At 45.8% G+C, this 128,012-nt stretch overlaps 1 protein-coding gene across 1 annotated transcript; it reads left to right on the plus strand.

The window, feature by feature from the left end:
- Nucleotides 1–10,605: 10,605 nt before the first annotated feature.
- Nucleotides 10,606–107,063, plus strand: PPP1R1B (protein phosphatase 1 regulatory inhibitor subunit 1B). The gene is made up of 7 exons (XM_088474623.1): nt 10,606–11,097; nt 71,459–71,519; nt 78,688–78,710; nt 88,736–88,811; nt 94,495–94,674; nt 94,766–94,864; nt 106,830–107,063. The coding sequence occupies exons 1-7, from the start codon at nt 10,960–10,962 to the stop codon at nt 106,871–106,873; spliced, it is 621 nt and encodes a 206-aa protein (XP_088330749.1). The 5' UTR covers nt 10,606–10,959; the 3' UTR covers nt 106,874–107,063.
- Nucleotides 107,064–128,012: the final 20,949 nt, after the last annotated feature.

Here is a 128,012-nt window from a genome sequence, read left to right on the forward strand (position 1 = left end):
TTCCTCCTATCATCGGTCCCCTCCAATATCTCTAATCATCAGTCCCATCCGATACCTTCAAACATCGGTCTCATTCAATACCTCCAATCATCAGTCCCATTCAATACTTACAATCATTGGTCGTATCCGATACCTTCAAACATAAGTCACATTCAATACCTCCAATCATCGGCCCCATCCGATACCTTCAATCATCAGTCCCATCTGATACCTCCAATCATTGGTCTCATCCAATATCTCCAACCATCGATTCCATCTGTCATCTCCAAACATCGGTCCCAAACCGATTCAGAAATCCAATTCATCATCATCGGTCTCAAACCACTCCAGGATCTCAACTCATCATCATCGGTCTCAAACCGTTTCTGAACTTCAAAATGTCTTCATCGGTCTCCAACCGATTCAGAACTCCAGTCCACACTATCGGTCTCAAATCAATCCAGCTCTTCCGTTCAGCATTACCAGTTATTCCGGTCCAGGCAACAATCCAACATCATCGGCCCCAACCCGATTCTGCTCATCTATACAGTATCATTATGTCTAGTTCTCATTCCTACTTTCTGTTACATAAATACATTGCATTCCTGTCCTCGCATTCAGGCCCATCATCCTCTACAATTTCCCGAACTCCTCATATCATACATGAGAAAATCTTGGCTCAAGCCTCCCAGCTACATCCACGCCTCCCAAGTCTCCACTTCAGCCTCCCATGCCTGGTCCCACTAACTGTCACCCTCAGGTGTGACATTCTCAACGTGAAACTCTACAACAGGAGATTACGCTGGCTGAGTTAACCTCTCAAATTTCTAATTTGCAGACAAGCCCCCTTGTTCTTATGGACTCTCTAATTAATATTACAAGTTGCTACAGGATCTAATGCATATTCCAAGTTGCTACACGGTCATATACAGCCCCTGCTTTACTAGAACAATTTAACAATATATACTTCACAATAATACTCCCTTTTCACTCTTTAATGATGAACAAATTATCATATTTCCTAAACTTCACTGTGATTCCCAACTTATTGATTCTTCCATACCAATTACTTGACTCAATACCGAAATAAAATTACTCGCTGAAATTATGGCAGATAGACTTAAACCATTACTATCTTATCTTCTCCCAAAACACCAGCCCGATTTTAACACTATGTAAAAGGGTTTTTGAGTGGCTGTGGCAGCAGTGATGGCATATCATAGGGAGGAGAGTACACAGAACATAGGGCCTGATTCAGAGCCGCTTGTAAGCGGCCGCTCATTCGTTCCGAGCGATGTTCGCACATCTGCGCATGCGTATGGGTCGTAATGCGCATGCGCCAACCAGTCAGTGCGGTCGGAAATCGTGTGTTCGCAAAATAGCGAGTGCCTGCTAATTTGAGTGACAGGATGAGGCGTTTGTGGGTGGTAACAGGGGAAGGTGCTTGAAAACGGGGAGTGGAGATCCGAACGCAGGCGTGCCAAATGGTCAAAACGGGCGTTTTAAGGGTGTGCATAATTAACAAAGCAGCGTCATCGGCCACGTCACTTGGTTGTCTCTTAGCCTGAACTGTTGGCATGATTGCGGTAGGAAAATCCAACCACAAGCACTGCGAGCAGTTCATACGCCTTTCGATGTACTCAATTAATCTAATAAATAGCGGAGATGACGTTTGATGCGAACGGCCAGGGGGCGTCTTTACAAAATAGTGAGCGCATGTTTCGTTCGCTCGCTCAGACATAGAGGCGTCAACAGACCGCAAAGAGCGAGCGCTCAATTTAAATAGCCGGCCCCTTTTTCTGAATGAGCGAGCGCAAATAGCGTCCGGCTCATACTTCTTAGTCTGCACACAATAAAGGCTTTTGACACGGCCCTTTGGCCCCATTTATTTACAGTCCTTCAGTAACAACAATAAATATCATTACTATCATCCCATTCTCTCCTTATTGATTAATAGTTGCTGCAGCAGTGCTCCTTTACCCATGTTTTGAGGTACTCGACAGGGGTGCCCCCTCTCTTCTCTTTAGTTTAACCTTGTTCTCAATCTCTTGCTTTGAATTTTGCAGAACAGTCAGGGCAGGATGCATGACGCATCGCACTAGCGATGCATTCCGCCAGTCATCGCATGCATACCAGTGTTGGTATGCATGATGACCCCCGGAAAGGCCTGCTCTGTCGGTAAGAGCGGCCCTTTGCGGTGGGGGGACTTCCGGATCTATGACCCAAAAGACCCTCCAGCGTCCTTTCTGCAGAGTGGATCCCTCTAACAGCACTCTGCAGAAAGAAGCCCATAGACTTCTATGGGTAATGCCATCAGGAAGATAACGTTACCCACCGCAACTAAGTCCTGGAGTGCATCGCACTCCCGCGCTTAGTGCATATGAGAAATGCAGTCAATCCCGCACTTTTGGGGTTTGACCGCATTTTTCCCATTGATGCATCCCGCCCTTAGGACTTCATTCAGAGTCTCTCGCTAGAGCTGTGCGATCGCAAGCGGCCAGATGGTTTGCGTGAGCGCATGCGCACGCTTCATTCTGCGCGTGCGCAGGCCGCTCGCTCACCCAGCAAAGACAGCCCAGTGAAATGAGTGACAGGAGAGGCCATTTGTGGGTGGTAACAGGAGCAGGACACTAATCATGGGGGAGTGGAGATGCGAACGCAGGCGTGCCTGAGTGTTTCAACGCCGTTTTAGAGGCGTGCATAATTAACACGCAGCGTCATAGTATACGGCACATGCCTGTTTTTTACACTGAAGTCCTCGCAGTGCTTGTGGTAGGGTAAGGCAACCACAAGCGCTGCGATCGCTTCCGATTGTCCTCGATGTACCACTGTTTTAATACACTTCCTGGAGATGACGTGTGCTGGTGGGCGGCTCTGTCTGTGCGATTGGGCGTACGCTGGCCGCTCGCTAAGACATCGTGGGCGTGCTTATGCCTTGGCGAGCGATCGCTTCCTGTGGCATCACTTTGACAAATTTGCATACGCTGGGGGCGAGTGATCGCATCTAGCGAGAGACTCTGAATGAGGTCCATAGTCTTTTCATGGTATTAAAATTAGAAGCAAGAAAATTAAACTGACTGCTTTTGCAGATGGCATACTGCTGTACATATTAGATCCCTTGGTGTCTCTTGATCGCATTTTTGCCACCCTGGCTGAATTTGGGTCAATATCTGAGTTTTTGGTTAATACCGCTAAGTCGGTGGTACTTTGCCTGGGTCAACCTCCCTCCCATATCCCTTTCTCCTCTGGTTTTCCACTAAACCTGTGCCTCACGTCATTTCATGTATTATGTGTGCCCATATTGTGAAAACCCACTTTTTATTTTATGACCTTCATTTTTCTTCCATTATTCTTTCTTTATCAGTTGAGCTGGAGGGATTAAGAAACTTGTCTTTGGACGATTAAGCAGGGCGAGTCTCATAAAGATAGTCTCATTCCCAAAATTAATGTATCCCATTCCTTTCTAATAAAGATGCACAATTAGTTCATTATACTCTTAGGTTATGTTTATTTGGAATAGAAAATGACCATGCATTGGTCTGAACAAACTCCAACAACCTAAATGTCATGGGGAATCAATTTGTCTAATGCTCAATTGTACTCTTCACAGTCCACCTACGTTATCTTAAAGACTGGTTATACGATCAGGACTTATATGCTAATACATCTATTGAACAGGAGTTTTTAGTAGAAGGCGACCTTATTAGCTTTCTGCACACTCATGATCAGGAGGTTCTTCAAGCCTTGCAGGACAACTCGATACTTTGGCATATTAGGAAAACATGGCACATCCTCAGACATAAAATCTCTATACCTTCCCTTTCTTTGTAACCCAGAGTTCCAGGATGAGCAGGCCTCCTATCCATTTAGTGTTTAGCATACTCATAGTACATGTAACATAAGTTTTCTGGACTCTACTAGAAGGCCTCTCACATTCCTGGAAGCTAGAGATTGCTATGCCAGATTAGTAGCGTACCCCTTGTATTTGTACAGGCCCAACATTATAGCAGCTCTACCCTATTTATTGGAGCATTGCAGGTTCCTATTAGGTCATGCACCTGATTCTAACTGTTACAAAAGTGGGGAACTGTTGGCAGAATTCTACCACTGTCTTTGGGCATGTCCTCTGATTCGCGGTTTCTGGCTACAGGTCCTTACCTATTCCATATATAGCTTATATATACATTCCATTCACACCCAAATGGGCTATATTTGGAATACATTCCAACCACACCCGTATTACGCCAGGTGCCAGACGTCTTTATTATTGGCTATCAGTGTGGCAGTACATAAAACTATCTTGCAGATCTGGATACAACCCCCCCCCCCCCTCCATTATAGCTTTTCAAAGCTATATTGCATTATTTGTTTAGAATGAACAGGGCGCAGGTTACCTTGGAAGATGCAAGTCTATCACAGTTTCAGAAATTTGTCCTGGTACCTCTCACATCTCCTAGACCTAGCCAATAAACCTCCAATGCAGTTTTCATTGTATTATATTTTTTGTAACCATTGTTGACTTCCACTGTTCCCTCGTCTCTCATTAATACTGATCTCTGTATGACAGAGCTGTCTGGCTCCTCTTTTTTTCTTTTTTGCTATGATGACTTTTAGTATCATTACATATTGGGCATGATTCAGTCCGATGGTGGGTGGACTGTGCATGTGTAGAATGTGTCCAGTAATATCGCACGCAATGCCCCCTAAGCTATGGCCAGATTGACATACTGCCGCTGGCCAGCATTGCTGAAAATGTGGGCGTGTTGTACCCATTTTCTGGGACTGCTGAGGCCAGTGCCTGTGTCTTCTCCTGTCACAGATTTCCTTGTCTCGGCAGCGCAGATGAGGCGGCCAACCTGAGTAGTCTTAGGATTACTCAGGTGGCCAATGCTGCAACCAATGATGGTTGCAATGGTGATCTGATGCTGTGTCATCGCATGCAGCACTGGATTCTGGGATCCAAGACGGCCAATCTGAGTATCCTAAGGCTTACGCGGATGGCCAATGTCTTCAGACAGAGCACTGGGATCTGAGATGCCGGCAGAAGGCGTCTTTTGTCCTCAGACGCCTCCTGCAGCATTAGCATATTTGCACACAGCAGCTGCGTCCAAAGCCCCGGTGTGTTTAGCGTACAACTCTAAATCAGACCCATTGTCTCTGTACTCTTGTTATCTTACCAATTTGGAATAATGTTCACTGTGTTGTGACATCATAACAATCTAAAACATCAAATAGTCACAGATACAATGGCGCTTTGAGATAGAATAAAAAATACTCCCCTGTTAATGGGAACTGATCTTTTCAATGAAGATTCTCATATGGAACATGTAAAAGAAAAGAAAAAAGCAACATACAATAGTGTAATCACGTTTGAGAAATATATAGCAGCTATAATATAATGTCCTCCTTAAAATATTCAAATAATGTTTAATTGGGGATGAACATATATAGGTAACTTTATCTTGAAATGCCACACCAATACGAACAATGATTCGGAGTTACCCCCTATGCATTACATAGGCCTTGAAAACGCGTTGGTGGGGATTACTGGCAGAACTTTGGAACTGTACCCGTTGGGTGAAGAGGACGTGCTATACCTGGGTTTTATTTCTGGGTTCCCTAACATCAAATTATCCGGTATTAAGACGACCTTTATCCCTGGGAATACACCTTGATTTCATTTTGGGACGTGGTATCTGTTGAAAATAAACGTTTTTTTAAACTTTATAACCTTTTGGGCTGGAATTAATAAAGTAAGATCTACATCCATAAAAACAAGGTGTTGGAAAACTTTTATTCAAGAACCTGTGATATGCCTATTATCCAAGGAGAAATCTGTAAGTGTAATACATGATTCGGGGTGATCTTGAATCATTGTTCGTATGGGTGTGGCATTTCAAGATAAGTTGCCTATATATGTTCAAATACAAGTTTACAGCTGTGAGTTGGATGAGTGGGGGCATCCTCAATAAAAATGATTTGAATATTTTAAGAAGGACATTATATTATAGCTGCTATATATTCCTCAAACGGGATTATCATTACACTATTGTGTATGTTGCTTTTTTCTTTTTCTTTTACATGTTCCTATGAGAACCTTCATTGAAAAGATCAGTTCATATTAACAGGGGAGTATTTTTTATTCTATCTCAAAGCGCCATTGTATCTGTGACTATTTGATGTTTTAGATTCGTAAATAAGCTCACTAGTAACACATCAAAAATCAGTCAAACGGCAAAGAAAGCAGATGTGTGACCTGCAATGCCAGCACGTTCAGCACAAATGATACACTTTACACAGATCTACATTTTGGGATGTTGTATGGTGGTATGATCCCTTTTAGTCTGAGACCACCATCTCTTTATTGTGAGCTCATTAATTAACACTGCACACCCCCTGCCTGCAGGGATTTAATAATGCATGCCCAATTTCTATCTAGACAGCAGGAGAAAGCAGGAAGCTTTTCCTCACAGACACCCCCCTTCACTGCCTGTATAACAAGCAGATCTCCTGAGAGCTGCCCTCTTCCAGTGTATTAATTACCCCTTATTATTACATCTGCCACTGTCCATATTCAGATTAACCCATTTTACAGTAATATTATAGATCTCCTCACCCCATAAGAGAAATCGCCAAGATGCTGGCCTAAGATAACCTAATTTGGAAGGCTGACCAGTAACTTCAATCCACAAGTAGTGGAAGTGCCTGGTGCCCGTGAGGTCCTTATGTATCTTCACATGTTTATTTACTAAAGATATTTTGCTGGAAATCCCCTGAAAACAGACTTGGATCTCCTAGGTGTAACAACTAGAGCCTGCAGCCGACATTTCCGATATCTGTCGCTGTCCCTCCATTTCATACAGCAAAATCAACCCCCATATGCTTCTATGGGGGTGCTATGCAAGTCAGATTTACCAAGCACCAGAATGGCATTAGCTCATAGTAGCCGATGGGCTACTTTTTTACAACATTTACTGCGCATGTGCGTGCATGCCAATGCCAGATCCATAAGCAAAGTAATAATGGTAGCTGATTTGGAAGCTGTTGGTAAATATACCCCTAAGGCTTGTTCAGTGCCATTTGCATCTCTGTGATCAATGTTTTCCAATGGAGCCTTAACCAGGCACAAAGTTAAAGAATTCCACCTAAATTTGTAACTCAGGGGCCTATTTATCAAACGATAAATGGCCTGGTAACCATGCGGAAGCCCTATACTTAGGTTACCAGGCCATTCATCATCAGGGATCCCAAATGGACCACCTGATATTCGGCAAACTCAGAAAACTGAGTTTGCTTGCAAGAACTAGCGCCATCTTCAGATGGTGCTTGTTCAGGGATCCCCGCTCCTTCCTATGGGAAGGAGTTCCGGGGATGCTATGAGGAATTTGAGCGGATCCCTCCGCTGCCTTCTCCCTACCTCCCCGGCGGATTTGCACATACGTTACCTCGGGTCACGCATGCGTAGCCGGGCCGATGGGGAAGAGGTAAGTAACCAGCTACTTCTGTTGCTACACTACTAACCCGGGGGGACAACTGCTTTTCAGAGCAGCTGTCACCGTACGGCCCCCGATGATGAATAGGCCCCTCAGTCTTGGGTGAAAGTGAGTAAGTTATATTACACAGCAATTTACCTGGTCTTCTGATGCCTCTCTCTAAGGGACATATTTATTAAACCAATTTTGCAGGAAAAATGTAAGTATCCCCTGGTTGTATTACAGGGGTTCCACAGCAGATATCTGAAATATTTGCTACGTTCCCCTGCTTCCGATCACAGTTGCAGCCCCCATAATGTTGGCTAAATTACTACTAATCCAGCACATCTTTATTCTCTTTCTAAGGATCCAGTGACCTGATTGTGTTTGTTACTAACTGACTAACTGCTTCAAATATAACAAACTGGCTCAGTAACCACTAATATCTGCTTCATTTTTTTTCCACACAGCTGACTATGGGCCTGATTCAGAGAGTTACACTAATGCAATCGCAACTGCATTCTCTAATGGATTGCAGTTGGTAAAATATGCTAATGCCTTCCAAAGCACAGCCGAGCATAGAGACACCCACTGCTGCCTTCTCATTCCCGTCTAAGTCGATGACGTACAACAGCGTAAAAATTGGTAACAGCGATGCAGATCAGGCAGCCATGCAGCACATGCAGCAAGTCTGACCAGCCGCAAACACTGCAGCTCTAATAACACGCAGAGAGCTCTAATGCTGCAAAGGAGATACAATGCCTAAATTTATGCACGCCCATGAAACGGCATATAAACGGTCAGACACGCCTGCATTTGCCTAGCCGCCCCCAGTTACCTCCCCCAAACGCTGAGTACCTGTTACTCACTTTGGGATTGGATCCTCTTGCGGGTGTGATGGCAATAAAAAGCTGACAAGCATGCGCATTGGCAAACAATCACTCGATCTGCTTAAAAGTCGGCATTGCTGATTCAGAGATGGACGTAATTGCAGAACCGCACACAAGCGGCTGTGCAATACCATCCATCTCAATTGCATATACGATAGGAAACACACTTACTTGCTGCTTCTGCGATCACAGCACTGCGACCACCATCACAACCATTGCGATTGATGGTCGCGATGGTTACTCCTTTGGTCAGGCTGCGGTATCTGAAGCTTACCACAGCTTAGCCACGTCCTGGCAGCTGCAACACCAGGAGATCTGTGTCCACTGACGTAAACCCTGACCTTGTCCCTCCCGGCTCCCTGGTTTGGGGGTGTCTATGAGCAAGAACATGTCCTGTGCATGCGCAGCCCCTAAACCTTCAGAGATGTACGCTAATCATCGGGTTTAGCGTACATCTCTGAATCAGGCCCTAACTGACTAAGGGCCTGATTCAGCAAGGAACGCAGTTGCGCTTACGCACGCAGCCAGGCAATTAATTTGCACTGTGAATGCGTATACATCACAGTGCGCGTGTGAGAGCTAGATGCTGCGGTCATAACTGCGTACACAGAGGCTACGCAGACTTATGGCAGAGTGATTGACAGGAAGTGCCATTTGTGGGTGGTGACAGGGGGTGGTCAGGCGAACGCAGGCGTGCCAGTGCGTTTCAACACCGTTGCATGGGTGTGCATAATTTAGCCACTGCGTTACCTGACTCTCATAGCGTGCTCAGAAGTTATCAATTTCTGGGCTTCCTTAAATGTGTGTATGGGTCCGATGTTACCCGATGTTACCGATTGTTTCACTATGTTGCCCTAGTATATGGATGTGAGTAAAGGGAAGTGGGCGTCCTTATGTCAGGCTGCGTACGTAATGTGAATGCAAACATTTAAATAGCACCGCTGATATTAGCAACAGCGGTGCGTGCGTATAAGCAGAATTGCGTTCCATAGTGTATCAGGAACTGAGTCACTCTTATGGATGGTTTTATGCCAAATCACTCCTACTGATGGTGTATTGTTAAGATTGGTAATCCGCAAAACTGTCCACAGGGTTCTACCACTGTTGGAACTGTGGGTTTAATTCTATTTTCTGTGCTTTTATTGTGTTACAATATTACTTTAGCATTAAATTGTTTAATATATTGCTACAAACGAACAGCGCTCCATAGTGTGTGTTTTTTCTATGGGGGCTGCTAGGGATGTAATTAGGATATTGGCGGGCGCTATCCTGCCCACCGATATCCCGACAGCCACATCCCGACATGGGACTAAAGATAGGCATCAAAATCCCAACGTCTATCATTAGCCCCACTACTAAATCCCGACACCCGGCTTTGCAAATTAAGGAGCTGCAGGGATATCGTTAGGGACCCCTGGGGGGACTTAGGGTTAGGCACCCCCCAGGGAGGGTTAGGATAGGGGAAGGGGGGGTTAGTGTTAGGCACCAGTAGGGGGGGTTAAGTTTATGGTGCGGGGAGGGGGAGTTAGGTTTAGGCTCTAACGGGGGGAGGTTAGGTTTAGGCACTAGGGGGGGGCGGAGGTTAGGGTTAGGCACTAAGGGGGGAGGTTAGGGTTAGGCACTCCTAGGGTTAGGGTATTCAGATGTTTCTATAAGGTATACTTTTTTCTGAGTAATACTGAACACTTTAGATTGACCACACATATATACAATGTCTGCCCTTGTCATCCAGGCTAACATAAACTCTTGTATTATGGTAGTGCACACTTGGAGAAATAACTACAGTCACCGTGATCTGCTGCCAAGGTACAATCCATTAGTACACAGAAAGTAGTAACATGCTTAGTACACAAACAGTACAAGTGACGTGTGCAAACTAATCTGAGTAATCGAAATATAGAAATGGGTCACTTGGAATGAAAAATTTGGTTAGAAGAGCGGGAAATAAGTGAACCCGTTACCTTTAGATGTAGTTGGTGCCTCATGCCTCAGTGATGGCAGTTTCTGGTGCTGCCCTGCCTCTACTTTGTGTAGTCAATGTATGTAACAGAGATTGCGAGGGCATGTTGGGCCTTTTAGTGCCACGATAACTGGGGAACCACAGTTTTTTTTTAGCCTGCATTGTGTAATTATCCAGCTGGAGCTTAATGTTTGCATAAGTCACAGGTCTTTAATACCAGTCATGCTAGAGAGAGAGAGAAAAGTCAGGGAAATAGGACGGGACAGAAAGGCTAAACAGGGAAATAGATAGAAACCAAGGGGAAATGCAGACAAAGGTGCTGTGTACAGAGAAGGTATGCCAGAGGAGAGGTGGGATCCAACCTGGGAACTCCAGTAACTTAACAGAGGATAGATCAGGAGGCACTCATTCTGTACAGGCTGGTTATATGTGAGGGTGAGAGAAGACAAACTTGTGTAGGGCAGAGGGAGGTACCAAGGTCATAAAGTGAGAGGAAAGGGGGGGTCAAAAAGAGTGAGAGAGGAGAGTGAAGGAATAACATACAGAGCATCAGAGAGGGGGATAGCAAGGAGGAGAGAGCAGAACCACAGGAGGTAAACAGCTCATGGTGAATAACAGAAGGACACAGAGAGCAGACTTCTGAGAATTTAAAGACAGGATGAGCTCTGGGAATCCACAAGGAGTGCACTCTAGCCTCTCTCAGACAAACCCACAAATGGAGCCCAAGGGAAGAAAGAAGATCCAGTTTTCAGTGTCTGTGCCTCCCAGCCAACTAGACCCCAGAGCAGTGGAGATGGTGAGTACCTAGGGCTGCGCCGGAAAGTTCATCAGTATGACTGTTTTACAACCCTTCAGCTGTCAGGGATGCTTATCATTCTACACTTCCTGATCTGCAATTCTTACCACAGCCATATCGCTTGTACAGTGCACTCTACAGCTTAGAAGTATCTTCTTCAAATGTGCATACCTGCCAACTATTCTAATTACCAGATATGCCTCTGGAAATATCCATATTCTGAAATGTTGACCAAAAGCGGCATATAATTTATGTATTTTTTAATATATATATATATATATATATATATATATATATATATTGCAATTCTTATGTTCTATGCTTATTATCATGAGTGTTACGGAGCACCTAGCTACGCTTAGCGCTTAGACAGATGATCCGGCTTAGCTGCAAAGTGGTCACGGAAGTTATGTTAATATGTACTGTATTGTAAGCCTCTAAGGTCTCTTCTTGACGCACTTCATAAATCTTATTTTCATGTGCACATTGTATTTATGAACCTCAGAAGTTTACTTTTCTGAATAAGCTACGGCAGCTATGCATTCTTAAAGAATATAAATATATAGTTTTATCACACTAGCTGAACCATGAATCCTGTACCAGCAACCTGTGCAGTGTGTGAGATTTCACCTCTGACAGCTCTGCAATTGACAAGCAGGCGGAGGTGAAACTGCACAGTTTACAATAGAGGAGATATGACTGTGCAGAGTCACGGCTCCGTCCACACAGGGCCTATGGGCCTGATTCAGAGTTGTACGCATACAACGACGCAGAGGCTGTGCGCTAATATGCTAATGCCGCCAGAGGCGTAAATAGACGCATCCTGCTGGCTTCTCTAATCTGCTGCTGCGTCCGAGGAGGTAGCATCGGATCATCTGCGTGAGTATTGGTCATCTGAGTAACCCCCAGGTCATACTTGCCTACCCTCCCGATTTGGACGGGAGCCTCCCGAAAATCGGGTGCTGCTCCCGACCTCCCGGGAAGGCAGGCAATCCTCCCGGCCCCCGGCGATGTGCCCGCACCGCCCCCGCACTTTTAAGTACAAACCCCGGCAGCAGGGGGTACGGTGACGCGATTCGTGCTGAATTGCGTCATCGTGGCTCCGCCCCCGGCTGCACAATGCCATTAATCATGGCATTGTGAAGAGGGGGCAGAGCCACGATGACGCAATCGTGCTATCACGCCCCCATGCTCCGCCCCCAATGCCACGTCATGTGCCGGGACCCGCCCCCAGCCCTGTAAGCCCGACAGCTCCCTCCCGGAAGGAGGGAGCGAAATGTCGGCAAGCATGCCCCAGGTCACTCAGGATGGCTGGGAAATATATTCTGCTGAAGCCAGTGAAGCTTCGTCCAACTGGCTTAGGCACAGGGGCAGAAGTATGGGAGACAATGGAGGCGCCTGCCACCGGGCACCAGCACTGAAGGGGCACCTCCTCCATCACCCACAATATATTCACCCCACTTAGGGCTGTAAATATGGGGGATAGGGGGGCACTAAATGATAACTTGCCTCCGGGCACCTTGGATGAACTTACGCCACTGCTTAGGCATACCCAGAAAGTGGGGCCAACACACACCCGTTTTCTGGGATGCTGCCTTCACCACCCTGTTAATCATGCTGCAGTGTTTTGGGCACTTGCAATCAACATCGTATCCCTGGATCTACACATGCAGTGCAGTTTCTACACATGCACAGATCTAAAAACATCGGAGATGTCCGAAAACTATTGAGCTTGCATACATCTCTGAATCATGCCCTATGTTAGAAAGTGACACGGCATGTTTGAACGGTTTCCAATTGTGAAGTCAGGGAGAAAAAGCCATTACAGCACTGGCTGAGACGAGCTCTCCTGAATTAAATGGGTCCTTATCCTGAAAGGAAGGTGTTGTTAGTAAAAATTTGTTTTTTTACCTTGGATTAGTATTTAACCTCTTAAATCATGTTTCCATACTTCAGCATGTTATTTACACATGGGCAGTGCTCTCTGCTTTTTTAAGTTTGCTTATCAAATACAGTACATTATGTACTTCCTATATATAGTCTGGGTCACCTATGCAGCGTATTCAGCACCTCATGTCTCGTTGATATAAGTAGTACAGGTATTAGCATTCATCAGGTGACATCGTGCAGAGATTCTGTTCTTTTCACAAGCTGTACATTTTAAATCCCTTCCTTGCCAATGAACAGAACACCAGTGCAGGTTACGAAATACATGACGTATTTTATAGACTGCACTTGTGTTCTTTTTATTCTAGGAGTCTATGTACAAACTGGAGAAGACCAGATTTATGCTCTCCAGACTTGGGCAATAAGTGATCTTGCATCATATAATTTGGGAAAAGTCCGGCTGGGCCATGACAAACACTGAAGATTAATCAGTGGCACACGCAGAATAACAGTGTTTTGAAGTGTGCTGTCTTCTATTAAATCCTGAATGCAGGACATGTTAAGTTAAGGTTGCCAAATTATCCTTTTAATAATAGACACACATTCTGTGGCTGGCTGACGTCAAGTCTGTAATATCAATTGGTTTTAATCGGCCACAGAACCTGTGTAATGATAGGGATACTCTGGCATATTCTGCTCACTCTGGGGTCAATTGAGAGCAGGGGCATGCAGTCAGGGTAGGCAGGAGAGATAGAGCTTCCCCTGTCATACTCCCTGTCAGACTGCAGAGATTTGACTATAAAAATTATTACAATAATACAAAGAAGATATTTATAACTTAGAAATATCTTCTTTGTATTATCCTGATTGTTTTTATAGGCAAAACTCACCAAAATTGCAGCACTCCCTGGAAATACAGGGAGAGATGAGAGATGAGGCAGCCTCACCTCTGATAGCTCAGACACTGCCTGGAGCTGGTGGCTGGGCCATGAAGCAGCCAATAAAACACAAAGAAAAAGAGCTAATGGAGGCATGCCTCACTCTGTTTGGGCCTTTCTTGAGTCCTGATCAGGGGCATATCTATAATGGGTGCAGGGTGTGTGGCCCCTGGGTCCAGGTGGGCCCCCCACCGCACACCCTGCACCCATAGTATTACTTACCTCTCCAGAGTCCCACGTCGGCGTGGGGGTCCGGCGATGTAATAAAACGACTGGAAAATGGCCGCCGCAGCCATTTTCCCATTGTTTGCGCATGTGCAGTACAGGGAAAATGGCCACCGCTGCCATTTTTCCGGTGACCTGCACATACTCTATAGACCTTGGGCGCACTCTAGTGCCCAGAGTCTATAACTCTGGCGCTGGCCACGCACAGCTCAGTGCAGTGCCGGCCGCCGGACAGAGAGGAGGGGGTCCGTTTCGGAGACTGCACATGGGCCCCCTCCTCTCTAGAAACGCCCCTGCTCCTGATTGACACCTCTGACGATCGGATGACCAGTCCACGAAGTACTCAGGCATCGGAGCTCAGCAGCAGCACTAAGGAGGGAAGGAAATTGGCATACGCAGGCAGAGGACACACAAAGGAGAACAAGGTGAGGAGGGTCCGCTGCTAGGGGGAGATCTGTGTGTGTGTGTGTGGGAAATCTTTTGTGCTAGAGGGGATCTACTGTGCTATTGGGAGATATGTGTGAGGGGGATCTGTGCTACGGGGAATCTGTGTGTGTGTGTGGTGGGGGATCTGTGAAAGTGGGGCAGGTTCATATACAGTATGTGTGTGTAAATCTGGTTCTGATACTAGCCAGTGCCTCCCCATCCATTGTCCTTACCGCATGTCCCTGATTCAGAGTTGCACGAAAAACTGTTTTGCAGATGCATATGGTCGGTCAAATGTATCTATAGGCAACCACAGGAAATTTATAGTCATACGCATCCCAGTCGCATCTGCACTTACGACTGAATGGGTGAAACTTGGCAGCAACAATCGTTCATAAGTAGGTTAAGTGTTCTGAGTGCATATCATTGGCTTGTAGGCGGAATTGCGGCCTATGTTGAGTTGAGTGCATGTCATACTTACCTACTCTCCCAGAATGTGCAGGAGACTCATGATTTTTCGGGTAGTCCCCACACCCAACTAAAGAGTGGGTGGATCTCCCACATCCCATCCACCTCCTAGTGAAGTGGGCAGAGTGGGGAGATAATGCCAGGGAATTGCGGGCCCGTATGAAAGAGGCAGGGCTTGAATTACCTTCCGGACGGATCCTAGATTTGCAGCATTTTACCACCCCCGAAGAGGCTAGTTGCATCTCCTTTCTGGGCTTCCACCGAAGAGGAGCAACAAAAAGTAGGCAAGTGTGGTTTACATAGAGATCTGTCTTATTTCAGACAGATCTCTTGCACCAGGTATAGGACTGGTGCAAATACACGCAAACAGTGATGATTGCTACTATCACAGGAAAATGGGTAGGGCTAGTATCGCTGCATAGATGCATGCAACTCTGCATAAGGGCGAAGATCCAAATTTATTTCTGTGCGAACAGTGCAGCCACACTTGTGGCTGACTTGCGCACAATTCTGAAGCCGCCTTTTTGAACTTTTACTCAGTGTGTATTCATCATTACTAAAATATTCTCTGGAGCTAATTAGGTTTAGAACTCGCATGGAGTTCTACCTAATTACCGGAGGAATTCATCATTCCTCCTCTCCATAACTATCTATTCCGAAAAGATGTCATTTTTGCGATGACAGCTTTTCAGAAAATAGATACTTTTCCCTGCCTGTTGTAACTTACCGCAGCTGTAATCATTGCTGCGCATGTGCCGTTACGTTCAGAAAAGCGGCGCATGCGCAGCATTGATTACAGCTGCGGTAATTCTGTGTGACCCCGCCTTGGTTGTGGCACTGATTTTATGAGCTTTTGCTGTTTAAGATTAAAATAAGAATGTACATAGAATTATGTGCTGAATCTTTATTACATTGCTCAGAGAGCACATAGAAATGTGAACCTCCCCTGAAGTATAACATGGAAGTGCAACAGTATTTTTTTTAAAAATACAGGCAAGCTGGTGGACTTGAGAGGTATGAAGTATTTTTCTGACCTTCAAATTGCTTTTAATTTATTGAATCAAACTGAGTTTACCCCCAACTTCTGCATTTTATATTCAGCACTAGCAACCACCACATTTGAGAATCTCTGCCTTACTGAAGTTCCACCTAAACATTTAATTTGACAAATGTACCAGAACTGCTAGGAAATTATCTCCTGCTCTGGCCTGGAAATGATTTATCCATGCAAGCTGCACTTCTATGTTGGTTCTGGAGACATGGGTCAAAAGACATACAAAATAGTATAGGTGCCTGAACATGCTTGATAAGATTATCTTTAACCTCCCAGACTTCTGTTGGTGGTGCAATCACCACTGATACATGCCTACACATCTGATGACCCAATTTGTGAATGACAGCTTTTTGGTGTATGACACTGGCATATCTATAATAGCTCCTGAATCAAGAGGGCCCACACCGCGCACCTTGTATGCATTGAATATACCGATTTTGCTGCCAACACTGTAGAGATCATTTGGAAAACTGTGGCGGCAGCATTTTTCCAGATATATGTGCATGCACAGTGTCTTCACTGCAGATGCGTTGGCACAAGGGGGGCCTGCATGGAGATTGCACATGGACCCCTTTCTCTAATAAAATGCCCTTGGTAGCATAGTTAAGGAGACTTCAAGACTAACAAACTCCTTCACCCCTGAGTTTTGAACTTAATGCCGATCTTTAATAAAATTAAAATAATAACAAGTGAAGCAACGCAGCTAGAGCTATCATAGCCAATAAATACATGGAGATCTCCATCCCCCAGTCGTCATCTCTTAGTTCTTAGTGAGAATTGAGTACTACAGTACTTGGTTATGGGATACCTAACTACCTTGGCCTCAGAGAGGAACTCATGGCAACATGGTATGATTGGTTATTATATAGAGTCTGAAATCTACTAGATCCTCCTACTATTGGCCTCTAGTGAGGGTTCTTCCTGAGTGTCTGCAACCTATTAGGAATTCAAAGGGAATTCACTGGTCTCCCAAGCTACCCTACACTCCTCTCCTTGCATCTACAGTACTTCACACAATAATCTTTTTTTTAGATGGAACCATAGTGAAATAAATTTTCCCTTTAATTTCTGCTCATCTCCGGGCAGATCCTAAACCTTCCGGATCACCTTGTCCCTGTTTTTTCCCTTTACTTTTCCAATCTGTTTTTACTATTGTTAAGTTTGCAGATCATTTTGGGTGTTTTCAGTTTACCTGCCTCACTTAATGTAAGAATTTCACCAAACCTTATTTGTAATAATTGTGACTTACTATGATGTGGTTTGTCAATGGATCTGACCGATATTGTCACAACCAGGCACTAGGGACACCTCTGTTGAGGCCAAAAACCAGGGGGTTAGGGTGGTAGAGCAGCAACTGACGGGGGTGACAGTGAAAATGTCTTCCTATTGCGGCCAAACCCAGATTTGGCTAGACCTGCCCAGAGGCGCAGTCTAACCTAATTGGTAGTCTTCACCAGTGACCCCTCCTATTGGGATTTGGGTTTCGCCGCACCAAGTGGGCAGGTCACGGCCCTCTGGACAGTTACCAGGGAGTGGCAGAAGACAGGGATGTAATACTAGAAAATAACACTGAGAATTATTGGAAAATGTAATAACACTGGGAGTTTCTAAAAGCTGTTGTAACGCTGGAGATTACTAGCAATGAAACAAAACTGGGATTTAGTATAAATGGGATGGCACTGGGAAACACTGGAAATGGACTGGTACTGGAAATGTTGGAAATTAACCAGATGTAGGCTTGCTCTGGGAGACACAGGAGATCCTGAGACTGACTTGCTATAATGAAACACAGAGATGTGGACACATGAGTGTACTGAGAATTGCTAGAGATCCAGACGCTGACTTGCACTGAGAAACTCAGGGAAATGTGGACACAGGCATGTACTGAGAATTGCTAGAGACCCAGACGTTGATTTGCTCTGAGAAACACAGGGAAAGAGCTGGACATGTAACACAAGAAAATCAGCATGAGAAGGGAAACTCAGAATACTGGTAAAAACAGCTGAAACATGTAACACAGGGAGAGACCTGGACAGGACACCTGAATTCAGCATGAGAGCAAATAAATTTAACACAGGGATTCAGCAACAATAAAAGCTGAACTGAACACTTTAGAGAGAATCACTGTAATTCACTGGAAGTTGAAAACAGTCACTGGAACACTGAAGACTTGAAGTAAATGATTAAATTAAGTTGATCAGGCAACTTCCTTTTCCTGGAGTCAAGCCTAAATACCCCAAGACAGTTGGTCATTGGACCAGAGGATCAGCTGGATCAGAGGATCAGTCAGGTGATATGGACCAACATTGCTGGCCCATGCCTGCTACCACGGGAACCAGGACGCATGCACGAAAGGCCTAGCAGACCCCGGGGTGAATACTCAGTCACCTCTCACCTCCACTGCCAGCGACTGAACACCTAAGCCCAAGGACGCCAACGCAAAGGTGAGTAGCGGCCGATAACAGGCCGCATTTTGACAGATATTTTTAAAATGGCAATAGGAATGAATGCTAAAGATGTTTGCTTTAGTATTAATTTCTATTGCGTTTAGAAAACTGATGATCAGCGGCTTTTACAAACTGTGTGCCATGTCCTGACCCCGCTCACTGAGCATGATTTCACACAAAAGGCGCAGGGATGGCAGCACCGGTAAGTGCTGTGCAGACTGGGCTTCCTGAGGACACCTGGCCAGCTGCACAGATTGCAGTGTGCTTTGGAGCATCCACAGAATGCTCCGGTCAGCACTACAATCCACAAGAGATGCTGGCTGCAGGGTGCCATTCCAGGCACCCTGCTAGCCAGAGGCAAGGGCCGTGGGTTGGCAATGGTGCCGTTCACAGAGCCCTTTCGCTTTGTGTGGTAGCATCGGGCGATGTAGTTATTATACTGACAAGCGCCATACCAGCTGAAGACATCCCGGCGTTGGAATACCGACAGCAGGTGACATCCTGATGCCGGAATCCCGAAAGCCAGGATGCCGAACTTAAGTATAGCAGGGATGGTTAGGACTTAGCCGCAGGGGGGGGGGGTTAGGTTAGGCTAGGGGAGGGGGAGGTTAGGGTAAGGTACCCCCAGGGGTGGGTTAGGCACCACTGGGAGGGGTTAGGTTTCGGCAGTAACGGGGGAGGGTTAGGTTTAGGCACTAACGGGAAGGGTCAGGATGATGTGTGGGGAGGGTTAGTGTTAGGGTTAGGAGGACAAGGGGGTAGGGATCCTAAGCATGAGGAATATTGACAGCAGGCATCCCGACTGCTGGGATTTCATACCGATTTCGGCACCAGTTACACATCCCTAGTTACAGCCGTTTGTACATTTTGAGCAGCATGTTGCCTCCACATGTTTTATACTTTCAGAAATAATTTAATTTTTTGCCTGTCCAAAAAAAGTGTGCCTTATCAGTTCCCCACCACCATGAGCTAGCTATCACATGCATGCAAGAGTTGCAATAATTTAAGTGGCAAACCCATGCTGTTATTTTATTTGTCACCCTCCAAATCGATGACTATTACATCCAGCTATTTGATGGACAAATAAATAAACAAAATGTTGAAAAATAGATAAATGTTACACCCTCCTCCCTTGTGACTTATTATAGAAGGAGCACACGGTGAGTGGGAGGAGGTTCATCTTCTTAATGTTATGCGCCCTTGTAGTATGAATAATAAACTAGTGCTCCTTTTAATAAGAAAATATAATTAATACATACTGGGGCAGATGTGTGAAGCTCTCAACCAATCAGCTCCCAACTGTCATTTTTCCAACACAGCCTGTAACATGACAGTTAGGAGCTGAATAGCTGGTCATTTATCACTCTGCACTTTATCACTTTTCAGAGCTTCATACATCTGCCCCACTGTTTATTACACTCCCTTATAATAAACAAAATATACCAGCTTACTATTAAATAAAAATAAAACAATTAAAAACGGCATCATAAGGAAAAAATAATTCCCTAATTTACTTCTTATCTGTTCTTCTGGTTCCTGGCTGGATCTGATTTAGTCCAATGGGACAATGGGAATTGGAAAAAAAAAACACATCACGAATGCAAGCTGTTCCAGAGAGAGAGCCCTGAATGCGCAACCAATTAAAATCAGACTTTCCAATTTTTTAATATCCGGCCTGCCAATCAGGTGCTTTGTTTCATCTTCAAGATAAGACATAGCTACTTTGTGTCCACTCACACCCTGTTCCTGAATGCACTGGAAAAACCCATAATAAAAGTTGCGTCAAATAAGGTAATTTCACCCTTAAACCTTCATACTGAAGGTGCCTCCTGCATTAACTCTTTTTTTGAATACCATAAGCTCTTGGGGGTCTGGCGTTTTTAGTTCTCACCTAGCCCAAATACTCATTATGGTATGCACTACGAGGTTGTGACCAGCACTTGGATGAGTTAAACTTCCCCCACCACACTGGCGGACATGATTTATTCCAGTGGACAGTCCACCCTTATTGCTGTGTGTCTTGCTTTGTTTGTGGATTATATTAAAGTCATAAATTCAAAATGAAAGGCTCCACCACAACCGTCTTTCATTTCCCGCTGAGGTGTGTTGTAGCTACTTTAAAGGGTTGTAATCAGTTACAAAGGTGAAGTGCCAGCTGTACAAATAGGTATGATGTTTTTTCTCAGCTCAAATTATTGCCAACCCCTCCTTCTCAAATGTGGGTGCTTCCTACTCAAATAGGCCACAAGGTGCTCCTGCCCATCTGGCCCCTCCTGCCTCATCATGTGACTTGTGCCAGATCTTATTTCAGTTACTTGTGCCAACTCACAAGTTTTTGAGTAACGGAAAGACTTTCTGGTACAAGAAAAAATACAAACCAGTAAGGGACAGATGGACAGGAGCACCATGTGCTCAACTACCTTGGAAAGTTTCTTCTTAGTCAAAACTGTCAGAGACCTTTGCTGGTACTGGACCCTACATTCACCACACAAATCTGATAGGCATCAGATTTGGTCACATCATTCAATCTGTGGTAGTCTACACAAAAACATGCTGACCAGTTCTCTTTGGAAACCAATATAATAGAGGATGCCCAGGGACTGTTCAATCACTTATTTATGCATCTCATACACCTCTCTGTATATATTTGTTTGCACCTCTGGTGATACCCTATACATGGGTTGCCTAATTGGCCTATGGTCATCAGTGTCTATGTAGTGTGCTAGTAAGGAAATCAGGCCAAGCTACCTACTGAACTTGGCCTAAAAAACTATAACATTCTACCACTACTCCCTTTTGAGACTGCCTAGTTCCTCCATTCCAGCTCACTTTCTCCTTAATCACCTTAACTGTTGGGATCCACAATGAGGTTATGTAGTAGATAACTTACTGTTCCCTCCATCAGTAAGCAGCAAAGCAGATACTCTTGCCATGTGCAAAATGTGTACTGAGTAGTTGTGCAGAACTTACAGCTGTGGTCTTTTCCTCTGGGCTGGTTGATGTGGTGGTTGTCTGTGATGGCATATCTCTAGCAGCTGTGGATTTTCCTCTGGGCTGGGTGATTCTGGTGAGCATCCTGAAGATTTGCAGTCTGGCAGCTTGACTCTGGGTGTGCCATTAGCAAAGGTGGTCACGATATCATCACCAAGATGTACTCCCAGAACCACATCAGATGGGATGCCATACATGAAGGCAGTGCCTCACAGCTCCTGCTATCTCCCAGCCTATATATAACTTTGCCATGGACACCACACACTCCAGTCCATCTGCCACTGTAACTCTATTAGTGCAACCCTGCAATATGAAGCAGAATCAACAAGGTGGGAGTTCACTCCAGTGATTAAGGCACCAGAGTCTTCCTGTCCTCCTCTCTGCAGGGGTTCCACTTGGGCTGGCTGCTGGCACCTCCACATATTTTAGGTGGTCTTTTGGCCAGACAGGTGACTTTCTACAGAGTCTTCCACCACACTCCATTGTACTGAACGGAGCATAATCAGTCTGTTTGAGCTTACCTCCACGTGTTAAACAAGCAAGCCAAGGTGCTGCACTCAGATTTTTGGTACAAGTCTGTTTTTTTTGGGCTGAGGGACAGTTCATCCTATAGTGTTCTATTTTCCTGCAGCCAAAACACTTTCTCTCCAGTTGGGGCCCTTATGGTCTCTGATAACTGCCAGTATAGGACATTGTGGTTAGTGGCTAGAAGCAGCTGATTTTTGGATACTTGCTTAGGGGTGGGGTGAGTGGAAGAGGGGTGTTTTCCTGTTTATACAGTCCTTTGGGAGCGGGTATTTGTTAGGTGCTTCTGTGCATGTGGCCAAACCACAATATACTTATCTGCTGACCAGGCATCTGCCTTCAGGGTGGCTGTTTCCCAGTCTTACATGCATTCCTTCATCTTTTCTGCACACCAATGGTAAAACGGCATACCACATCTATTAATGCGTCTCAAGTTGTGGCATTGGATTCCTCTGCCCACTGCACCATGTACTACCTCAGCAGGTTGGTGAATAACTCATGAGTAGTGTGAGGGCTGTTGGATAAGACACACAACTTTTGCTGGTAGGTCTCAGGGTTAATGACATACCAGTTAAGGAGAGCCTTTGTGACTCTCCACTGTCCTCGTGGGCCATTCCACGATAAGCATCCTGTGTCTCTCCAAGTTTGGAAACTATTAGAACCAATCCTTCCTGGGTCTCTCATGAAGTTTACAGATAATTTAAAATACTTGTAAATGTCCATCAGTATCTCCAACACATTCCTTAAGCTTGGCAATGTGTATGGATCCTAATCTGCATGCAGCAGCTGGTAATAATTCTTTGGCTACTACAGCCTGTGGCACCTGCTTATAGAGCCACAGATCAATACTGCACTTCTGTTTCTCATTAGACACCTTGGGGTACATTTACTAAGATTCAAGTTTGGTCGAGTTTTGTTTTTTTTTATCTCGATTTGCATCGCCGAATCTCGGGTGATTTTCCCGTTTTTCATCTACCAAATTTAGCGTTACACGTGGGTCCCAGCCAACGTGCGGCCGCTACATGTAGAGTGGCCACTGATTGGCTATCTGCCTGTGGGAAATAACAGATGATCACGGTCATCTGTCATTTCGCGAGCTGCAAGTATATGTGACAACATATACTTACACATATGCGTCATGGATCGCGTAAGTCGTTTTCTTTTTTTGCCAAGAACGTGGAGGCTACGGAGAGCGGCGCCAAAATGGAAGTGAGTATGGGATCTTTTTTCCAGGTACATCCGTGGAATCTACATTGGAGAAGAGGACCGACCTGCTGGCACAGGTACGTATGTGTGAGTGGGTTAGTTGTATGTAATAGTTTTACTAGACACAGTGTGTGTGTACTGTGATTTGTTAACTATTTATTTTACAGTGGGAGTACGGGTGCTGACCGTCTGCTGGCACTTGTAGTTCCACAAGTGCCAAATGGCAGGCATGCTGGCACCTGTAGTTCCACTGTAAAATACAATAGTTTTCTACTATTTAACACTTTATTATCCTCGTACCCACCACTCCAGTGGTGTGGTGGAAGAGCCCCGGGCTTCAGACCAAGTCTTGGGTTTCGGGAGAGGGGGGACCCCTTTTTTGGGGGGTCCCCACCTCCCCTCAGATCCCCGGCTTGGCCTGACCGGCTTGGGGTGAGAATGCTTTGGCCATGAAGACCTGGTAATACGGTCTCCTGGCTGTGGCATTACACCCCAGTTGGTTTGGGTCCGGTGCTGGTTTTAAATATAGGGGGACCCCTACGCAATTTTTTTCTCCTATATTTAAAACCAGCACTGGCCCTGCAGCCAGGTGTTGGTTCCTAAATTATGGTGGAACCCTACTCGTTTTCTTCCACGTAATTTTTGGAACCAGGACTGGCTGACCAGTCTAGGGCTGGTCATGGCTTTTGGGGGGACCCTACAACATTTTTTTTTTAAATAAAATCACTACACATGCAGAAACATACACAAATCACACTGATCTGTGTATGTTTCTGGCAAACAGCATCTTTTTCATGAAAAGTACTTGCGAGTTTGCCTGATGGTGAGAAGAGTCGAGTTTGCGATCTCATCCAAGTTTTACGAGTGAGATTAAAGAACTCTCTCCCAAACTCACCACAGTTTGCCAAAACTCACCCGAGATTGCAATCTCGACCAAAGTCGAATCAGTAAATTTACCCCCTTGTCCCCTAAGGCTGCCAGCATCATTGCTAATAAGGCAGACCCTCTAGCATTGGATAAATGAGATGCTAGACCTTCCTCTTCACATGGTGTGAAATAGCATTTGCTCTGAAATAGCTCTGAGCCCAGAGGTGTCCTCTTCAGCTACTTTTGGATTTGATTCGTAGGCAATCTTGGACACTGTTGCCATCAGCATGTTCCTCGTCTGAATGGTGTGCCTCACCTCATTTCTTCAGTGCATTCCAGTTCTACCTTGTTGCTGTATAAGGGAATTCAATGCCTTATTTAGACACACAATTTCATAAACCGCCTTGGATAATCTGCTGTATTTAGTCATCCTGTACATTCTCACATGCTGCAAATGAACTTCACCTGAGTAACTCAATATTACGAAATTGGGCCATGAAAATCCAACTAGGATTATTCTGTGACTGTATGGGTTTACTCTGCCACTTGAGTCACTGATCCTTGCAACTGGATGGGGTTACTTGGAACTGGATGGGGTTACTTGGCCACCCATGGGGATTGAGGATTCACTGTTACTGTCAGCAACTGCCTGTTACAGACTATTCCTACTAGATGTTCAGTCACTGTGACTACAAGACTCCTGCACAAGGACTTGGAACCACTTATTCTGGGTATGTGTGTGGTGACCTTGCTGCAGCACCTACTGGATGGTGACCGCTTACAACCTATATTCCTACAACATGAACACATCAGAAGCCAATTATCCTACCAGCATGTATGTATATATGTGGGAAGAAAGTGGCATACCTAGACAGGACCGTAGGTAGGGTAGTGCAACCAGTGCCATGGCACAGGGCACCACAGGACAGGGGGCACTGTTTGGGCCTGTCAATTTTCTGTTTATTATCATTCTCACTTGTAGCTTCCTCTTCTTTTATCCCCAGCATCTTCTGGCCTCCCCTATCTCTTCCCTGACCCTTCCTCATGAGGCCATGGCCCTTTTTCGGGTCTTGTGTCCCTATTTGAAAAATGGCGGCGCGCCAATGCTCTTTCTGGCACAGGGCACCAAAAAGTCTAGTGACGGCTCTGTACCTAGATAACACCCACTCAAGCACGAGGAGAACATAGAAACACCACGCAGCATGTTAGCGCTATCATATCAGGAGCACCTTTGTCCGACTTTGGAAAACTACATCATATTTTGTATACATATAAAGTACAGGACCCCTGATACATAGCTGTTTTCAGTTTTTTGCAATTGATTTCATGCACCATGTGATTTACAGATTTGCAGTTTCAATGCACAAATTAACTTTACCTGATTTTAGAATCACAAATATATTTGCAATAAGGTTTTGCACAATGAAACCAGATCCAGGCCTAAAACTGGGCATACAAAACGGATATCTTCCAGTTTGGCAAAATTTTAACAAGTAGCTAGAATTTCAGGTGTCCACCCTCCTCCCCCATACCCCATTGTCTCTCTCTGGGCCTGATTCTTAGGTAAACATTACTGCTACCGCAACTTTTTACACAGCGTGTTAGCTTTTTGATGCTAATGCCGAGCCTATGGAATTCGTACAGAGACACCCACGAGTTCTGGCACTAATCCACCGATTTGTGTAAAAAGTCGCACTATCAAAAGCATAAGAAGCATAAGCTCCATGGAGACGCAGAATGTCTGTATGAAAGCTGGAAACAGTCCAACTGCGGGAAAAGTTGCAGTCACTGACACGGCACACCCACATCTGACCAGCCACCCCTGTTACCACCCAAAAATTCCCACTACAATTCCGCCTCTCTGCAGCCAAATTTGTTCTGCGTCCCTCGGACGCATGTGCAGACCGAAAACATCAGCTGCTTGCACTGCTCCCACGTCTGAATTAAACCCTCTGTCTTCATCTCCCCCGTTCCTTCTCCTCCCTGTTCTGTCTAACCTTTCTCTCTAACCGCCCATTATCTCTCCCCCATCCCATTCCTAGCTCTCTCTTCCCCCACCCCTCCCTTCTTGTTCTCTGTTATGCCCCTGTTCTCTCTCACTCTCCATATTCCCCCATATTCATTCTTTCCTACCCACGTTCACCCGTTTTCTTTTTCCCCCTTCTCCCCCACAGCGTTACAGAATGTATAAGGATAAATGCACAGTCACATGCATATAATTGTGTTGTGGCTTGTGTTGCAGTCCCCTCCCACCCTTCTCTACACACCCCTTTCATGTTGGGTCCCCCCTTTCCTCTCTCCTGTTGTACCCCTTATCTGGCTCTCCTTATCCCCCCTTCACTAGCTGTCTCTGTCCACCTGTGTTCCATCATCTAGTTCTACCCCTCTTGCCCCATCTCTCTGTCCTATCCCTATCCCACCCTCCCACCCCTCGCTCTTTTCTTTCTTCCCTGTTGTTTTCTCCCCCCTTTCAATGTTATCAGATATATTGGTTGTGGGTAGGGGTGTGCATCGGCCACTTTTTGTGTTTTGGATCTGGATCTTTCTTCGTGTTTTGGATGTGGATTGGTTTTGCCAAAACCACCCTACCGTGTTTTGTGTTTTGGATCTGTATTTTTTGGGAAAAAAGCATAAAAACCGCTAAAATCACAGAATTTTTTTTTTTTTTTTGTTCCTACGCTATTATTAACCTCAATAACATTAATTTCCACTCATTTCCAGTCTATTCTGAACACCTCACAATATTGTTTTTAGGTCAAAAGGTTGCACCGAGGTAGCTGGATGAATAAGCGACACAAATGGGCGGCACAAACACGTGGCCCATCTAGGAGTGGCACTGCAGTGGCAGACAGGATGGCAGTTTGAAAAACTAGGCCCCAAAGTGCTTAATGCAAAGAAAAAAAAAACAGAGGTGCAAGATGGAATTGTCCTTGGGCCCTCCCGCCCACCCTTATGTTGTATAAACAGGACATGCACACTTTAACAAACCATCATTTCAGTGCCAGGGTCTGTCACACGACTGTGGCTGAAATTATTGGTTCGCTTGGGCCGCCACAAAACAAGCTGGCAATTACTCTGTCCCTGCACAAACTGGCTCTACAGAGACTAGATGTCGTCCTCATCCACCGATTCCTCACCCTCGTCAGTGTTGTGTACATCCTCATCCTCACAGAGTATTAATTCGCCCCCGCTGGAATCCACCACCACAGGTCCCTCTGTACGTTCTGGAAGCTGGTCTTCCCGGAAAAATTGATAATTAATTTTGATGAACATCACCTTCTCCACATTTTGTGGAAGCAACCTCCTACGCCTTTCACTGACAAGGTTCCGGGCTGCACTAAAAACTCTTTTGGAGTACACACTGGAGGGGGGGCAACTTAGCTAAAATAGAGCCAGTTTGTAAAGGGGCCTTCAAATTGTCTCTTTTTCCTGCCAATACAGGTACGGATTATCTGACATGCCTACTTGGATGCTGTCACCGATATAATCCTCCACCATTCTGTCAACGGTGACAGTATCATATGCAGTGACAGTAGACATGTCAGAAATTGTTGACAGAACTTTCAGTCCGGACCAGATGTCTAAACTCGGCCCTGCCTGCCCTGCATCTCCGCCAGCGGGTTGCTTAGGGTATCTAAGTTGTTTCCTGGCAGCCCCAGTTGTGGGAGAAAATGAAGAAGGAACTGTTAACGTGTCACATTCCACTTCAGCTGACAGTGTTTTCACCAGCAGGTCTTTGCACCTCTACAGGCTTGTGTCCGCTGGAAAGAGAGACACCACGTAGGCTTTAAACCTAGGATCGAGCACGGTGGCCAAAATTTAGTGGTTTGATTTCAACAGATTGACCACCCTCGAATCCTGGCAAAGCGAATGAAGGGCTTCATCCACAAGTCCCACATACCGAGCGGAATCGCTCCTTCTTAGCTCCTCCTTCACTTTCTCCAGCTGCTTCTGCAAAAGCCTGATGAAGGGAATGACCTGACTCAAGCTGGCAGTGTCTGAACTGACTTCACGTGTGGAAAGTTCGAAGGGCTGGAGAACCTTGCACAACATGGAAATCATTCTCCACTGCGCTTGAGTCAGATGCATACCCCTCCTTTGCTTATGTCATAGGTGGATGTATAGGCTTGAATGGCTTTTTACTGCTCCTCCATCCTCTGAAGCATATAGAGGGTTGAGTTCCACCGCATCACAACCTCTTGCTTCAGGTGATGGCAGGGCAGTTTCAAGAGTGTTTGCTGGCGCTCCAGTCTTCAGCAAGCAGTCGCTGAATGGCAAAAGTGGCCAGAAATTTTTCAGGCCACCCAAAGCGTCTCCTGCACGCCCTTGTAGTTTTTCAGAAAATTCTGCACCACCAAATTTTTTGTGTGAGCAAAACATGGGACGTGCTGGAATTTGCCCAGATGTGATGCCCGCACAATATTGGTGGCATTGTCAGATATCACAAATCCCCCGGAGAGTCTAAATGCGGTAAGCCATTGGGTGATGATTTCCCTCAGTTTCTCTAAGAGGTTGTCGGTGGTTTGCCTCTTACTGAATCCGCTGATAGGCTCCGGCAACTGACAGTTCCCACGTGGGTGAGTCAGCCCACGTGGGACTGTCAGTTGCCAGAGCCAATCAGCGGGCGCTCTACAGTGAGCGCTGCCGCTGATTGGCTGACGGGACTGCAATGCCCCGTGAGGTGCCGTCAGCGGCCATTCGGGAGCTATCTGTATGTGTGGCAACACACATACAGATAGCTTGTAGCGTGGATCGGGTAACACGTTTCTTTGTTTTAAAACACCCATGGATTACTGCGGAGACCAGCGCTGGATGTAGGTGAGTATGAAATCTTTCTTGCAGGGCCAGCTACCATGGATTTCTACTTGACAAGGGGACCGAACATCTGGTATAGGTAAGTATGTGTGAATGGGTAGGTGTATGTAATAAACTTATACTGGGCACGGTGTGTGTGTTTTGTATTTTTTTAACTATTTATTTTACAGTGAAATTACAGGTGCCGCATGTCTGCTGGCACTTCCACAAGTGCAAAATGGCAGGCATGCTGGCACTTGTAGTTCCACTGTAAAGTACAATAGTGTTACATTATTTGGCCCCCCTATTACCCCCATACCCACCGCTCCAGGGGTATGGGGATGAGCCCCAGGCTTCAGCGTAAGCCTGTGGTGCTTGGGAGAGGGGGGACCCTTTTTTGGGGGGGTCCCCGACTCCCCCGAGATCACCGGCTTGCGCTGACCGACTTGGGGTGTAATGCTTTGGACCTGGAGCCCCGGTGATTGGGTCTCCGGGCTGTGACATTGCACCCCAGTCGGTTGGGTCTGGTGCTGGTCTTAAATATAGGGGGTACCCCATGTCGTTTTTGCCTCCTATATTTAAAACCAGCACTAGTCCCTGCAGCCTGGTGTTGGTTTCTAAAATACGGTGGAACCCTACACATTCTGTTCCCCGTATTTTTAGAAACCACCACTGGCTGGCAAGCCTGGGGCTGGTTTGGCTATTGGGGGGGGACCTTATGTCATTTTTTTTCTAAATTTTTACAGATTTTATTTACAGGTTAACAAAAACGGGAATTTTTTGGGAAATATTCTAGGGACCCCCCCTAATGATGTCTAGATATGGGGGATCACTATGGGTACCCCAATTTTTAACTACTGAAGGAAGTCGGGGTTTCTAATAGCCGCGGCAGGAAAAAACACCTGGCAAAGATATTTTCAGAATTCCGAACCCGCTCACCCCTAGTTGTGGGTCAATATTACTGAAAAGAAGTATAGAAAACAATGTTGGCATGTGTATGCAGGGCTGCCATCAGATGGGGCCCGGGACTGACAAAGTAGGCAGGGCCCCTCCCCTTAGGTGGGGGGGGCAGTTTGTCAGAGGTGGGCGTCACTGTGGATAATGTGGGTGAACAGCATGATGGTGAGGGTAAAGGTGTGAGAGCAGGGTGAGGGTGTGAGAGCAGGGTGAGGGTATGAGTGTGAGAGCAGGGTGTGAGTGTGAGAGCAGGGTGAGGGTGAGTGTGAGAGCACGTTGAGGGTGTGAGAGCAGGGGGAGGGTGTGAGAGCATGCTGAGGGTGTGAGTGTGAGAGCAGGGTGAGCGTGTGAGAGCGAGAGCAGGGCGAGGGTGTGAGAGCAGGGTGAGGGTGTGAGTGTGAGAGCAGGGTGAGAGTGTGAGTGTGAGAGCAGGGTGTGAGTGTGAGAGCAAGGTGAGGGTGAGTGTGTGAGAACAGGTTGAGGGTGTGAGAGCGAGAGCAGGGTGAGGGTGTGAGAGCAGGGTGAGGGTGTGAGTGTGAGAGCAGGGTGAGGGTGTGAGTGTGAGAGCAGGGTGAGGGTGTGAGTGTGAGAGCAGGGTGAGGGTGTGAGTGTGAGAGCAGGGTGTGAGTGTGAGAGCAAGGTGAGGATGAGTGTGTGAGAACAGGTTGAGGGTGTGAGAGCAGTGTGAGGGTGTGAGTGTGAGAGCAGGGTGAGGGTGTGAGTGTGAGAGCAGGGTGAGGGTGTGAGAGCAGGGTGAGGGTGTGAGTGTGAGAGCAGGGTGTGAGTGTGAGAGCAGGGTGAGGGTGAGTGTGTGAGAGCAGGCTGAGGGTGCGAGAGCAGGGTGAGCGTGTGAGAGCGAGAGCAGGGTGAGGGTGTGAGTGTGAGAGCAGGGTGAGGGTGTGAGAGCAGAGTGAGGGTGAGTGTGTGAGAACAGGTTGAGGGTGTGAGAGCAGGGTGAGGGTGTGAGAGCAGGGAGAGGGTGTGAGTGTGAGAGCAGGGTGAGGGTGCGAGTGTGAGAGCAGGGTGTGAGTGTGAGAGCAGGGTGTGAGTGTGTGAGAGCAAGGTGTGAGTGAGAGCAGGGTGAGGGTGTGAGTGTGAGAGCAGGGTGTGAGTGAGAGCAGGGTGAGGGTGAGTGTGTGAGAACAGGTTGAGGGTGTGAGAGCAGGGGGAGGGTGTGAGAGCAGTGTGAGGGTGTGAGAGCAGGGTGAGGGTGTGAGTGTGAGAGCAGGGGTAGGGTGTGAGAGCAGGGGGAGGGTGTGAGCAGGGGGAGGGTGTGAGTGTGAGAGCAGGGTGTGAGTGTGAGAGTAGTGTGAGGGTGTGAGTGTGAGAGCAGGCTGAGTGTGAGGGTGTGAGTGTGAGAGTAGTGTGAGGGTGTGAGTGTGAGAGCAGGGGGAGTGTGAGAGCAGGGTGAGAGTGTGAGAGCAGGGTGTGAGTGTAAGAGCAGGGTGAGGGTGAGCGTGTGAGAGCAGGTTGAGGGTGTGAAAGCAGGGTGAGGGTGTGAGTGTGAGAGCAGGGTGAGGGTGAGTGTGTGAGAGCAGGTTGAGGGTGTGATAGCAGGGGGAGGGTGTGAGAGCAGTGTGAGGGTGTGAGTGTGAGAGCTGGAGTCTATGTACCTGATCAGTCTCCAGCCTCTCCTGCCGTCCTTCCTCTGCACCACACGCTCTGCACCACACGCGGCGGCAGTAAATAGCATCTCCGCCCACAGCTGCTGCTCCCTCTCTCCCCGGCTGCTGTCTTCCTTGCACAGACTCTCCCTGCTGCTCCTGCTCCAGCCATGCCGCGTACATTTACCCGGACAGAGAGAGAGAGAGAGAGACCCGGGGGGCAGGCAACACATTTTGAATATAGCACTGGTCGCAAGCCAATCAGAGCTTGCAGACCGGCAGCCAATCAGGAGCTGCAGCTATGGCCGCTCCTGATTGGCTGCCGGTCCTCAAGCTCCGATCAGCTTGCGGAAAGCTCCAAATTGAAAATACCGCTGGCACATGTCCACTACACTGCTTCCGCTGCTACCCGGGCCCCCTTTCAGTCCGGGCCAGGACTATAGTTCAGGCAGTCCCCCCCTGATGGCGGCCCTGTGTGTATGGTGGGGGTCACTGTTGGACATCTTTGGAGGGTGGCTGCTGGTTACGGACAGTTGGGGCCGCAGAAGGAGGACACAGTAAGTTGGAGAAGCTGGAGGAGGTGAGAGCCCTTCAGGACTGTCACATGTAGCCCTGGCAGGAGACCCCATCATCACGCAGAGCTCGCATAATGGTTCTCATGTGCTTGTGTCCTGATGGGTGCACGTATTGCAATTAGTCCTGTTGAGGAGGCATGTGGGGCAGTCATGTGAGACTTGAAGACATCACAAAAGACAGTGGCGGATAGGGCTTGGACGGAATGCATTACACCCTCGGCAGCAGTTCAGCACAAATGGAGCTGGCCAAATTCATAAGACAGACGGAGGGCCGGGAGAGGTGTCACAGAGGCATGTGGGTGGGCAAGATATGTCTGTCTCTGCAGATGCAACTAAGAGTTCTGAGGGGGGACTGGCATCCCCTCAGCTCTAGTTCGCAACTGTGGAGACAGAATTTAAAGGCATTACAATGTCATAATGTTTATATTCAATCGGTCTGTGATCAAAATTAAATTAAATCAGAATGGAATCAAATGGACAAGATGGAATGTTCGCCAGTAATGCCCACTGGCACATATATGACATTATCAGTTGATTGGAAATCACATGTCACTCTGTTAAATGCAGATGTCAAGCGGATTTCTGAAATAAATCTTTGTGGAAATGTATTTTTCCTAAATCAAATTTCAAATGAATTCTCAACAGTCCATTCTGGCTTTTTCATTGGATAGATACAGTACACTCTCTGGCAACGTGAATGGAACTATACCTGGGTCTGAAGAATCTTTTCTTCAATGGTAGAAAGGGAACAGAACTCATATTTTGCCACCACAACCATGTCATGCATATGAGCTAATTATGGTGGTCTGTCCCAAGACACCCCTAGCTCTGCACTGTTTGGGGCCATGATTTTTGTTGAGGCCAGATGAATAGGCTGATGACGTTTGAGGACCTATAACATCATTGGTCTGGAATAGTACGTTTAGATATCATCTTTTAAGTGATTTTAGGATAGCACACAGTAACATATACAACAACAGATTGAACTATTATGTTCTAAAATGTCAACATTAGTGATATTTATCCCCATATAACTATTACATCAGTTTTGTCATATGTGGTGTTCAGCTCAATTAATACATGAGTATGCAGCTGTTGATATTAAAATCAAAACTCTATATACCCCTGCCTGTACCTTCTAAAATCCTACCTATAAACCTCTAAGGATGACGCTAATTTGCGTACGCAGTCATACCATAAATAAAGACTTAGACGTGGAATCTGTGGTTCCAAAGCACAAGTGTTATTCAGGTAAAAGTTCAGACAGTTACACGCAATTGATCAAGACACAATTTAGGCGCAAAAGGAAAATTATACAGACCCAAGTACAGTATACATACGCAGGCGCTTCCGGACCCGGAGATAGGCATCAGCAAGAGACCCCTAGTCATACAGCGTTCAGCACGAAGACTGAGAACCAGCGTTTGTGCACACATATTTATACCCCCCCCCCCAGAATAAACAGGACAATAGGGAAGTTTGTTGCTGGTGTCATTGGTTCCCAGGAGAGAAGCATCTGTTACAGCACATTTAACAGGCTAGTTCAAATAGACTCTCCCTGCCTCTAACAGCTGGGGATCTTCCTCTTCACGCCCCCTGCAACATCCTAATAGCTGTTCCTAAAATATACATTTTGTTGCTTGTAGGCTCTGCGATCCATAACTCGAGAATGCATGATGCGATCTCCCCACCGATAACACCGGAATACTGTAAAAAGAGTACGCATCAGTACAACTCCAAACACGACTTGTTTAGCATGTATAATACCTTAGTTATCAAATATCTTTATTTCTCAGCATTTAAACTAACTTAAATCATACACTTTAAAGCTTATTAAACCTTATGTGTGACTATGTCATGTGTGGGTATTCGGGGTTTGATATAAAGACGTATTAATGTGTGTATGAAGATGGGTGCACTTTAGCAGTGTGACATGCTGAGCCAGATAGTTCCACATGCCCTCTGTCAGCAGGCCCCCATCTTTCCTGTGTTCAAAGGAAACTGTGTTATCATCTCAAGCTGTGAAGTTGGGGCCATCCTGTCTGTGTGTGGGGCTAAAACCTGTTTAGGATTCAGACAAATCCAATTGTGTAGATCAATGCCTGGATTATATTACAATTGCCACAACTATACTTTGTCTGCATCCAGGGATTCCCAATTTGTATGTAAAAATACCCATTGTCTATTCTATTTACTTTTACTCAGGAAGCTTGTTCTTCCAGTTGCCCTTGGTAGATTAACAAAAACATTGCCATCTGTTCTTAGCTCCTGAGTTGTAACTTGAAGTGACGCTGGTCACAAAATGGCGTCTTGCAGATTCTTGTTTCTAAAATGGAGTCTAGCTGCCATTTGCAAGATGGCGTCGCGCACGCTTCAATTTTAAACTGATCTTGTCTCAGCCAATAATCCAGTTTTGACAGTCCACCGTTTGATAGCGAACAACATGCTATCACAATCTGCTATTAGAATTTAATTTAGGCTTACATTTACATATTATTTAGTGTTATCATGGGATGGCACAAGGTGGTTCTTAATCCATCAATAATGTGTCTCTGAGTGGGGACATAAAACTACTATTATACGGACACTGCGGATCTTGGAAGATCATGTGAAAGGTGTGGGGATGCACCAGTCTTATAAAAGCAGTCTTGAAGGGGAATTTAGACTTTACATTATTTGGGGTGTTTTTAAAAAAAAAAAATAACATTTCAATAATACATTTTTTTATGCATGGCTAAATATAATACATTAAATGATGGTATTTCCTAGCTCAGGGTTGTAATGCAGTTCTGTATTTACCTCGGTATTCATACTGGCCACTATCATAATTTCATTCTTTCGTTTTACTCTGTTTTTACATTTTCCACACTTCAACACAATAGGAACACACCGGATGCATATGCCAATTATTATGATGACAATCAGTATAAGGATTAAGAATTTGCCTATGCTGGCGATCACTTCCTGGACCCATTCCCCTAGACCTGGGAACCATTTCACTGGGTTCAGCCATGACACCCATCCTTCTATCTTTTCCCCTACTTCAGCCACTGAAGCGTTATGGTTCTTACGAAATTCCCACCTTAGCTGCAGAATCTCATCCATTTTCCGGTCTATCACCTCCTTAGGGTCGCTGGTATCATTGGCATTGGTGACAGAGGTGCAACATTTTACTCCAAATTGGGTGGCCAATGTTACGCAATACCCTCCAGTAACAGCAGTTAAATAATTCAACATTAGACTGTGTTGCACCAGTTCTTTCTTGTACGCTTGCAATTCTCTTCCTGTATACCTGAATGTGTCATCGTACATCTCGGTGATATTATCTATCAATTTGGCAAGTTCCTGGATATATCTGAAATTTAATGTACCCCAAGCAATCCCGGTGGGGTCCAATGCGACCAGAACTTGAAAGCCAGTTGTCTCACTGATTAACTGAGTGGCTTTATGTATATTACCAGGTACCATATTTCTTTTGCCTCTGTCTTCATATTGTGTGTGAAGATATGGTGACGGTGTGTTTTTATGTATACTCAGCATTTCAACATGTGTGAGGGTCATAACTTCTGGGACTATTCTTCCCAGGTAACACAAACCTTCGGAACTCGGGGAGAGCCATTTCTTCCACAGATGAAATATACATTATCAGGGAGAACATAAGGAATGGTATGCATCATTATCATTAAGCACATTTCCCTTGCAAACAATCCTATTTCTGGTTCTTCCATCTGGTACATGCAAGTTTCTGGCTTTATTATTTTAGCACAATAACCATTTGGCACCTTACCAATAATTTCTTTGGTGGAACTCAATGTATACCGATACCTAAAATGTTTCCCACCAGACTTAATCTCATCCATCTTCCGGTCTATCACCTCCTTAGGGTCGCTGGTATCATTGGTGACATAGGTGCAACATTTTACTCCAAATTGGGTGGCCAATGTTACGCAATACCCTCCAGTAACAGCAGTTAAATAATTCAACATTAGCCTGTGTTGCACCAGTTCTTTCTTGTACGCTTGCAATTCTCTTCCTGTATACCTGAATGTGTCATCGTACATCTCGTGATATTATCTATCAATTTGGCAAGTTCCTGGATATATCTGAAATTTAATGTACCCCAAGCAATCCTGGTGGGGTCCAATGCGACCAGAACTTGAAAGCCAGTTGTCTCACTGATTAACTGAGTGGTTTTATGTATATTACCAGGTACCATATTTCTTTTGCCTCTGTGTTCATATTGTGTGTGAAGATATGGTGACGGTGTGTTTTTATGTATACCCAGCATTTCAACATGTGTGAGGGTCATAACTTCTGGGACTATTCTTCCCAGGTAACACAAACCTTCGGAACTCGGGGAGAGCCATTTATACGCTTTTCCTCCACAGATGAAATATACATTATCAGGGAGAACATAAGGAATGGTATGCATCATTATCATTAAGCACATTTCCCTTGCAAACAATCCTATTTCTGGTTCTTCCATCTGGTACATGCAAGTTTCTGGCTGTATTATTTTAGCACAATAACCATTTGGCACCTTACCAATAATTTCTTTGGTGGAACTCAATGTATACCGATACCTAAAATGTTTCCCACCAGACTTAATGGAGCACAGCAGATCATGGTTTATGGACTCATTATCAGCTCTTTGTGAGAAGGTCATCGTCTGATTATTCCCCGTCACTTCCCAACTCCCGGGTTTATTGGGGTTGGTTATGTTTAGACACAAAAGTGATCTATCTACTTGGAATTGATGGAGTTTGAAATGAGGTGGTTTGGATGAGAGGAATTTTCCATAAAATGTTTTCCCTTTTTGCAATTCTAAAATTTCCGTGATATTCAGCGGGAATGGCACCAACCCTACGTTATGCTGTCCCTGTGGCACATGTGAACACACCCAGCAATCAGTTTGATTTAACACTTTGCCTACAATGCTATGATAATCCTCTAGAGGATACCCACCCCAGTACGGATTATATTTAGGTTGGCACTGTTGGATACAGTTCTCATCAACTAGGGACCCACAAAGCTCACAAATACAGGAATCTTCAGACGATAACCCTCCACACCTTCCCCGAGTATCCGGAATGACAGCTCTTTTAACAATAACAGTACTAAGATTGGAAAGACACTCCCCTGATTGGCATTGCACTCCTCCTGATTCCACTCCATCAGCACTGCCATCAGCTCCCGTTTCCTCAATCGGTCCCCCATCACAGACACTTGATATCCCCGGACTGCCCAGGATGGTGAACACTCTAAAAGAGAATATGAAAATGAACACACCAGGCCCGTCTATTGTCACAACAAGACCTGCAAATTTCTCTCAGTTCAGGTATCTTACTACGACCTATTCAATCCTCCCGGAACAAGCTTGTGAGCGACAGGTCCACGCTATCAGCTTTGTCTCCGACTTGTTTCTCCACCGGTTAATTGACCTTTATGCAGTGAGTGGAATGGACCCAGGTATCTCTCTCGGCCACCTTCAAAGATGTAGTACTCGTCAGCAGCACCTGGTACGGACCTTCCCACCGATCAGTCAAACAACCTGAACGCAAGAAATTTCTGACCATAACATATTCTCCTGGTTCAACATCATGACAGTTAGTTTCAGGCATATCATGGAACAACAATTTCAGTTTCTGCTGCTGTTGCTTTAACTGCTTACTCATTGATATAAGATACTTTACAGTTACCTCGCTGTTACCCTTCAAGTCTTCCTGTGGACTTATAATCAAATGAGGTTGTCTACCGAACAGTATTTCAAATGGGGACAGATTTAGAGGGGTCTAGGAGTGGTCCTTATGCTAGGTAACGCTTCTGGCCATCCTAGTCCAGTCTCTGCCATGATTTTACTTAGCTTATTTTTAATAGTCCCGTTCATCCTCTCTACCTTTGCACTAGCTTGCGGTCGGTAGGGGGTGTGAAGTCGGCTATTAATACCCATCAGCTTACAAATATTTTGAAAAACATCACCTGTGAAATGGGTACCCCTATCACTCTCGATGATTTTAGGGATACAGTACCTGCATACAAATTCCTGAACTATTTTCTTGGCAGTAAACGCAGCAGTATTAGTGGCCACTGGGTAGGCCTCAACCCAGTTAGAAAATACGTCTGTGCACACTAATACATACTTAAGGTTCCTGCAGGGTAGTAATTGGATTAAATCAATTTGTATCACCTGGAAAGGTAGGGATCGCTTTCCCTATGTTCTTTCTCAAGCAGGTCAGACAGGACATTGCTATCTTCTCTGCTTGTGAGGAAAAACCTGGTGCGCACCAGTATGCCCTCACCAACTTGCAAATACCCTGTTTACCCAAATGAGTCAGACCGTGGGCTGCCTCAGCCAGGCTGGGTAATATGCCTTGGGGGCTACTAGCTTACCATGTCCGTCCCTCCAGAGCCCGGAGGACTCTTGCCCACATCCCTTGGACTTCCAAATGGATTTTTCCTGAATTGAACACAAATTTTGCATCTCAATTAATTTCAGCATATCAATAGTTTGGAATTACATAATTGTTTCAGTTGGAGAAAACATTTTTAACCCTGCTGCCCATTTTGCAGCTTCATCAGCTCTGTTGTTGCCCAGTGACACCGGGTCATCCTCACATGTGTGGGCTTGCATTTAATTACTGCCACTGCTTTGGGCAGTTGGATTGCTTCTAAAAGATGTTTTATGTGTCGGGAATGTGCAACTGGTGTGCCTGCTGCTGTCATAAAATTTCTCAGACGCCATAGAGCCCCAAAATCGTGCACCACCCCGAACGCATACCTCGAGTCAGTGTAAATGTTAGCAGATTTGCCTGCTGCCAGTTCACATACTCTAGTCAGTGCTACTAACTCTGCCACCTGGGCTGAGTGAGGAGGACCGAGAGGTTTAGCTTCTATGATGTCTGTGTCATTTACAACAGCATAACCTGTACATAATTCATCTGTGTCTGTTTGTCTATGACAACTCCCATCCGTATAAAAAGTTACATCCACATTCTCTAAAGGTGTGTCATGTATGTCAGGTCTAGCAGTAAAGGTCTGATTCAGATATGTCATACAATCGTGTGTATCATTATGTCTGCCGAACTCACCTCCCGCCAGCAACTCCTCTCCTTCCACCCTTTGTACATCATGTTGTACATATGGTAGGTATGTCGCTGGATTCAGCGTACTGCAATGTTTAACAGTAATATTTTCAGGAGCAATTAGAGCTAGTTCCCATTTGGTGAACCTAGCTGTGGAGACGTGTCTGGTTTGAGCCAATTTCAACAGAGCAGATACAGCATGGGGAGTGTAGACAATCATATCATGGCCCAATACTACGGTCTCACTTTTACTCACCAATAAAGCGGTAGCTGCTACACTTCTCAAACAGGTGGGGAGTGATCTTGCTACCGTGTCCAATTGGGCACTGTAGTATGCTACGGGCCTACTGGCATCACCATGTTTTTGTGTAAGGACACCTGCAGCACAACCATCGGCTTCCGTACAATACAAATCAAAAGGTTTTTCATAATCAGGTATTCCCAATGCAGGAGCTCTTGTCAGACTATCCTTAAGATTAAGGAAAGCATGTTCTGATTCCTCTGTGTGTATGACACGATCGGGCTTTGAGGAAGAGACTAATTCCTGTAAAGGTAAGGCCAAAATAGAAAAACCTGGGTTCCACATTATACAGTATCCACACATTCCCAAGAAGGTACGAATTTGCTGTTGATTCTGTGGCAGTGTCATGTTTTGTATGGCCTGGATTATATCTGTTGTAAGGTGTCATAACCCCTGGGTTAGGCAGTGTCCCAAATATTTTACTCTGGATTGCAGGGCCGGATTAACAATGGGGCGGGTGGAGCTACAGCTTCAGGCCTCCCCATGAAAATAGGCCCTCAGCATCCTCTGTAGAGCAGGCAGTGATGACAGGCAATTTTTTTTCTTCCTGTCACTACTCCGATCATTAGCCTCCTGGAGTCCTGGCTACCCTACCCTGGAGTCCCCGGCCACCTGAAACCTCGCCTACCCTCGGGCCCACTGAAGCTCCGCCCCTGGACCGTTCGAAGCTCCGCCCCCGGATCGTCCGAAGCTCCGCCCCCGGACCGGCCGAAGCTCCGCCCCCCAGGTCATCGATGGAGCAAAGCATAGTGTTGTTACTCGGTGCAGACGGGACCCTGCAGTGACACATCTATGGCAGCCAGGCAATGAATGGGATAGGGAGGAGTCGTCGAGCATTGAGAAGTGCAGGAGGGATAGGAGCAGACGAACTGGCTTGTAAGAAGAGTTCCAGGGACCCTCTGTAGGAGAGTGTGTGCATGAAGTGGAAACCCAAGAGAAGAGGTGAGCAGAAACAGTGCCTGCTAGTTTGCCCAGTGCTGGGGGTGCAGGGAGAAGTGGGACCTGCACTGGGGAAGAATCAAGTGAGTCCCTTTTATCTATATAAAAAAAATAAAATACAGGTACTGCCCATTTAAGCCTCATTCCTGCCTTGTGAGTGTGATGCTGGTACACACTATGCCATATGCCGTTCGTGCAGCCAGCAAATAACATATAGCAAAGTGCATTTGCGGGTCTGTACAGACGATATGTCTGTGAACGACGTTGTTCACAGACATATCAGGTCGGCCCTGCAACACAGACAATGCCGATATATCCTGCATATATATTGGTATCTCTGCCTGTGTGTACAGGTGACCCACTGACAACCCACGCACTAGCCGTAGGAACCACCCATACTGACATCACAACAGTGGCGGATCGGGCGGGGGGGTGTGGGGGTGAGAAGTGCGAACGCCCCTCGTAACAAACAGCCTCAACCCCACCCACCTGCTGATCCTGCAGGCAGCAGTGCAGCTCCAGGCAGGGCAGATGGAGACGGCCGGGGTGAGCTGTGGAGGCACCCGTGGTTGCCACTTCAAGCCCTTCCTCCCATATCACTGAGTGATCCACCTGCCTCTCTGTCTAACAGCCTGCCACTGAGGCTACTCAGAGGAGGAGAGGACTAAGGGGGCAGGCACAGGCATCAGCTGCGGCCCACACACAGTCTGCTCTGACTCACTGTCCCAAGATTGAGCTTCAATGTGGCGCTTTCTTGAGTGGAGGAAGGCGGAGGCTGCGCTGTGGCAGTGAATGCATTGCAGTACATTCAAGGAACCATTCAGGGATTCCTGGCACTGACTGCTTAGTGCCAGGAGAGGACTGCTCAGAGGAGAGGACTGTCACTGCTCCCCCTGAGTCTGCACTAGCCACCAATGCCAAGCAGCTACATTAAGGATGCCACAGCAGCCCACCACAAGCTCACAGAATCAGGCTGACAGTAAGTGTGATGGATATTGATCGAAATTTTTTATTTAATTTTTTATGGGTTTTTCTCATGTGGTAGCGAATATGTTTGTTGTTTTTTTTTTCATGCTGGGGCCTATGTGTTTTTTTCTTTCTTTTATGCAAAGCCCTTATGTTTGGTATTTTCATGTGGGGGGCCTTCTTACTGCAGCCATGCACACAGCATACATGTCACATAATAACAAAGGAGCAGAGTGTAAAATTGAAAATGAAAGGGGAAAAAAAGGAAAGAAGAAGCAAAAAGATAAATAGATGGAGACAGGAATGGATACACAAAGCGATGACGTAAGGTTATTGCCTGAAAATGGGAGGAACCCCCCCCCTAAAAGAAAAGTCTAGATCCGCCCCTACATCACAACTGGGCGGGCAAATTTAAATGCCCGCCAAGTTGTGTTGTTTTTTCAGACATCGAGCGGCCCTTTGGTAAGTATGTATCACTTACCAAATTGGCCACTTGGTCAGCCGGCTGCCGTTCAGCCACTCAGTTGCTTTAGTGGATACCTAGCTTAAGGCATCATATTTCATGTGGATGTGCCCTAGAGTTAGCCATAAATATACCCACACCCCCTTGCATGGTGGTCATGCCCACTTTAGTGGTGTGATGTGGAAACCCCCCCTTTAGAGATCCTGCATTTGCCCCTGTATACGTATATAGAACTGCCAGCAGCTTGTTGTATGATTTATCCCAATGGAGGAGCCATGGTGTGTAGCTGTGTATTAGCAGTCACTTGGATGCTTGGTGTATTATTTGGCGGTCACTGTAATGCTGTCTGTATTATATGGCGGTCACTATGATGCTTTCTGTATTATATAACAGTCACTACAATGCTCTCTGTATTATATGGCGGACACTGAGATGCTTTCTGTATTACAGATATGTCCACATTCATCTAGCCTCTTTGAGCGTTAAACAGCACTTGATAGTGCCTAGCATCTTTTGCATGCAACTTTTTTCCCTTTAAAATGCATCTTATTCACAAAGCAATGCAAATAGGATGCACAAACAGCTTATGCTGATTAAAATGATATGCTGCATGCCTATATTCTATGTGAGACTGCGGGTGCATCTGCATGCAAAATGTAGACTACTATAAGATTCACGTTCTGTAGCTTGGTAAATCCGACAGTGCTGGTCACACCCCTTGCAGCAGCACACAATAGGCCCTTCATAAATTTCAGCTCCAGGCCCTTGTCAACATTAATCTGGCACTGCTGGATTGGCACGGCTGTAGTTTGTCCTTAGCCACCTTGTGTCCTGTTTGTGAGAGATGAAGTAACAAAAGTTTAGTATCATTCAAACATGACATAAATGAGTCAGAACATAGCAATAAATCGTCCACATATTGAATTAGAACAGATCCATTGGCAGGTTGAAAAGATTGTAAACAGTCGTGCAATGCCTGGGAGAAGATACTGGGGCTGTCTATGAAACCTTGGGGTAATCGTGTCCATGTGTATTGTAAACCTCTGTATGTAAAGGCGAATAGATACTCAGTCAGGATAGAGAGGCACAGAGAAGAAAGCTGAACAGAGGTCAATGACAGTGAAATGGGTTGCATTTGGTGGGATTTGCATCAAAATGACAGCTGGATTCGGCACTACGGGGAATTGGCTCTCTACTACCTTATTAACACCTCTAAGGTCTTGCACCAGGCTATAACCCCTCCCACCACTCTTCTTCACTGGAAAGATGGGACTGTTGGCTACAGTAGCTGTACGAACTAAAATTCCCTGTTGCAATAATCGCTCAATTATTGGAAAAACCCCTAATTCTACCTCCTGTTTTAGTGGGTACTGGGGAATTTTTGGAGCTTGCCTTCCTCTTTTTAAATTTACCATTACTGGGCTTACGTTTGCCATTAATCCAGTGTCCTGTCCATCTTTAGTCCAAAGGGAATCTGGAATTAGGGACAACATTTCATCTACCTGTGATGGAGTTTCATTTAAAACTGTAGAGTGATACATTATCCTTTGAGGAGTGTCTAACATATCCCGCACCTCGTATACCATTCTTTCTGGGATATCTAAAAATACACCATCGGGGGTGCAATATATAACACATCCCATCTTACATAACAAGTCTCTGCCCAGTAGGTTAGTAGGAGCCGCAGCAGCCAGGAGAAAAGAATGCCTGGTATGAAACGGCCCAATATTAACCTCTGTGGACTTTGTTAAAGGATAATGTTCCACTTTACCTGTTACACCCATTGTTGGTACTGTCTCGTTGGTCACCTGCAAATTAACGGGAGATTTTATAACCGACCTGGTCGCCCCTGTGTCTACAAGAAAAGGATATTCAGTACCAGCTACATCAACCATCATGACCGGTTCTTCCCTAGTACTTCCCGTTAACCTGACCATCTGTAGAATACAGGTATGACCTGACCCCTAGTGTTGGCTACCATTCTCTAATAAAGCATTTACGGCTACAATTGGAGCTGGTGCTTGCTGAACATTTGCTGGCCTCTGTGCATATCCCTTATGGGGATATCCAGGTCTTCCCTGATGTGGGATCCCTACTCCTTTTACTGTACAGTTTCTACTTAAGTGTCCTGTTTGTTTACAGTTAAAACATGTTCGTGTTTCGGGTGAAGACATGTGGTGTTGTGAGGTTTGTGCAGAGGGTAAAGGTGGTGGATATTAGTAAGGATAGGGAGGGTAAGGGTATTGTGGGGGATAAGAAGTTCGTGGATAGCCTGGGACCTGTGGTTGCATCGGGTTAGTGGGATAGAGTTGTGTTTGTTGTTGAGTGGGGTTAGTGAGAGCACATACTTGTTCAGAAGTGAGTGTGTGTGCAAGTGCAAGTATGTCTGTTGGCTGTGATGTTACCGTCATTCCCTCCAGAGCTTGTATACTGACAGCCATTAGTTTTTCGCTCTGGGCTTCTCTCTTTTTGGAGATGTTTTTATCATGTTCAATGGCGGTTTCTATGAGGGTATCTATTGTAAGTCCCCGCCAGCCAGGCTGTGAGGTTTGAACCCGAGTTTTTAAACTCTCTTTCAGACCGTCCGCAAGTACCGTAACTATCATTCCCCTGTGGTGAGTGCTATCTTTAATATCTTCTATCCCAGTGTACTGGGTGATAGCCTGCAGAGCCCGATCGCAGTAATCTTCTGCAGTCTCACTCTCTTTCTGTTTAATGGTGAAAATTTTGTTCCAGTTAACTACTACTGGAAAATATATACCCAATTGAGTTACAATGCGGGAAATGTTACCTTGGTTTACTTGGTCTAAGGGAACGTCACCATCCAATACACAATCCGTGAGAAATTTTGTCACGTCGGTATTGCGTGGCAGACAGGCCCTTAACACCACACGCCAATCTTTATTAGTGGGCTCATGTGAACTACCCAAATTTCTCAAAAATCTTTGACATTTGGCTAATTCCTTTTTGGGATCGGGGAAATCATTTATGATGGAATTTAGGGCCTGATTCAGACCCACTCGCGAGCGGCTGTCCGCTCGCAAGTGGGTCGATGTTCTGGACTGAGCATGCGCACAACGGAGGGAGCTCCGTCGTGCGCATGCGCCAGACGCGACGAGCGAAGGAAAGTCCTTCGCTCGTTGTGTCTGATCAAAGGGGGCGTGCTGTCGATGTTGTTTGACAGCACGCCCCCTTTGGTAGGCGTGCCGGGGGCGTGCCACCCTGACGGGGGCGTTCCCATGGGAACGCCTCCCGTCAGAAGCCGGCCCACTGACATCACTAGTGATGTCAGTGGGAGTGATTTTGGCTCTGATAGAGCCAAAATCACTCCGGAGCTTGCGGTTGAAAACCTCAACCGCAGGCTCCGGCTCGCAGTTTCGATGGTCACGACCATCGCGGCCATCAAAATGCACGCTCGTATAGCCTGTGGGTGGTGACCCACAGCTATACGAGCGTCCAGGAGGACGCTCCATTTTCATGGAGGCCGGCCCTCATTCAGAGCGTGCGCTCTGCTCAGAGCGTACGGCTCTGAATGAGGGCCTTAGTTCTGCTCTTGTCCAAGCACAATGCATTACTACTTCCCTCATGGGCACTATACCGTTCGCGTCTGCATTTCCATTTGGAACAGTTATTGTCCGAATGGGATGCAGACCGGCAGCGTTGCTACCTCTGACCTGGTTACCTGGCTGGGGGTTTAATCTGCTGCTACTACGTATGGTATTAACAACTTCCTCTACTGGTGCAGAGGGCATTAACACTTCCCTTGCTGTTACCGATGGAGATGGTGGCACCACTCGTGATTGTGGTGATGCAGCATCTATCATCTGCACAGCATGGGAAATGGCAGACATAACAATAGGCTCATCATCCATCATGAACATTTTCTTTATAGTTGCTTAAGAGAGGGTACAAGTTGCTTGTTACATTTTTATGGGTATTTTTGGTAACTGTACTTGCACCTCCATCCACATAAGGTGAGGGAGGTGAGCGTGAACTGCTGGCAATACTCTCCACGACGCTACCTTGCCGCACATGCGCACCATTTTTCGGCTCGCCCGTATTGCAATTCAGAGTTGCGGATGTATTTTCTGGCAATGTGCTCATGACGCTAGTTTGCGTCGTTTGCACATTTTTAAGCCACGCATCCCCTTCATGCTGCCACAGTTTTAAACATTCAAAATATTTAACCTTTTTCTCTCGGGAGCGCATCAAACTGATGTGATCCCAGACATTCTCTAATACATCCTTATCAAAACTACCAATTCTGGGAAACGGTCTAACACTGTTCCTCGTCATATTAAACCATAGATCACAACACCTTATCGCATAAGTACCGTACTTGGTATGCATGATACGACGGGCCGATCCGATCGGCGCCTCCATTAGCAGCACATCATTGCCTAACATCTCTACTGTTTGCGTGGCTCCCATTCTGAGACAACTCCTACGCTTTTCAATAAAGATTTAGACCGGTGAAAGACAATCAAGACACTTTCACTTACCTGTGGACGATTTAAGTCGACGGTGCCCACACACCTGGATAAGATTTAGTAAGGCAACTTCCACTCCTGGATAAGATTTGAAAAAGGCAACTTCCACACCCGGATAAGATTTAGTAAGGCGACTTCCACACCTATGAGAGTTTATATGTCGGCTACTCTCACGCACCTCTCTACAACAAAGACATGTACACCTGCTACTGTGTATAGAACAGTAAAGCTGCTTACCGAGCGGCTAGACTAACCCTTGCACCTAGCCTTTAAGGATCATATGGTACCCTTAACTTTGTTCAACAAATATTCACTGTTACACACTTTTTTCCTGCGCAGAAAAATACACGTTATCCCAGATATTGGTAATAGAAAAAAAATATAAACCTCAATGGCTTTGTTCAAACACGTGGCAGCACAACTGGAAGTACGTATACGCTATTGTGCGACCAGCCGCATACACAATAATGCGACTACCGCACAACCGTATAATGACTTTTTTAACTGCGTACGCAAAAATGCGTCTCAGCCGCATACTCAATACTGCGGCACTCCTCTAAGCGTTAGGTTCTATCAACAAAGGAAAACAAACTTTTTCCTTTCTTGTCCCTAGATTCTAGTCAGCTTCCTTGGCTCACACGAAAACGTATAGCGATCTTTCAGCACAAAGCGGTTACAGGAAAACCCTGTATGTGGCCTCTCCACCCTTTGCTGAGATATCGCTAGACGTATGTACCGTGTGAGTAGGTAAGTGACTTCACTCGACGAGCCCCCATCTGTTGATATTAAAATCGAACCTCTATATACCCCTGCCTGTACCTTCTAAAATCCTACCTATAAACCTCTAAGGATGACGCTAATTTGCGTACGCAGTCATACCATAAATAAAGACTTAGACGTGGAATCTGTGGTTCCAAAGCACAAGTGTTATTCAGGTAAAAGTTCAGACAGTTACACGCAATTGATCAAGACACAATTTAGGCGCAAAAGGAAAATTATACAGACCCAAGTACAGTATACATACGCAGGCGCTTCCGGACCCGGAGATAGGCATCAGCAAGAGACCCCTAGTCATACAGTGTTCAGCACGAAGACTGAGAACCAGCGTTCGTGCACACATATTTATACCCCCCCAGAATAAACAGGACAATAGGGAAGTTTGTTGCTGGTGTCATTGGTTCCCAGGGAAGAAGCATCTGTTACAGCACATTTAACAGGCTAGTTCAAATAGACTCTCCCTGCCTCTAACAGCTGGGGATCTTCCTCTTCACGCCCCCTGCAACATCCTAACAGCTGTTCCTAAAATATACATTTTGTTGCTTGTAGGCTCTGCGATCCATAACAGTACAACTCTAAACACGACTTGTTTAGCATGTATAATACCTTAGTTATCAAATATCTTTATTTCTCAGCATTTAAACTAACTGAACCAACTTAAATCATACACATTATAGCTTATTAAACCTTATGTGTGAATATGTAATGGGTGGGTATTTGGGGTTTGATATAAAGACGTATTAATGTGTGTATGCAGTGTGACATGCTGAGCCAGATAGTTCCACATGCCCTCTGTCAGCAGGCCCCCACCTTTCCTGTGTTCAAAGGAAACTGTGTTATCATCTCAAGCTGTGTAGTTGGGGCCATCCTGTCTGTGTGTGGGGCTAAGACCTGTTTAGGATTCAGACAAATCCAATTGTGTAGATCAATGCCTGGATTATATTACAATTGCCACAACTATACTTTGTCTGCATCCAGGGATTCCCAATTTGTATGTAAAAATACCCATTGTCTATTCTATTTACTTTTACTCAGGAAGCTTATTCTTCCAGTTGCCCTTGGTAGATTAACAAAAACATTGCCATCTGTTCTTAGCTCCTGAGTTGTAACTTGAAGTGACGCTGGTCACAAAATGGCGTCTTGCAGATTCTTGTTTCTAAAATGAAGTCTAGCTGCCATTTGCAAGATGGCGTCGTGCACGCTTCAATTTTAAACTGATCTTGTCTCAGCCAATAATCAAGTTTTAACACAGCACAGAATACTAGTGGTGTATAGGCCCCCATGCATTAGCAATCGATTGTGGCAATTCTGCAATTTGCAGATGATTGTGTATAAATATCTGCAATGTATGGGCTTCACATATTGCAGATTGCAACCAAAAAGTGATTGGAATTGTTGAATCAGATTGTCCAAGATGTTGGATTTCACAGATGGATTGGGGCTGTAGATTGAGAGTGAATGGACATGATCGGCAGATTTGCAGACCGTTACTAGTAAAATGATGGGCCTTTCAAGATTGGCAGATCTGTGTTTGCTGCAATCGATCTGCAAATCACTGAAAAAGATCTGTAACGTATGGGTGCAGATTGCTAGATTGGGAAATCCTGAAATCGGGCAATAAATCTTCAAACTGTTCAATTGTGGTTTTCAGATTGCTGATGTATGGGGGCTTTGAGACTAATGGCAATGGTAAGTGCTTTATGGCCACTGTACTTCAAAGATTTGTGTAAAAAATGGGATGAATGGCATCACTACCTGTTGAACAGTGCCATTGTGGTAGAACCGGTTAGTGTTTGGAGTGACAGACTTGATAAGTGGAGGAGGTCAGAGGAGAGAACCTTGGGAGGGAGAAGGATATGTATAAGCGAGGTGCAGGCAGTAAAGACAAGAAAATCTCTGTTTGGCTTTCCTTTCAGATCCCTAATCTCATTAGCAGATTCCTGAGGCAGCAGATGCCCTGCAGGCAGCTTTGATTAAACCGGGAGCACCAATAATGAGATGGTTGTGACTACTTTGTTCGTATATCCCTAGGCCTCTCATGTGCACCAGATTTTCCTGGGTTTTTTATTTTGCCATTGTAATCCTATAACCTAGAATGATTGGTTTCCTAAAATTCATCTTCCTTATGTACCTGGATTGGAGACAATCAAGTTGTGGGCTGAACCAGTATTTAGTCAGTCAATTCAGATTCAGATCAGAACTAGTGACATCACTGACGCATGAGGCAAGAGATCAATTTGTGTGCAAGGATACCCACAACATTTATTCATAGCACAATCTTTTCTCTGTTGTCCATAACTACTTGTCACACATATAAGTTTATGAAATGCATTTTCCTGAGCAATGAGAGATGGAATTGTGGATTAATCACATGTCCTACCTGTGTGTAACTCACTGTTGGTGCAAATGCATGTCTAGGGCCTGCCTAACTGCATTTATCTGGCCCCCTCCACCATTACTGCCACACTAACACTAAAATACAGATCTGTCATTTCATCCTTCTATTACGAATATACAGTTGTTAGGGCCATAGAGACAAAGCAATTGCGATTGTACCATTAATCTATTTGCTTTGCTTTTTGATACATTGCTTCTTCATGGGCGCATCTCATACTTGACTACTTTTGAAAAAAAGCATTTCAGGGAGATGTGATAGCAGCACCTATGAGCGCGGCGGTAAAGTGGACGTGTTGCGCTACATCTGAGAGACGTGTCAAAACTGACACATCAAAATGTAAATGAGCCCCAAAGCAGTTAGTAAGATCTATTTGTTGATGAAAACACACTTATACTTTTAGGGCTTGCTCATGTATTGTGTTTTCAAGGGGTACCATATAAGTGGCCAAGAAAAACCTTATATGGAAATGCATGCAGCCATAGGGGTCATTGTGCCTTATAGGCAGGGAAATGACACTGATTATACCATTTGAATGATCTCTGATTTCTTTTTTTTCCCCAAGTATATAACCAGGGGCGCCGAGAGGGGGGGGAGCGGGTACAGATTACCGGCGCCGCTCCCCCTCCCTCACAGCAGCCCAGCACAAAGCGTGTGCTGAGCTGCAGTGGAGACTGCTCGTGGATGCTGAGCAGCAGCCACAGCAGTCTCCTAAGCCTGTGGGGGGAGCGATCACACTGATCGTGCCCCCCCTGGCTTTTGCGCCGGGCTGAGGGGGCTCAGAGCGCCCCCCTCCCCAGCGCAAAGCGCCGCTTCGCGATTAGGCCACGCCCCCCTATTACCCGGGCCCGCCGCAGCTCTCAGCGGGCCTGTATATAACAGCTAAATAATGGGGGCAAGGTGCAATCAGGGAGATTGCTAGACTCATCAGGAAGATTGCTATTATTTCAGGGAGTCTCCCTGACAATCAGGGAGAGTTGTCAAGTATGACACATCCATGCCAAAGTATTTTAGTGCCTCTAATTGAAAATTACATACACAAAAGAAAAAAATTATTCTCAATTGGGGCACACCCAATACTGGGAAGATAAGCAGGGGGGTAGCTAAGGGTGTGTGACATGTGCCATCGCACAGGATGGAGGGCCCTGTGGGCATCACTATTGTTGCCCCACGGCCCTTGCTACTGACCAACTGGGGGCGACAACCAGAAACGCTGCTGCAGTGCCACCCAGAACTTCCTTTGGACGCCACAGGCAGGCATCCTGTAGTCTGTGCAGCTGCTCGGAGCATCCTCAGGACACTCTGGGTAGTATTGCACTTCTCGATGCTGGCGCCCCCGCCCCCCTCTGCACAACATCATGACATCATGCATTCAGAGATCACGACTGGCACAGAACACCCGGCCAGCTTGTTACGTTGCTGGAGATAAAAGGAAGCAAATTGGTTGATATGGGCACCTTGTCCACTTGTCTACTCTTAAAACTACTTGATAAATCTCCTCCTTAGTTTTCAAATTGAGAAGGATTTTGGAATATTTATGGAGAGACCAGGGGGGGACTAAGGGGACAGATGTACCGGGCCCCAAGCTCCTGATGGCCCCTGCGCACCTTGCCTCCCCTGCAGTCAATGCCCAATCAGCCAATAGGTTGATCAGGTTGGGGATGCAGCGGCAGCAGTGGCTGCATCTCCCAGCAGCACCCACTACCGAACCCACCAGACACGCAATACTCTCGGGAAGGAGGGGGCCGAAGCAGAGAGGTGGGAGGAGGAGGAATCTGTGACATATTTGCCTACCCTCCCAATTCGGCCAGGAGCCTCCCGAAAATCGTGTGCCACTCCCGGCCCCCCCGGAAAGGCAGGCAAGCCTCCCAGCAGCTGCCTCCCCCCGCAGTAATAAGAGAATCCCCCGCAGCAGGGGGGCCGGTGACGTGATTCGGAGAATTCTTATTTTCAAACGCCTTTTGGTCTTGCCAATATATAGCTTTCCACACCCGCACACTATTAGATAGACTACAAACATGGTGTTACAATTTATGAATCCCTTCACATAAATTGTAACACCATGTTTGTAGTCTATCTAATAGTGTGCGGGTGTGGAAAGCTATATATTGGCAAGACCAAAAGGCCTTTGAAAATAAGAATTCTCGAGCATCTGCGAAATATTAAAAATAAGGTAGATAATCATAGTTTACCAAGACATTTTAAAAAATGTCAGCATAGTAGTCCCACAACTTTAAAATTTATGGGGATAGAGCATATCAAGGTGGATAAAAGAAGTGGAGATCGGGAGAATGTATTGACACAACGGGAACCCTTTTTATATTATCACCTTAAATATTCTGTCCCCTTGTGGTTTAAATGAGGGATTTGAGATGACCCCCTTTTTGAAAAAATAGATTATACAGGTGATTCCCATCCATCCTGTGTCCTTACATTCCTTTTTACCTTTGATGGCTGTTACAGAGGAACCAGTTCCCAGAGAAGTCCTTGGAGACGTCCACGTTACAGACTGGGTGACTGCTTCTGCTTATTATTGTGCTGTTTACGCTAGCGGTGGCTCTGACTGCTTGTTCTGATACGAGCATTGTCATTTTTAAAGATTGCAATAAAATATTGTTATACTTTTTAGCACGATGTGGCGCCCCCTTTCTATGTTTTCTTTCTAGTGTTGTTCCCGGCTGGATTCGGGGGTTCTTATATTGGGGAAGACGCCGATCCATATACAGGATCTCTGCTTCACAATCCCACTTTCATATGTGAGGAATTGGTTACAAGACACTGTTTGTGCAATCACTTGTGGGACTCATTCCCTGGACATTGGTATTGTTCCAAACTCTGAATTAAGCACACTAATTATTTTTGTCTATATATATATATACACAACAAAAAAGGGTACAACGGCGGCACTCACAGGTCTTTTAAGAGAAGAATCACTCTGACAAAGTGTGTCAATCCTTCTTCAATTCGGTCACATAGACCTTTATTAAGAACACAAATGCACACTCAGATGTACATACCTATATACCAGCAGATCTACATTGATAGGTGCTGTTTCCATGTGTCACACTGGGAGCTGTTAGTGTGACATCATTAGCGTGTGTCCATCGCTGTGTGGCTGATCACAGCACTTCCCAGTGGTCATGTTAGGAACAGGTGGAAATCTAATACAGGTTCATGAGGTAAAGTGAGCAGCACCTGTAGTGTATAGATTCAAGTAGTGAGGATGCAGGAAATGAAAGGAAAATGTAAAGAGATGGGAAAGGGGAGTGGTGTACGGTATGGAGAACATGCAAACTCCACACCTAAAAGAGAAAATTTTAAAAAATCATAAAAAACACCAGAGACATCCCTTAGATGAAATTAATAAAAATTAATAAAGTACATGCTTCCAAAGGTAATGAGTTGATGATAGAATACATCACACGTAGACGGTATACTTGCCAAGTCAGGTGAACATATTCCAAAAAATTACTCCTAATTTTCTTCAGAAAAATTCAATAAGATCTGCAAATCACAAAGTAGATAATTTCAGAGTAACTCATGGTCATAGTCTGCTGTGCGCCCATAAAAGACAACACCCATGTCGCCATCTTTCGTGTGTCAACCTGTATTACAGTACCCTTAGGAGGTCACTCATCCTATTACTGATAGGGCCCAGCACTGCTTGGCTGCCAAGGTCGGCCGGGATTGGGCATAGCCAGTGTGGTATGACTGTAAGTTGCATGCACACCTGATGGTTGCTAAGGTGAGGTCCTGAGGGTAAATTTACTCCTGCCCTATTGCCTATGGGAGTTCAACCTGTTGGATTTGGACATTTGCACAGAGTGTAAAGAAAGAATGCCTCCCTGTTTGCATGACCGTAGTACAAAAGATTGATGGTGCAGAAAAAGGTTACACATAAGGAGCCTATATATATATATATATATATATATATATATACACACATATATATATACAGTATAAACACGAGTTTCACATAATCAGACCCTATTATATTCCCCCTAACAAGTCTGCACTTTAGCCCACAAACCCACTAAACATAGGAGTGACTATGCATTAAAAATATGCTTCACTCTTCGCCTGATTCATTACCGATCGCAACTGCGATTACGCACGCAATCGGCCGATTGTTGTGCTCTTCGCATGCTCAAACACTCCACTGCGATCAGGACTGCGTAGTGACGACGCAGAACCATCGCAGAGTGATTGACAGGAAGTGCCGTTTGTGGGTGGTGATGGGGGGTGGTTGGGGAAACACGGGCGTGCTAGTGCGTTTCAACGCCGTTGCATGGGTGTGCATAAATTATCCACTGCGATGCCTTACGCAGCTTGAGTACTCATAGCGTGCGATGAAGTTAGCAATCCTGAGTAAGATAAGAGCTTGTGCAAGTGTACGTGAGGCTGCGATTGTGCTCAGTGTTACCAGTGGTTTTGCAGTCTTGATAAACATTACGGATGTGTGTAAGGTACAGTGAGCGTCCTTATGTTGTGCTGCAGTGGCATAGCGATAGCAATGGATCACAGTGAGACTGTGTGTGTAATCGCTTTTGCAATCGCAGTTGCGATCCGTAATGAATCAGGCCCTCTATCATCTTAAATAACCTTCTCTCACTCTCCTTTCCACCATATTCATCACACATCCACTTTAATGCTGCACACATTGTTGAGGAGAGAACCCTTGTAATACAGCACATGCGCCCTGTAAAGGAGTATATATCTCCAGCAAACTCAGCACACTTCCTTCGGCACGAATCACCTGTAAGTCATCACACATATCAGTCATGCCATCTGTGTGCCGGAGAGTAGCAGACATTTTCTTGTAGCACACATCCTCCTTATTGTTCTCCCCAGTGTTTCCTCTATGGTTGTTTTCCACCAAGCAGAGGCTCAGGAAGACTGCTAGGGGCTATTCATAAACACTAAATTAATGTTTTTAAGGACATTTTTACTTAATTAACGTTTTTTTGTATTCATTAACACACTTAACGCAGGAGCTATCACTGATATCTCCTGGTTAAGTCCATCTGCGTTAATTTCCACACTCCCCATACATTAGTATGGGGATGTAGAAATTAGGCTATTTTGAAATTTGATGGTGTTACTGTACACCATTCTCAGATGGCGTACTTCCCCCGTAAGGCTGTAGCAGTGGGATATACTTACCTTGTTTCAGCTGGGCAGGTCCTCCTTCGGCTCCCTTCATCGCTCCCTGGTCCCTTCTCAGGCTCCCTCCTCCGGATCCGCTTGTGTGTTCTCCCCGAGGCTGTGGTCCCGCAGCTGTTGCTAATACATTAGCCGGTGGAGCGGTTGGAGCAGGGGGGAAGGTTTGGTACCGAAGCTGCTGCTACATTAGCCGGGCTGGTCCAGGAGACAGGTCGAGAACAGAAAATATCTATTTTCAGAAAAGTTGTCATCGCAAAAATTTAATCTTTTCGGAATAGATACTTATGGAGAGAAGAAATTATGAATTCCTCCAATAATTAGGTGGAACTCCATGCGAGTTCTAAGCCTAATTATCTTCAAGGATATTTAACTATTAATGACTAGACCCCCAATTCTCTACAGGCAGTCAAGAAGATCATCCATTATTTAGGAAGTCTCCCTGACATTACGGGAGAGTTGTCAAGCATGTATATATGTGTGTGTTTAGGTATGTTTGTATACACAGTATATATATATATTGTGGCCGGAGGCAGGCCACACGGGGTTAATGGCTGCCACAGCACTGAAGGGGCTAACCCCAGTGCTGTGCCGCCATTTTTAAAAGGACAAAAAGGCGCCAGACGCCCATTGTAAATGTATACTCTGCACTACGCGCTGAGTGTTAATAAGTGTGTTTTTAATGTTTTATATGCAGCGGCCTGGACTTGCTGAACTGGGGGAGTGTAGGTAGAGTGTGGCTGCACGCTGGGAGCCACTGCGACCAGCGCTGAAACAGTTACAGTCCCAGTGAGGACACAGTGTAAAAGCACACTACACATGGTTTATAGTAAACTGTATTAAAGTCTATATATTTATATTGCTGTAATGCACTGCAGCTGATCTGCAATGCATTAGTGCATGATGCAGAGTGTATTTAATAGGCTATGCACTTATAGGAATATGGTTTAATAGTATATTATTGTAATGGGGATTACCCTCCTGACATAGGAAGTGATAGGTTAACTGTCCTGACCTATGGTAGTAGCCAAACCCTTCAATTACAGAACTTCCTTTGAAAAGACAATTTGTTTTTAAGAAACCCCTTTTTGCCAAACTGATTGATACTTCCATTGGAAAGGATGAATGTCATTTACTATTTCCTGTGAAATGTTCTATCAACATTTTAGGAGACAGTTATTACTATATGATAAATCAGTTTTGTGTTTAAGTTTGGGTGACTCCTTTGAAATGTAATATGTGGTTAAATTATATTATGTGAGACCGCATGATTGGTTGAGTCGAACACAGGGCGGATTTAGCCCCCTGTGATATTGTGTGTAAGAATGAGATAAAAAGAGGGACTGTGAGCCCTGTATGTGTACAACCCTGTAACTTCTTTGAGGAGAAGAACTGATGACTTGATAAGAATTCTGTATGCTGACTATTCCCCTTCATTCGGAAGGTTGAGTCTTCTTTAAGACTGTGAGCAATAAACACCTTTTACCTTTACTTCAATTGTATCTCAATCCTGCGACCATCAGAATTGCGCCAAATGCTATTCCGTTCTCCTGCTGTTCTGGGTAAGAGCTCAGCGTCTCCAAGTTCAAGCCCTCTGCCAAGCTACCGTGCAGACCTGGTCCATTGCAAGGGATCAGGTGGGAACAGCCGACACCAAACAGGAGGTGTGTCTGCAGCTAATCAAACGCATATGCAGCAGAAGCGGTTCCAGGTGCCGAGGTAGGAGCCTGATTGTACGTAAAAAGCGGTTCCAAGCACTGCTGAAAGGAGCTTGGTGGTGGCAGCTTCAGTAAACGCCCACGGCGCAGTGGGCGGAGTCAGTGACAGGCGGTCACTGACGGTGAGTCGGAGTCCAAAAGCGCTAACCCGTGACCAGGGCCGGCCCAGGCGAAAGGCGTCCGGTCACACATTATAAATATATATATATATAGATATATAAAATTGTTCGTTTGTATGTATATTCACGATAAACTCGAGAACTACTGAACCGATTTTGATCATGTTTTCACTGAAATGTTCCTTGAGATCCTCTAATTGGCTTCACACACCACACATATACATATTTACATACACACACACATAACACACAATACAGGGTAAAACAGTACAGTACAAATAGCACAGTGGCGGGCTGGGCCGAGGGGCAGGGTGCCATGTGTCCCCTGGGCCGCAGCGTCATGCAGGCCGCGGGCAGTCTGTGTCACTGTGACACAGACTGCACCGCATGTGTAGCGCTGACCGGACGGAGTTCGGTCAGCGCTACACAGCACAAACACACAGCCGCCGGAGCCGTCAGCTGTGTGTTTGCTTTAGCAGCTGATGAGAGTCAGACAGACTCTCATCGGCTGCTGCTCCCACTGCCAGAGACGGACATCTTCCGGCTCCCTCAGTTGGTAATGGGAGTGACGTGTCACTCCCATAATGCAAAGCGGCGGACGGAGAAGCTGATCTCGGCGGTGGGACCAGGAGCAGGAGCGGGTGTCAGGTAAGTGTTTTTTTTTTAATATTATGTGTGTCTACTGCGGGGGGTCTGGCACTATAAGGAGGAGACCACTACTGGGGGCACTACAAAGGGGGGGACTACTACAAGGGGGGGTCTACTACTACTGGGAGCACTACAAGGGGTGGACTACTACTACTGTGGGCACTACAAGGGGGGGACTACTACTACTGGGGGCACTACAAGGGGGGGACTACTACTACTGGGGGCACTACAAGGGGGGGACTACTACTACTGGGGGCACAAGGGGGGGACTACTACTACTGGGGGCACTACAAGGGGGGGACTACTACTGGGGGCACTACAAGGGGGGGACTACTACTGGGGGGGACTACTAAGGGCACTACAAGGGGACTACTACTAGGGGCATTGCATAGGGGGGAGGGGACTACTACTAGGGGCACTACATAGGGGGAGGGGACTACCACTGGGGGCACTGCATCGAGGGACCACTGCTGGGGGCTCTATATAAAGGGCAATAGTGGGGGTACTGCATAAGGGGAAGACTACAACTGGGGCCACTATTTAAGGGGCACTGCATAAGGGTTACCACTACTGGGGGCACTATATAAGGGGCTTACTACTGGGGGCACAAGGGGCACTGCATAGGGGGATCACTACTGGGGGCACTACTCGAGGCCTGCATAAGGGTGTCCTCTCCTGAGGGGGGGGGCGCCGTAGCACGCACGTTCTTTCGGGCACCCTGGCTGCACGCTACTCCTCTGCCAGGGCCGCCTGCATGCATTTGCCCCCCAGGCTAAAAGTTGCCAGCCAGCCCCTAAAATAGCACAACAAATCTTGAAACAGCCACTGATGCAATGTGTGCAATTGAAAAGTACAGCGTCACCTGAAACCTGTGGCTGTCAGCATGGGCACAAATGACAGGTCTAGTTCCACTGAAAAAAACAAAAACAGATGATTGGGGTCCAGGGGCAGAGAGCCCAAGGAGGAAGTGTAGCAGGTGTGCAAGAGAAGTAGTTCAGGGGAACAGGAGGGAGGAAGGCCCTGTTCATGGTGCTTACACACATACATAAACACACACATCACACATATACATACACACATAGCTGCCAGGGCCACCATCAGGAATCATGGAGCCCAGTACAAGTGGATCATGCAGGGCCCCCCTTCCTTCCAAAGCCTGGTGGTTGCAAAGGTGTAGCGTAGAGGGCTGAGTGAGAATTGTACTTACCTGCCATCCTTAGATTCAATTATGCGCCTTCTGATCGCCACCCAACGGCCATGGTTCTATGTAGTACATTCAAAAGATTAGGATGGAGAGACAAAGAATGGAAGATGAGGGGGTAGAGTGGTGTGGAATAAGAGGAAAGTGAATGGTTAGGGCAGATAGTAGAAGAAAGTAGGAGAACAGATGGGATGGGTAGAAAGATGGGATAATGCAGGCCTGAACAACCTGTAACTTTCCAGCTGTTGTGAAACTACAAGTCCCAGCATGCTTTATCAGCTGATCTGTGGGAGGTTATGCTGGGACTTATAGTTTCACAACAGCTGGAGAGCCACAAATTGGCCAGGCCTGGAATGTGACACAGAGGAGGAAAGCAAGTGACGGGGGTCAGTGGCACATAAGTGGAGTGGCAGATGCACTCAAAAGGTATGGAAAGAGTGCAGAGGGGAGTGTAGTGCCAGGCAGAGACACATAGGGGTAGAAGGGGGCATAGGCACACATGGGGAGTGTAGTGCCAGGCAGAGACACATAGGGGTAGAAGGGGGCATAGGCACACATGGGGAGTGTAGTGCCAGGCAGAGACACATAGGGGTAGAAGGGGGCATAGGCACACATGGGGAGTGTAGTGTCAGGCAGAGACACATAGGGATAGAAGGGGGCAGAGGCACACATGGGGAGTGTAGAGCCAGGCAGAGACACATAGGGGCATATTCAATTAGCCGCGGGGTTTACCCCGCAGCTAATTGGCGCACTGGACGGGATTCATTTAGCGGGGATTCCACGCGCGGGTGTCCCTGAGACCCCGCGTGCGAGTCCCCTGCTGTTTGATTTTACCTCGCACCTCATGTAGGTGCGAGGTAAAATCAGCGTGAGGCCGCCCTATTCGGCCTCGCGCGAGCATGAATAACACACTGATTCCGCAGTTCTCGCGGAATCAGTGTGTTCTCGCGTGGAAGTCCTGTTTTTTGACGCGGGGAAAAACCTATTCTATTGAATAGCTTAGCCCCGCGCCGCAGGACTTTCACCCCTCAATTACTTGCGGGAGAAGTCCTGCGGGTAATTGAATATGCCCCATAGGGGTAGAAGGGGGCAGAGGCACACATGGGGAGTGTAGTGCCAGGCAGAGACACATAGGGGTAGAAGGGGGCAGAGGCACACATGGGGAGTGTAGTGCCAGGCAGAGACACATACGGGTAGAAGGGGGCAGAGGCACACATGGGGAGTGTAGTGCCAGGCAGAGACACATAGGGGTAGAAGGGGGCATAGGCACATTTGGGGAGTGTAGTGCCATGCAGAGACACATACGGGTAGAAGGGGGCAGAGGCACACATGGGGAGTGTAGTGCCAGGCAGAGACACATAGGGGTAGAAGGGGGCATAGGCACACATGGGGAGTGTAGTGCCAGGCAGAAACACATAGGGGTAGACGGGGGCAGAGGCACACATGGGGAGTGTAGTGCCAGGCAGAGACACATTAGGGGTAGAAGGGGTAGAGGCACACATGGGGAGTGTAGTGTCAGGCAGAGACACATAGGGGTAGAAGGGGGTAGAGGCACACATGGGGAGTGTAGTGCCAGGCAGACACACATAGGGGTAGAAGGGGGCAAAGGCACACAAAGGAAGTTTGAAAGGGGAAATGGGATGTGGAATGGGAGGCAGAATCACTCATGGGGTGGGGTGGAAAGGGGGGCAGGGCAGAAGCACACATACTAAGCTACATAATGTAGAGAAAAATACAGAGTACAGACAGACATCAAGGTGGTAGGGAGGGAACATGGGGCCTGATTCAGAGCCGGACACTATTTGCGCTCGCTCGTTCAGAAAAAGGGGCCGGCTATTTAAATTGAGCGCTCGCTCTTTGCGGTCTGTTGACGCCTCTATGTCTGAGCGAGCGAACAAAACATGCGCTCGCTATTTTGTAAAGACGCCCCCTGGCCGCTCGCATCATACGTCATCTCCGCTATTTATTAGATTAATCGAGTACATCGAAAGGCGTCTGAACTGCTCGCAGTGCTTGTGGTTGGATTTTCCTACCGCAATCATGCGAACAGTTCAGGCTAAGAGACAACCAAGTGACGTGACCGATGACGCTGCTTTGTTAATTATGCACACCCTTAAAACGCCCGTTTTGACCGGTTGGCGAGCCTGCGTTCGGATCACCACTCCCCGTTTTCAAGCACCTTCCCCTGTTACCACCCACAAACGCCTCATCCTGTCACTCAAATTAGCAGGCACTCGCAATTTTGCGAACACACGATTTCCGACCGCACTGACTGGTTGGCGCATGCGCATTACGACCCATACACATGCGCAGATGTGCGAACATCGCTCGGAGCGAACGAGCGGCCGCTTACGAGCGGCTCTGCATCAGGCCCATAGAGCTTACAAACACAAGAAGTGAGAAGGGAGTACTTACTGTGGTGTGTCTGCACCATTCTTCTTCCTGGGCTGTGTGTGCCTGACAAAACAGAAAACACCTGACCTCCAGGGAGTCCAGGCTCCAATGTCAATTACAGGTCTGCCGTTCTGGGGAATCCGTCATCTAACAGCACTAGTTGGTGTGCTGCTAGCGCTGGCTGAGTTAATTAATTAAGTCATATAACTCCGGCCAGCACTAGTAGCTTGCGCTGCTTTGTATTGGTGCAAAAATTTATCAATTGACTCTGCCTGCTGCCGGGCCCCCTCAGCTGTCGGGCCTGGTACAAGAGTACTGGCTGTCCCCCCCTGAGGGTGATCCTGCCAGCTGCCACTGTACATGCCCACAATATCTATGCAATATCTATGCCCAGGCCAGAGGAGGAGAGCACTAATGAATCAATAACTCCAGTGCAGCACAGCGCTCACTCTATGGACTGAGGGCCTTATTCAGACCCGGTCGCAAGCGCTGAGCGCTCACAACCGGGTCGATGTTTGCCCACTGGGCATGCGCATGTCGGAGCCCGCTCCGACGTGCGAATACGCAAGATCCAGCTAGCGACGGGCCGGCCAAACGGAGGCGTTTCCGACAGAACGCTTGCCGTTTGGGGGCGGCCCCACTAACATCAGCAATGATGTCAGTGGGGAGCTTCCTGCTTGATCAGAGCAGGAAGCTCCCTGGGGCTTGCGCTTGCCGAGACCCAACCCTAGGGTCTCGTCGCAAGCCCCAATGGCCGCGATGGTCCTGAGGGTGGTAACCCACAGCTTAGCTAGCGACCAGGAGGCCGCACTTCACACCACAAGTGGCCGCCCTCATTCAGAGCGACCGCTTGTATCTAGCGATCGACTCTGAATGAGGGACTGAGTGAGGGTGAGCAGTGAGCGGTACAAGCGGTTGAGCGGAATTAGCTGCACTGATGGGAACACTGCTGCTGGGATGGGGAGGAAGTAGGTCACTATCAGCGGGAAGGGAGCTCACTCTCATTCCTGGGGAGGGTAAGATGGGGAACCCAGACATAGATACATATATAACGGTTATTATTATATATATGACATCTATACACCATACAAACTACTATATCATACATACTGGGGTCTCCTGGCTGGTTCATATCATGAGCAGACTCTGAGAATCACTCAGACAATAGGGCCTGATTCAGCATGGAACGCAACGCTGCGTTCGCACGGACCCGGGTGATGTTTGCAATCTGCACATGCGTATGCAACGCATTGCGTGTGCGCGAACCAACCACTACGGTCGGGATGTGACCGCAGTGAGCACACACAGGAATGGCAGAGTGATTGACAGGAAGTGACCGTTTGGTGGTGGTGACCGGGGAGGGGGGGTCAGAGAAACGCAGGCATGCCTGTGCGTTTGAACGCCATTACAGTGGCGTGCTTGTGACTGACAGGCACTGGAGGACACCAGTGCAGGAGAAGACTGAAGAGGGAAGGGGTGGCCACCACACTGCCTGCGCCGCAGGGGTGTATCTAGGGGTACGAGCGCCCCTGGCAAAGTAAGGGACTGGTGCCCCCCCTCCATATTTGATATAGGGAAGTCGCACGTGCTGAAAAAAGGACGTTGTCTTGTGGGGAAGGGGCTTGGCCACACAATAGTATCCCTAAATCAAATTACACCATATAGTAGAGCCCCTTACTCATATTACACTGGATAGTAGTGTCCCTTATTCACGTTACACCACACAGTAGTACCCCTTATACACGTTACTCCACACACTAGAGCCCCTTATTAACATTATTCTACACAGTAGTACCCCTTGTACACATTATGCCAAACAGTTGTGCCCCTTACACACTGTGTGTGCGCACTCCAGCTGCCACTGGGATGTCGTCACCTCTGGTACATGCTAGGACATAGGAAGTGTAATTTCCCTGTTCTCCCTCCCCATGCCCATGGCCGGTAGCAGCAGCAGCCCACCACTACCGCTGGCACTGAGCTGTGGCTGTAAGGGGTGAGCAATGTCAGTAATTCTCTCACAAGTGTGCAGCCTCCATTTGGGTCCCCTCCTCTCTGTCTGCGCACTGAGCGCTGTAGATTCTGGCTTCATGCCACTACGCATGCGCAGGTCTCCGGGAAAATGGTGCACGTGCCTATTTTCCCGGGGATATCTTTTCTGTGCATGCGCAGATCACTGGGAAAATGGTCACCACCATTTTCCCAGTGAGTTTTTGTCGCTCTGCAGCGCCGGTCCAGCGCTGCGGAGCAGCACATCGGAATCTGCGAGAGATATATTATTAACTATGGGTGCAGGGTGTGCTGTGTGGGTCCAGGGGCCCGTGTGCACCGCACACCTTGCAGCCATTATAAAGATACCGATGCCACTCTGTCTCTCTGTACTCCAACTTTACTTAAACAAACTGTCCTTCCCTGACTCCCCTCTCCAGCCCACTGTACGTTACAGATCTGTTCTCCAGTGTTTGTTGCTGGCTGCCTGGGCTTGGCTCCACCCTTTGATAGCACTGTGTGCTAGTGCTGCAAAACATGCACTGTTACTGATGCCGGTGTCCGGCACTGCACCCCACTACAGTGAAGTGACTCAAAATAAACTACAGTTCCCAGAGCTCCTGGCAGCAAAGAACTGTATTTTATTTTGAGTTTGATCACTGTAGTGCAGTGCGGTGCTGGACACCAGCTCCTGCCTGTTGTGTAGGTCTTCGACCGGCACTGCCCAGGGAGGCACACCAGGTACTCCCAGTGCTATATTCTAACCCCTGGCCACGGGTGGCACCACCCCTCCTCGGTTGGCGCCCCTGGCAAGTGAGACCCTCGCCAAGGGGTAGATACGCCCTTGCTGCGCACCTCTCAACAGGCAGACTGACTGATCTCACTGACAACCAGGTGAGAGAGTCCCCTACCACATAATACTTTAATCGTCGGCATCATTGAATAAAATTAATAATCACTTGAGACAGGGTTTTTTTCACCGGCCTCCAGGCCGCTCGCTAAGCTGTGGGTGACCACCCACAGCTTTAGCGGGCGGCCTGGCAATGGTCGCGATTATCGCTACCATCGGGCTTGCGACGAGACCCTTGTGGTAGGATCTCATCCATCACAAGCCCCAGTGAACTTCCTGCTCTAATAGAGCAGGAAGTTCACTACTGACATCACGTGTGATGTCAGTAGGGCCACTCACAAACGGCAGGTGTGCCTAAGGGAACGCCTCCGTTTGTGCGGCCACCCCCCCACGACCCGCCTACAAAACGGGGTGAGCTGTCGATCAACATCGACAGCCGCCTCGACTTGTAGCGAGCCCCGGACCGAGTGATTTCCAAAACGCTACGTTACAGTGTCACAGCTGCTGAAGCTGTAACGCAGCATTTCGTATGCAGATACACCCGCAGACGCACAGAGGGCCTGATTCAGAGACGGATCTTCTGAAAGAGCGCTCGTTCTGAATTGGGGCGTTTTTCTTATTTTTGGAGCGGCCGCCTGGCCGCTCGCATAGCTGTGGGTGACCACCCACAGCTATAGCGAGCGGCCAGGTTGATGGTCGCGATGGTCATGACCATCGCGACCATCGGGCTTGCGACGAGCCCCAGAGAGCTTCTGGCTCTAATAGAGTGATGTCAGTGGGGCCGCCCACAAACGGCAGGCGTTCAATCACCATCGACAGTTCGCCCCCTTTGGTGCGAGACCCGGAGCGACGGAGCACCCGTCGCTAGCCGGGTCTCGCACATACGCACGACAGAGCCGGCTCTGTCGTGCGCATGCCCAGTGGGCAAACATCGACCAGGTTGCGAGTGCTCAGCGCTTGCGACAGGGTCTGAATCAGGCCCAGAGAACATTAGCATGCTGCATATTCGCAGTGCCCATGTGAAGGTAAAATGTGGCACGAAAAGATCTTCGCTACCAAGTCACACAGCATTCACGTAGCGAGGATAGAAGTATGTGGACACATCTGTATGTGTACATATACAGTCAGGTGCATAAATATTGGGACCTTGACAGAATTTTCATATTTTGGCCTCTATTCATCACCAAAATGGCTTTGAAATGAAACAAACAAGATGTGCTTTAGCTGCAGACTTTCAGATTTAATTTGAGGGTAATTACATCCAAATCAGGTGAACGGTGTAGGAACTACAATGGTTTCTATATGTGCCTCCCACTTTTTAAGGGGCCAAAAGTAATGGGACAAACTAAATAATCCTAAATCTAACTTTCACTTTTTAATACTTTGTTGCAAATCCTTTGCAGGCAATTACAGCCTGAAGCCTGGAACTCATAGACATCACGTGACGCTGGGTTTCATCCCTGGTGATGCTCTGCAAGGCCTCTACTGCAAATGTCTCACCAATGGTTTACATCTTGTGGTGAACCCTCTATATTCACTCTTGTGAAGTCTTCTCTTGATTGTTGACATTGACACATATACACCTACCTCCTGGAGAGTGTTCTTGATTTGGCCAACTGTTGTGAAGAGGTTTTTCTTCACCAGGGAAATAATTCTTCTGTCATCCACCACAGTTGTTTTCTGTGGTCTTCCGGGTTTTTTGGTGTTGCTGAGATCTCCGGTGCATTCTTTCTTTTTAAGAATAATCCAAACAGTTGATTTGGCCACACCTAGGGGGTCATTCAGACCCGGTCGTTAGCGCCGATGCGCTCGGACTGGGTCGATGGCCCCCAACAGAGCATGCGCACGACGGCGCCGGTGCCGTCGTGTGCATGCGTGAGACCCGCTACGACCAACAGCGCCGGTCGTAGCGGGTCTCTCAATCCAAAGGGGGCGAGCTGTCGATGTTGATTTACAGCTCGCCCCGTTTGGAAGGCGGGCCGGGGGGTGGCAGCCCAAACGGGGGCATTCCCATGGGAACGCCTGCCATTTGGGGGCGGCCTCACTGACATCACTAGTGATGTCAGTGGAGAGCTTCCGGCTCAGACAGAGCCGAAAGCTCTCCGGGGCTTATGACAAGGGAGACCCTACCCTAGGGTCTCGTCGTAAGCCCCGATGGTCGCGATGGTCTTGACCATCACGACCATCACCTTAGGCGGTCGTAAGGCTGTGGGTGTTAACCCACAGCCTTACCACCGCAAAGGAGGACGTCTTGAAAATTCAAGACGTCCTCCCCTCATTCAGACCGACCGCACGCTCTGTGCGACCGGCTCTGAATGAGGTCCCTAATGTTTTTGCTATCTTTCTGATGGGTTTGTTTTGATTTTTCAGCCTAATGATGGCTTGCTTCACTGATAGTGACAGCTCTTTGGATCTCATATTGAGAGTCGACAGCAACTGATTCCAAATGCAAATGTCACACCTAGAATCAACTCCAGACCTTTTACCTGCTTAATTGATAATGAAATAATGAGGGAATAGCCCACACCTGTCCATGAAATAGCTTTTGAGTTGATAGTCCCATTACTTTTGGCCCCTTAAAAAGTGGGAGGCACATATAGAAACCGTTGTAATTCCTACACCGTTCACCTGATTTGGATGTAATTACCCTCAAATTAAATCTGAAAGTCTGCAGTTAAAGCACATCTTGTTTGTTTTATTTCAAAGCCATTGTGGTGGTGAATAGAGGCCAAAATATGAAAATTCTGTCAATGTCCCAATATTTATGGACCTGACTGTATATATATATATATATATATATATATATATATAGTTGTCATGGAGCCCCTTGTTATCTTTAAGTTCTTTCTGTTGTTTGTAAAAATTAATTAATTTCCAAATCAAAATTACGCTGTAGGAACCCACAAATAAGTGTATGTACACCCTCACCCTGTCCCAGGGCCGGACTGCCCATCTGCACCGATTGGCTTAAAAATGAAGGCTTTGTTGTTTTGCTCCCCATGGCTGCCGCTACATGCAGGTCCTGGCGGCTACATGCAGGTGCTGGCAGCCCGCCACCAAATTCAACAGGGGAGGTGAGAGGCTGCAAGAGGCACACATGGGATGGGGTGGGGGGCATATTGTGTAAGGGGCAATACTGTGGGGCATAATTTATTACAAGCGACATTACTGTGGGGCATAATGTGTTATAAAAGGCATTAATGTGTGTGGCATAATGTGTAAGGGGCACTACTGTGGTGCATAATGTGTTATAAGGGTCATTACTGTGGGGCATAATGTGTTATAAGAGGCATTACTGTGTGGGGCATAATGTGTAAGGGGCAATACTGTGGGGCATAATGTGTTATAAGGGGCATTACTGGGGGGCATAAAGTATAAGGGGCACTACTACTGTGTGGCATAATATATAAGGGCACTACTACTGAATGGCATAATATGTTATAAGGGGCACTACTACTGTGGGGCATAATGTTTATAAGGAGTACAACTGTGTACCATAACGTGAATGGGCTGTTTGGCATAACCTGAATGGGCTCTGTGTGGCGTAATGTGAATAAGGAGCACTACTGTGTGACATAACGTGAATAAGGGACACTACTGTGAGGTGTAATGTGACTAAGGGACACTACTGTGTGGCATTATTTGAATTGAAGGTACTATTGTGCAGTGTAATGTGAAAAAGGAGCACTACTGTGCGGTGTAATGTGACTAAGGGGCAATACTGCATGGTGTAATGTGACTAAGGGGCACTACTGTGTGGCATCATTTGAATTGAAGGCACTATTGTGTGGCCCCTTCCCAGGGAGACCACACCTGTTTTTTTCGACGCACACTATCCCTACTGCATTGGTTGATGGTGGCACCAATGTTCTTTCTGTACATAGGGCACCAAAATGTGTAGTTGCACTGACACCGCCATCTTAGGGCTGGTGCAATCTCCGTTGGTGCATTTTAATATGCACAGTTCCAGATTAGCATCGCAGCTGGTGGGTGACTCTGTACAAAATTCATCGGCCATGGCAATAGCATAAAGACGAAGTTGTGCTGCGGCATAAGACACAGTCACGGCTGCAATAGTGTGCACCTCTGAATCAGACTCAGGGTTACTTAATTTCAGCACCTTGAGATATCAACCAATGCTGCTATCTTGATTCAATTGTATCCAAAGGAAACAGCACAGCTCTGTCTATCCTAAAACAAAAACATTTTCACTATATAAATAATGCATAGAAGGAAGCCATGAAGACATCACAGTTGCAGTACAGAGGAAGATGGATAAGCCCAGGGCCGGCTCCAGGGGTCGGAGCACCCTGTGCCGGCCCTCTCCAGTGCGACCTAAATAGGGGCGTGGCTCTCTCCAGCATGACCAAAATGGGGGCGTGGTCTAATTACTGTAGGCCACGCCCATACGTGACATTATTAGGAGGTGTGCCCACCTCCAAATAACGCCAGCCTGGGGGGAGCCTCACTAGCTGGGCTTCCCCTAGCCCTCTCCCATCACTGTATGGATGTTGCGCGCAAGCACGCAGCATCCATTCAGAGTCTCCGGGGTCCGGCACCGCCACACAGCTGTGGCGGAGGAGGTCCCAAACCTCCCGATTTGACCACCCGCGGGCCACATCGGCCCACGGGTGGGACAGCGGGACAGTACTGTCACGCTGAAATCGGGATGTTGGGGAGGGGTGCACCCACTATGGGTGGCGTCCCTGTACAACCGCACTGGTCGAACACCCCTAGAGCCGGCCCTGGATAAGCCCCTTAACTGGGTTGGGTACGGGATCCCGGCATCCCGACAGGGTTAGGATACCGACACCTGTAGGTCGGTATCCTAACCTTCCCCCACTCCACTCCCCTAACCCTCCATCCCTGAAGCCTAAACCTAACCTCCCCCTTCACTCCCCGCACCCTAAACCTAACCCTCCCCCCTTAGTGCCTAACCATAACAACCCCCCTAGTGCCTAACCATAACCTTCCCCCTAATTCCTCTACTTACCTTCGGGATGCCGGCGGTCAGAATGCCAGCAGAGCATTCTGAGCACCGGAATCCCAGCGGTCGGTATTAACTTACCAGAAAAAATTAACCTGATGTTTTTATAGGAATAAAACTGAATTCTGACTGAATTTACATAATAAGCTGTGTAACACTGATTTCATGGTAGAAAATGGTTACTGGTGCCACTTTAGGAGGTTGCTGGGTGGTGAAGGTGACTGTATGAAGGCCGAGGCATTTCTTATCAGCCCTGGGGGCTGCACTGAGCCGCAATCTGAAACAGACAATGCAAGGTCAGCAAACTAAAGATAAACTATGGGCGTGGTGTACTGTGCACTGTGGGGCAAAGAGACTAGATTGCAAGCTCTGCTGCACATGGACAACTATGCACTGTGTTTATTGATGTAATGATTGTGCTGTGACTCCCTGCATTGTTTGGACTGCCCTGCCAAGTGTTTGTACAGCTCAGCTCTGTATGTACTCACACTGCCACAGTCAAGCAATATTTGTATAGCAAGACTCTATCTGTGCTATTTATTATCATTAATTTTTACTAAAATAAAGTGAAAAATAATGTTTTCACACCCTTTTCACATTATTTTAGTTTCACCTAAAGTTACTACAGGGCAATTGGAGTAGAATTCATAAAATTCTACTCCAACCCCTAAGTATCACTTATTTTTAGTAACAGATCGCATTTCCCATAATTGTAATGGGAAATGTGATCTGTGTGCAAGTTACTAAAAATAAATTGTGAAAAAAATACCTGGGGAGGCCCTGTAATAATAACGCCACCTGGAGGTGGCGTTATCCAGTTTCTCCCCCGATTACCGGACTCCTGCTCCGCTCTAACGTGCAGAGCAGAGCCCGGAGCCGGCCCCAATGATCAGCTATGTGGTCTAAACAGACCACACGCTGATACACTACAAAAAAAAAAAAAATAGTAAAAAAAAAAAAAATTACTTACCTGAGTCCAGGGACAGGAGTTCGGGGCTCCGGTGATGTCCTCCCTCCGGTCAGCTGGTCTCCCATACTGCACTGCGGCCCGCTCATCAGGTGGGATGTCAGCTGACCGGAGTCATGGAGGACATCACCGGAGCCTGGCTCATGCAGGTAAGTTCAATTAAGGGAGGGGGGGTCGCGGGGTGGGGGTACGCGATCACGGGGCGGGGCTTAGCACCGGGGGGGTAGCAGCGGTGGCCGGTCAGCGCATGCGCGGGCACTTGTCACGGTATTTTTTGCAAAAATACCGTGACAAGGCTGCGGAGGGGATTCGCAGGGACAGAGCTTTATCGCAAGTTCTGTCCCTGCAAGGGATTTTTTAGTAAATCCCTGTGATATTGCCTGAATTCGCAATGCGAATTCAGTCAGTAATATCACACTACAATCTGCATTCCCTATGCGGATTGTAGTAAATAGAGCCCTATGAGTCCTTACACATGTCTGCAGGGAGTTATTTACATATTGTTTGTGCTCTTATATGTGTATAAAATAATGCTTCTACTAAACTGATCAAAGATGTTGTGGGCAATATATTTTTCAGCAAATAAAAGTGTTTGATTGCAGGTTGGCCTTTTTGCAGAATTGAAACTACCACCAGAGCAGCCTGTGCAGTTTTATTTGGAGAGTGGAGATGCTGGTGCATGTACTATGTAGGACTCATCTCTACTATTCTGGGCATGCACAGGAACCTCCTAACAGATGAACTAGCATTGTAGGGGCCAACTCAAAGTTTCTATGAGGCTCAGAGATACCTATTTCATTTAGCCCTGTTTGACTCTGGGTTTTTTGCAACCATAAATGTCAAAACTTTATGTAAGAACATTAGCGAATAGAATTTCTGTTTTATCCTGAAACAGCCTTCAGAGGTTGGTATATTGGCAAGGCTAGCTGAATAACATGCAAATTACAGCATTGACTACATTATCCATGGCATATCCATATTTGGATTGGCAATAATGCCTTTGTAGGCTGGCGTATACAAATGTATATATATCTAAGCTCAATTCTGTCTTTTCTGAGCATAGGAAAGCGTTCTATATAAATATCAATTGAAGCGGCCATAGCTGATATTCAGTGGGTGTTCTTCCTTTTCCATAGCGGCACCGTCTTTGCACTGACCTGTCTGAATTTCACTGTAAACGGTGACAATTGCAGTGTGTTTAGTAGTGTTTTTTTAGCGTACTTTTTAATAAAGGTGGATATTATCAGAATAGTCTATACATTTCTTGTGTATATTTTTTGGTGTATATTTTTGTCACTGATTAAATGCACTGAGTAGTACTGTTTTTATGCTTATTACTGTGTTGCAGTGTGAATCGATGTGTTTTTGATTGTAATGTCCTACGTGATTATGCTGGTAGATCTAGCAGTTGTGTATGTCTGTAATTAGGACCATTCAGACCTATAATAAGAAGCACAACACTGTGCTTTGTACTATATAAAAGGACCTAGTGTTCCTTACATTGGAAACTTAATGTGTAACATGCATCTACTAATATAATAATGTAAAATCAGCTTGACACAGTTTGGCTTAACTCTTTGTGTTTAGGAGCGACATTTCCTACATTTTTTTATGGCATGTTTTGTGGATATGTATAGCAAATTTAATTCAACTGTATATATTATGGCGCCAGTTGGCTTATCTCACAGCACTGGGTGTGGATAACTCATGTGTACAAGGAACATATTCTTTTTAAAAATAAGATGCAGCTAAGTGTGTAAATACAAAGTAAATACAAAGTCTACACCTTCTAATCCTTTTTCAATAATTCCCCTTTTTTTATTATGGACCTGACATAATATATTACTTACTAATAAAAGCTAATGTTGAAATGATTATGCTAAAAGTTAAATGTGAGCTCTGTGGGTTACTAGAATCTTAATGTCATTATAAATTTGTATTATTTTCTCTCTAGATCAGGAGACGCAGACCTACACCAGCCACCCTTTTCCATGTATCTGAACCGCAGTCTCCAGGTGAGTATATATATATATATTGGCGTAAGGACTGGTAATGCAGATCCAGATTACCAACAGGCAGCATGACAGAGATAGAGAAAGAATGAAAATATAAAATCCAGAGAAATAGAAAAGAAAATATCAAAGGTAGAGAATGAGAATGACAGAAGTAGAGATGTGCGCCGACCCCCGTGTTTTGGTTTTGGATCTGTATCTCCCCTGGTTTTGGATCTGGATTTGGATCTTTTTCCTTGGTGTTTTGTTTTTCAGTTTTGGATCTGTATATTTTCCAAAAAATTATATAAACAGCTAAAACCACATAATGTAGGCCTATTTGTGTTCCTACAGTATTATTATCCTTAATAACAATCATGTTCAGGCATTTCCATGCATTTTTAACCACCTCACAGCTCACAATATTGATTTTACTATTTTTCACCAATATAGGCCAAAGGCTGCAGCGAGCTGACTGGCTAAAGTAAGCAACAGAGCAGTGGCACAAACGCACGGCAGTTTAAAGAAATGTAGGCATACTTGCCGACATTTCGGTAGGGGAATCCAGGAGGGGGCTGGCAAGTCCGTCCAGCAGGGAGAATGGGGGTGGGGGCGTGCCGACGCGATTGCGTCATAGTGGCCCCGCACCCCGCTTTATAATGCCAATATTACTAGCATTATAAGGCAGGGGGCAGGGCTACGATGAAGAGATTCAGCGCGAATCACGTCATCACACCCCCGCACCGCCCACTTTTGCGGCTGGCGCGGGGTTTAGTGGGGCGCTGGCATCCATTCCGGGGGACTTGCCTAGTCTTGCGGGGTGTTGGGAGCGTAGGCAAGTATGAATATAGGACATCTATGAAACATTGCCACACAGCAGTGGCAGACAGGATGGCAGAATAATAAACTATAAGTATGTCAGTCGGCAATTCCCCAAATTGTGCAAAATGTAAAGAAATGAGATGCAAGATGGAATTGTCCTTGGGCCCTCCCACACACTCTTATGTGGGATATTAAAAAGGCCCTGCACAGTTTAACAAACCAAGCACTTTAGCCACTAGGACTGACACTTTCGTGCTGAACTCCTTGGTTTGTTTGGGCCCTCGCAAAACATTTTTTGGAAGGACTACCTTCAATTAGTGGTGGAGATTGCATGTGCTGGTCCAATCTGCTGGTAGCTGATACTGGACTGCTTGTTATTAATTGCAAATTATTATAATTTTGTTAAACAAAATGCATGAACTCGCTGCAAATGACATAACAGGGAGGAGGTGCCTAGATGGTTAACGTCCCTTCCTCTGCTAACTTTGGCTTTACAAATGCAACAGATGCCTTCACAACTATTGTCAGAATTAAGATTAACATATTTCCACACCCAAGACATGGCTTTTCTGGCTTTCTTTTTATCATGAGCAAGAACTGCTGCCGCTGGTGGCTGATTTACGCAAACCACATCCTTATGATCAACATCCACATTAGCATCAGATAGGACACAAATTTCCCCCTCATCCTCCTTTTGCACTTCCTCTACACTATCATCCTAATTTTTTATTATTTCACCATCTAATACTAGCACAGCCGTCATGGTGTCAGTGATCCGCTGTGAAACTGAGTGACAGCTGTTATACTTACTTCCTCTATCAAAGAACTGTTTAATAGTCAATTGTTTTTAAAATTGCTAGTAGTAGTCTTCTTGGTTCCTTTCTGGGATGAAGATCCACCCCAAGCAGCAGCAACAGGTGTAGCACTCAAGGATCCTTCTGAGGAATCATGGATAGGAGAGGAGTCAGTCATGCTTATGAAATTGGATGCAGGACTACTTACGATCACGAATGAGGATGTTGATGATGATGCCGGTGTTGGTGGTGGAGATTGCAGGTGCTTGGATCCAGATAGAAGGGAGCAGCTAGGTGACACTGGACTGATTGTTGTTCGCTTTTTTGTCCCCAAAGTTTTAGAATTTGAAATACCCTTTCCAACTTGATGAATGCGCTGCATGTGACGTAAGAGGGAAGAGGTTCCAAGATGGTTAAGGTCCTTACCTCTACTCACTGTTACTTGGCAATGGTTACAAATGGCTTGGCAAAGGGTGTCCGGATTTGGGTGGAAATAATTCCACACAATGGAAGTGGATTTTTTGGTCCTTTACCCAGGCATGGCAACAATGGGATTTTTCCCACCATGAGCCACAACTGTTGCCTGATTTACAGTTTTTACACAAACATCCTCACCATCAACATCCTAATCATCAACATCCTCATCATCCTTGTTGTTATTGCCAACTTGATATATCTCCGCATCCTCCTCCTGCAATTCCACAGAAGCATCCTTGATTTCTACTTTCTATGTCAGAAGGCACACACTTGGTGGAAGGAGGATCCTCTTCAAGTACAGTATTACTAGAAAGGTCAGACTCACACATGGCAACAGCGGACACACTTGGACTGTCCTCGGGGATTTGTGATTTTTCAGAGCACACAGTTGGTTCCAGTGTCTTAACAATTTAAATTTTTTTTGTACCTCTCCTATAAGTAGAGGGGCTTAAATTATCATTAGAGCCATCAGTCATCATAAATACAGGCCAATGCCTTATCCTTTCCTTGCCACTTCGTGTAGTGATCGGCATATTGCCAATTTTTTGTTTCTCTAAAACTGACTTAGCTGTAAATTATTTTGCTTTAACAGGGTAAAAGTTGATTTTTTTAGCCTGACTTTTTGGCCTGACTTAAGCCCTGGTACATCGGTCTTCATAGATGACGTTGATGGCCTTGCATCGTCATCATGACTGCTGCTGGCAGCTACAAGACTGGTATGTGGATCCTGCTCTCCAGTCGTGTGACTGTCCTCCATACTCACTACGCACACAACCACACACAAATTTTTTTTATTTTTTTGGGGGGGCAGCAGCCCCTTGACAAACAGCAGCACAGCACCCCTGCGCACCTATGCTGATGACAGATGTGGCTAACACGCACACACAAAAAAAAAATATTTTCTAATTTGAACACTGGGATGAGCCCCTGAAAGAGACAGCAGCCCCTTGACAGACAGCAGCACAGCACCTCTGCGAACTTACGCCAATGACAAGTGTGGCTAACACGCACACAAAAAAAATAGTTTATTTTTTTAATTTGAACACTGGGGTGAACCCCTGAAAGAGGCAGCAGCTCCTTGACAAACAGCAGCATAGCATCCCTGCGCACCTATGCCGATGACAGGTGTGGCTAACACGCACACAAAAAAAATGTTTATTTTTTTAATTTGAACACTGGGGTGAACCCCTGAAAGAGGCAGCAGCCCCTTGACAGACAGCAGCACAGCACCCCTGTGCACCTATACTGATGACAGGTGTGGCTAACACGCACACAAAAAAAATGTTTATTTTTTTAATTTGAACACTGGGGTGAACCCCTGAAAGAGGCAGCAACCCCTTGACAGACAGCAGCACAGCATCCCTGTGCACCTACGCCGACGACAGGTGTGGCTAACACGCATACACAAAAAAAAGAGCATCCCTAAAGGACAGAGCACCCCCTGGAAAACACAGCACTTCAGCCAGCCCCTATGGACAGGACAACAGTCAGCTAGCCAGCCCCTATGGATAGGACAACAGCCAGCAAGCCCCTCTATAGACAACAGCCAGCAAGCCAGCCCTTATGGACAGGAAAACAGCCAGCCAGTATATGGACAACAGTAGCCAGCCCCTATGCACAGCGTCAGCTATCCGACAGCGGGATGATGACGTTTTGCCTCGTTTTCAGATCTGAGTCAAGCGGGAAAAACCGGAGCCGGCTCGGATCTGACTCGTATTCCCGTAGTTCGGATCTCTGAGATCCGAACCCATTCATCCCTAGATAGAAGTACACATGGAACAGAAATGAATAAAGACACAAGAAAACAGTTATTAACAGTACATTACAGTGCAGGACAAGGATTATAATCACTGCTGCATTAGCGATCATAACACTTAAATAAGCAGCAGGGCATCAGCAACCGAGTGTTAGGTGCCGTTGTGGGGAGTTAATGAAAGTATAAGTAAGGGACGCACGAGTAAGCACGATGTAGAAGAGAGCCCTGCTCATGAGAGCTTACATTCTAAATGCAAAGCATTCCTGAGGCCCCCACAGCTTACACCATGATGGCGTTGTGCTGCTGTAGCCTATAAGTTACACTTTGCAAAATTTACCGCCAATGGCCACTGCACATGCATAATCTGTTGACCACACATGCACAGGAATCCCAATAGAGAAGTGAAGAGGCTGCTGATGCAGTCACTTTACTCTGATCACATTGCTGGGACCCTGCGGATGCTTATGAATACATTCGGGCAGCATTATTGCATACTGCAGTGCCATCATGGATCTCACCAGGATCACACTGAGTATGTGATTCTTGAGAAATGGGCCCCCAAATGAGAAAAGAGAGGACAAAGAATGTTTTGAACAGCAGAATGGGCAGAGCAGTTCAGTGGTGGAAAAAAAATGTGGAGAGCAGCACAGAGGTGTGAGGAGAATGTGGAGAGTATCACAGAGGTGTGAGGAGATTGTAGAGAGCAGCACAGAGGTGTGAGGAGAAAGTAGAGAGCAGCACAGAGGATAGGGAAGAATGTGGAGAGCAGCACAGAGGTTAGGGAAGAATGTAGAGAGCAACACAGAGGTTAGGGAAGAATGTAGAGAGCAGCACAGATGTTAGGGAAGAATGTAGAGAGCAGCACAGAGGTGTGAGGAGAATGTAGAGAGCAGCACAGAGGATAGGGAAGAATGTGGAGAGCAGCACAGAGGTTAGGGAAGAATGTGGAGAGCAGCACAGAGGTTAGGGAAGAATGTAGAGAGCAACACAGAGGTTAGGGAAGAATGTAGAGAACAGCACAGAGGTTAGGGAAGAATGTAGAGAGCAGCACAGAGGTGTGAGGAGAATGTGGAGAGCAGCACAGAGGTGTGAGGAGATTGTACAGAGCAGCACAGAGGTGTGAGGAGAATGTGGAGAGTATCACAGAGGTGTGAGGAGATTGTAGAGAGCAGCACAGAGGTGTGAGGAGAAAGTAGAGAGCAGCACAGAGGATAGGGAAGAATGTGGAGAGCAGCACAGAGGTTAGGGAAGAATGTAGAGAGCAACACAGAGGTGAGAAGAGATTATAGAGAGCAGCACAGAGGTAAGAAGAGAATGTACAGAGCAGCACAGAGGTGTGAGGAGATTGTAGAGAGCAGCATAGAGGTGTGAGGAGATTGTAGAGAGCAGCACAGAGGTGTGAGGAGATTGTAGAGAGCAGCACAGAGGTGTGAGGAGAAAGTAGAGAGCAGCACAGAGGATAGGGAAGAATGTGGAGAGCAGCACAGAGGTTAGGGAAGAATGTAGAGAGCAACACAGGTTAGGGAAGAATGTAGAGAACAGCACAGAGGTTAGGGAAGAATGTAGAGAGCAGCACAGAGGTGTGAGGAGAATGTGGAGAGCAGCACAGAGGTGTGAGGAGAATGTGGAGAGCAGCACAGAGGTGTGAGGAGAAAGTAGAGAGCAGCACAGAGGTGAGAAAGAATCTGGGGAGCAGCACAGAGTTTAGGGAAGAATGTAGAGAGCAGCACAGAGGTGAGAAGAGAATGTAGAGAGCAGCACAGAGGTGTGAAGAGAAAGTAGAGCAGCACAGTGGTGAGAAGATAATGTGGGGAGCAGCACAGAGGTTAGGGAAGAATGTAGAGAGCAGCACAGAGGTGAGAAGAGATTATAGAGAGCAGCACAGAGGTAAGAAGAGAATGTACAGAGCAGCACAGAGGTGTGAGGAGATTGTAGAGAGCAGCATAGAGGTGTGAGGAGATTGTAGAGAGCAGCACAGAGGTGTGAGGAGGTTGTAGAGAGCAGCACAGAGGTGAGAAGAGAATGTAGAGAGCAGCACAGAGGTGTGAGGAGATTGTAGAGAGCAGCACAGAGGTGTGAGGAGATTGTAGAGAGCAGCACAGAGGTGTGAGGAGATTGTAGAGAGCAGCACAGAGGTGTGAGGAGAAAGTAGAGAGAAGCACAGAGGTTAGGGAAGAATGTGGAGAGCAGCACAGAGGTGTGAGGAGAATGTGGAGAGCAGCACAGAGGTGTGAGGAGAAAGTAGAGAGCAGCACAGAGGTGAGAAAGAATCTGGGGAGCAGCACAGAGTTTAGGGAAGAATGTAGAGAGCAGCACAGAGGTGAGAAGAGAATGTAGAGAGCAGCACAGAGGTGTGAAGAGAAAGTAGAGCAGCACAGTGGTGAGAAGATAATGTGGGGAGCAGCACAGAGGTTAGGGAAGAATGTAGAGAGCAGCACAGAGGTGAGAAGAGATTATAGAGAGCAGCACAGAGGTAAGAAGAGAATGTACAGAGCAGCACAGAGGTGTGAGGAGATTGTAGAGAGCAGCATAGAGGTGTGAGGAGATTGTAGAGAGCAGCACAGAGGTGTGAGGAGGTTGTAGAGAGCAGCACAGAGGTGAGAAGAGAATGTAGAGAGCAGCACAGAGGTGTGAGGAGATTGTAGAGAGCAGCACAGAGGTGTGAGGAGATTGTAGAGAGCAGCACAGAGGTGTGAGGAGATTGTAGAGAGCAGCACAGAGGTGTGAGGAGAAAGTAGAGAGAAGCACAGAGGTTAGGGAAGAATGTGGAGAGCAGCACAGAGGTTAGTGAAGAATGTAGAGAGCAGCACAGAGGTGTGAGGAGAAAGTAGAGAGCAGCACAGAGGTTAGATGCTCAAATCCTGCTTGGTACATCTTTAGACCATAAAAATTTGCACCAGCTCCATGTTAGGGGCAGATTTTCAGTTTAGGTATAGACTCCAATGTGAGCTATTAAGCTTCTGGTTCTCAACCAGTTCAGCAACACGCTCATAACACTCCCATAACACGCCCATAAGATGGCCCATCTCCGTGGTCTGGATAGCTACCTCCCAGTCACTACTTAGGGATACCCAGCACATTTGCAATACATTTATGTTACTGTGTCTCTCAATTGTAACTGCGCCTCTGTGTGTACACACAGTATAACAGGATTTAGGGATTTTGCGCATACTCAGTAGCAAAAAATCTCTCAACTCCGTGAACATCGCCATTGCATGTAACTCAGAATCAGGCCCCTGGGGGGTGTATGGATCTGAAATGCTCTGTATATAAATGACTGTCTCTCTCTCCCAATATTAATTTTCTGTTATTTTCTTACATCTTCCAATCCGTTCTTTTGCAGATGAAGACCCCACATTATATCAGGTCTGTAATACACCTCTATTTATCATTATTTACTGTCATGTACGTGGGCAGGTATAAATGTCTTTGATTTCTACTCCCTTCCCAGTCAGCTTTCCTGCCCTCTCCAAGTGGTTCCTGCCCTCTCCAAGTTGCTTTTAGAACACCTGTACTGACAATATGTTCTGCATTTAACCATCTTTTTGACATTGAATCTGGCAGTGAATGGGTTGAATTGAGTTTAGCTGTTTCTGGCCGAATAAGCAACTTAACAGGTAAAGCCCAGACTGCACTTCTGCCCTCCCTCCCCCAGCTCATGGGGTGAAAATACGTAATGGAATTTGTGAGGAAGGGGGGAGATGTTGAAATTCAGAAGACTGAACAAAAGGGTTTATTTAAAGTAGAGAATGTTCTGCTCAAAAAATCACAGAGAACGCAGCAAGGCCACCTGATGAGCTGTGTGGGGGTGGCAGCGGGTGAGGACGCAGTTTCAATAGTGCACTGTGTGTTCTGAGTACTCTAATACTGCTGAGAGATTTGGTAAGGGTCAGTTATCATTCAGAAAAATGCAGAGGTAAAATGCATGTATTGCACTAATGTGTCTATAGCATTCTGCATACGGACGAGCGGATTGTACAATTATCGACAGGATTCAACATAGCTGGGCGAAATTCACATCACTGCTGCAACACGCCCGTTTCCGGGAACTCAGGCTGGCGCCATCCCCTCCCCGACCCCAAACGGCAGGTTGCAGCTAGGAGGCACTGTGAGATAACTTGCAGATGGAGGCTTGCACATGTGCAGTACACATTCTGTATATGCGCAGTCCTCCCACCATCGGAGTTGTACACAAACCATCGAATGAGGACCTACTATATGTTGACAAAAGTTAAAATTTAACTTCAAAGTATATTTTTTTAGGGTTGGCAACCTACAGGGCTGCTTTAATTTGGTACTAGTAACAACTTCCCTCACAGTACCTTGGGGTTCTCATATACATTAATTTAACTTCAAAAAGTTCAAAGTTATGCATGTTGTTACTTTTGGACCATTCCATAGTGAATCCCCCCACAAAAAATAATATACATTATGTGGTAAATAATCAATGAGATTAAGGCTAGTACACTGCAGTGCTTATTTCTCCCTTACCATTACATGTACATCTTAATTTATTTCTAACATTGGCTTAAATACACTTATAAATGTTCTTTCCCATATGAAAAGAGCCTAGATAGTGCAAATGCCATCCTACTGTGCCAGGAAACGCCCTTCACACTGCACGTATCAGGGGTACAAAATGTTCGGCTGCTGAAAACTCTTACTATTGCAGTTATCTGGGCTGAATTCATTACTTAATATTAATAAATACCCTTCTCTCCAATTCATTTGTTTGCCCACACAAATGCACCAGCAAAATTAGTAGAAGACTGAGGGTAGTACATTTGGTAAAAGTGGTTGGGGTTATGTTGGGAGGTCTGGTTATATATGTTCATTCCAACTGTACTGTGCAGTAGGTTTTTTATTATTGGTATACAGGTTCTCCAGATCATTATATAGTACAACATGTTCATTATGAAGTATAATATGTTCATTGTTAGTTTTAATGAATGCTTTAATAGAAATCAGGTGAATGACGATATAGGCTAGCACTATTTGACTAAAGTCACAAAACACGCAGATGACATTGGAAGGAAGATTCTGGAAGCCTATGGGAAATGGCTCTGCAAAGAAATAACAGAGGATGACCCATCACTAGTGAACCTATCCCCAATGTAGCAGTTATGTGGATAATCTGGTGGACGCAGATGATTCAGAGGTGGATACAGTTGCAGTAGCGGCTGCGACTTTTGTCACAGCCGCTACTGAGTCTTTATGCTAATGCTGTGGCCGATAGGCACCCTATGGAGATGCCCAGTGGCTGGGTCGCGAATCCGCTGATGTGTGTAAAAAGATGCACAATTAGCTCAGCATCAGACATTGCACCTGCCTATGGCAGAAGCAGAATGTCCCAGTGACCATGGCTGCCGTTTTTACACGCAGTCACTGACACCAAAACCCCACAGCACACCAGTGACTGTTAGCCCCCCCCCCAGTTACTGCCCATCAAAATTGCATAGATGTCCATGCAATTTCGATCTGTGGGCTGATTCATTAGGACTCGCTATTGTGATCGCAGCTCTGTAATCGCATGCAGATTTGCTGTGAAAATATGCTAATGATTGCTATTGCTATGCCGTCATGCTGCCAGCATAGACACCCACTACCGCCCACTACAGTTATCTCACATCTGTAATACCTTGCAAAACTCCATAAACATTGGTAACATCGAGTACCATCGGCTCCTCACGCAGAATTACAGCAGCCCTGACCTTACTTAGAAATTGCTAACTTCGTTGTGCGCGGTAAGTACTCGTGCTGTGTATGCAATCGCACTGGCTAATTTATGCACGCTCATGCACTGGCGTTCAGTCTGGCGCCCGTCACCACCCCCAAACGCCCACTGCCTGTCAGTCACTCTGCGATGGCTCTGCGTGGTTTCCATGATCGCAGTGGTGCCTTCACGCACACATACTGCAATGCATGCGCAGTACGCAACAATCGGCCAACTCCGTAAGCTTTAGCAATAGCAATCCTTAATGAATAAGGCCCAGCGGTAGACATCGGGAGGCATGTGCAGAAGTAAACTTAAGGTGCTGGCACTGACACTATACCAGTGTCCACCTCTGAATTACCCCTCTGACTATATTGGTCAATCCCGACCATTGTCCATGCAGACTTGTTCAGCAGTCGCCGCAATTATAAGGGCATAGAGGAGGTAGGAAGGACAAGTCCTTTAAGTTACAACTGCATTGGAGTCCACAGGTTTCCTTAAACACAAGGTATTGGTAAAAATAGATTTAAAAGACTTAAAAGAGCCAAAGCTACGTGAAGTGTTGGCAAAAATTTTGTGGACTAGTCCAACATTTATGAAAAAGCCGTCCATGGAGGGGGGAATTAAATTCAAAGATGTTGAATAGCCACGGGAGGGAGTTCCCGCAGTTATTCAATTCAGCGCGGAGTTTGAGCGGGCTAAAGGATTTCTTCTCGCACCCCCCTGGGGATGCGAGGAGAAATCTGACAAAAGTGCTGAGTGCGCAGCTGTTTTATGGCTTAGTGCGGTGCTAACAGCCGAGAGGCCGGCACTTTAGTCAAAGAATGCCAGTTCTCGTGCCTAAACACCCAGGTTAAGTCGCGAGAACCGGCATTCTCTGACATTACATTGCGCTGAATTGAATAGCTCCAGGAGCTCCCTCCCAGCACTGTTCGATTCGCGTTGAATAGAATTCCGCCCCATGTCTGTCTTTTGCCAGTAACCCGTCTGCGGCTTTTTGAAAATGCTGCTAGAAAGCCATTTCCTGGGGTCCATCCGTGGTGTCAGAATGAGCAAGGACCGAGACGTCCACTGTCATCGTCTGCAGACAATGAAATATAGATTGGTGCGTCTTTAGATGCACCACTGAATTTTGTGCCACCCTTACAGCAAGTTCAGTTGCTCTGTCCAAGTATGGCCTCCTATGTGAGCATCTGAGCTTCTCTGTATGCAATCACTTTCACCTACACACCCGCAACACTCCCACAACATGCCCACAAGACGGACCAGTGCCGTACGAGGACTTTTATGTGCCCTGTGCTGCCCCCGTCCTCTTTGTCATGCGTTGGGGAGGGGCAGCCAATGCCCGTAAGCACACCAGTGCACAGAGGGCCTGGTTCAGAGCCACTCGCAAAAATCAGGACGGCCGCTTATTTTTTTTTAGCCGGCCACCTGGCCGCTCGTTTTGCTGTGGGTGACCACCCTCAGCTTTAGCGAGCGGCCAGGTGATGGTCGCGACCATCGGGCTTGCGACGAGACCCTACCGCAAGGGTCTCGTTTGTCGCAAGCCCCAGTGAGCTTCCGGCTCTAATAGAGCCGGAAGCTCACTACTGACATCACTTGTGATGTCAGTAGGGCTGCCCCCAAACGGCAGGCGTTCCTTCAGGAACGCCTCCGTTTGGCCAGCCACCCCCCCCTCCCCGCCTACAAAACAGGGCGAGCTGTCGATCAACATCGACAGCCGCCCCGTTTGTAGTGAGCTACGGGGCTTGCATACGCGCAGTGTGCACATGCCTGCCTGGCCATCAACCCACTTGCGAGCGGGTCTGAATCAGTCTCTGAACGTCTAGAAGACGCTCTGTTCAGCTGTATGCACAGCAGTTTTCCTGCCTGTAGTGTACAAAGGATGCTACGGGGGCACTGCCGCAGCGTTACTGGCTGCAGGGTGCCGTACCAGGTACCCTGCTTGCCAGAAACAAGGTCCATGGGGCAGTTACGGTGCTGCTCATAGACCCCTGCGCTCTGATCGGTGGAACCAGTCGCACACCACTAGTTACAGCCATGAGACGGACCATCTCCGTGCGACCGATGAGTCACCTTCCCGTTACCGCACTGGAACACCCAATACATTTAAAAAACATTTCAGAGATCATGCGTCTCCCGTACGCCTCAATTGCAACCGCGACTCTATCTGGATGCAGTGCGACTTAGACACATGCGTGTAATAAAAAAATCACTTTACTGAGTCTGACAATGCCGCGGCATCCAACTCGGAATCAGGCACAATGTCTCACACCTCAGTGATGTCAGTAGGCCCAGCTGAAATGAATAATGGCTGTCTTTGAAGCACTGACATATGTATGTGTAAAAGTTTCCCCTGGAGTTATGACATTGCACATAACCTTGTTAAAAAAATAAGAGCTTAATTAAGAGGTGCATGCAGAGTCGATGTCAGACGCAAGCTGGCGATGTTTTAAGTCTGCACATGCGTCTGTCTCACACTGCTCATTCGTACCAATGGTTAGTGCCGGAAGATGTAGAGCAAATTTGGATGCAGAGAGAGGCAATTTCAATGGGCATTTGTGGGTGGTAACAGGCGGGTATCTAGCCAGACAGGAGTATGTCGTGCCTTTTGCTGCAGTGGCACTGACTGGTGGCCATATTCAGACGATGATTCTGCGTTCCATAGGGCTGGTGCGTCTTAATATGCACAGATTATCGCCGCAGATGGTGGTTGCCTCTGTGCAAAACTTATCAGTTGCGGCATTAGTATAAAGAATCAGTTGCACTGTGGAAAGAGACACAGTCGCAGGTGCATCTAATCTGGCCCTAATTGTTAGTTTTCTCCCAGAGTCATTGTAAGTCTACAGAAGTTCTCTACAGTGTCATTCCATAGGTTACTTACAGAAAGTCTGGGTTGGACAGGGAAAATGTGTCACCTATTTCAAACATCATAAATTCTGCTAAGCTCATAGAAAAAAATCATATGTATGTGTGTACATGAATACTACCTATTATATAATGTAATTCCAAGTTAAGGTATAATTTTCTAAGGGGGGCAGACAGATTTTGTGTTCCTATCAGTCCAGCCTCCATGCAGTAAGCACTGCTGGCTCTCTCTGAACATCAAATAAAACAGGTCATTCCTTTACCCTGGGTGACCCTCAGCAGTGGTACATCAATCTAAGTGCAAAAGTGTTTTTATTTCAAAGAGGCAAAAGCCCAACTGCTGAGACATACTGCTGATGTCAGCGGGGTCAGGGATGCATCATTGGAAAGTTATTTGCGTTCTTAGATTTTGAGACAGTGCAGAGACCCTTCACAGCCCTTAAAGGGATATGTAACAATTTTATATGTCCTTGCTGAGCCTCCCTTGCTGCATTAAAAAAGGTTAGTAAATGTCAAATATATTGTTATTTTATATTTGCCTCATTACAAACAAACATTCACTCTTGTCTTGCATCATTTTCTACTCATGCACTGTTACAGTACATAGTACAAGAACCAGCGCTAACAAATCCAGAAGTTCAAATACATAAATAAAAAATGTGATGGACGGTTTTAAGCTATAAATAAATACATTTAATTCATTATCACAAAATAGTACACTAAAACCATTGCACACATTGCATAGTTAGGTATTCAGATTTACAATAATAAAACAATGAAAAAATAAATAAACAAAAAACACGATAAAAATTAAAATGCAAAAGTTTGGCAGAATAATAGCAACTCCCAATTGGTATATACTGGGATTAGGACTCCCTCCTATATGTCCATAAGGATAATAATAAGCAGCACAAGAGATTACCAGTCTGTAGAGCAGGGGTCAGGGAACTTATTTACCTTTTACCCCAAAATATATTTAGATACGCCGACATTACCCCCTTGATTTGAAAGGAAGGAAATCATATAGTAGTGCCCCCATATAATGCCCCTGTAGTAGTGCCCCCATATAATGCCCCTGTAGTAGTGCCCCATATAATGCCTCTGTAGTAGTGCCCCCATAGTTATGCCCCTGTAGTAGTGCCCCCATAGTTATGCCCCTGTAGTAGTGCCCCATATAATGCCCCTGTAGTAGTGCCCCCATAGTTATGCCCCTGTAGTAGTGCCCCCATACTTATGCCCCTGTAGTAGTGCCCCCATAGCTGTGCCCCTGTAGTAGTGCTCCCATATAACGCTCCTGTAGTGCCGCTTGTACAAAAAGAAAAAAAAACACTTATCTTAATCCCCGCTCCTGCATCCGCCGTCGTCCAGTCCGCCCGGCTGCTCCTCGGAACTATGGGAGAGACGTCATGACGTCTCTCCCATAGTGCGCATGGAGAGAGACAGAAGCTGGAGTTCAGAAGAGAACTCCAGCCTCCGGCTAACACGGCGCTGCAGGGAAGGAGCTGGGCGCCCGCTGGTAATACATCTCAGCGGGCGTCCGGCTTAGAGCCTCCCTGCGGCACAGCCGGGGGTAATGGACGGACAGCCGGGCATGCATAGAATGATTCATATGCATGCCCGGCTGTCTGTCCATTACCCCCAGGAATTTCATTTTTACCCCATGTGGGGTAATTTACCCCTGTTCCCCGACCACTGCTGTAGAGTGTATTTCCAAAGGTCCTTTTAAGCATCCACTGTGGATTTGAGTAAGGTGAACAAGAAACACACCCAGTTTGTCTTAAGGCGCCGCAATGGTTGCCAAGGAGGTTTATGCAGTTAGTCCAAAGTACATCCAGTAGATTGGGGAGTTATAGAAATAAAACCTCTCAACGCGTTTCACTGGTAAATTATCCACCAGCTTTCTCAGGAGTGTAGGTATATTTATGTATTTGAACTTCTGGATTTCTTAGCGCTGGTCCTTGTACTATTTCTTTCTCTGATTATTGTTGGGACTGACCATCCCTTTACCAGCTGCTTATCTGACAGCGCGATAGTATTATTTATTTTACTTATTATTGTTACAGTACATAGTCTATGGAACAAAAAGCAGAATAGCAATGATTACTTATGCTGATAAATACAAATACGCAGAGAAATTATGCTCTTGGTTTGGAATTATATGTACATTTCTGGCCCTGGGTGCATTCTTTCATCTGTACTGTAACCTGCCCATATTAATCATTTGCTTATATTGTACTTCTTCATTTATTTATAGTCTTATAAAACTGCAACACATTTGGCCATGCACCAGATCCACCCCGTCTCTCTCCAAACTGGACTGTGCCGTTAAAAACATAATTGTTAGGAACTACGGACCTGATTCAGAGTTGTACGCTATGGCAATATTTACGCAGTTAGCCAATGTTTTTATTACAGCGCATACGTCTAATTTGCATGGAATATGTATCTTGATGTGTCTGCAATGTCGCTCATTTAACAGCTTCTTTATAGGTGCGGATGTGTTGGTTGTACCTATCTCACCTGCAATGGCCTGTCGCACCCAGCCTCCTCTGTGTTCTCGATTACTTCTGCTGAGGACCCCAGAGACAACCCCAAAACAAGTCACTACATGTGTGGACAGTGACTGCAATTTTATTTAGTCAGGACAAGAGGTCACTGGGCCTGATTCAGAGCCGCTCGCTCTGACAGAGCGCTCGCTCTGAATCAGGGCCGGGCTTTTTATTTTTGGAGCGGCCTCTTGGCCGCTCGCATAGCTGTGGGTGACCGCCCATGGTTATAGCGAGCGGCCATGATGATGGTCGCGATGGTCTGACCATCGCGATCATCGGGCTTGCGACGAGACCCTTGTGGTAGGGTCTCATTCAATCGCAAGCCCCAGAGAGCTTTCGGCTCCAACAGAGCCGGAAGCTCTTCACTGACATCACTTGTGATGTCAGTGTGGCTGCCCCCAAACGGCAGGCGTTCTCATGGGAACGCCTCCGTTTGGGCAGCCACCCCCCCGGCCCGCCCACCAAAGGGGGGCGAGCTGTCACTCAACATCGACAGCTCGCCCCCTTTGGTGCGAGACCCGGAGCGATGGAGCACATGCGCTGTGGGCCACCATCGACCCGGTTGCGAGCACTCTGAATCAGGCCCTCTGTTCTTAGGTTACGAAGAAAGGGATGTATTCAAACAACTTCTCACAATAATCTTAATAGCAAGGAGTGATCACTATACATTAACTGGCAATAATCTACTATGGCTCGTATTCAATATTGGAGCGAAAAGTCCGTCCTGGACTTTTCGCTCCACATCGGAGCTTTTCTGGGGATAAAGTATTGGGCGCGTGCGCCCGCTTTATCTCCGTATTCAATTTGGAGCCAGTGAAAACAGGAGCCTGCGGAAAGGTAAGTATAGGGAAAAATAGGGGAATTTTCGGGAATTCATCCAGGGACCCCCCTAATGATGTCCAGACATGGGGGGTCACTGTGGGTACCCCTGTTTAGCCCTGCATTTTGAAATAGCCGCGGCAGGTGTTTTTTTCCTGACATTGAAGAAGTGATGCAGAAGAGCACTTTTTTTTTTTCTTTTTTAGAAGCGGTCCCATCAAATTTGGGGTACATGAAAATGGGTACTAGCAAATTTTTAAGTCCCTAAACTAATTTTTTAAAACTTCTGCAATAATGCACCTGCCGCTATAATTCTATTCTAAAAAACACCTGCCGCATAACTACAGAATACCCCTGAACCTATTTCACTATTTTTAAACACTGTTCTCCTTTTTTTTTTATTACCCCAAATTTTAATAATTTTTTGGGGTATCCCTATTTTTTTTTTTTACTTTTTTTGACACAGTTCATTTTAAGGGCCATTCCCAGGGGTGCAGGCTATATTTTTTAAGCCTGCACCCCTAAACCCCAATTCTGCACTTTTTTTCGACATGTAAAACATGGTGAAAACTTATCCCCGTTTTTTTACAAAGACTTTTCGAACCTGCGAAAAGTCTTTGAAATTGAATACGGGGATAATTGAAATAGACGAAAATTACATAATCGCCGACAAATTATAGTCGATTCCGGCTTTTCGCAGCCTAATTGAATATGGCCATATATTTGATATCTTTATGAAACTTGTCTCAATTATCCTATCAATATCACTAGTTACAATTACAGCAATTTCAGTGGTACTTTCAGCACCACAATAACATGACATTAAGTACAAGAACTCAGTTTCAGTTCCTTATGGGAAGGGCTTTGCATAAGAAAAAAGTCACTCAGTATGCGAAATGTCCACTAGGGGGTGAATATGTGTGGTTGCTAACTGCAAGGTGCAGTGATAATACACTCTCCTTTGTGACTGATTGCAGCACGAAGCAAACAAACGCTCTCCTGCGGCTGACTGCAGTATGAAGTACAGTACAATTGTATTGCTATCAGGTTTCCCTGGCTGGGCGTGAATGCGACAAGAGGCTAGTTGTTATGAATCCTGAAGTGAAGTTGAAAAGCACAGTAAAACCTAACGGACCCCTTTTTGGGGTAACGCTGTAATATGTTGTCTCCATCACTGACTTGCTCCCTTCCACAGAGCTGATTTAATGTTGCATCCTGATACGCAGATGCTGCCACTTTTTATGCAGCCACTTGGATTTTCAAAGCCGCCGGTGGGCATCTCAATACATATCCCAGCGGATGTGACATTTGCATATTAACTCACAGTATCTGTGTAAAAAGACGCAGTTGCAACAGTATTACCGTACAATTCTGAATCAGGCCCTATGCTCTTATAGTAATTGGTGTCTAAACTGTCTCCCACACTTCTCCTTCTCTCCTAGAAACTATCAGGTGATGATCAACCATTAACCACAAAAAGACCCAATCCAAGTCACTACATCCCTCCATCAATTAAAGGTGAGGTGATCTCTCATGTTGTTAGCAGTGCTTATAGGATCACAGTGGAAATAAATATGTTTCCTGGAACTCCTACCACAATGTATACAGGTATATAAGAGCAATAGTCACCATGCTGCTGGTCGATGGTTTTTTGGTCCTAAGAATCACAGTAATGCCTATGAGTAACAATGAATCCCTATTATGAAGTGTAAGCGCACACAAACACACGTGTAATAAATACTGCTTACAGACATGATATTACTTGTGATCCTATTATTTTTCAAACACAACCTGTAAAGTGACAGTTAGGAGCTGATTGGTTGGTACTTTATATCACTCCACTTTATCTTAGTACATCTCCCCCTGTATCTGACGTAATATATTATTACCTGAATGAAGACTAAAGCTGGCTGCACACTTTAAGATTTTGCCCAAGAACTAAATCAATTCAGTCCAACCAAAACGATACACACCCTACACACTACCCATCAATCATTTGGTTACAAACAATCCTTTTGATTCCAAATCGTCTAGTCTCCTTAGGGGAATGCTAATTAATCAGCAGACATCAGGCCAAGGTCCGTAAACACTGCACTTTCTGAAGGATACAAAAACGACATGAACGACAAGGTGTGTGCAGCACTCACTGTATCGGGAGCCGATCAGGTTTTTGTCTGACCATCGGGCCCTGGTGCACTACACAGTTATTGGCCCTACCTGTCAGATATAGCAATGTCGGGCCAATAATCACATAGTGTGTACCCACCTTAAGATAACATTTATTCAAGCTGCAACTTATACTTAGGTTTTCAGTAAAGCTTAAGAGAGTGTTTAATTTTAATAACCCTTACCTCACAGTTGCAAGGTATCACTTTATTTTGCCTGGGAGTTGCACTGCTGCAGTTTTTCCTGCAGTGGCAGTTGCCTGAAACTGCAGTTAAATACCAGAGACAGCATCTTGTATAGAGCTTAAGAGGGCTGAAAAGTAGCTGCAGAGAGAGGGCGACAGCTTGAGAACAGCAGCAGAGGATAAACAGTGATTTTAGGCTGAGACATATTGCTTGAGTGATGCTGACACCTGTGGATGCAGCCATACCATGAAGAGGGGAGCCGAGAGAGGTGGAGCGGGTACTAATTACCCTGGCCCGTGCTGCTGGAGGGCCCCGGGTCCGGCACTGCCCCCCCCACCTCTTAAATCACTGCAGCCAAGCACACGCTGCTGTGTGCTGGGTTGCAGTGGGAGACTGCTCGCGGCTCCTGAGCAGCATCCGCAGCAGTCTCCTATACCTGTGGGGGGACGCAATCATGCTGATAGCGCCCTCCCCCCCCCCGCGGATTTGCGCCAGACTAAAGGGCACACTATGCTGCAAAAAAAATTGTAAAAAAAAAAAAACCCCAAAAAAACATAAGGAGACGTGGCCATGCGGGCTATGGTTAGGCCACACCCCCTTCACCCAGGCCCGCCTGCCCTCTCTACGCCCCTGACCATGAGAACCCTATACCAAAAGGGGAGTTAAATTGAATCCACCTTGCACATTTATATCAGACAGCGCTGCACCTCATTACTGTGCAGGACTTTAAGCGTTACTCTCACTCTTGTGCTAGCCAACATTTAATGTGCACCAACCGGCAGCAGTAGTGCTCTAATGCTTTATATATATTGTAGCACAGGAGGTACTTCAGATTGTAAGCTCCCTCATGTACTTCTTCATTCCCGTACAAAGAGGTTCCCAAACTTGTTACTCAAAGCATCCCAACAGTTCATGTTTTAGAGAGATCCATGGTTGAGCACAGGTAGTTAAATCAAATTGACTGTAGTTTAAGTCACCTGTGGTCAAGTACAGATATCCATAAAATATGGACCGGTAGGGTGCCTTGAGACCCGAGTTTGGGAACCTCTGCCTTACATTATCTTATACTCCCTATAACAGCACCTAACCTTTGGTTGCTGTCGTCCAGATGTTTGAGTCTAATGATTGCGGATGTAGCAATGTGTGGAAACCATGTCCTTGTTCTGTATTGTTTTGTACTGTTAGTCACTGTTTTTTTATTTTGCCCATTTGCAAGGCACTGACGGACCGTTGTGGCGCCATAAAAAATAATAATAATAGAGAACATCCATACGCCTATACTGTATAAGCCTGTCTGAAATCCAGAGGGAGTAAAGCACTGAATCCTGAGTGTTTTTATTATGGGGGCACAAGTATCTCATCACCAATTTGTATTTAATAATTTTTTATGGAGGATTATTAAAAGTACATAGAATTCAGACCCTGAAACATACTAAGTTATTAGAAGATGGTAGGAAAATTTTCTTAGAAATTATCCCTTGGCTTAAATCTCTTCAAACCTACTGTAGTAAAAACTTTAAATACCTGGGACAGAAACACTTGGAATTTCTGCCTGTCTGTTCACCCTTCCCCGCAATCCCCTATATGGGACACCTTTTCTCCCCAGGACAGAACCACTGTTAAGCAGCTGGCAGAATGCAATGTTAACATCAAAGGAAACTTTGCTCTCATTCACAGAACTCCCATGGAAATATTCTTTTCACCAGACAAAGTTTTTTTAGTATGAGGCATAGGTAGAGTAGACACAATCTGACTGGTTGTGAACTGTAATCTCTGAGTAAAGTTCTTGAAAGATTTCAGGGCACACAACTGCATAAGTCATCTTGCTCACTTCCTTCAAGAAACTCTTTATAGAGCTCAACAAAGGCCACTGAAGAGCCATTATCTTCTACGATGAAGACTGGTCTGCAACAGCAGGAGAGTTTTGACCAGCTGCGAGCTGCTTTTGGGAAGGAAGCACCTTCCCGAACCACTGTGTTTGAATGGTTTGCATAATTTTGGTGTGGGAGATGATCCCTGGAAAATGGAGCGCAGCGGCCGACCTGTGTCCGCCATCACCATGGACAACGTTGCTGCCATGTGGGCCAAAGTTGAGGAAGGATGCCAGAGTGACCTTGGCCCAGTTAGAGAAAGAGATAGGCATCTCATTGTCTACCATCTGCTCGATACTCCATGAAAAGCTTGGCCTGAGCAAGGTTTCTGCACGCTGGGTGCCCCATCAGCTGACTCGAGAGCAGAAGGAGGCTCAGGTGACTTGGTGCCGCAACATGTTGGCCAGGTTTGATGACAGTCGCTCAAACTCTGTCTGGGAGATCATCAGTGGGGATGAATCCTGGATCTACAGTTTTGATGCTGAACAACAGTCAGCCCAGTGGATCCCAAATGGAGGTGCGCCACCACAGAAAATCCAACATGAGTGCAGCATGACCAAGCATATGGTGGCTGTTTTTGTAGCCAAGACTGGTCATGTAGCTACCGTACCATTTGTGCAGCAGCGCACCATCACTGGGGACTGGTACACTAACCAATGCCTGCTGAAAGTGCTGGAAGCCATTTCCAGGCGCTGTCCAAGGACCAGTCAAGTGGAGAAGTTGCTCATAGCAACCAATCGGCTTTGAAGTAGCATTTATCAAGTAAAGTCTATAAAAAATAAGGTAGGAGCTTATTGGTTGCTATGGGAAACTTCTTCACTAGTCCACTTCTCCACGCTTTTCATTGCTTGCTACATAAACCCCTTAGTGTAATTTGGGGATGGCCTGGGAGGCATTTTGGAAGGTCTCTACACATGAGGGGAGGACACTGTGGGGGAGTATTGAAGTATATGCAGGATCTGATATGGTGTTGGTATATTATAGTAAAGGGTCTGAGTGCTTGTGGGGGCATTTTGTGGTGGAATGTGTGGTGCAGCAAGCGAGGGCATGTGAGGGGGCTTTTGGGAAGAGTGATGTTGGGATGCCAAGCTAATTTTATGGCCATTTTTAATTTTTGGAATTAAGGGTGTGGTCCTTTGGAATTGTGTCAGGCTGTCCATCAATAATCTAGAGTGTTTTTAAATGTATAATCAAGATATGGTTACTTCTTAGAGGTCTAAGCAGGGGCGGGCTGGGCCAGGGTGCCATCTGCCCGACGGGCCGGTACTATGTCAGTCCTGGGGGGCTGCCATCTGCCTGCAGCCAAATGCTGCATGAATGACTGGAGACAGGCAGAGGATGCTGCTGGGCCACTCCATTTGTGTTACTCACATAATGGAGCCAGAGCCGGATTAAAGAGGGGCAGGTTGTAAGTGCCCCCGCGCCCTCCTTTTTCTCAGAAGCCCTAGGCCCAGCCTTTATACTGCGATCATCTGATAAACTGAAGAAATTAATGCTGGAGGCGGAGTCCTAGTAGTAGGCGGGGCTACACGGCACTGGAGCAGGGCCAGGAGCAGCATGATGAGAGAGAGCATGGAGGAGCTGCAGCCAGTAAAGTCACAGTGGCAGAGTTTAATGTAAGTGGGAGGGAGAACCCTAATGTCTATATATATATATGTGACAAGTGTGTGACCGTATGTATGTGTGAGACTATGTGATGACAGTATGTATATGTGACTATGTGATGCCTGTATGTATGCATATATGTGTGTGTGTGTGACTGTATGTATGTGTGACTATGTGATGACAGTATGTGTGACCATGTAATGACTGTATGCATGTATGTGTATATGTGTGTGACTGTGTATGTATGTGTTTATGTGTGATAGTTTTGTATGAATAAGTGTGACTGTATATATGTATGTGTATAAGTGTGTTACTGCATATGTGTGTGACAGTATGTATTCATACTTGCCTACCCTCCCGAATCGACCAGGAACCTCCCGAAAATCGGGTGCCGCACCCGGCCCCCCGGGAAGGCAAGCAAGCCTCCCGGCCCCGGCGACGTGTCTGTACCTCCCCGCGGTTGAAAGTGTGAATCGTGTCATCGTGGCTCCGCCCCCTGCTGCACAGTGTTGGCATTGTAAATAGGGGGCTGAGCCATGATGATGTGGTCATGCTGTCACGCCCCCATTCTCCGCACCCAATGATGCATCAGCTGCGGGCCCTGCCGCCTTTTACAACATAACGCCCCCCGCTGTATAAGCCCGACAGCTCCCTCTCGGAAGGAGGGAGCTATATGTCGGCAAGCCTGATGTATGTGTGGCTATGTGTAAAACAGTACATATACAGTGCATGTGTGCATACCCCCCAAACATCATGACTGAGGTGCAACAGTCCTGTTTTTTGGGTGCAGTCACACCTGTAGGCTGGAGGAAAGGTAGGGAGAGCAGCCCAGCCTATAGGGAAGTGATGTGCATGCCCCAAATGTGAAATGAAATGGGGACGTGCTACTGTATGTGGCCATGCACCATTTTCATTAATGTGCCCAAAGCTTGCACACTAGGACTTGATCCCCGTGTCCCAAATGTTGCCCTCTAGGGCCTCCCCAGCCTTAAGTGGCAGCTCCACTTTCTGTCACTTTTTCTTTTGGAGAGAAAACCTGGGGCCACTCACTTGATTTTGCCCCCCAGCCTGTAAGTTGCCAGCCAGCCCCTGGGTCTAAGTGTCAGGAAACTACATTGTCTGTGTCCCGCTTCTGCCAATGGGTAAATGTATTTACTATTACTGAGTATTAAGATATAATCTGATGAGTTGCGGTGCCTTTTTATAGGAAGTGCCAAAAAACTGTTGCAGTGATGAGTGAACATAATGTTGGGTGATTCCCTATACAGAATAGGTACAAACTCCATGGTGATTTTGTATTTTCCATAGAAATCCTACAATATGTGTTTTTCTTTATCAATGTCATTAAGCTATATTTAACGTTGTTATCTGCAGCTGTCCAGCGCCTAGTCCAGTCTCATATGCAGTCCCTTGGCTCGCTTGGCAACAGTGATGATGAAGATGATGACGACATTGAAGAGAGCACAGAAGATACTAGGATGGAGGAGCCCAATGTAAAGGTCACATCTACTGAGTCTGAGGACTGTCTGGACTGTGGTGTGGAATGCGGCACAGGTAAAAACTAGAATCATTCCTTGGTTGTTACTGTGTTTGTAATTATTTTATCAGTCAACCTAGAACCATTATCTTTACTATTGGTTCCCAGGTGATGAGGGCCTACCTGGTAGCAATCTGGAGACTCTTCTGAACCACACTTTGCTGGAGGACAGAACAGAAAATATGGAAACATACAACAAGCAGACAGGTACAGTATGCGACTTGGGAGAAGTTCATAAAAAAGTGGAGAGACCATCCTGGACCCGCAAAAAGTGATGATTTTGTTAGCAGGACTATATAGAAGGCTGTTAGTGGGCATAAGGAAAGTACTGGAGGTTTTGAAATTGTGTCAAATGGCTGATTTGTACATTTAAAAAAAAAAAAAATTATAAAAATCAAACATTTTTTATTTAATCTCAAATTAATTAAAGTAAAAATGCAAAAACAAGTAGAATAAAAAGATGATTTTGTGTTCATTTGAATTTATTCTAAATAAATGTAAATAAATGATAAAAATAAATTATTTTACATTTTAAAAAATACTTTCATTACATTTTGGGTGCCTAAATTAAAGAAAAAGTTGATTTGGGGGTAATTTGAGGCTATTTTATTTTTTGAACAACCAAAAATGACATTATTGGACCATTTAAGCTAATTGAAAACTTATAAATGCCTAATTATTAATTACAGGGGGTTGTCTAAGGGGTTCTGCACTTTGTGCTGACATTTTTACCTTAAAATAATGATTTTTCCCTACCATCTGACACCCTCAGGTGTGAGACCTGTTCCGACCTGGCGAAAAGCCGCAATCGGCGATATTTTTTCGTGGAAAACTGCTTTTTCACTTCTAATTGAATACGGCCCTTAGTTGGAATGGGTCATTTGTATACTAGTGGGAATTGGCCATTTGTATACTTAGTGGGACTGGGTCATTTGTATACTTAGGGTTGTATTAAATTAGAAGCGAAAAGCCATTTTCCGCAAAAAAGTATCGCCGAAAGCATAAAGTGGGGGGACATGTATAAAAACTAGCGAAATAGACTTCTTGGGGGTCTGCAAAGATAAGTGAGGTGTTTTTTATGATTGCAGGAGCTTGCAACAGGTGCGTTTTTCACGGTTTTTAAAACTTAACTTTACAGACTTTAAAATTTGCTAGCACCCATTTTCAAGGACCCCAAATTTGACAGGACTTCTTATTTTCACCAAAAAATACTGCTTAATGCCATTCTTCACCACTTGTGCAAAGACACTAATAATAAGCTACTGAACCAACTTAAGTACCCCAAACAGTTTTATTAGGGCTATTCTGACACATCTACATTGATCCCCAATGTTAGTGCATCTTTTTGGGGGGATCAGGCTGGTTTTTCCAATTCTGACAGCACTTTCCGCCTGTTCTGAATTCGCCGCTTGCCGTTTTAGCGTGGTTTGCAATTGCATACAGTGAATAGCGGGGACGCGCACAATAAGTTTCTGCTTCAAAAAGACACGATGTCAGCGAAAAAGTCCGGCAGGCGAAACTTTTCCACGGGTGCAAAACTAATTGACACCGCCCTTAGTCGGAATGGGTCATTTGTATAATAGTGGATTTTATTTGCAGATAATAAATCAATGGAGCTAGTTTACTTTTACTCATCTTCTTTCTTCTGCCGCTGGGCCAGCGTAACCAATCTTTCTTCTTCATACAGCACCGCCAATATTCCTTCTTCATCTGCCGTCTTCTTTGCTTGAACGCCTCCGCAGAAATGAAGGCTCCGCTCAGCGGCATCTGACGTCAGATGCCAAGAGTGGGCCAAGCTGTGACATGGCTAGCCGTGATTTGCTCGTAGTGTCTGCTTCTCATTGGCTGTCAACTTGCGCCGGCGCCAAATTTAAACTGACACCGCCTCCACTGCCCGACCAGCTGCCCACTGGAGTCCGGCTCCCCACGAACCGGGACAATTGGGCGTCCTGAAGAATGTCTTCGGGATGCCGGGACAGAGGGTTGAATTCCAGTACATTCCCGGGAAAACTAGAACGTACAGCAACTCTAACAATGGGGGAAGCACCTTGGAAATGGTACATAGCAGGCTTAGAAGAGAGAGGGGAAATTTGGAGTTGCAGTACAGAATCAGTGGGCATTCCATGGTATGTATTATTTATCTGGAGGCTTAAGGAGACTTGGCAAGTTTCACTCTCCATATCTAAATGCTTTGATAAGAGTTAGCACCATCCCATTGGTATAAGTACTTTGGTAGTGGTGCATGGCTTAACTGTATATTAGCAATTATGAGCAATTAAGACATTTGCCGTTATTCATTTCTTAAGTACATATTTAAAATTAGGTCATTTTTGCTGTTCAACAAAACCACATTGTGTGTTCCTGGAAATGACCAAATGTAATATTGAAATCGATGGCACAATAATTACCATTATAAATTAACTACATTTAAGTCCAGGATTGTAATATTGTTCATTATTATTACTACTACAGGTTTTTGAATGTAACACTAAAACTATCCTACTGCAAAACTGCTTTTCTGGAAATGAAATAAGGGCTGATGTGTTGTTGAATATGGGGATGTGGTTTTACTATTACTATTCTTTTTTCTGAATGTGTTACCACAATAATATCCCTTTCAGACATAGCTTTTCGACCCAGTATATTGCCAGGTTTGCGGCTTGACCCGGGGCTCGGATATGTGTGAACAGACCCGACCTGGTTTCGATGTCCCGGGTCCGCGACCCTGCTCGGTACCAGGGTTATTCCCCTGGCCGACCTGGGTCACCTGTAGTGTGAACGGTAAACCTGGGTTTTTAGACCCGCTGAAAATACACTTAATTGGCTGTTTGGGGTGCTTGCAGATTATTGTGAGCCAAAAAAAGCATCCCCTTTCAATGGCCCACACTGAATGCCAAGGCAGACACGGGTTCAGTGTGGATGAGAGCGACCCGGGAATTCCCCGGGTCCAAGGTGTAGTGTGAAAGGGGGTCCCTAGCTGAGACACGAGTTGAAGACGTGTTCAAAAACCTAGGTCAGAGCTGTGTCGACCCCCCGGCTCATGCCTGAATGGAGTATTATATTATATGCATTGTAGTTGAATCAACTAGTGGGTTAAAACTACCAGTGTTCCTGGATGAAGCTGAAACTATGGGCTCCGTCTACACATATAGTTTCACATCTAAAATCATAATTGTGTACATTTTATTTAGAGCACACAGCAAACCTTTACTCATGTCTTAATATATTCTGCAAGTCTCATTTTTTTTTGCCACAAACAACAATGCATCTCCCCAAGTTCATTATAAAGTAAAATAAGCTTCTCACCCCAAGCTCACTTAGGAACATATTCATTAACTTTTCAGTTGAAGCCAGGAAAACTAGCATTCCTTATAGCCACATATTGCAGGGATTTAAAATACTTTTCAAGGGCTACAGTATGACTCAATGGTGAAGCACTGCGACATGGGCTCTAATAAGAGCTTACGCTTGCAAATACTATAAAGTACGTGATCACTTTACTTCCAGGTTCGGACTGTTGAATTGTGGAGTGCGCTACTGCGCTATCTATATATTTGTTCCATACATGAAGCATTTACCATTCCCAAAATCAGCAAGAAGAGCGGAGACACCCCTGGAATTGGTGTACAAAGATGTACGTGGTCCGATGGAGTTTAAATCGATAAATGGATACAGACAGGGCAGATTAATAATGGGAAGGATGAGCTACAACCAGTGGCGTAACTAGGGCAGGGCGAGTGGGGCACGTGTCCTGGGCTCCGTGGGACCGGCGGCGTGGGTGTGTGTCGCTGCCGGCCATGGTACCGGCCCGCCCTGGTTAGCCAGTGTAGCGCCGACCGCAGTGTGTGCGGTCAGCGCTACACATTTACACAGGACTGGCGCTAGGCTTCCCAGTGCCGGTCCTGTGCTGCACAGCTGAGCCCCTTCCCTCCCCCTGAGCGCTTGCCCAATAGCGCCAGGAGGAGGGTGGCAGGCGGGCGGGGTCAGGCTGTGCTAACACACACATCGCCGCCAGCGCAGGCGGCGATGTGTGTGTTAACCAGCAGCCAATGAGAGTCAGACGACTCTCATTGGCTGCTGCTGCTACTGCACACACATCACCACCGAACGGCAGCGATGTGTGTGTGAATCAGCAGCCAACGAGGTCAGACAGACTCTCATTGGCTGCTGCTGCTGCACACACATCACCGCCAGCGATGTGTGTGTTAAACAGCAGCCAATGAGAGTCAGATAGACTCTCATTGACTGCTGAAGCCGCAGCGGCCACTACAAGAGCCCTTCCGGCTCCTGCAGTGGGTAATGAATGGGAGAGACGTCATGACGTCTCTCCCATAATGCAGAGGGCACCAGCCTGGGAGGATTGACGTGCGGACGGCGGCGGGAGCCAGAGCGTGGATTCAGGTAAGTATTTTGCTTTTATTTATTGATTAATGTCAGTGTGTATTTATCGGTGTGGAGGGGGGGAGACCACTACTGGGGGGGTGGCACTATTACTAAGAAGGGGACTACTACTGGGGGCACTGCTTCTGGGGGGATACTACTGGGGGCACTGCATTGGGGGGGCACTACTGGGGACTACTACAGGGGGCACTGGATCAAGGGGGACTCCTGCTGGATCAACTATATAAAGGGCACTGTATAGGGGGGACTACTACTAGGGACTACTACTGGGGGGGGCACTATTGGGGACTACTACTGGGGGGGACTACTACTGGGGGCACTGCATCAAGGGGGACTACTACAGGGGGCACTGAAAAGGGAGAACCACTACAGGGGGCACTGCATAGGGGGGATAATACTGGGGGCCTGCATAAGGGGGGTTCACTCCTGGGGGCACTGTATAAAGAGAACTGCATATGGGGTATCACTACTGGGGGGCTGCATATGGGAGATCACTACTGGGGGCACTGTATAAGGGGAACTAATGGTGGGCTGCATAATGGGGACTACTACAGGGGGAACTGTGTAAGGGGCACTACTGGGGGCCTGCATAAGGGACCACTACTGGGGGCATTGTATACTGGGGGTACTATATAAGGGGCACTACTGGGGGCCTGCATAAGGGGGACCGCTACTAGGGGCACTGTATAGGGGGGACTGTATAAGGGGCACTGCATTAAGGTACAAATGGAAATAAATGTTCCCAGTGACAATAAAGGGGTGTTGACACGCCCCATTTTTCAGTGGCCACGCCCCTTGTGACCACCCCCATTTTTCACAGCGAGCGCACATGGTGGGGGGGGACTCCATTTATAAATTTGCCCTGGGCTCCAAATACCCTAGAGTGTTGACAGGATAAAAAAAATTCCTGTCCTCCGGTGGCGGCTACAGAGGTGGGGCTACAGCGCAGTCCAAAATTCAAATAGGGGAGTCATACCAACTGCCTGTCAGGCCAATCAGCAGCCTTGCTGTTGATTGGCATCCAGTCCACCCACAGTTAATCAGCAGCTGATCACTATGTAGCAGCTGGTGATTGGCTGGCGGCCCTACAAGTGCAGGAAACCTCCTGGGCCCTGTCACTTGCAAAGAAGAGCTGTATGTGTTTACACATACAGTGTCTGTCATGGATCCGGAGATCTCGGTTTGTAATTTTTAATGCTCTGGGATCCTACTGGGGAAGAGGACCAACCTGCGCCAAGTGTTAGGTGAGTATGAGTTGTTTTTTTTTATTACTATAATATTTACAAAACTACTATCAACCCCACACCCACCGCCCTGGGGTGCAGGGGATAGCCCTGGGCTTTAGCCCCGGCTTGGGGTTACTTGGAGATGTGGGACCCCTTTATTGGTCTCCAGGAATCCATAGAATGAGCTGACTAGTATGGGGTGCTGAAAGCTTTGGCGCGGGGACCCCGTGAAGTGTTTCCCATGTTGTAGAATTACACCTGTTATTAAGAGCCTGGTGCCATGTTGTTGAAAATATGGGGGATCACTACGTCTTTACCCCCCCCCGCCCCCGTATTTTCATAACCAGGACTAGCTCAGGAGCCCAGTGCTGGTTTTGAAAATACAGGGAAGCCCAACATATCCCCCGCCTGTATTTTCAACCAGGACCGGCTCACACAGCACTGTGCTGATTATGCATGGGGTGGGACCCCACGTAATTTTTTTTTTAACACTGTCATACACATAACACACAAGAAGCCTGTTGAAATCGCCAGCATGAAGCAGGTCTATTATTTTGGGGATGTTGTATTCGATTTTGTGTTCGACTTTTTATTTGAATATTAGTAAATTAGGGGATCCTAAGTCAAAATACCAATGTTTAAACTAAAAGATGTGCGCCGACCCTCCTGTTTTGGTTTTAGATCTGGATCTCCCCTGGTTTTGGATCTGAATCTGGTTTGGGATTTTTTCTTTGGTGTTTTGTTTTTTCGGTTTTGGATCTGGATTTTTTCTTAAAATATCATAAAAACAGCTAAAATCACATAAAATGGGTCTGTTTTTGTTCCTACAGTATTATTAATCTCAATAACATTTATTTCCAGTCATTTCCAATCAGTTTTGTCCACCTCACAATATTGTTTTTTTCATCTAGTTAAGGCCAAAAGGTTGCATCTAGCTAGCTGGCTGACTAAGCTAAGTGACACAGTGGGCAGCACTAACATGTGGCAGTTCAGCTTCCAATTTCCAAAACAGATACAGTGTGTTATACAGTGTGGGTTGGATACACCAATAGTGCACTTACTGTGACAGCAGTGTCGGCAGAGCGGGGTTGCTGACGGTGTCCTCAGTACATGGAATGGCAGTGCTGCGGTCCTGGCAGTGTCCTCAGTGCAGGGTATCGGCGGTGTCAGCAGAGTGGGGGTGCCAACGGTGTCTTCAGTGCAGGTTTGCTGTCTGTGTCGGCAGTGCAGGGGTTGCTGACGGTGTCCTCAGTACATGGAATGGCAATGCTACAGTGCTGGCAGTGTCCTCAGAGAAGGGTACCGGCGATGTCGGCAGTGCCAGTGGTGTCTTTAGTACAGGTTTGCTGGCTGTGTTGGCAGTGCGGGGGTTGCTGATGGTGTCCTCAGTACATGGAATGGTAGTGCTGGGGTGCTGGCAGTGTCCTCAGTGAAGGGTACCGGTGATGTCGCCAGTGCCAGTGGTGGCTTTAGTGCAAGTTTGCTGAGTGTGTCGACAGTGCAGGGGTGTCCTCAATGCAGGGTGCCGGTGGTGTCGGCAGAGCGGGGGTGCCAGCGGTGTCCTCAGTGCATGTGTGCTGACAGTGTCGGTAGTGCAGGGGTGCTGTTGGTGTCCTCAGTGTGGGAGTGCCGGCAGTGTGGGGGTCGCTGACGGTGTCCTCAGTATGTGGGGCAGCAGTGCGGGGGTGCTGGCAGTGTAGGCAGCAGGGGATGCTGCCAGTGGGGGTGCCGGCGGTGTCGGCAGCGGGGGATGGCGGGCGCCATCTTCTTTTGCTTCCTGTGTGCATATTAAATGGGCTTAACGCTGATTGGCTGAGAGCTTTGACAGATGGCTCTCTCAGCAAATCAGCGTTAAGCCCTCTCAATACAAAACCTCACGACCCGACAGAGGGATCGCGAGGTTTTCCCTTGGGTGAGGAATCCAGTGCTGGCAGGGAGATCCGAGCTTGGCTCGGTTCGCCCCGGATTCCTGAAATTCGGGTGGGTTCGGTTCTCTGAGAACTGAGGGCCTGATTCAGAGCCGCTCGTAAGCGGCCGCTCGTTCGCTATGAGCAATGTTCGCACAACTGCGCATGCATATGGGTCGTAATGCGCATGCGCAAACAAGTCATTCCGGTCGGAAATCGAACGCTCGCAAAACAGCGAGGGGCTGCTAATTTGATTGACAGAATGTACTGTTTGTGGGTGGTAACGGGAAGGTGCTTGAAAACGGGGGAGTGGAGATCCGAACGCAGGCGTGCCCAACGGTAAAAAGGGCGTTTAATGGGAGTGCATAATTAGTAAAGGAGCGTCATCGACCACGTCACTTGGTTGTCTTTTAGCCTGAACTGCTCGCAGTGATTGCGGTAAGAAAAACCTACCACAAGCACTGCGAGCAGTTCAGATGCCTTTCGATGTACCCGATTAATCAAATAAATACCGGAGATGACGTGTGATGCGAACGGCAAAGGGGCGTCTTTACAAAATAGCGAGCGCATTTTTCGTACGCTCACTCAGACATAGAGGCGTCAACAAACCGCAATGAGGGAGCGCTCAATTTAAATAGCCGGTCCCTTTTTAGGAACGACCATCCGCAAATAGCGTCCGGCTCTGAATCAGGCCCTGAACTCGCTCATCCCTAGTTTGAACGATATTCGATTTTGAAGGGGATTCAGTTTTATATTCGATTTTGACTTTAGTAAATCTATGATGCTCAAAATAGAATGCAAATTGATTGCAAAGTCACCTAAAATCAACCCACATCAAACTTTTCTAAATATACCCCTAAAAGTCTTGAGGTCTGACAATGGAGGAAATCTTCGTGAAGAAACATGCCAAAAGAGTAAAGTTTATAGTCTCTGGAATCCTAACACCAAAAAGCTAGTCAAGTCAAGAGACTTGACTAGTGTTTTAAGCACCACTTAAAACAAAGATGAAGTTGGAAATGCAGAACAAGTATGTGTTATTGGATATGCCAACAGCTAGAGACATACCTGTACCAGAGACTACCAGCGTGGACATCCAGCCATAGAAAAGAACCTCTACAAGATCAAACAGGGGAAAACCACAGAAAAGATATTATGAGGAATTTGCAAATATAAAATTCTGTGAAACCCAAAATATACAAAATGCAAAGTCAAGAAATAGCCAAGGAAACTCTACACTTTAAAGAGAGATTGTGTTTAATTTACGAAGTGTTGAGTTGTAAAACCCGACACTTCTGTTCGTGTTTCTGCCCAATAGTTAAAAGAGCAGTGCTTTTATTGGCAAGACAAGGCTATTAAAAGCAATGCCCTTTCAATTATCGAACAGAAACATGAACAGAAGTGTGGGGATTAATTTTATTGGCTATCCAAAAACACGGTCCAATAATATGCAGTTTTTGAGATCCAAACATATCCGAGTAAAACTGAGTAAAACCGAACTCGGACATCTCTACTTTTATGCCTCTTCAGAACTCTTTACGTACACTTTTGTTTTACCAATTTATCTATTAATTTTGTTAAAATAAACAATCACAGCAACATTTTACTATGTATATGTGTAAATATACATGTATAAGTATGTGAAACTCCAGGTTAATCCGCTGCATAGTATATAGTATACTGTATACTGATCGCCTGGGAATAGATGCCAAGTAGAGAACAAATAAAGACGTTGTTCATAGCAACCCATCAGCTAATTTATCTATAAAATGATAGCTACAATCTGATTGGTTGCTAATGGCAACTTCTCTACTCCTTGGAAGGTTTGATAAATCTCCCTCTTAGAAACACAGGTTTGTAGAAGTAAATCATGATTCATGACACATAAAAACATTAATAAATAATGTTTATTTGTGCAAGACTCAGGCAGATGATGCATGGGGAAGAGATGACATTATAGTACTGTAGTTACAATCAGTCTTTCAAGCTACTTATCCTGTGACCATAGCACATGGACTTTATTCTGGGGGTGTCATGCAGCTCGGGGCAGTAGGAATAACAGTGAATGTTATCACTTTATTTTCTTGCCAAAGTATATTCCAGGTTGCGCAATGTTAATGTTTCTGTTTTCATCTGTCATTTTATTGTGCAATTTGCTGCAGATTCGTAGTACTGACATTTATATACTGTATGAGTGCTGTTTTGTGATCCCTCATTCAATTTGCAGTGAACTCTAATTAACAATTTTTCCATCTGGATACAATACATGCACCATTTTCCGGAATCGGTATGAAATACTGATGGACGGGATGCCGGCTGTCAGTACGCTGACAGCGGCATCCTGATGGTTCAAATCCCGACAGGGGAATGGTAAGTAATGTTCCCCTGTCCTATTTACCCCCTAACCCTCCTTTCCTGCACCCTCATACTAACCCACTCTACCCCGCACCCCTACCCTAACCCTCCCGGTAAGTGCCTAAACCTAACACTCCCCCCCTTAAGGGCGTATTCAATCTGAGGCAAAATCGGTCATTTTCGCCGTCGTTTGCGAATCGGCTGTCCGATCAGCCGATTTGCATCCGATTTCGCCAACGATGGTGAAAAACGTCCGTTCGCCTAAAAACTGGAGAAAACTTTTCTCCAGCCTAGGGCAGGCGACAAAAATTTGAAAAATCACTATTTTTGGGTAAAAAATGTGGGGATTTCTTACAGAACCCTTTGGACAGCCCCCTAATGATACTTTAGCAAAAACAAATTTCATAAGTTGCGTACTTTGTCGAAAAACGCCCGCTGAAATTTCGGTCAAAATGTCTTTTTTTTCAAGAAAAATGCGTTTAACGTATTGGGTCTGGTATTTCGGAGGGCCATAAGGATGCGTCAAATGTTTTAAACATCGCACATGGCTGGCGCAGGTGGTTTTTTAAACCGCAAAAAAAAAACGCCTGTTCCAGCCATGTGCGATGTCTAAAACACTTGGCGCATCTTTATACTCCTCCGAAATACCAGCCCCAATACATTAAATACATTTTTCACGGAAAAAAAAATTTTGACCGAAATTTCAGCAGTCGTTTTTCGCCAAAGTATGCAGTTTACGAAAAAAACATTCGCTAAAGTATAATTAGGGGGGCAGTCCAAAGGGTTCTGTAAGAAATCCCCAAATTTTTACACAAAAATAGGGATTTTGAAAATTTTCCCCCTTTTTTAAAATGAAAAATCGGCGATATTATCGGTCTTATGCAGAGTTGAGCGCAGATCAGTTTTGTAGATATACATTGCGTGTTTTCTCACTGCGCCTGCTCCTGAACTGAACGCACACAAGTTTGGGCGATGCAAAGTCAAACTGGGTGGACACATATAGGCAATGGTCACTGAAGGTGAGTTAATGGAATTGTGTGCTATGCAGGGTTGGTTGTAACTGTAATGAAGCCTGTTTGGAGAAAAATATTTAGCATCAGGGATAAAAATGGTATAAGTGCACACTGATAACATTGACGGGTATGGAAGCAAGCATACTAATTGGGGTGGTCCAGCCGCAGTAATATATACAGCTCTGCATATGGGTGAGTGAAAGTGTAGGTAAAATTCAAGTTCTTTTGCAGGGAAGAAAATGCTGTGTGGCCCCACACAATTGGGTATTCATTACCCTTTACATCTCATTTCAATAATCTTGTCCCACAATTTGAAATGTCAATTTTTCATGAGCGCTTAAATAAGTGCACTCAACATAGAATGCCCCAATCTGCTCAGCTCCTACCAACAGAAGATAAACAACGCTGTGGACAAACTTATGCAGAAACGTTTGAGCCATGCAGAAATGAATAAGGCTGGAGTATTGTACATTACTGGTACGAGCATCATAAGTTACACAGACGAGAAAACAACTACAGGAAAAATTCTATAGTGAACAGCCCAAATAGTCAATAGTCAGTCTGCACTCAGTTCCTTCTACAACACATTGCATCAGTCTATTGTCTAACAACTAACGAGGCTCTGTCATAGAGAAATGATTACGTGCCACCAAGTTCCCCCAAACAATAATTGCTATCACCTGTGCCACAGAAATAATATTGCACAACAGCTTGTTCCCCCCACAAAAAAGCATTACACACCAACCTACCGGCCCACAACAAGTCTATGCCCCCATCTCCCCCCATTGTGGCCAATGGAAATTGTTAAAATAGAATTTCAACATTTGGACTTCCAGGCATAACATTAAACTCTCACTACTTACATAGCTAGAACTGCTCTTGCACAGCTTAAGCACTTCTGGTGCTAGCAGCATCAGCCAGGGATGTAATAGTAGCAGCAGGGAACAGTGCTGAAAATTATAGCTGTAATGACTAAATGCCAGGAACATGTCCTACTCATTCCTGGCAGAGCCACCAATTAGCCTCCAGTGTAGGAGAAGGGGAAGCACACAAAGTTGAGGTGGCTTTTTTCCTTGTGACTGGGATTTGTCCATCTTTGGGTTAGACTAACAGAATGATCATATACAGAGAATAGTGGCCGGGCATCTTACAGGACTCTGCTTCAGGTAAGAATTACATATATGTGTTAGTGCAGTAAGGATAAATAGGCAGTGTCAAAAAAGATGGGTAAGGAGCACTGTAATACTGACAGACCTTGATTTCTCCGTTACAGATACGGTGCGTGAAAAGCAACTTGCCACTGTAGAACATCCATGATATCTACATGTCGTATCCATGGCATTCTGCCTTACCTCTCTACAAACTGGAACCAAATTGCTGTGCCCCAAATTAGTGTGACCCCTACCCATCTCCGAGACCGTTATCCTGCAGCGGCGAGCAAACAATCTTGTATATTTATATCATATAACCTGCTTTTGCTAACAAATAAACCATATAACTAACTATAGATTATGATCTATGCTTGTCACCAGTGTATATGCCAAAATTCATAATATAATTGTGACTGTATATATACCCTTAATGTGCAGTCAGATTTATTTGAATACAAATATTGTAAGGCAAAAGCTATTAAACCTAGCAATGCTACAACAAAAACATCACAAATGATATATTACAGATCTTTGTCCATACAGTATAAAGGTAGTAAATTGTGTATTAGACAGAATAACAGCCTCCTCATGTACACATTGTAAATTATTACAGATATTGGAAGTTCTCTAGCACAGTGAGGTTCTCTGTTACAATAAATTTACTTTAAGTGAGCATGAGAGACATCGTTTTCCCTGCCCCGTTTCTACCTGTAAGGACTGGAAAGGCTGTCTACATTTCAGCATGGTCACCATCAAATATACAGTATCACAAAGCACTGTGGCAGCATCTACAGGTCCTAGATCTTCAAATACTAGTTGTCTCAGTTTTCAGTTTGAGGGGATATAGCACTTGAATGCGCAACATTACAACAAGTGGAAGAGCTGGGTTAATATGTGAATTAAAAGGAAACAGAGGGCCTGATTCAGAGCCGCTCGCAAAAAGCGAGCGCTCGCTCTGAATCAGGGCGTGTGCTTTTTTTTGTTGTTGCGGCCTCTTGGCCGCTCGCATAGCTGTGGGTTACCACCCACAGCTTATGCGAGCGGCCATGATGATGGTCGCGATGGTCAAGACCATCGCGACCATTGGGCTTGGCGACAAGACCCCTGCGGTAGGGTCTCGTTGCCGCAAGCCCCAGTGGACTTCCTGCACTATTAGAGCAGGAAGTCCACCTACTGACATCACTAGTGATGTCAGTAGGGCCACCCACAAGCGTCAGGCGTTGGCATGGGAACGCCTCCGTTTCTGAAGCCACCCCCTCGCCACGCCTACAAAATGGGGCGAGCTGTCGATCAACATTGACAGCCGCCCCTTTTGTAGTGAGTCCCGGAGCGAGTGCTTTTTGCGCTCGCTCCGGGGCTCGCGTGCGCACTGGGCCACTATCGACCCGTTTGCGAGCGCATGGCGCTTGCGAGCGGGTCTGAATCAGGCCCAGATCAACATTGCAATAAACACGTGACCTGTGCTAAGACTAGGGAGGAGGTCCAAACTTCTCAAATTTGCAGCAGTGTTAGAAAATAACACACCTAGGGGTATATTTACTAAAGTACGGGTTTTTAGAAGTGGAGTTGTTGCTCACAGAAACCAGATTCTACTTAAATATCTGGCACCTTCTAGATTAGAAGATAGTTAGAATTGAATTGGTTGCTATGGGCAACAACTCCACTTCTAAAAACCTGCACTTTAGTAAATATACCCCTAGGTGTCTGGCGAATGATTTTCTTGGCTCTAAAGTTTCAGTGAATTAAAAAGAACAGAAACGAGAAGTCCACTGAAATCTAGACCCTGTGAACAATGGATTCTGATGTCAAGGACTAAAATGTAACAAATGCTGAGTGAAACAGAATTAATTTTCATTAACACATGCCTGTGTTCAGTTTATTATATACATATAATACACAAGTGATGTAGGAACTATCATTTTTTTTAGATGTCCATGTTACTCCTTCTGTCATAGCAATAAAGTAATGTGAAGGCTATAAACACATTAAAGACCAATAGTATCCGAATCAAGATGTATAAAAAAAGACTAATGGCATAAAAAAAGATATTAAAATTTACAAATTTTCATACTGCTTTTAAAGTATTTTAACCTTTTTTGCAGTCTAGATGGCTGAGGGGGAGAGTGAATCGGTCAAAAGGCTGTCATGAAGAAATAACTTATGGAGTGAAATTACAATTACAGAACTCATCTTATTCTCACATGTGCTGTCACCTATAGTAATCAATTATATTTCCATCAGTCTAAAGGCCTCCATACATCAGAGATTGATTGCAGCAATCGTGCAATTTGCAATCGATTTTGTATAAAAATCTTTCCCTTTTTCAATCGATTGTGGCATCTCTGCAATCAGCAGTCGATTGAAAAAGGGAAAGATTTTTATACACAATCGATTGCAAATTGCACGATTGCTGCAATCAATCTCTGATGTATGGGAGCCTTAACTTGGACTACACTGATCAAACCTAAGATCTTATTGCTATGGGTTTCGTTACATGTGCATTGGGTTATTAAAGTTCCCTTTTGAAAGTGTGCCGGTTTGTGTGATGTATTAGCAGTATTACACAGTGTATGGCTATTTAAAACAGGATGTACCTGTGCCAGCAATAAAGCTGCTAAACTATGTGCCCATAAACTGGTATTGGTATACATAGCAGTTAAACCGGATATGTCTGTTCTTAATAGTGTTTAATCTGGCATTGTGTCTGCAATACAAAGAACACAATGCTGTGTATGATATTCTGTCCATTAAAAGAAACCTGGAGGGAAAGTGGAGTTACATCATCTATACTCACATACTAACAATTGCAAGAACATGTCACTGTTTTATTGAGATTATTTACACTTGTATGTTTCTGTGACACTATGTAGGCTGCGGACTCTGTTGGTATAGATATTCACGCCGCTCTCACACATTAAAGTGACTGAGAATTGCATATGCAGCCCTTACACAGCCCCATGTAACTGAATGAAACAGGTCACTTGTACAATATTATTCAGTGTTACCAAATCAGCCAGGTAAATCTTGGCATATATGACCTAAAGAGGCTGCATTGCTGTAAGTTCACATACACGGTGAATGCATGCCTATTAGTAACTGTAAGTATAAGTATACCTACATAATAACCAAATTAAAAGTATGGACCAGTTACTTACACACACACATTATTCAACCTTTCAATGCACTAGGAAGTAGACACATCATTGAAATTGCATGCAAAAAGTGCCTCTTTGATAGCCATAGACAAGGCCATTGAGACAGCCGTGGGGTGTTGATGGAGAAGTGGCCACACATCCGTCTGAAAAAAAAACAACAAATGAAAATATGTACAGCACCAGGAAGTGGTGCAGCAGAGGAGGACATTTTTCTGCCTCAGAAGCTGGTTCGGGCCCCTCCAACAGGCCTAGGCCCGGCTAATTAATACCTCTTTGTGCTCTCGCGTATAGATCCTAGTGACTATGGCACCCTCCAACTGTGTGCCTGTATTCACAGGACTGAACTAGTGACCATAGTCCAATTTATTTTAAAAACAGTGTAACTAAAACATACTGTACATAGCTTCTATGTCCAGATTGGTTTTACACTTCCCAAATATATATTCATTAACAATTATTTATATAGCTCACATATATCCCATAACACTTTACAGAGGATACTTGGTCATTCACATCAGTTTCTGAACTTAGTGGAGCTTGCAATCCATATTTCCTACCACAGACACAGTACACACAGATATAATGGCATACAAACTGTATATATATATATCTATATATATATAGATATATATATATACACACATACACAGCATATATGTAACAGGTTCTTCCAAATTTCAACAGAATTGACCACATTTGTAGCTGAACAGATGGCACCTGGAAAACAGATTTTCTGATGACGTAATCACATTACGATGGTATGCTATTTAATATTGTTTATAAAGTAATTATTTGAATTTTCAATTATCCTGTTCTAGTTATAAAGCCAGAACAGCAACATTTGCATGCAGTGTACAAAAGAACAGGAATTGCAATGTGCAGATGTTGAACATTAAAAACCAGGGATAAAAATTTCCAAGGACAAATCATCAAAACTGGGACTGTGGCTGGACATTAGGAAAAGTTGCCATTTATGAACTTTATGAAATTTATGAACAACATGTTTTGAATCATGATATACTGTACGCCATAAATAAAGATTCTTTATTCAGATTTGTCTACAGCACTAACCAACAGGATACATGAGAAGGATTCAGTGAAAAAAAAATTAGCTTCAAAATCTGCTGATAGGGGAAAATATAGCAGAGTACAAGGTCAAATACATGAAAAAGTACAGACAAATAGCTAAGAGAAATCTAAAACTAAATAATTTTTTTTTATTTTTCCTCTTTGTAACAACTGAAAAAGAAACTGACCTGAAATTTTAATTCCAAAATCGAAAACTTGCGCACTGCACTTAAGAGAGCAGAAAATTTGAATGTATTTGAAGTTTTGCTTCTTTCCCATTAGCAGAGCGTTATAAAGGCACCGGACCTGATTCAGAGGTGGACATTGCGGAGTCCGGTAGGGTGGGTTGAAAAGTGGGTCAAAAAAGGAAAATTATCAGCATCAGTTGCGAGGGTGGAAAAAACATTTGTGGGAAATTTGTGGGACCACTCGAGAAGATGATTGCTGTCACTGCCACTAGAACAGTGTGCAGTGATTGGCTGAGCACGTTATAACGTAACAGGGTGAGTGGCGGATAGGACTCGAGCTGCAGCTACCTCCACGTGGTGAGTCCTGGGTTGTTGCATGTATTTGTTCGCAACAAAAAGGGCAACAGATACCCTACTACTGCATTTTAGATTCTACGGCTATGTTCATCTCACGTGGTCCCACAATTTTTTTTCAACCCACACAATCGATGCAGAAACTGTTTTGTTTTCAACTCACCCTAGAGTCCACTCTTGCGTCTGTTGCTGGTGTCGCAGCGATAATATGCAAATGTTAGTTTCTGCCTTCCCCTGGTGTAGTAGCCAGGGCACGCTGAACAGTCATTGGTTGCAAAGGTCATTTGGAATCAAACTTCTCACTGGTTGGACAAATCTGGAGTCAGCAGACCAAGGCAAGATGGCAGCGCCAGCCACTCCCATTACCCAGAGTGAATGTTTGTCACATTATGTGCAACTAGGAAAGACTGACCGGCAGGGACATGTCAGCTGATGAACTGGCAGTGCCAGGCACGATAAGAGGGTCTGGGAGCCGATTGTTTGACAAATAGCTGGGGGAGTAAATGTCAGCTGACCCTGGTTTCTGGATTTTAACATTAATGAACATTCATTTAGCTAAATACAAGAAATACCTGCTTAAACATTTGAATAAAGCTTACACAGTAGAAAAGAGGTCCCCTTTATCATTCAGTGGTTCCGCTATATTTATTTTTACATGGCAAAGGTTGATGTACATGTTGGAATTCACCAACATGTAGTTTGGATGGTTGAAATTAAAAAAGAAAAGAAAATGTCCATCGGTCTTACTCTTACCTTCATTTCATGTCCTAAATACCTGCCTTGCCTCTCTCTGCGGTATGCACTAGTAAATCATATTTGAAACCAGTATTGTCATACCATACAATTTTATTTTTACATTATCCTGTTCATATGTTTGAGCTATTAAGTAAAAAATCAAAAGAGGTAAACACAACGGTTGTGATGTTTATTCATGATTTTCGATTTCCAAAGTACCGTAAGTATATTAGATATTAAAAAAATCAGATGCACAAAACATTCTGTCCAACATACAGTTACAAAAATAAAGCTTTTGTATGCAATATTAAAGGGAAGGAAGGAAGGGAGTGTTTAAAGAAAAATAAAAACTAAAGGGGGAAAGTTCAACTAATAAGTAAGAAATATGTGCCAAGTTGTGGCAGGGACTAAGGTTCCCACACCCTATGGAATGGTGGTAGAGTGTTGGTCAGGAGACTGGTAATATATTCCATAAATTATATGCCAGAGTCTATTAGTTTCTTCAGGCATGGACACAGTTTTTAGAATTTCTGCCTAGTTGGAAAATAACATTTACAAGGTGTAGTAACTGTTTGCTCATAGTGAGGGGATTGATTTGTTGAGAAGGAGCAGCACACATAGGCCCTCATTCAGAGGCACTCACAAGAAGCGAGCGCTCGTTCTGAATCAGGGCGGCCGCTTCTTTTTTTAAGTGCGGCCTCCTGGTCGCTAGCTAAGCTGTGGGTTACCACCCACAGCTTTAGCGACCGACCATGTAGATGATCGAGCAGGAAGCTCCCCACTGACATCACTGCTGATGTCAGTGCGGCCGCCCACAAAGCGGCAGGCGTTCCGTCAGGAACGCCTCCGTTTGTGTAGCCACCCCCCACCCCGCCTACAAAACGGGGCGAGTTGTCGATCAACATCGACAGCCACCCCTTTTGTAGTGAGCTCCAGAGCGAGAGACTTTCCCTCCCACTCCGGGGCTTGCGCATGCGCAGTGCGGCCGCTGCGCATGCGCAGTGCCTTAACATCGACCCGGTTGCAAGCGTTCAGCGCTTGCGACCGGGTCTGAATGAGACCCGTAGATACCATCTCTAGGTTGATCTTCGTGATATTTTCAATAAAATTATTTCAATTACAAAATTCAAAGATTTTTGTATATGGCTGTTGGACGTAACTCCACAATTTCTCCACCAGTGGTTAGTACTGTAGTATGTGATATGAGATGAAGGTTTAAATCATTCTCTTTTATTGACACTTTCTTTGAAGCCTCAGCCATTTGGTTGCTGGGAGTCAGGAGGTATTGATAAAATAAGATACCAAGCCTTTCATATTTAAGTAAGAAATAGTGCTTCTCAAATTTTGAGAATTTACATAGAATGGCATAATTTATGGCTTCTATTGTGGACTGAAAAGAAACTAAATTTGGGAGTACGTGGCTAAATAGCATTCTGTAACATCCTGATGGCAGTTCATCTGGGCCTGGTGTTTTATGGTTAGGTAGGGTTGAGATGAATGTTAGGATTTGCGGTTAGCAAATCATCTTGGTGGCAGTTCCCAGTCATAGTTGTTACTGGGATACTGCATCATGTCCTGTCCTTTTTCTGGCTTTTTGCAGGAAGCTGGAAATCCTGACTTGTTTGTGTCAATTCATAGCCTGTCATTCATGTATGTCTGTGTGTGTTGTTTCATGTGTTCAGTAATTAACTAGCTGCTTGTCTCTCTGCAGAGAAGATACACACATGTCTTTGATTAGGAATCACTCTCCAGGAATGGTCTCTCATTGGATCCTGCATCTCATAAGTATACAGCCAGCGCTGATCTCATGGCCGGTTATACTGTCATTACCAGAGTATGTTTGCTGTGTTCATTTCCTAAGTGCTTGCCGGTCTACTGAGTACTTTGAATCTGGATCCTGTCTCCATTCGGCCCTGCAGTATTATATCACAGTCCTGTCTGTCTGCATTTATCTTGTTACCTGCAGTGTTTCCACCTCACTGCCTCCATTATGTGTTATTGCAGCATCTGAATCCACCTGTCTGCTGTTTAGGACCCTGCCTAGACCATCTCAGCTGCTTGTGTCAACCGGGCAACACAGGGTGCATTACAGCGTGTCTGTGGATTTCATCAGCTTGTTCACTACAGGATATTGCTTCCATTCGGCTTCCCAGCCAACACCAAGCAGCTCCCGGGCAGCCATCATCCTCCGAACTGCTTCCTAGCCACATCTAGCAGCTCCTGTACTGCCAACGTTCACCATACGGCTTCCTAGCCGCACCAAGTAGCTTCTGTGCTACCACCAATCTCCAAACGGCTTCCTAGCTGCATCTTGCAGCTCCCGTGCTGCCAACGTTCACCATACGGCTTCCTTGCTGCACCAAGTAGCTCCCGTGCTACCTCCATTCCTCATTTGGCTTCTTAGCCGCTCCAAGCAGCTCCTGTACTGCAACATCAGCACACTTGCCACACCATTGGCTCTCAAAGCCATCTGCATACCCTGGACTGTTTATCTACGGCTATTGCTGCACCATCACCGCACCATCGGCTCTCAAAGCCATCTGCATACCCTAGACTGTTTATCTACGGCAATTGCTGCACCATCGGCTCTCAAAGCCATCTGCTAACCCTAGACTGTTTACCTACGGCAATTGCCGCAACAGCGGCACCAGCCCACAGGCTGCTTCTTGTCTAGAGTCCCAGCTGTCTAAACCGCACCACGGCCTCTAGGCCATATCTAGTATCCAGTGTTTATTTTGTCGTGTCCAATCCTTGTCTGTTTTTCTGTCAGTCTTGTCATAGTCTATTCTTGTCTTGTCCAGTCCAGTCTAGGCTTGTCTGTTATACTGCTACATATCAGTCCAGGTCACTCCTGCTTTGCAGCAATTAGTATTGTCATGCCACTCAGTGCCTGACTACTCAGTTGCTCCTCAGTCCCTGACATACCTACGACCATATTGTTTTGTCTAGTGTTATCCTCCCACAGCCACACTCCAGCTAGCCCTAGTTGTGAAAGGACTGCCACTCCTCCATCATATCTAGCTCTGGTCAGCAGTCCTGCAATCTCTCCTGTGCGAGAGAATCGTAACAATGAAGTAATTGACTTCTAGCTTTGTTATTGGAGCTAATAAAATCTCTTTTACTCTCTGTCAACTTGTGCAGAGATACTTCTTTTGAAAATTGAAGTCCTGTATGAGGACGATCAACTGTCAGTTCATAAAGTTGCTTATAATAATCTAGGAATGCAATAGAGATGTTTTGGGAGTCGAGCACAATGTGTGGTTTAGATGATTTGATGGAGGATATCTTTTTTGACTTAACTGTGGGTTCTGACTAAATTTATCAGCAACCTTCCGGATTTAATGCACCACCAACTGTAAAATCTTTCCTTTTTTGGGGGGGGCAATCAAGTGCAAGTTGAGCATTTTATGCACATAACGTGTCATACATATCTTTATCCTCTTTATATTTTTGCTTATTAAGTTTTGTGTTATCTGGAGATCAGTATATATTTTAGTAAAATCTGCATTCAGATGCAGGGTGATGGTTTTTTTGGGGGGGGCAACAAAAGATATGACATGTCCTGTCATGACAGGCTTTGCTGCCTCCCAGAGCAGATCAATAGCATCAGTATGTTCAATAGTATTACGAGTATAGTTGAGAAAATTGTGTAAAGCTGGCCACACACATGGTGATGTGCACACAATCAGCCGATGTGTACGATTTCCCTTGAAACTCTCCCCGGCAGCTCTGCACACGATCTCCACACGATTTGGTGTCCAATCTTCATACAATCTCTCCTACAGTCAGACTGTCACAGTGCATCGCCTCCTAGATTGTCAGATCTGCCCTACTGCACGGCAGATCTGACGATGTGATGTGCGACCAGCGGGGACACGCATCGCATCGTGAGTGGGGACTCACGATTTACTCTCAATTAGGCCATATTTTACACAATCTGTCGTTCCAATGTGTCGGAATCGGCCAGATCGGGTAAAATATCGCTATGTGTGTGGCCAGCAGAAGAGGTAAGATATGAGCCATAATTATCAGTCAAATATCAGCCACAATTAAAGCTATATGGTCAGTCTATAGAAAGGAAATAATCACCTCCTTTCTGCATGACACCCCCGCTACTTTTATTAAATTTTTAACCCCCATGGACAAAACACTTTGAGGCGGCACCTCCTTTATCTACAATTTGATTTTACTCACTTTTTATGATATTGTCCTGTTTTGAATGATACGCACCAACTGATTTTCTCCCTCGCCTTACCCTTTTTATTTCTCTTTTGTTTTTTTCTCCTTATCTTGCTCATTACTCTCACTTTTTCTTATTCACTACCCTACTTCATATTTATACATATACTACTTTGTGGTTACTGTCAGGATATACTGACTTTTTTTTCAGATGCTAGAACTATTCTATAGACAGTTTATTATTCATTACTATACAATTTCTACCTGCCGAAATATTTTTGTGTTTTTCTACTGTCCACCATAATTTACCTTGTACTATATTCCTAATTCCTCATTGTATTCACTCTATTCTAAACTGTTTTCTTGTATGTTGTATGTAATTGAAAAAAATGCAATAAACAGATTTTTTAAAAATATATATATATAATTCTCCAGTTATTTGATGACTGGATGGGTTAGGTCATTTTAAATGAAATCAGACTGAGGCATGGTCAGGGATTTTCATATTTAAAATATGAGACCAAGTTGCTCTATGGAGTAGTGATGTGGGAATTGTCATTAATCAATTCTGGTGGATATTTTGTGTGGGCGGGAGTAAAATGTATAACATCTGTCTACAGGATGTTGGAACTTCCATGGGTCAGTAAGTAAAGACATAGGTAATGGAGCACTGTGACGTGCCCTACTTTCCTGCAAGGATCTATCCAGCACGGGGTTGGACACAAGATTGAAGTCACCATCTATCATGATGTATTCTTTAGATTGTAAACTCCCACGAACAGGACCCTCTTCCCTCATATGTTTTTCCCTCCCTCACTTATGGCATCATCTCCATCCTATTGTCAACAACTTCAATTACCTTTAGGTCCAGTCGGCGCAGCTCTTGTGGGTTTAATGACTGAATGTGCAGAAATGTATATATAGTTTGCATCCCTTGTCAGCGAAAAGGCGTTTTTTGCGTGGTTTTGGCGGACACTTTTTGCCAATGACGTCATTTTCACCTGTTTTGATTTTACTACGTATTCAATTTGAAAGACTTTTCGCCTAAGCGGAAAGTCAATGCAATGTAATAGGCGGAAAAAAGTGCAGAATTGGGGTGCAACGTTGCAGGAACCCCCGTGCAGCCTTCAGACAGTCCCCCAAAGGCAAACTGTGCCAAAAAAATCTTAAAAACACTTAAGAACACCCCAAAAAATCACTCTGAATTTATGGGGGCGAAAAAAAAAAAATGTTGGGGGACAAAGTTAAAAACTAGCGAACTTGACTCTGGGGGGGTCCCCAAGTATGCCCCAGGTGTTTTTTTCATTGCAGGGGCTTGCGGCAGGTGGATTTTTCATGATTTTTTCAACTTAACTTTAGCAACTTTTTAATATGCTGGCCCCCATTTTCAAGTACCCCAAATTTGCTGGGATAAGTTATTTTCTGCAAAAAAACCCTCCTGAATACTATTCTGCACCATTTATACAAAAACGCTATTTAGCAGCTATTGAGCCCATTTAAAAACAACAAATACCTTCAGCAAGCCAAATCGGGGCGTACCATAGGGAACCCCTATGTCAGAGCATCTTTTGGGGGGTGTCAGGCTGATTTACCCAAATCTGACAGTACTTTCCACTTGTTTAAGTTTCGCCGGGTCCCGTTTTCGCCTACTTTCAAATTGAATACGGCGATACGCGGGCACGTGCGCGATACTTTTCCGCCTGCAAAACAGGCGAAGCAGGTGGAAAGTCCGGGGAGGCGAAAAATGGCTGAGTCAAAGTGCCTGTTTGATGGGCGCTAATATTTTGTCTAACAGTGGCAAAATCATTTCTGCAATTTCTCTTTTAACAGCATGCGTGTTGTAAGCGGGTTCATTTGGGTCAGAATCCACCGCGTTGTCTCTATTGTGGCCCCGTGGATTTGGGAGCTGTTCTTCCCCTGGGTCAATGTGGTGTTTTCTCCATTCATTTGTTCTTAGTGGTCTGTTGCATGAAAAAAACAAAAGTTTGAGTGCCTGTGACCACAGCAGAAAAAATCAGGGTAGAGGCAAATCATAAGAACTATGCTCTGTATGTCTCCACTAGGGGCAATGCCAATAATGTTATGGCTAGTAGTGTATAACTGTATGGGTGAGTGGCCCATTGGGGTTGTGGCATCTGTGGCTACAAAAGTGTGTGGTCAGTTAAATATGTGTGCCTATGGAATGTGAGAGTGGTGTGTGTTTTCTAGAGGGGTGAATGTGTAGATGGGGTGCATAGAAATGTAGAAGTGATGTAAATGATAAGACTAAGCACAAATTAAGGTCCAAATTATTGTACTGATCAACACATTTTTTCAGACTGATGGTGGAGCTGTCAGCTAGTGGATAGAGCAGTTCTCAGATAACCAGGTGTAATTTGTCACTCTAGTTGGTGAGTTGCTGCTGGGCAGTACAGTCTCAAGTCAGCTGAATCAGGACTATGCAGATGGTGGTAAAGCCCCAAAGTCTATTGCTTCCCTTACCCTTCCAGCCATGTAGATTGTTACCCCTATTCAAGTAGATGATGCTGAACCATACTGGTCCTCCCTGGCCCGGAAGTATGCAGAGACCACTGGTGTCTGTGATGTAGGTGACCGGTTGTCCACCAGGAGGGATGCTGATCCTTTGATCCCAGTACAGGTGTCGTACTGCATCCGTGTTGTAAGTGATATTGAACAGTTGAGTCTATGCAGCTGACTCCTGTCCAATACCGCACATGGCAGATGTGAGCAGAGTTGTGGGCGGCAGTGCTGGGGGGCTGACGTGTGCTGGATCCAATGCAGTTTGGCTCTGACAAGCTTTTCTTAAGGAGTGCATATTACAAATATGGCAATCGCGGACAAAACCACTAAGTTCTTGGGGACATAATAAAGTCCACCTGGTAACCAGCAATAAGGGAACAACCCGTAGTCCTGTGACTCAGAATGGGCCCGGCCATGTACAGGATCAGAGAGAAGATACAATAGAAGATGACTACAGGGGAGACAGGGGCGCAAGCAAGTGCCTTTCTAAACTACCCCACGGCTTCAAGGCCTAAGTAGGCCAGGTGGCGCGCTGCTGACTGGCGGCAGTTGGAGATACCAGGGAGTAAATGTAATAGGGTGCAAAGCTCTGACATCGGCGAGTCCAGTGTGAGACTGCTCGATATTTTAAAGTAGCAGTTATTTAACAAGCAAAATCAACCTTAAATAACTGCTACTTTAAAACATCGGCCAGTCTCGCATGGGACTCGCTGATGTCAGAACTCCGCACCCGATTACATTTGCCCCAGGTCTCTCCCCAAGTTAAAATGGGGACTTGCAGGCTCAGTTAGAAGGATGGAAGAGCCCGATGGCAGCCAGGATGATAGATCACGAACAGAGCTCCACACTAGCATTTATTTGTTATGGCCGCTTAGCCATGCCACCCAAACTGCTATAATTTTGTAGCTTTTTTATCAATATTACAAGCAGCACATGCAGCTTCAATAGGAACATCTAGAGAAACCAGAAAAGTCACATTATTTTATTTATGTATGTATAATTGTAAAACACATTTAAATAATTGTTGGTATGATTGCTCTTTAAATCTTTGCTAGATCTGCTCAGATTGTCTTCTGCTGATCTGTTAACATATAACATACTAATAGCTAAATAAAGCTTAGGCTTTGATACATTTTATAACAGGCAATGAAAGAAGTAACTCAATACATAAGGTTTGAATTGATAGTACTAATGGGAAAATATTAGATGCGCAGGACAACAGCAGTGAAGGGCAATATACAGATCAAGACAACACAGTCTCTGATTCTAGGTTGTACAGATAAACCTGAAGGTTATTTAAAAGTGAAATTTGATTGTAACAATATTATTATATTTACATCAATAAGTTTTATTAAGGTTTAAACAATATATGGGGCACATAAAAAAAGTGTGAACGGAAGAGATGGGTACACATAGGAAATCGAACATATGAAACAGAGTAAACAAGACAGGAATTTCATTTCATAATTGTAAATGTGTTAACAGTTAAACACAAAACATATACAGTCCACATTGTATCAAGAAGAATTATCTTCATTCAAACTTAACTGGAGTTGATCAGATAATGAAGGTTTGTGAATTGCGCACCTTCGCCGTCTGTAACATATTCATGTCAGGGCCACCACTTCATAAAAGGAGAGGAGGCAGAAATCGAATAAGGCACAAAAGCTAGAGTTTGGCCTGGCATCCATCGAAGGAAGACGTGGCTGCTTTGAACTCCGAGAGTGCTGTTTTTTTTACCCCGTTTCTGGCCACCAAGCAGGTACCAGGGGCTTCTACCCACTTTCTCTTGCTTGCTGTAGTTGGGGGACTAGGTCTGGGGAGCCGGGGATCATCTCCTGTGGTCCTGCAGGTTGCCACCAGTCCACCCTCCTGAGGCCCCGGTTGGGTTTACGGCAGGTTCCGGCAGCGGTATCTGGAGGGTCTGTGACCTGCATGCCGGACATACAGCGGCTATACCTCCTGGCTGCTCTACTGTCCATAGGTAATTCCTAAGTGGCGGACCCCGGCGCTACTGCACTTGTGGCAAGCAGGGCCTGTACCATTGGGATTGGGGTGCCACAGGTCTCCCTGGCCTGCTCTATTTGTGCCTCCTGCCAGGGCCGGATTAAGGTCTGTGGGGGCCCCTGGGCAACAAACATATGGGGGCCCCTATTAAATGTGACAAACTGTGGGTATTCGCAATGGGGACCCCAGTAGTGTAAGTGCCCACAGTGGTAGTGCCCCATATGCAGAGCCCACAGTAGTGATGCCCCTTATGCAGTGCCCCCTATGCAATACTCCCATTAGTAGTACCCCCAGTAGTCATGCCCCCTGTAGTAATGCCCCCTGTGGTTGTGTCCCCAATAGTAATGCCCCCTGTATAACTACCCCCAGTAGTAATACCCCTGTAGTTGTGCCCACAATAGTAATGCCCCCCAGTAGTCATGCCCCTTGTGTGTGCCCAATAGTAATGCCCTAGTAGTAATGCCCCCTGTATAAATTCCCTCAGTAGTAATACCCCTGTAGTTGTGCCCCCAGTAGTAATGCTCCCTGTTGTAGTGGCCCCAGTAGTAGTGCCCCAGTAGTAATGCCCGGCCTTCAAGTTGTAAAGCCCCAAAGAGTAGAGGCCCCCAATATTAATGCCCCCTGAGTAATGCCCCCAGAAGTGGTGCCCCCAATAGTAATGCCCCCCAGAGTAATGTTCCCCCCCAAGTAATGCCCCCAGTAGTAATCCCCCCCAAGTAATGCCCCCAGTAGAAAAGCCAATTGCACTTAAAAAAAAAAGCTAATACTTACCTTAAGCCCCGCTGCCGTCCACGTCCATTCCGCCCGGCTGCTCCTCTGCACTACGGGAGACACGTCATGACGTCTCTCCCATAGTGCACTGCGTGAGCCGGAGCTCACGAATGAGCTCCAGTCCAGGTAACCAGCGGGCGTCTGGCCGACAATGCCTCCCTGCGGGGCCGGGGTTAGGTTGGCTTGAGGAGGCGGAACTGGTTCCGTCTCCTCCGGTTCACATTAACCCCGATGGGTGTGGGGGCCCTTCAGGTGTGGAGGCCCAGGGACGATCGCCCCTGTCGCCCCCCCTTAATCCGGCCTGCCTCCTGCTGGTAGGATCTCCTCCCATAAGTGTCTCCTCTATACAGGGACAGCGACCACTTATACTTCAGATGCTCCCTCATTGTAGTATAGCTGTCCACCTGTTGTAGTCCACTGGAAGTGAGACAAGTGATCTCCATCATGTCTTTTTTCACTGTCATTCATCATATCAGACTGAAATGTGCTTGGACAGTATGTGAATATATTTATGATTCCATAGAGCCATCCTGTGGCAAGTCGCTGTAATTGCAGACCTCCTGGAATGACTCTATCTTGTAAATACTATTCAATCACGTCTTCCTGATGGCTTTCTAGAGCTTCTATGGGGAACGGTGGCTAGTGGCACCTAACATGCTTACGTCACCATGTGTCAGGTGCTTTTTTATTTACCCTATTGAATACTAAAGCCCTAGCTGTTGACCGGTACCGCTGATTTTACCTGATGATCCAGATATAGATAGCCCCAGTCTGTATCCTTTCCTTCTGGGCGGAGTCCCTCCTTATGCAGGTCCAGTAAATTGTGACAGCTCTCCTGTATGCCCCAAGCAAAGAAGAATTGTCTGCGCTTCTCTACTTAGAATTCATTTCTCCGCGGTAGTGATATCTTTTCATGAGTTGGTGATGACGACGAGCGTTAAAAGGTGTCCCCCAAGCCACTGAGAAGTCTTGTTCTGTCCTATGGCGCTTTCTACATTGTCACAGAGACTCCACCATGTGCGCTTCTCCAGGACCTGTTTCACCAGCTCACTCTTCGACCTCAGAGATCAAACTGGGCTGGAGAAACATTCGGATACACCCATCCGAGGTGAGCAACGGGATATCCAGAGGGTCCTTTATCTTCTCAAATCCCGTCCTACTAAAGTGGATTTTGAATCTTTGGAGAGTAAACTACAGGAAGTGGTATACTCAGAGGTTGCCAAGCTTTAGGCGAAGCTAACACTTTTGGGGACCTATCACAACCTTGGAAGAGTGTGGGGAAGCAGCTGGTGATTTTCAACATTAGCTCACTGATACTATGAAGGCTTACAAAATTGTGGGAAAGGGGAATTTGGAGAGGGATTCTGCCCCAGACAGCAATATGTTATGTATATAAACCAACTATAATAAACATCAATAGGAGTAACTACTCCTCTTTTAATCAGAATCGTTGGTGGTGCACCCAATAGTCATAGAGTAATCCAACAGAAAAACAGTTTTCTGCACAGGCACTCTTAAGTACTATGAAGACACAGGCTGCGGTGGTACAGAGCCTACATGACCGTTTAGACGTTCTAGACAATAGAGGACCTCACGACAACTTGAGGATCCGTGGCTTCTCGGAAGGTATTCCACATCAGGGTCTCCAGGATGTCCTTATAAGGCTATTTAATGAGATCCTTGGTCATCATCCTAATGAGTCCATCGTCTTTGACAGAGCCCATAGGGCACTGCGCCCCAGGGGTCTTGTATCCGAACGTCCAAGAGATGTTACTTCACTCAGAAGGATGAAATTCTCCGTAGGCTTTGAGGGTCTGTGAATTTGGAATTTGACAGTCATCCAATTCAGGTGTTCCAGGACCTTTCTTGGCATACGCTTCAAATTAGATGCCAGTTGAAACCCCTGATAATTTCCGTTTCCACAACATCAAGTATGGGGTTATCCTTTTAGTCTCACAGCTACTAACAGGGGTAAGTCAGCCACTCTACGTGTCCCTGAGGATATTGGACCTCATTCAGAGGCGGTCATTAGTTGCAAGCGGTCGCACTGAATCAGAGCGGCCGTTTGCATCCTGAACGACCGCCTCCTTGTCAATCGCTAAGCTGTGGGTTAACATCCACAGCTCTAGCGACCGACATGGGTGATGGTCGCGATGGTCAAGACCATCGGGGCTTATGACCAGACCCTAAGGTTGGGTCTGGGCACTCGTTAGCCCCAAGGAGCTTCCTGCTCTGATCGAGCAGGAAGCTACCCACTGACAGCAGCAATGATGTCAGTGGAGCCGCCCCCAAACGGCAGGCGTTTGGGCAGGCACGCCCGCTGCCCGCCTCCCAAACAGGGCAAGCTGTCACTCACCATCGACAGCTCGCCCCCTTTGGTGCGAGACCACTAGCGACGAAGCGTCCATCGCTAGCCGGGTCTCACGCATGCGCACGACGGAGCCGTCTCCGTCGTGCGCATGCCCAGTGGGGCAACATCGAGTCGGTTGCAAGCGCTCACCGCTTGCGACCGACTCTGAATGACCCCCATTATCTCCTTCTGCTCAGCTCTGGACATTGCTCAGGTCCAGGTCCCGGAGTGGCAGGCCTTTCAGAAGCGCCTTCTCCCACTTTCGGCCCCCCCAAAATTGACCATTTTCAGACTGTGGGAGCTTCTCCTAGATCTCAGAGACATCACCATTCTATTTCTCCATCCCCTAGTTTCCCAGGCTGATGGATCTTGAATTTGTGGTCTAACACATTTCAAAAGGGACGCTGTCCCCTCTCTCAGGAATAGGGATTTCCCATGCGGGTTTTTCTCTAATAACCTAGAGGGTAAGACCTTGGAGTCGTAATCTTATTCGCTTGTCACATTCCCCTAACCGATGTCAACCTGCCAACAGTTGGTTACAGGCCGGGTCTTGCTGGTGGAATGCCAAGTATTCACCCAGACGTTTACCTTTGTTAATGTTTATGCCCCAAATCAGCCTTCCTTGAAAAGGTCTCAAACCTTGTTAAGGCGCATGTTGAGGGGGTGTTGGTGCTCGTGGGCAATTTAAATTGGTCCCTTAGACTTCCACTTAGACTCCTCCAACTCATCGCCTAGATATTCTGGTCCAGTGTAGGGAAAAAAAGAACCCTACACGATCAATTGGTTGATATGTGGCGTATACACCACTCTACCATTCTTTCTACTCACATCCACACAAAGTCTACACTAGATTAATTATATTTTTATTTCTCACAAGCTTTTGCACTTAGCAATAGACACAATTGGTAAAATTTCATGGTCAGACCATGCCTCTGTTTCACTAAGAATCTGGTTTCCCCCCCCTGGTATAAGTCATGTTCCTGGCGTTTGAATGATTTGCTGCTCCAAGATTCATATTGTAGGCAAAGAGTTAGCGAAGCCATAGAGGACTATATTGCCATGAATGATTTACCTGATACATCCAAGGTTACAGTCTGGCAACCCCACAAATACGTCTTGCGGGGCAAGCTTAATTGAGTGACCTCAATTAACCTTACAACAGTAGATACAATGTCACGGTTCCCAGCACAGACTTCAATGGAGAATTCTCCCCACAGAAGTCTATGGGGAGACACGCTGACCGCACACAGCCAATTAGCAAGCTACTCCGACGGAGATACCCGCTGATTGGCTGGCGGCTCCTTCAATGACGGGCCCACATGTGCCCCGATCATTTGCGCGGAGTAAAGCTATGTGGAAACACATAGCTTTGCTCGGTCCGGTTTGGATTCGGGTACTCATTTTTTTATTTTAACCATTTGGATGCCTACTTGGAGAAGAGGACGTGACCTACGCATAGGAGAGGTGAGTACAGATTTTTTTCTATAGGTACCCCTATGGATTACTTCGGATACAAGGTGAGTATGTGTGATAGTGAGTGTGCATGTATGTTATAATAATAAAATTTTACTGTCACGGTGTATGTTGTGTTTATTACGTATTGCTTTGGCTGTGGAACTACAAGTGCCAGCGGGCCCATAGTGTCCCGCATGCTGGTATTTGTGGTTCTCCAAATACCAGCATGCAGGGGGAGGCTTGCTGGTACATGTTGTTCCACAACTAAAAACAATATTTAACCCTTTCTTTTACACTACACATACACTATCAACCCGGCACCCACCGCCCTAGGGTGCCGGGGATAGCCCCGGGCTGTCAGCCTAGGCCAGGGGTGCCCTAAAGAGGGTGACCCCTTTATTGGGGGGGTCCCCAACTCCCCAGGGATCCCTGGCCTGGGCTGACTAACGGTCAGGGCTGATGCTGCGGCTGGGGGGCCTGGTGAAAGGGCACCCCTGGCTGTGGCATCAGTCCCCCGTTAAAAAGGGTCCAGGGCTGGTTTTAAATATACAGGGAACCTCTTGCCATTTTTTTTCTCCGTATATTTAAAACCAGCTCTGTCCCTGCTGCCTGTTGCTGGTTCATAAATTTACAGTGGAACTCTACGCATTTTTTCCCCTGTAAATTTAAGAAACAGGACAGGCTGGCAAGCCCGTGGCTGGTTAGGCTTTTGGGGGGGACCTCACGTCATTTTTAAAAAAAAAACATGTAACCCTTTTTAACAAGTCTTAACACACAAGCAGCAAGCACATATATCACTGATATGTGCAGGCTGCTAGCTCGGGAGAGATTTGCAGAGAGAAAAAACTGCAATCTCAGGTGAGTAATCTCCTGCAAAATGAGATACTCGGGAGAGATATCTCGTTCTGCTTCACCATCGGCCAACTCGTTCAGCCTTAAATCGCCTGTTGGTAAACTGGTAAAAAATAAATCACCCGAGTTTTGGTGAGTACCAGCGAGACAGATCACTTTGAAAATCAGGACCATCTCGAATCTTAGTAAATTTACCCCCAATACTCTAAAATTCTTCCATATCTTTCAGGTGGATATGGTCCCCATTGCTTACCTGTAACAATGTGTCACCTTTACCTGAATACATAATTGGTGGTATACCTCATAGTGAACTAGTTGTAGGGGGTATTAGGCTGTCAGTTTCAGAGTCTTGAATACAGTGTGTATATAAACAATTACAGACTCTCAAAAAACTCACAACTCCTTTGCTCTTTAGCGGCATTGGCACGAAGTCACAGACTGGCGACCCCCAAAGGTCACAGCTGCGTCTGCATCTACCACTGAATCAGCCTTTTGTGAGCTCTGATTGAGGACAGTCCCAATTTTTAAACTGTAGTGTTTATTTTACTGGAAAACAGGTTACTGATGAATCCACACTACTGAAATTTGGTACCTTGGAATAGACGCCTATGACAGCTCTTCTGTACTTAGCACCCTGAGGTCACATACACATGGGCACTGACAAGACTGCCCAGGAAAAACAGAGATAAAACTGTGTACTTTGTCCTTGCTTCTAACAGAGGATTGTATTATGTGGTTACTGAGCGCTCCTGTAGAACACACCATTATATTTGTACCAAGCGTTAATTCTGCAGGCAACATTGACAAGTAAAATTAGCATTAGAGTTTAATAACATTCAACACGTAATATTAAAACTTGTAATGCATGGGCTCTATGTTTTACATACAATTCACAGTGACATATGTTTGCTAGCTTCAAATATTTTCCTATACTAAAATTAAAAAAATAATATGTCTAATTTCTGAAAACACATTTCTTAATATATAGAACCTGATGAGACTAAACACTGCTAATTTATCTGCCAATGTGGTACTAAATTGCAGCGTGTGTAATCTTTTATCCAGTAGCGTCACTAGGGGTGTGTGGTCCGCACCAGGTGACATCAGCCAAGGTGGTGACACCAAAATAGCAGAGCTGCTGTTATTTTGGTGTCACCCCCTCGGATGGTGTCACCAAGGAGCGATGATGAATGACAGTGTGTGCCCTCCGGACAGACACAGTGCGTGTCCCCTACTTCAGACGAGTTCTCAAAACCAATTTATTAATGTCCTACCAGCTCTCCTCCTAATTTATCCTGCACACTGACTCACCTGTCTGTGTGCCTGATTCATACGAAAGTAATTAAAACATTGGGAGCATGCAAAATACAATAGGCGTTCCTTTTGTCAACGAGCGTATTGGAGACATGCCCATGTCAGGGACTGGCACCAACGGCAATGTACCATCGTACATTCTGAGCAACCATAGAGTTGCTCGAATGTCCGATTTTGCAGCCAATGTCCTCTTGATGGTGTTACTATTTGCACACGGCAGCAGATTAAAGCTCCAGTCGGCAGGTGGCTCACTAGATAGCCAAACGGCTGCAACATTAGCATCATTTTGCAGAAGTGGCTGCGACAAAAGTCTCAACTGCTACAGCATCAGTATCCACCGCTGAATCAGGCTCTGTG

This window comes from Taudactylus pleione, unplaced genomic scaffold (genome assembly GCF_031769625.1).
Source record: "Taudactylus pleione unplaced genomic scaffold, aTauple2 ptg000155l, whole genome shotgun sequence".
NCBI classification, from domain to species: domain Eukaryota; kingdom Metazoa; phylum Chordata; class Amphibia; order Anura; family Myobatrachidae; genus Taudactylus; species Taudactylus pleione.

Bases quoted from the DNA above. Each gene is read 5' to 3' on its own strand.
- PPP1R1B (XM_088474623.1), top strand. From the start codon at position 10,960: ATGAGCTCTGGGAATCCACAAGGAGTGCACTCTAGCCTCTCTCAGACA. The intron at 71,520-78,687 runs GTGAGTATATAT...GTTCTTTTGCAG, and splicing joins ATCTGAACCGCAGTCTCCAG to ATGAAGACCCCACATTATAT. The intron at 94,865-106,829 runs GTACAGTATGCG...TCTCCGTTACAG, and splicing joins AACATACAACAAGCAGACAG to ATACGGTGCGTGAAAAGCAA.